The sequence below is a fragment of the Lactuca virosa genome, chromosome 3 (assembly GCF_052849685.1).
Source record: "Lactuca virosa cultivar CGN04683 chromosome 3, Lactuca_virosa_CGN04683_v6, whole genome shotgun sequence".
NCBI classification, from domain to species: domain Eukaryota; kingdom Viridiplantae; phylum Streptophyta; class Magnoliopsida; order Asterales; family Asteraceae; genus Lactuca; species Lactuca virosa.
The window spans coordinates 81382127-81526305 of record NC_136428.1 but is presented as its reverse complement, the minus strand read 5'-3'; the positions used below and the strand labels follow the sequence as shown (position 1 = coordinate 81526305).

The following is a 144179-nucleotide window of genomic DNA, read 5'->3' as shown; positions in this document are numbered from 1 at the left end:
TAAAACTTAACGGAACACACTTGTATGAAATTATATTATTAATGCAATGGATGATGTTGTTGCTTGTTTACTACTTGCATTGTTGTGATACTGTACATGACGTCCTCCACCCCAGAACGTTTCCGCCGTTCATTTGGTTTTGAGGGTGTGACACTGACTGACCTCACCCCAACAGATTGGGGTCCTGCACTTCCTCCCGTAGAGCATCTCGAAGGGAGGTCGGTCTATACTGGAGTGGTAGCTGTTGTTATACGAAAACTCCGCTAACGGAAGATACGTATCCCAACTGCCACCGAAATCTAGTACACATGCCCGAAGCATGTCCTCGAGGCTCTGAATCGTCCTCTCGCTCTGTCCATCCGTCTGAGGGTGGAAAGCAATGCTGAACTGGAGACGAGTACCCATCTTGTCATGAAACCGCTTCCAAAATCTGGAAGTAAACCGGACATCTCGGTCTGACACCATCGAGACAGGCACTCCATGCCGAGCCACTACCTCGCACACATAAATATCAGCTAGCTTCTCGGCCGATATACTCTCCTGAATCGGTATGAAATGCACGCTCTTGGTCAGCCGATCCACTATGACCCAAATCGAATCAACTCCACGTGCGGTCTTGGGAAGCTTAGTGATGAAATCCATGGTGATATCCTCCCATTTCCACACGGGAATGTCTAACGGCTGCATCTTGCCGTGGGGTCTCTGATGCTCTGCCTTGACCTTCCTGCAGGTCAGGCATCTCTCCACGTACCAAGCTACGTCCCGCTTCATGCAGGGCCACCAATAGTCGGGTCGAAGATCTTTGTACATTTTCGTCGCCCCTGGGTGGATGGAAAACCGAGACTTGTGGGCCTCATCCATCAGTACCTGCCGTACTCCTCCCCAGTACGGTACCCAAACTCTCCCATGAAGGGTCAACAATCCTCGACTGTCATAGTCAAAGGAAGCTACTCGGCCCACAATCCTCTCACACTTCTGTCTCTCCTCCTTTAGGCCCTCAACCTGTGCCTCTCTGATCTGCTCCAACAATGGAGTAATCACCGTTATCCTCAGACAACTATCCCTGATTGGGGCGGCTACCGCCTTGCGGCTCAGGTCATCGGCCACTACGTTGGCCTTGCCCGGATGAGAAAGGATCTCACAATCGTAGTCCTTTACCACATCTAACCATCGGCGCTGCCTCATGTTCAGACTCGGCTGATCCATGAGGTACCTCAAACTCTTGTGATCCGTGTAAATGATACAGCGGACCCCATAGAGGTAATGTCTCCAAATCTTGAGGGCAAACACTACTGCCCCCAACTCTAAGTCATGTGTCGGATAGTTTGCCTCATGAGGCTTCAACTGTCTAGAGGCGTAAGCTATCACATGCCCTCGCTGCATCAACACTGCTCCCATACCTGTGATCGAAGCATCACAGTAGACTACAAAATCCTCTACTCCTTCTGGCAGGGTGAGAATCGGCGCCTCGCACAATCTCTGCCTGAGGGTCTCAAATGCTGCCTGCTGCTTAGGCCCCCAGTGAAACACCACCGACTTCTTGGTCAGTCGGGTGAGCGGAACTGCTATCTTGGAGAAACCCTGAATGAATCTCCTGTAGTACCCTGCTAATCCTAGGAAGCTCCGAATCTCAGTTGGAGATCTCGGGACCTCCCACTCCATCACGGCCTCTATCTTGGCCGGATCCACTAGTATACCCTTCTGGTTGACGAGGTGTCCAAGGAACTGCACCTCGCGCAACCAGAACTCACACTTGGAGAACTTCGCGTAAAGTCTCTCCCTCCCCAGCGTCTCTAGCACCTCTCTCAGGTGCTCCTCGTGCTGCTCCTGAGTCTTGGTATAAACCAAGATGTCATCAATGAACACTATCACAGACCGATCCAACATCGGTCTGCATACACGGTTCATGAGATCCATGAACGCGGCTGGAGCGTTGGTGAGCCCGAACGGCATCACCATAAACTCATAATGACCATAGCGGGTCCTAAAAGCGGTCTTCTGCATATCCTCATCCCTGACCCACATCTGGTGATATCCTGACCGTAGATCAATCTTGGAGAACCAAGATGCTCCCTGAAGCTGGTCAAACAAGTCATCTATCCTCGGAAGTGGGTAACGGTTCTTCACCGTTACCTTGTTTAACTCCCGGTAATCTATGCACATACGGTGCGGCCCATCCTTCTTCCTCACGAAAAGGATCGGGGCTCCCCATGGTGAACTACTCGACCTGATGAAACCCTTGTCTAGCAGCTCCTGCAGCTGCGTAGACAACTCCTGCATCTCTGGAGGAGCCAACCGATACGGTGCTTTGGCTATCGGAGCCGCACCCGGAACCAGGTCAATCCGAAACTCGACCTGTCTCTCGAGAGGTATTCCATGCAAATCCTCTGGGAGTACGTTCGGGTACTCTCGTACTAGTGGCACATCGTCAACTGCGCCTTACCCTTCTCCCGGACATCTATGACATAGGCGACGTACCATGCGCAACCCTGCTAAACGTAGCGCCTCGCTCTCGCTGCTGAACACATTATCGGTCCGCACTGTGGCCTCTCGCCCTGAATCACTAACTCTCCCCCACTGGGAGTGCGAACCCTCACTAACTGCAACTCACAATCAATCACTGCCCAATTGGGGCTCAGCCAATCCATACCCACTATAACCTTATTCCCTCGCAGGGGAATGGGAACCAAGTCCACTGAAAACTGCTCATCGAATAACTGCAGCGAACACACCCTATGAACTCTCGCGACCCTGACGGTCCTGTCATCAGCTATCTCAACCTCTAGTGGGCAATCCAGCTCCCCCGGAGCTCTGCTAAACCTCTTGCTAAGCGCAAGAGACACAAATGATCGGGTAGCCCCCGAGTCAAACAATACTGTAGCTGAAATGTCGTTCACTAAGAACGACCCTATATGAAAACATATAACCATGAGAAACGATCAATATCAATAAGGAGATAAAAGGAAAATATATACCTGTCACCACATCAGGAGTCGCTCGCGCCTCCTCTGCTGTCATCTGGAAAGCTCTACTCTTCGCCATTGGCGTCTCACCTCGGCCCTGACGGCCGTCTGTAATCCTCAAAGTAGCAGGGGCAGGTGCTGCCACCTTCCCTGCTGCTGCTAAACTCGGGCACTGAGACTTTTTATGTCCCCTCTGATTGCAATGAAAGCAAATCAGATCTGATGCTGTGGCGGTGGTAGTAGCTGTACAGTCTCTGCTCATATGCCCAGTCCGGCCGCACTTAAAGCAACCGGGACTCCCTGCCTTGCACACCCCATCGTGCACTCTCCCACACTTGCCACACCGACTGTGGCTTTGCTGTCCTCTAGGTCTGTGATATGATACCTTGGGCTTTTTGCCCGAACTCCCTGTACCAGAAGCCACCTCTGGGTTCCTCTTCCTCTCCATCTCCAGATCTATCTCCCTCTCCCGAGCCCTCGCAATCATATCATCCAACGTCTTACAGCTGGATCGACTCACAAACTGGCGGATATCACTCCGCAGCATCTCATGATAACGGGCCTTCTTCATTTCCTCATCAGCTGCGTACTGAGGAACAGGAAGAGCCCTCTCCCTGAACTTGGCGGTAATCTCCGCCACTGTCTATGAAGTCTGAGTGAGATCCTGAAACTCCCTGGCTAACTGATGCACCTCAATAACCGGTGCAAACTCGGCTCTGAACGTGGTAGAAAAATCAGCCCAAGTCATGGCATCAAGCGCTGTGTCATCTCCGATGACATGTCCGACCTCCTCCCACCAATCTCGTGCCCTGTCCTTCAGAAGACAGGATGCTAGTCTGACCTTGTCCCCCTCGGGACATCTGCTGGTGCGGAACGCATTGGCGACATCCGCCAACCACCTGGTACTCGCAATGGGATCCCGTACCCCATGGTAGTCTGGAGCTCCACAAGCCCGAAACTCCCTGAAGGTGAGTGTGCGCGACCCCATCATAGCCGCCACCTCAGCACGGAAGGTGCTCAACCTCTCGTCCATCAGCTCTAAAATACCCTCCTTGATCGAACCGAAGATCACAGGAGTCTGCTCAAGTATAGTGCGAGTAATCTCTGAAGAGAGAAACTCCCTAGTCTGCTCGTCCAACTGCCCGGCCTCCGGGCCTGATCCTGATCCCTCCCCGGCACCTGAACTGCCGACTGCTGGTCGAGGGCGTAAAACCACCATTCTGAAAACAGATCATGACAAATGTCAGAAACACTGATATATCTCGAGGGATCGCTACTACTACCAGTTTCCTGGTCTCATCTCAGCTTCCTTGGTTCAAGTACGGATCCTCTGCTTTCAGTAGTACGGGCCCATACTACCTTCCACATCTATCCGTACTTTCCTCAAGTACTGTCTCGACTCCACCAAGTCACTTCTACTGCTACTGATCTCTGCTACTCTCATCCTAGGCTTGCCCTAGGGAAATCTCTGACTCCACCCAATCCAGTCCTCAGCTGCTGAAGGCCTCCTTGTAATGCCAATTAGCCATCACCTGAATACCATCACATGTGGCGAGGCTCAGATAATCCTTCGAGTAAAAGACTCGTTCCTACAACGATTAGACTCAAACAAGAGCTGCGCAATAGGGCCAAATCTAGCACTCTGAGATTATTCAACCCTGTTCACATGTGACGTGACGTATTCACCTAATGGCTAATTCCCATCACTCAGAGTCCCACAAAGCACGAAGCAAGCAGCATTCAGACACATGAGACTACTCAAGCAATTCTATCCTCATAACAAGAAACTGTACTAGCATACAATGCTAAGCTCATACTATCAGGCATAACCTAAACAGGCTATCCTACTGCTGTCTACTCAATACTGGCATGCAATTCTCATAAAGCTGAAACACATATAGCAGGCACATAAGGCATCCTCCTAGATCCTTAGTCCTATTCTAGCATGCTGTTCTACTGAAACTGGAACTGATATACATAACATAAACTTGTATGGGTAATTTGGGAGTACTTACTTGAGCTCGGCTGATCGCATGCACCACACCCTTTTCCTTTTCTCAAAACTCTTTTTCTTTTTAATTTTCTTTTTCAAAAATTTCTTTTGAAAACATTTTTCTTTTGAAAAATCTTTTACCGTTTCCTTAGTTTGAGTCCAGTCATACCCAAAAGTGTGCCTGAATCCCTTAAACCAAGGCTCTGATACCAACTTGAAACATCCCAAAATACGACCCAAAATTTTTTGTTTTAATATTACTAAAATCACATCATCCAATGTCATACATACTAAGAACCATAGAGTGAGTAACTCAAAAGTCAAGTAATTGTGTCAAAACAAATACTGTATCAATCATATAGAAATATCTGAATAAAACTCCCAGGATAAAACTGAAGCTGTGGTGTGTGCCTTGCCATCATCCCGAGCTCTTCCCCTTACTTGCGGAAGTACCTGAAACCAAAAACTGAAACTGTAAGCACAAAGCTTAGTGAGTTCCCCAAACTACCACATACCATACAATGACATGTAAGCAAATACTGGGCCCCGCCCACTGCATCGGTCCCCGCCCGGCATCGGACTGAAATCCGGAACTAGCTTTGGGCCCCGCCCACTTCATCAGGCCCCACCCGGCATCGGACCGAAGTCCGGAACTAACCTGGGCCCCGCCCACTACATCGGGCCCCGCCCGACATCGGACCGAAGTCCGGAACTAGCTTGGGCCCCGCCCACTACATCGGGCCCCGCCCGGCATCGGACCGAAGTCCGGAACTAGCTTGGGCCCCACCCACTACATCGGGCCCCGCCCGGCATCGGACCGAAGTCCGGAACTAGCTTGGGCCCCGCCCACTACATCGGGCCCTGCCCGGCATCGGACCGAAGTCCGGAACTAGCTTGGGCCCCACCCACTACATCAGGCCCCGCCCGGCATCGGACCGAAGTCCGGAACTAACTGAGCATAGCATAGCATAATCATAACTACTGGCATAAACACATATACTGCATACTGCATCGGACCGAAGTCCGGAACTCATATCAGAAAAACATGCTTGAATCACAAAGACATCAAGCACACTGAACTACTGCATCAGACCGAGGTCTGGAACTACTGCTAACTAAACGGGCCGGCATTGTGGCCGTAGACCCGTTCCTACTAGAAGGAAACTCACCTCGTAAGCTGGATGCTGAAAAAAGCTACTCGGGAACTGTCTGCTACTGCTCCGGTATCTCCCCGACTACAATTCCCATAAATATACTCAATCAAATACTGATAACTAAACTGGGGGTGAAATGACTATTTTACCCCCGGTCAAAGTCAACTTCCTGGTCAAAGTCAACCTCCAATTGACCGGACTCGCCGAGTTGGGCTGCCAACTCGCCGAGTCCCTTTCATCCGTTCTAGTCCTCTACTCGCTTCTACTCGTCGAGTTTGGCGAAGACTCGACGAGTTCTTCTTCGATACATACATCGAGTCTAACTTCATCCGACTCGCCGAGTTGTATGAACACTCGTCAAGCCTGAAGAACAACTCGCCGAGTCCCAAGCATGCTATTACTATACAGTCGATTCTAATCGATTTCAGTGCTTCCAAATCATAGATCTAGGCTCTTAGGGTTGGTTTTACACGTAAAGTTTCCAACTTTACGTGCATGCATGAAGAGATGAGGCTAGAACATCAAAATAAGCTAACAATGGGGTCTTAGGGTTTGGAACTCGACCTTGGGTGCATAAAGGCAGCTACTTTGAGCTCCTACAGCTCAAATATACTCAGATCTATGATCCATTTCCTTATAGGAGTCCCAATCTCGAGTTTGGATCCAAAAAGTCCCAAAAAGAGGCACGTCTAAGCATACAAGACTATCAAATGGAAATAACAAGCAAGGTACAAGCTTTAGTACCAGAATGTGAGGCTGATGATCAAGAGACTCTGGATCTACTTCTTCTCCTTTGGATCCTTCTTTCTTTCTTTCTCTTCCAAAACCTCCAAACTAGCACAAACACACTCAAGCTCAACAATGGGGGCTAGGGTTTACAGGGGAAATGCTCTAAAGGTGCTGGAGGCTGGGGTGGGAGGCTATAATGACGTTTATATAGGGTACAAACCCTTGAAATTAGGGCTTCATCCAGACAGGCAGACTCGCCGAGTCCTTTCATATGGACTCGCCGAGTAGCCAACTTAAAATGCGTGAACATCCCGTCTCTAGTCGACGAGTTGGGCTACAGACTCGTCGAGTATCCCTTAAGAAAATGAAAATTACTTTATTTAAATCACATACCAGAAATGGGGCGTTACAGTTTGGTTGTGGGCTTAGGGCATAATCACCCATTCGACTGCCTGTTCGATCTCGATTTTATCTAACTCGTATGTACAAAGTGATCATAGGAGGGTATTAACATCACATCTGCTTACAGTGCAAACATGTCTTTAGCTAGTTTTACTTATAAATAAAACTACGTATCTTAAATTAAGTATGGCAATTATACTTGTACTTTTTGGTCTTGGAACGTTTAAGACTACAATTCAGTTTTATGGAAAATGTAGGATTTTCCAGGATAAACATCATTCTTTTACAATCAAACAGTTACAATTCAACTTCCTGGAAACAAATACGATCACTTACTCTTCGGTTAGGACCATTATTGTTGACACTATGATTTCTTAGTTTAAACATCAGGGTTATATATAAATAGTATCCGATAGGCAGTGGAACGTGTGATTTCCGCCTTACTTCCTATTCCTTGTTTGGTTGTGGGCCTAGGGCAGAATCACACAATCAACTGTCCGCTCGATATTTGTTTATATATATATATATATATATATATATATATATATATATATATATATATATATATATATATATATATATATATATAACTAGTACACACTGAGGAACCATATTAGGGACCAATATGGGTCACACTACTTATATAAAATCAAAGCGTCACATTTTATTCTTTAAGCATAAGAAACATATATATTTTGGTCTTAAGGCCTAAGACAAAATTCCATTTTACTAAGAAAATATAGGATTTTCTGAAGGAACACACAAACATTTTCAAGGAACAAGAACTTATTTTCTAAAAAAAAATGCTTATGAACTCACCAACTTAAATGTTGATACACTTTCAAAGTCACTTGTATTCTCAGGAAACTAGTAGACAGGTACACGCACAAGTTTCGAGAAGACGGAGCATAGTAGCTTCAAGTCTTTGTTTTGCTTTTTACTTTTGGAGTCAATCATATGTGAATCGAATACATGTAAACTCTATATTATTAATACAATGGTTGTTGTTACTTTGATTACTATTATACAATTGTTGTGATACTGTACCTGCCGTCCTCCACCCCCGAACGTTTCCGCCGTTCCGGTTTGGGGGTGTGACAAATTGGTATCAGAGCATTGTTTATAGTGAACTAAGTATATAAACCCATAAAAGATATACAACTATAAACACAATGAGATAAAAACACTCTGACCAAGAATTATACTTTTAAAATATATTAATATTTTTATAAAAGTATACATACATGCATACATACTAGACAGTTATGTAATCATATCTGGGTCTCTCATTTTTGAACATTTTTGCCCCTGATGCAAAGCTTTTGTGGGACATTAAGTTTAAAACAACCCTCACGTTTAAAATTTAATATAATCCTCACTGATTGAGCAATCAATCTTGGTGTCTTTGTTTGCAATTCGACAAATACCATTTTTTAGACCTTTGAAAGTATACTTTCCTAATAAGACAAAAATTGAAAGCACAATGTTGTTATGGGGTTAAAAACTTTAGATTTAAATGCCTTAATAAGGAAAAAGTTTTAAAATTGAAATGTTATAGTAATAAAACAAAAGAAATTGCGTAGCTATTATACAAGAACATATGAAGTATATATATATATATATATATATATATATATATATATATATATATATACACACACACACTAGGTTATAACCCGTGTACTACACGGGTGAATATGTAAAACAACTTTAATTAGTTATTGGACGTTACAATTAATACTACATTTGCAAAATAACAATATACTTTTATTAACTTGCAAACGTAAACATCCTACTTTCATGTTTTGTTATTAAATCACTATAATAAATTTCAATAACACATGAAAAATAGATACTTGCATCAATACTTCCGTTCATCTGTCTCTTAAAGCATGGTAATATACTTAATTTTTTCAAAAAATAAAAATTTCTATCAATACTTTCTTGCATTTAAAAATAGAACCTTGCATCAATATTTTCTTGCATTTTATTATTTCTTAGGCATAAAAATATCATTTTAAAGTAGAATCCATAAAATGAACTCTTACCCAATAAAAATTGCATGTTCATGACATTTTTCATATATAATGCATAAAGCTCAATTATAATCCCATTTAGGGAGAGAGTTAAATTATATTTTATATATAAAAAAACATTAACATTAAAACGTAAATTATGACTATTAAAAATTGTCGTTCCAAAATTTTAAATATACAGCCACTCATGTGAAAGCTCCAATGTTTAGGAATGGGAAACACTTTTATGAAATAAATTCCATATATATATATATATATATATATATATATATATATATTTATATATATATATATATATATATATATATATATATATATATATACAATTAATGTTGCCACTCGAAAAAAGAAAACAACACTGATGAAAAAACTTTAGATACATACCAACACAATTAAAAAAAAACACTTTCACCACTAAAATATTTATTTTATCCATCATACCCTCACACCTTCCTTCATTTTAACTTCATCACATAATCTTCATCTTATAAATCACACCATATTCATAAATCATAACTATTAAAAAATCCAATTCCTAATCTAAAAAAAACAAAAATCAATCAGTAAAACAAATATGTTGATGAAACAAACAAAATAGCTTTTAAAAAAGAATATAAAAGGTAAAGAAGAAAACATGGAGTCACATGCTATGATTTCTACCAAATACCTTCAGCGAATCGTGCTTCCTTTGCATTGGATGTCAAACTACCATTTGTAAGGGCATGGTTTCCAGAATTCATATTTATTAGCTACACCAACTGCATCTTCAACCCTATTGAATTACGATTGAATAAGGACAATGACAATGTTATTTATCATATAAAAAAAGTTAGTTTTTGGAAGTCGTCTAATTTCCGTCTAGGAAAGTCTTTACACACAACATGGTCGGTTGAAATTCTCTCATATATCCTTTTTGTTTGGTAAGTTGCTAAAGACGAAATGTCTCCTTGCTATTCTTTCACTTGTTTGACTCCACCAGTCGCACCCATTATAGCCACTATTGTTGTCTTTGCATTCATCCTCTAGTTACCTACAACCACTCTTGACAACGCCATACAACCATCATTGTCACATCCCACCCTCGACTTTACAACCCTACCCATTGTCCCTCATAACAGAATAAACTCATCTGATATCTTCATATCCAACAATAACCGACACTCTGAAACCTGTTTTTATAAACAATCAATTTAGAATTAAATTAGTTTATACTTTATTTTAGAAAATTAAATAAGGGAAAATTTTCAATTTACTATATATAAAGATAATTTGAAAAAAAATACAAACCAAACCAAGATACCAGATTGCAAATCTTGAATACCCTTGCTACTAACAAAAGATGAAACCACCAGGTCTACAAAGAAAAAAAATAAAGGTGATAAAATATCAAACACATGGAGGGCATATCTAAAGACTTGCCTTATATTCTTAACACAAAAAAACTGATGAGTTCAGATTGCTCGAAACATAAAGGATTGCTTGATGGTAAGAAACAATATATCTGATGTGAAAAACAATACATATCAATGGAAGTCTTACTTTTTAACAGGGGCTTTCCATTGAAGATATTACCGTTGATGGAAAGGAGAGGACCGATGTATGGTTGAAGATAATACAATTGTGTTTTACTCCATAAACAGAGTTGTCTTAGAAATACATACAAACTATCAACTGTGTGAACTTTTGCTGGTATAGAAAGATCAATCTGGTAGCAAATAAATACATATGAGCCACCAAAGGAATAACCATAACACAAGGTTTTGCATCTTTGTTCAACTAAATATCTGCATAACGATAATAAAAGATGAAGATTTGGGTTATGGGTTACCGGTTCATTCTCAAAACACAATGGCTACTATCAAATGATGTTTTCTCATATGAACATCAAAAACTCTTTTTTTCTTGACCATCGACATCTGTCATGACAAAAACACGATTCTCTATAAACCTAATATAACTAAAAAATTGAAAAAAGAAAAAACAAAATTAGAACATTAACATGAATCAACCGGGTGAGAGAAAAATGAAAGAATTTGAGTCATTAAAAACTAAAATCTTCATGGGGTTTTGAAAAAAATGGTCCAAAGTTGAGGTTAACCGTAAATTTTAGGGTCAAGAGCGAGAAAATGAAGGTTATTACCTGAAATCCAAGGAAGGGGATCGCTTGCTAATATTAGGTTCATTCTTTTTCACTGCAACACCAAATAAACGATCAACGAAGGAAGATGAGTGCAAGCGGCTATATAAGGTGCGTTGAAGTAAAAATCATAGTTGATCATATGCACGGTAGAGATGACCGGTAAATCATTGAACCACAAGGTAGAATTGAAGTTTTCTATTTGATAAAGGATTTAAGTATTTTAAATTTGAAGCGATTTCCAAAACAAAGAAGTCGATATTGAAGGAAACAGACGCGTGATCTAGGGAATAAACCGATGAGTAGATATGGTTTGGGGGTGAAACGTATTGTTAACAGATTGTATTAATGGTTTTATTTTTGTTAGTTTTTTATTAATTATTCAGTGATACTATCCAATCCTTAATTTGATTCCTAATTTTTAGGAACGAAATAAAGTAAATATAAAGGATATAGGCGGGAAAAACAGTCAAAGGATTTTTGTTGTAATGACACGTGGCATAGTTAGAGTTTAATAGAATGTCATGTGGCGTTTAAAAGAGGTATTTATTAAGTACATATATATATATATATATATATATATATATATATATATATATATATACATATATACTAGTTTATAACCCCTGAGAACCATGATTATAAAATTAATTATTTTTTCATATCAAAAAATCAAAATTATTAATTAATTATTTTAAATAAATTATTACTTAAGATATATTTTTTAGTTATATAAAATTTTAATCGTTGATTTAAATAAATACGTGAAATTATATCATCTTATAATATGTATTAATTTTACTTTATTTTTCAATCTAATGTTAATAATTTAATATAATTAGAGTGAAAAAAATTAAAAAATAAAATTTAAAATTAAGAATCAATTATTAATTTAATGTAATTAGAGTGAGAAAATTTAAAATTTGAAATTTGAAATAGATAATCAATTATTAATTTAATGTAATTAGAGTGGAAATTTGAAATTTGAAATTTGAAATGGATAATTAATAGGTTGACAAGTGGCATGATAAGTGATATATAACATTAATGAGGAGTTATAATTGTATGACACTTGTCAATAGGAGATTAAACTTATTCTTTTATTAGAATATATATATATATATATATATATATATATATATATATATATATATATATATATATACCAAGAATTCTCTTTTTTTATCATCAATCAAATCACTGTTTTAACCCAGGATTCTATTTTATAATCAATCCATTCCCCGTTCATGTTTTTTCTTTTTCATATCAATGAATAAATTTCTTTACTTGTATGACTTAGATGTCTCGTATTTCTCGAAAAAGTGATTCGATTGATGGGATTTGGTATGATACTTATGAGATCGATGATATCGATGAGATTTATATTCAAATATTTCTTCTTAGAACGTATTGATTTGACCCTATAAGCGTGACCACTACCCAATAGCATGTATATATATATATATATATATATATATATATATATATATATATATATATATATATATATATATATATATATATATATATATATATTAAAACACAAAGGTCTTAGGATAAGTATATTTTCTATTACTCTAAATTTTCCCAAGTTTCAATATTTTGTCACTTTTGGTCCCTCCTCAACTTTTTCAAAGTTTTGCCACAAAAGTTTCAATACATTGCCACTTTTGGCCCCTTCTCAACTTTTTACCACATTAGTTTCTAGAGTTGATACTTTTGGTCCCCCGACTTCGATATTCTCTACTGATAGCCATAAAGAGTTCAAGAGTTTTCCACTTTTAGTCCCTGGCATTTACCAAAAGTGACACCTCATGTTTTTGCCACATTAGTTTGTGGAGTTGTCGCTTTTGGTCCCCCCGACCTTTGATATTCTACTATACAATCTTATTTTCCTCAAATAACAACACATATATTTAATTACCAATGATAGCAATAGATATGAAATAAAGTATTTGTAGCACTTTGTAAGAACGTTGCTACTATAGGTAAAAATAAACCTTTCAAAGTATGATGCCTTAATTGGAAAAAATGTTTAAAAAAAATACCGACTTGGGGCGCAGCCCGAGTTTTTTTACTAGTTTATCTAAAAGTATTAGATTTTCATTAAATGTCATTTCACAAAATAGAGACTGGGGTGTGTGTATGTGTTTATAATTCACAATTGTTTTGAATTTATGTCGTAATTCTTTTAAATCTACGACCGATTCAAAGGTTGATGAAAACAAGTTATAACGTATTTCTTATGATTTAGAAAACTTTAAAAATAAATTATTTTATGATGAACTTTATATCATTCTATTTTGATCTTATATGATGCAGCTGATAACTAAGTAGCAATATATCTTCTCAAACCCACAAGTATATTAATTTACTTTGTTTGAATAGCGTTCTAACTGTTTTTAAGCTCATAGTAATGTGGGTTAACTGTGATTGTATCTATATTAAAGTACATTGCTATTTACTTTCAATGAGTTATAGCAATGTAGTTTTAAAGTACAATGGTTTCGTTTGAAATATTTTAAAAATAGAAGTAATCTTTTTATAATACATGTGAGAAATATGTTATTTTAGTAAAGAAAATATGAACGTATATTGCTTTTTAACGCATTTAGCCCATATTTGGGCTGATTACAAGAATTATCAATAGAAGTGCATTGCTATTTGATGTAGTTAATCTTCTAATGCGATTGTACTTGAATTTACAGTTAGGCTAACTGCCAAAAATAACTGCAATGAATGTAGGCCGGTATAATGAATAAAAATAAGTTTGTATCTGTTTGTATAATTGGAACAAATGAACGATATAAGTACAAAAAAATAATGAATTTCATAATACAATGCTAGAACAAATGAAAGTCCGATATTATACAAGAAAGTAAAATCTATCTTTTGTTTTTCCGTCAATATACCCGACCAACGGACGGGTAAAACACTAGTTAATTTTAGTTCGCAACAGAGAGTTTCTTCTTCCCCTTGACAGTTTTCTTAACCAGACACAAAACAACTAAGAAATATAATCGAAATACATTTCTTTTTCTAGCAAGTGAACACATGGTAGATTGTAATTCCATATCTTCTAAAATCATTTTGCTAACCAGGAAGACCCTTAGTTTCATATGAGCATATACTTGCGTTTTTTCTTTTCTTTTTTCTTTGTTTACATAGCCACAGGAGTTGTGGGTACCCACGGATATCTAGATCATGTGTATGTTTGACTTGTTGCCTGATGATATCTGTATATAAGTATTAAGTTTATCTAACTATATTACAATAAATTTAAATTTTGTTGCTGATAAATTTAGTTGGGTATCCTTTATGGTTCATTGGTTACTATCATGAATTCTTGTTCAATTTGCTTAAGCAAGACCAATATGTGAAATGCAGACCACATCAAAAACTGATGTATTTGCATTTGTATTTGTTTTAATCGTTCATTTCGATGAATACTTAGGTATTTCTTTCATTTTTTGAAGAAAGGGTTTCATTTTTTTAGTTTTTGTAATTTCTTGAGGTTAAAATGATAATTTAATGTTGAAATTGAGATAGTAGCAATGGTAATTTTGCATAACAGGTCAGTTTTTTCGTTTCTGATCACCAAAACATAGCAATGTACTTTCGATGAGGGACTCACAGTAACTACAAACTTTAACAAACCAACAATCAGAGCGTATATTAAGAGCAAAACCATCAATATTGTATCCAACTTTTTATATGGGGGATTCCAATAAGCAAACAAAATTCCTAGCACCTAGAACATTTAAGTAACAAGAGCACCATTAGCATTATACTTTTGATGTGAGCCTTACAATAACAAAGAACTTTGCAATAGATTTGGATTTTAAATTGGGACAAAACCATATGGGACTGGAAGTAACAACCTTGAATCTTTTATATCATAGCATATAATTCCAAATATCTGCACGTATGATCATATACTCACAGCAAACTAGACTTTATGCAAGTTGGTGGATGAAATATAAAGAAGAATCATAGCTCACCAAAAGCAATCTCATTCCCAATTAATTAACTGAATACCAAAAAAACCGAATGTTGAAAAGTAACTCTGCAACTTGCAATGAAGAGGGGGAGAAGAAGCGCAAGTTTGTACCTTGGGATGAAAAGACGCGACATCGTGGAGAAGAAGATGAGAAAAACAACGCCACGAGAAGAGGGTATAAAAAAATAAAGTTTTTTAATATTTAATTAGGTGTAATCCTAATATTTAGTTTGGAAGGGTACTTTAGTAATATGATATAGAATTTTGAATTTTAAATATGTTTTTAATTTTAAATTCATTTAATCCTAATAAAATTATAAGTTTGGATATAAATATGAATTTTAGGTACCGTTTGGCAGATGAATTGGACTAAACACGACAGGACTTGACTGGACTGGACTGGACAAATAATTTGTATTGCATTTGATAAGACTGGAACATAACAAACCAAGTTATCTTAAATCATTAAACCCAAAACTTTAGAGGTAAACTTAAAAAAAAATCATACGTTTAGATGGAGACACGTTTAGAAGAGGGATAGTTCGTCCAACATAGAAAAGAAATCAACGTGTACCGTTCAAATCCACCAATTTTGGTGGTACTGTTTTTTAAATGAATTATCGCATTGACTTGGTCAAAGCTCTCTTCTGTTCTTGTTCTAGGTTACGCCAAACACCTCCCAAAAATTTTAGTAATGTTCTGCCTATCTAATTCAATCCACCAAACGGGCCTTATAGTTTGAAATAGATATATATGTAATGTTAATTATTGTAAAAGATATAAAAGTAATATTAAATGTTTTTAAGAATATGATTGAAATTTTCTATTTTTTAATAGTTGTCATCATAATCATACTAAGCAAGAGTTTAGAAAAAAACTGTTTATAATTATTATAAAAGGTAAATACTTTAATTAATATTAACCAAGATAGAGTTATTTTTAGTGTTTGAAGGTCATTTCTCAATATAATTAGAAATTAGACGACCATATATTAAAGTATCAATCGGAGACTAAGAAGTTAAGGTTTCACATGCTTCGGTGAAATTAGTTTCTCATTTGCACAAACATTGGTAATTATATAATATTTAAGTTGTTTAATATTGTAAGTTTGAAACACAAAAAAGAAAGATAGTGGGTTTAATTGAAATTTTGAGTAACAAAATGAGAATCACAATTAGCGGTGCAAACAAGCCAAACTAATCGTGAGCTACTCGAGATCGACTCGTTAAAAGCTCGACTCTTAATATTAGGCCCTTTTATTAAACGAACTTGATCTTGAACCTGCGTCACTAAGCTCGATTAGGCTCACAAGACAAAATGATCATATATATACTATTATTTATTATTATTTTTATATGTTAAAATAAAAACACAAATCAAAAATCAAGGATTTAAGATATTAGTAAACGAGCTTCTTAACGAGATCAAACCTAGATTAATATTATTTAGGCTCGTCAAACAAATAACGAGCCAACATCGAGCCCAAGCCGAGCTTGTATCATTCTTCACGAGCTCGAGCCGAACTCCTTACTATAAAACTCGAGTCCCTTATAACTTAAACAAGCCCAATCTAAGCTTAGCCAGGCTCGGGTCATCTCGTTTGCACCCCTGATCTCAATCATACACAGGTTGCATTTGATTGTTACGAATTCCCCTAATCACGCTTACCCATTGAAGAGAATGGTGAAAAGAGACCCATAATTGATCACTATCTCGATAGCTTCTATTAGAATGATCTATTGACAAAAAAAACTCTAACAATATACTTTTGGAACTTTGTATTGCTAAAATGATATGTGAGACTTATCCCACATTGATAGAAGATGAAGCCTTATAAAGCCTTAAATACCTTTGTGTATTCAAATTGATCAAGTAAGAGAAAATGATAATTAAGCTTGGAGAATGGCATTTTTTTAGCAGTTAAAATCATGGAATTCTAAGTAAAACCCTTATTTCATTCAGATTTAGTAAGTGTCTAAATACAAGACATTTTATAAATGGGTTTGGTATATTTGTTAGATAGTCGTTAATATCATGGAATTCTAAAAAACAATTGTATCAAGTAATGTTAGTAATCACAACTCCTAAAAGATTTTGACATTTCATATCACTCTTCTACATCTAACCAGACATTCATGAGCGTACAAACCAGCTATAAAATTGATTACCACTTCATTCGAGAAAAGGTTTCTAATAACTAGATCTATTTTTTTTAGTTGTTGCCATGTTTACAAAGCCATAACCTTCTTCCAAGATTTTACCTTATATGTTAGGGGCGTCTCTAAAAAACATTTATCTCTCCAACGTTTCTATTTCTGTCGATCGTAAAGATATTTTACAAATCTGTAATTTAAATAAATGAACATATTCCATGTAGTTAAATGAAATTTTTTTAGTATTTGTTAAACTTTACAAATAAAAACTATTTGTTATTTTTTCTAAAAAAGTTTTGTAGTAATCTAATCATTAGAGTATCTATTTCAAAAATCAATCCAACCAAACATAATATTTTGTTAAAAGAACAATTTTCTCTCAAATCCTCGGAGTCAAACCAATTTTATGTTTATAAATTTATTAGCAACATAATTCAACCTAATTTTGTATTACAAATATTTAATATTGGTAATCATTAATATTAGTTTTAAATTTATAAAAAAACATTAATAATTTTAGTTCACACAAAAAAAAAAATTAATTATTTATAATCAATATTGGACTATTATTTTATATTTGTATAGAAAAAAATTACAAAAATATGATATACTTTATTCACTTTTGTTAAAAAATGAATTATTATTTTAAGATGACACATAACACATGAGTAACACATATGTTAAATGTGACTCGAGTATTTGGAGCATCCTCATGGAGCATTTAGAGAACTTAGATTTCAGTTTAGCACTTGAGGTTCATGGAGCAAGTGACAAAGGAACGAATCATCTGAAATGGCTTTGGACCATCTGTCAAAGGAACTGATCTAGTGATAAAGGAACAGATCTTCCAAAAGGGGGTTTTGAGCAACTTGGAGTGATTTGGTGAAACTTGGAGTGCCTTGGAGCAACATGGAGCAACTTAGAGCACTTGGAGAAACATGGAACACTTGGAGCACATGAAGCAACATGGAGCTCTTGGAGTGCTTGGAGCAACCTGGAGCACTTGGAGCAACATGAGGCAACATGGAACATCATGTTGCGCCATGTAGAAAGAAGTTGTCCCACTTGTGAGGATGTTGCGCAAATGATAGCATGATGCGCCATCATGTCTGAAGTTACACCAATGTGATGTTGACCCAAGTAGATGTTGAGCCATTAAGATGGTGTTGCTCCATCAAGAAGGGAAGGTTCTCCATAGAGGAGATGTTGCACCATTGTCATCTTGGTACATGATGCACCATGTTGATTCCTTTAATGTTCCATATTGATCCACGTAGGTTTAAAATATGATGATGCTCAACAAATACACCATGAATGTTGTGCCACCATGATGGATGTTGGACCATTAGTGTTTATGATGCATCACCTGTGCATCATGATGCTCCACTATGGTCAAGGTGGTCCATCATGTGCGTTGCGGATACACATATGTTGTAATACATGGAAGAATGTTCCCGAACATGTTGCATGGCGGATTATGATTGGTTGACACCATTCATGGGCCTATGGGCCAATGGGCTTAGCCTATTAGGGTTTTAGGTCCGATCCCTCAACTATAAACAGGGATGTCTTCTTAGTTATTTGATGTGTCTGGTATTTTGTATCCTTAGTGATTAGGACGAATCTCTGGTGAATTGTACTTCTAAACTTTGTTTGAGAGATTCAAAATAAAGAATACTCCCTCCTGCCCCTGCACGTAGATCACCTCGACCCAACCACGTAAATATTGTGTCTTGTGTGTTTTTGGTTTTGTTTATTATCCACATTACTTCCTAACAAGGGTCATCAGAACTTGGCAAGTGGCATCACATTTGTTCTGAGTCTTGACAAGTATCGTCTGATTTCCTAACAACATAATTTTAGCAAACTTGATGAGTTGGAAGGAATAAATTGTAAGAGTTCATTGACTATATTTATTAAATTTTTTATTTGAAATTTTATTGGATTGGATTAGGTTAGGTAATTGGATAGTTTTTAAGACCTCTTTAATAGTCAACTTCCAAATGTCATATTAGTTATTCAAAATCATATTTCTATTAATTTTTATTTTATAAAATCTATTAAAAATTTCCACTCCTTTGTATATCCCATCTATCTTCGACGTCTACAGCAACATATCTTCTAATTTTTTTAGTTTTTAATGCAAGGAAAATTTTATATATATCCTTGCAAACTCTAAAAATTACTTCAATATCCTGCAAACTTTAAATTTACACGTATATCCATCCAAAAGTATAAAGATTACATAAATATCCAAAATTATATTTTAATTAGAATTATATCAATTTTTTATTAAATATTTTATATAATATTCAGAATTATGTACTAGTTTACCAAATTGCCCTTTTCTCCTTCTTCAATCGATTATGCCCTCTTCTTTATTACTTCAATACATCTCTCTCGATCAATTCAACATACCATCTCCCTCACCTTCTTATTCTTCCTTGCTCTATGTGACATCCCCAATTTCACGGCCAGAAAAGACCGATTTGATTTATGCTTTTAAAATAATTTCAGAGTAATCATTTGATTAAAAGTGTTGCGGAATTTGTTCCCAGATAAACATGATAACTATGTTATCAAATCATTTCCGAAGAAATGTATTTTATTCACTTAAACCATTGGGATGTCATTGTCAATACAAAAACATAAGCATAAACAAAACTTACATTCATTTACACTAGTGATCTACTTCTCTTTTAATCTCTCAGTGTAAAGCAACTTCGTATCGATAGTTGTGATACAAATAAACTGAGTGGGTCAGGCTTGGGAACCTGGTGAGCATATAGGGTTTTCAACCCACAATAAATAATAAACTTATTAAGTTTTCAGTCAATAATAAATTTATTAATTTCATCAACCAAAAATAACCCTAATTACCCATTCCCATTATCCTCACTTTACGTCCCTAAAACAACTATCACAAGGGACCTAGCCTAAGGATTATCACTAGGGGTGACAACATTGCTTTGGGGGTTCCTCAGCAAGTTATTGATGGGATTTCAGCATTCTAACACTCCTATGGTGTACATGCAACCCTAGAAACCTTGGATCTAAGTTTGACTAAGATACATGCAAATAATTATTTTTCCAAGGTTCTTATCCTAACTAGCATGGCATGGGGTACTTGAATCAAATAAAACTAGTAGAATTACTTACCTTGTAGTAGTAGTTGATTGCTTGGAGTTTGAGAGCCTAGCACCAATAATGTGGATGCCTCAAATGGAACTCACAAATCACCACAAACTTGGAAACTTGAGAGAATAGTCACAAACTTCTTGAAATCGGCCCTCTTAGTTTACACACACCAACTAGTGCAATTTCAAGAACCAAAACCTCCTTTATATAATGTGGTGGATTAGGGTTACATCCATGTAAATCCTAATACCCATGTCTTTTCATTTCCATGAGATCCATGGGTTAAAGCTCCATGGAGTATCCATGGACTTTCCATGCAAGCCTAGCCCATTCCAAATAAGCATTAGCCCACACTATATAAATACAAGAGCCCATATTTAATTAGTTATACTTTTGATCTCTAAATTAATTATAAATTAATTATAGATCAACACTAATTAAATAATATGATTTTATATTAATATATTAGAACTTATAATATATTAATAAATCATAACTTATACTATTCTCAAAAGATTATCCGTAAATTGTTCGGGTGAAGTGCAACCCAAATGGACCATGCCGGGTCGGGTCAAGTACATACCAAATATAGTTATGGACTTAGACACTATATCCAACAGTCTCCCACTTGGATAAGTCTAATAACTATAGTTGCAAGTATGACTTCAGGAACCGATCAGCAATCGTAGCTCTTAAAACTCTGTTGAACTATGAAGCGCCATTTTAGATAAGTGATCATATAATCCTCTGTTCTAGATATCAGCCGGAAAAATACATGGAACATGGTCTTGCTTATTGTCCAGCATTTGTTTCCCGATTTCTGATTTGTTTGACATAGAACTTAACTGAACACATCAATTTAGTTCTGACCGGGCCCGACACATAGGTCAAAACAAAATCATCGAGGGGCCCAGATATCGCTTCTAATCCTAGAAGGAACAGATAAACTTCGACTCATATGTTTGCTCTACTACTTGTTGAACTACACACAAAGGCACGGTTTATAACATCGAGTTACCAATGCGTTTTCGTGCAATCAATGCATAACCAACTCATAGGAAACAAATCATATCTCTAGGTTTGAAGACTTATATGATATTACCATCTCACGATCACTCGAGATAAATTCCATGAAGTGATACCAGTGAGCGTGGGTTGAATCCAATACTCAGAACTTATGAGCACTCATAAGTGTTGTAGCCTTGCTTTGTCTAACATCTTAGACCTCTACAAGCCAACCCATGACAGTCTTGATTCATATCTACTTTCAACATATGATCGACTGTGGAGAGTTTGAATAATATGATATATACCATAACATAATTATTCTGGAAGTCAAAACATGCAAAAAGAAATAATAGTAAACGATCGACAAGAGATAGCAACACTTTACTCATAAATAACAGCTTTTATTTATCATCAAATGTCAATTACACTTTACAAATTTCAAGATTATCTAACTACTAAAACTAATATCATCCTTCAGCCCTATGCTCCGAGCATGCTGGAGATGCTTAGCCCGAGTCAGTCCCTTCGTGAGGGGATCTGCTGGGTTCTCATCCGATGATACCCTCTTTGCCACGAGGATTCCTTTTTCTATTCGATGTCTGATGAAGTGATATTTTCTGTCAATGTGTCTGGATCTCCCATGATCTCTTGGTTCCTTGGCTAAGGCAACCGCACTATTGCTGTCACAGAAAATCTCCATTGGCTCCTTTATAGCTGGTACAACTCCAAGGTCTCTGATGAAGTTCTTTAGCCATATAGCCTCCTTTGCTGCCTCGCTTGCTGCTATATACTCTGATTCACAAGTGGAATCAGCTACTGTCTCCAGCTTGGAACTTTTCCAAGTAATTGCCCCTCCATTTAGAGTAAAGACCCAGCCCGACTGAGAGCGGAAATTATCCCTGTCAATCTGAAAGGTAGCATCACTGTACCCTACAACTCTCAAATCCTCACTGCCACCGAGGGTAAGGACCCAGTCCTTAGTCCTCCGTAGGTACTTGAGGATATTCTTTACCGCAGTCCAGTGTGCCTTGCCAGGGTTCCCCTGATACCTGCTAACCATGCTCAAAGCAAAGGCTACATCAGGTCGAGTACACGTCATAACATACATGATCGATCCTACAGCTGAAGCATAAGGTATTCGACTCATTTATGCTATCTCAGCCTCAGTACTAGGGCTTTGTGTCTTAGTCAATCTGGCGTTACTCTGGATGGGTAACTCTCATTTCTTGGAGTTATGCATGTTGAACCTTTTCAACACTTTGTCCACATAGGTGCTTTGACTAAGTCCAATTAGTGTTTTACTCCTGTTTCTCAAAATCCTTATCCCTAGGATATAGGCAGCTTCTCCAAGGTCCTTCATAGCGAAACACCTCCCAAGCCAGGACTTTCCTTCCTGCAGGGTTGGGATGTTATTTCCTATGAGTAGTATGTCATCCACATACAGTGCCAAATTCTTTGACTTTCTCATCAAAGCAAAGATTCCAACTGCGAGGTGCCTGTTTTAATCCATAAATGGATTTCTCGAGCTTACACACTCTACTGGGGTACTCTGTACTGACAAAACCCTCTGGCTGAACCATGTAAACATCTTCAGCCAACTTTCCATTAAGGAAAGCGGTTTTGACATCCATTTGCCATATTTCATAATCATGAAATGCAGCAATGGCTAACAGAACCCTAATAGACTTAATCTTGGCCACTGGTGAAAAGGTCTCATCATAATCAACTCCCGGAGTTTGAGAATAACCCTTTGCAACCAGTCGTGCCTTATAAGTGTGTACATTACCATCTATGTCGGTCTTCTTCTTGAAGATCCATTTGTACCTAACTATCTTACGATCAGGTACATTGTCAACCAAGTTCCAAACTTGATTGTCATACATGGACTGTATCTCGCTATCCATAGCCTCTTTCCATTTAGCAGCCTCAGGGCCGACCATGGCTTCCGTGTAGCTGTTAGGCTCATCCAAATTTACCAGTGTGTTATCACTGATAAGTGTCTCACCTTCTGCAGTAATATAAAAACCATAATAATGCTCAGGTGCATTCCTAACTCTGGTGGAACGCCTCAGAGGTATAGATTCTTCAGTCGGCTCAACAGGAGTTTCCTCCTCAGGTTGAGGGCTAGGGTTTGAGGTTCCTTCACCACTTGACTCTTGAATTTCCTCAAGGTCAATTTGCCTCCCACTATCTCCTTGGCTCATGAATTCTCTCTCTCGAAAGAATCCTCTTCTTGCTACAAAGACCACATTATCACTGGGTCTGTAGAAGATGTAACCAAAGGATTTATGTGGGTAGCCGATGAAAATACACCTTTCGCTTCGGGGTTCGAGCTTATCGTGAGTCTCGCGTCTCACGAAAGCCTCACAACCCCAAATCTTGATGTGGTCTAGATTGGGAACTTTTCCAGTCCACACCTCGTGAGGTGTTTTGGCAACCTTCTTTGTAGGGACTAGATTACGGATATGGACGACAGTCTCTAAGGCATACCCCCAAAATGAGATTGGTAGCGAAGCTCGACTCATCATGGAACGAACCATATCCAACAAGGTCCGATTGCGCCTCTCAGCTACACCATTCAACTGTGGTGTCCTAGGAGGTGTCAATTGTGAGACAATCCCACATTCCTTAAGATAGTCAAGGAACTCAGTACTAAGATACTCACCACCACGATCGGATCGAAGCATCTTAATGTTCCTGCCCAACTGATTCTCCACTTATTGCTTAAACTCTTTGAATTTCTCAAAGGTTTCTGACTTATGCTTGATTAGGTAGACATATCCATATCTACTAAAATCATCAGTAAAAGTCACATAGAACCGATTAGCATATCTTGTGGCGATTCTGAAGGGTCCACACACATCCGTGTGTATGAGGTCCAACAAACCTTCACCCCTAGCACAAGTGCCAGTAAAAGGTAACTTTGTTATTTTACCAAGCAAACAAGATTCACAACTATCATCTGACTTTAGGTTAAATGACTCCAAGACTCCATCCTTTTGGAGTTGGCCTATGCGTTTCTTGCTTACATGTCCAAGACGGCAATGCCATAAGGATGCTTTATCTAAGCTAGTGGAAGAGTTAATACACAATACATTATTTCCTAGACTATCTACAACAGATACAGTTTCATACACGCCATCACAAGGTAATGCTTTAAAATAAAGAACATTATTAAAGAAAGCATCAATACTACCATTATTATTATCAAAATAAAAGGTAAAACCTTGTTTATACAATGCATGAAAGGAAATAACATTTCTTGCCATTTCTGGCGAATAATAACATGTATTCAAATATAATGTAAACCCACTATTTAGCACTAAGGAATAAACTCCTATCTTGGTGACAGGTGAAGCTTTCCTGTTTCCCATGATCAAGTTTATCTTTCCCTGCTCCACATTCTCACTTCTTTTTAGTCCCTGCAAATCACAACATATGTGAATACCACAACCTGTATCAAGGACCCAAGACTTAGAATGAGGTGAGTTATTAGACAATATAGTGTATATACCTGCATGGTTGGGTTTTATTTTCCCATCCTTCAAATCTTGCTGGTACTTTGGGCAGTTTCGCTTCCAGTGCGACTTTTCATGGCAATAGAAGCACTCAGCCTCATTAGGGTTAGCAGAAGGAGTGACAAAACCTTTCTTGGTTTTGCTTGAAGAGGAGCCTTCAAGGGTCTTACCATTGGTACCCTTAGAAGGGTTCTTTCTCTTCTTCCCTTTGCCATGCCCAATTGCCAAGACATTGGCCGCAATTGGAGTAGGAGTAGGAGTAGTAACAACCGACTTACCCTTTAGACCACTTTCAGTGGTCTTCAAGAGTCCTTGAAGTTTGCTGAGGGTGACTTCTTCCTTGTTCATGTGATATGTCATGCAGAATTGATCATAACACGATGGCAAGGAGTGCAAAATGATGTCTATTGCTAACTCCTCAGGGAAGTTCACATTCAGCTTCAGTAAACGGTCCACATACCTTTGCATTTTCTGCATGTGGCCTGTGATGGGTTCACCATCCTTCATTCGGGTTGTTATCATGGAGGAGATTATTTCATATCGCTCTTGATGAGCACTTTGATGGTAGCGGTCCATCAAGTCCTGGTGCATCTCAAAAGGATAATAGTCCTCATAGGACTTTTGGAGCTCGGCTGTCATGGTGGCCATCATGATGCATGCCACTTTTGTAGCATCTCTTTCATGTACCTCATATTCAGCAAGCTCTTCAGGAGTAGCAGTTGGCTCGGGTACCTTCAGCTCCTTGTCGAGAACATATTCGTTGTTCTCATACCGAGTGACCATCCTGATGTTTCTGATCCAATCTGTAAAGTTGGACCCATCAAAGATGACTCTCCTACAAAGATTCATGAGAGAGAAGGAGCTAGTAGGGTTTGAGCCAGAAGCATTGTTATTGGAAGACATCTGAAAAGAAGAGGGAATAGATTAGATTAGATATAGAGATAGTCCTTAACAAAACACCCAAATGTAATATTAAGGCTAGGACCCAACACAATATTTTATAACTTAGAAGAGGGATGCCGTAATCTAAGCTATAAGATATTTGAAGGTAAGTGAATGACGATTCACCAATTTCCACCAGGAAAAACGAAATATTTAATTAGGTTTTAATTGGTTTTGAAACTCCTAGATTCTTTGAGATTCATTGAACTTTCTTCAAGGGCATGTTTCAATCTCGAGTGTGCCCTTCAAGTTTTGTGACTGGGATGCCGAGGATCACAAAACAAGGTGTGAAGTAACCATGCAAATTACTTGGTACCCTTAATGTATTACCCCTCAATCGATGTGCCGGTTAACCACACACGCTCCATCGATACTATGATAAACATTAAGTCACCCTTTACCTACCTTGTTAAGTTCAAGTTAGTGTGCCAGTTAACCACACACGCTCCACTAACGACTTAAACAAAGTGTAAAGTGTAATTTCATGGATTACCACCTTATTCACATTTTCCTAAAATAACTAAGATTGGGAATTCAATAAAGTTTAGTTACTTTAGTATTATCATTATACTTTTAATGAGAATTTATAAGTCCTTGTCCTACCCGTTCGGCTAACGACCCTCCACCGATCAAGGAAGCGGTGGGTGAGAGTGGACACCCATTAAGTTGCCATTTTATAGGCAACGACCTTATACCCCCCTTATAGACTGGCTTCGTGAATGAGGCGTACTAGCGGTAAGACGACTTGATCTTATACATATATCAATATTATTAAACTTATAATATTATAAAGTATAAGGGTTGAATTTTAACTTTTAAAATTTAGGGGTTGGAACTAAAGTTTTTAATATGACTTTACATGTTCCAAAACTTGAGGGCAAGTTTTGTAAACTTTCAAACTTTTCATTTCTCATAACTTATGAGTTAATGGTTATTAAAAATGAAGACTCTTCATTTTTTGTAACCTATGTGTTCTTTTAATGGTTATTTATAAATGTGACTTTTGGTTATCCATAACTTAAGAACTAGTTATGGACTCCATTAAAACACATAAAGATCAAGAATTAATCTAATCAATTGTTAGCACATAATTTCTATGATCTTCTAAACTCATATGTTTATGAATGTTCATATCAAAAATTTCAAGTATCAAATAAACAAACCAGGCTCTGATACCACTGATGGGATTTCAGCATTCTAACACTCCTATGGTGTACATGCAACCCTAGAAACCTTGGATCTAAGTTTGACTAAGATACATGCAAATAATTATTTTTCCAAGGTTCTTATCCTAACTAGCATGGCATGGGGTACTTGAATCAAATAAAACTAGTAGAATTACTTACCTTGTAGTAGTAGTTGATTGCTTGGAGTTTGAGAGCCTAGCACCAATAATGTGGATGCCTCAAATGGAAGTCACAAATCACCACAAACTTGGAAACTTGAGAGAATAGTCACAAACTTCTTGAAATCGGCCCTCTTAGTTTACACACACTAACTAGTGCAATTTCAAGGACCACAGCCTCCTTTATATAGTGTGGTGGATTAGGGTTACATCCATGTAAACCCTAATACCCATGTCTTTTCATTTCCATGAGATCCATGGGTTAAAGCTCCATGGAGTATCCATGGACTTTCCATGCAAGCCTAGCCCATTCCAAATAAGCATTAGCCCACACTATATAAATACAAGAGCCCATATTTAATTAGTCATACTTTTGATCTCTAAATTAATTATAAATTAATTATAGATCAACACTAATTAAATAATATGATTTTATATTAATATATTAGAACTTATAATATATTAATAAATCATAACTTATACTATTCTCAAAAGATTATCCGTAAATTGTTCGGGTGAAGTGCAACCCAAATGGACCATGCCGGGTCGGGTCAAGTACATACCAAATATAGTTATGGACTTAGACACTATATCCAACAGTTATGTCAAATAAAACAAACATCAGGGTGACAACATTGCTTTCCCTCAGCAAGGTATGTCAAACAAGACATCCTAACATAAAACAACCTATAAAGTGACAACATTGCTTCCCTCTGCAATTTATGTCAAATAAGACATGAAGTCACATCGTTACCATGTGGTAAGCCCATAGCTCTTATTTATCGACAGTATTTCCCACGGGAGTCCCCCCCCCCCCCCCCCCGCAATACATGTCAGTGGGTTTTCCATATGCTAAGTCCATAACTCTTATTCATCGACGGTATTTCCCACGGGTGTTCCCCCCCGCAATACATGTCAATGGGTTTTCCATACAGCTGATGAACATACTAAGGGGTTTCCCCAGCCACACATGCACTAAAGGCAATCATGAGGGGAATAGAGTACAGCGAATGAACACTCAAGTTCATTAACACCTACAGGTTGCGGGCCTGCTAATGTTTCCCACTGGACTGTCTAGAACAGTCCATGGTTGTCATCCCTACTCTGCTGAATGACAGGGGTCAACGTTTGGGTAAGGGCTTTTCTCATATTGCACCACTCACGCCAACGTTTGGGTAAAAGCTTTTCCCATATTTCACCACTCACTCTCAACTGATGATCTATATCACTGATCATCTCATCTATCCAACTCACCTTTCATCACACACCCACTATTTAACTCATGATCTATATCACTAACTCATGAAGCTAGTCTGATCCCTTCATAAAAGAACAAAGACTCCAAAGCTCTTCCAAATAAAAGTATAGGGAAAATACTGATAAAGTACTCTCGTATGCTCCCGTACCCCGACACGTAATAGTGTCAAAAGGAAGAACTAATGGATGAACACATAGTTCAAAAACACCTAATGAACATATAGTTCAAGAACACTTTATGAACATATAGTTCAAACATACGTACCGATTACAAGTCTACTAACATTCCACTGGACTTTCTAAAATAGTTTGTGGCCGTTGTCTATACTCTGCTAGATGACTAGATCATCTTAAACATCGATACCTCTCATCACTTTTATTTCATCACACATCATCTAATTCATCTACCCATGTTTTACCCAACATATTTGTAGATAAAAATATATATACAATTTAAAACTTGTATAAAACATCTATTCAACAGTCACCTTAATTAAATAATCAATATAATTACACATAGCACGTATTTTAAAGAAAATACTTCATATATATGTGTAAGGTGAAAGTAACTACACACTCACCTGATTTAATGAAAATCGGGCAGTAATTCGTTTCCTAAAACGATTGTTTCTAATAAAACCGAGAGTTTTATTGAGAAATTGGGCTCTGCGAGGGTCGGGCTTCGAAACCGAAAAGATAAATTTTCCGGGCCTTCGGGCACTCCGGGACGTGTTCCGGGCGTTGGAAATGATCTCGGGGCATCGGGGGAAGTCAAAATAGCTAAAATATTGAACAATGGGTGACAAATGACAAATTTGGAATTTCCCCCGGAAGATCTCGCATGGCCTCTATTTATAGGGGTGAGCTTGCGAGGGTTCGACCGAGAAGGAGGAGTCAGCGAAGGCAGGTGGCATCCGCGGAGCGAGGCGAGGTGGCGGGTGCGAGCTTCGGACACGCGAAGGGCACGCGGCGCCTTCGGATTGGGCCAGCGAAGCTTGGATGATGAGTCAGAAGCGAGGTGCGTCGGAAGATCATTGGATCGCACCCTCGGTCAAATCAGCAAGCGACACGCGTGTTGCGCATGGGCTATGCATGCGAGGATCACGTGGCCAGCACCATTCCTTGCGGATTTTCTCGAAAATTGTGCCCATTCTTGTAAAATCCATAACTTTCTCATACAGGCTCCGTTTTTTACGTTCTTTATATGCACGCGTAGGTAAAATTACGCTCTACAAATTCATAACTTTTTCATCCGACGTCCGTTTTCGTCAGACTTTTTACCGTTGTGCTATAAATAACGAGACCTTCGATTCTCGTTTAGGTCGTGTCGTCTAAAAATCGCTCGATCTAAAATTCGAGTTTTTAGCTGTCTACTACTAAGCTGAAACTTCGAAAAATCATAACTTCCTCATACAAAGTCAGATTTGGGCGTTCTTTTTATACCTACTCTCGGTTTAATGAACACTACGAGTTTCGTTTAGATCACTAAGGCTAAAAAGTAGTTTATCAAAAACTCACTTTTTACGACATTCGGCACCGTGCCGGTTTATCGTGAAACTTCGACAGGTCATAACTTCTTCGTTATAACTCAGATTTCGGTATTCTTTATATATCCGTAATCCTTGTCACGCCCACTACAAGTTTCTTAATAGATATCGGCTTTATCTAAAATTTAATTTTTGACACTCATTTTTATTCTTAATTAATTAAACCCTAATAATTAAGCATAAAACACATAATTCACATAAAATTCACATAATTCCTTTTCATTTCTTCTAAATGAGTTTCAAAGGTTAACCTAGACCATTATGTCAATATTAATGCCTAGCCTAGAAACACGGGCGTTACAACTCTCTCCCTCTTAGAATGATTCCGTCCCCGGAATCACACATCAGCAAACAAATACGGGTAGCGACTCATCATGTCACTCTCCGTTTTCCCAGGTGAGATTTGGCCCATTCGTATGTTTCTAACACATAAGCACTAATTCGACCATTTTACGTCACAACTTCCTAGTCTTACGGTCAACGATTGCCTTAGGTTCTTTAATAAACCTCTTGTTTTCATCCAACCTTAATTTAGAAATGGGAATTATGTCGGGCACATCTCCCGTAAATTTTCTCAAATAACACACATAAAAGGTATTATGAATACTCTCCAAGTTTTCCGGTAATTCTAGCTCGTAAGCTTGATTCCCGATCCTCTGAAGAACTTTAAATGGTCCAATAAACCTTGGACTCAACTTTCCCCTTCTACCAAATCCTATAAGTCCCTTCCACGGCGAGACTTTAAGTAAAACCGAATCTCCAACTTTGAATGATATCGGTTATCTTTTCTTGTCAGCATAGCTCTCTTGAGCAGCTAACATCCTTTCCCTATTCACTTTCAACTTTTTAGTAGTCTGATGGACTATTTCAAGTCCCATAAACCGCTTTTCCCCAGCTTCCAGCCAACATGACAGCATTCGACACTTTTCCCCATACAAAGCGTGATAAGGTGCCATCTTGATGCTTGAGTGGAAACTATTACTATAGGAAAATTCTACTAGAGGTAAGTGTTTACCCCATTTACCTTGGAATTCCAGGGTACATGCTCTCAGCATATCCTCCAATGTTTGAATTGTTCGTTCGCTCTTACCATCGGTTTGTGGATGGTAAGCTGTATTCAAACACAACTTGGTACCCAATTCCGCTTATAGACTCCTCCAAAACCTTGAGGTAAAACGGCTGTCACGATCGGATACAATCGTTAACGAAACACCGTGAAGCCTTACAATTTCCTTCACGTAAGAATTCACAAGTTTATCCATAGACCATTTCTCGTTGGCTGCTATGAAATGCGGACTCTTAGTGAAGCGATCAACGACCACCCAAATCATGTCGTGACCGTTCCTTATTCTGGGCAGTTTAGTCACAAAATCCATGTGATATCTTCCCATTTACCCATGGGTACAGGCAAAGGTTCTAAACTCCCATACGGTTTCTGATGTTGTGCCTTAACCCTAGCACATGTTACACACTTGGCCACATACTTTAGCAACATCGAGCTTCATCGTCGGCTACCAGTAATAAGGTTTTAGATCCCTATACATTTTCGTACTGTCGGGATGAATCGAGTACAGGGTCTTGTGAGCTTCTTCCATCACAAGACCTCTTACTCCTCCCATCCTAGGTATCCAAATCCTACCTTTGAATACCTTTAGTCCTTGACCTTTTGTATCAAACACCAACGTTTTTCCCAAACGTTCCTCCTTTCGGTCATTTTTTTTCTCTAAAGCTTCCTCTTGAGCTTTCTTTATACTTTCCACAATTATAGAGACAACTTCAATTCTCAACGCTCTTGGCCTCTTCCTTTCAAGATTCACCTTCCGACTGAGAGCATTAGCAACAATATTTGCTTTACCAGGGTGGTAAAGTATCTCACAGTCGTAGTCCTTGAGTAACTCTAGCCTGCGCCGTTGCCTCATGTTCAATTTCTTCTGATTAAAGAGATATTGAAGACTCTTATAATCAACGAAAAGTTTGCATTTAGTACCATAAAGATAGTGCCTCCCTATCTTTAAGGTGAATACTACCACTGCCAACTCCAGATCATGAGTGGGGTAGTTCTTTTCATGCTCCTTCAATTGCCTCAATGCATACGCTATCACGTTATCCCTTTGGGTCAGAACACAACCTAACCCAACTTCTTTAACAACGAACGCGATACTTCTATTGATCGCTTTGATCAGCCTTTACTTCAATTCGGCTTAAATCAACTGCTACATCGAACTTGGTTCTCCGAACCACATAACAAACTCATCGTAGTCGGACTCAATTCGATATGACCACTAGGGTCGGAATAACAATCATCTTCTTAGTCATTACCGAAACGATGGTAACGACAGACTAGAATAAGACGGAATCAATTACGAGTTCCTTGGTAACCTTGTGACTTTCCCTGATCCAAGTGTGAGTCATGTGCTTCCAGTAGTATAGATCTCTACTACTATTCACACCTACTCATACTCGTCCCAAGTACTGTCTCGCAGTCCCCAAATCCTAAAATCACAAAACAATTTAACACATACGAATGTGTCCAATTAATCATAAAATTTTCCTAGACTCTACTAGGACTTATTCCATGCGTATCTTCAATCATCAATTCTACTTCAACTTGGTTGGTGATGGAAATTCCAAATGATGGGACAACTTCAAGAATTACACCAATCGTTCCATCATCCTGCCAATCGAAGGTGTACTTCAGACGTACCATAATCCTCTAAACGTTTCATTATTTTATCAAACATATTCTAAGACAAGATACCACTCTTACGATATCTTCTGATATGTATCATTCACTATCATAAGCTTTTCATTTCCTCCATCTATTCAATTCTCTACGAGTCTTTACCATAACGTTTTGTACACCCAAGTAGACGTTCGGTGTACCAGGCGAGAATTTAAGATATGAAAGCTTTTATTTACGATAAACGTATAAATCTCCTTATCACTTCGAAACGTTTACATGTTAGTTCTAATCTCGTAATCATACGCTTAGAATCATACAAACATAAGGTTTCCAGATCCGGTCGGCAACAGACCATAGATCCGAACAAATAATAGCATCATTATAGCTATAACACAAAACATTTAGCACATAAAAGCATTTTAGGCATCCTTCCTAAAATAAACTAGTGCTCGTGTCAATTTAGGTGTACTACCTAAAATATAATAGACACACTCAACTCACAATCATCGCTTAGCATTCTAAGTTTAAGTCTAGAAATCCTACAATTTCTTAGTTCGCTTAAACTAATGCTCTGATACCAACTGTGACATCCCCAATTTCACGGCCAGAAAAGACCGATTTAATTTATGCTTTTAAAATAATTTCAGAGTAATCATTTGATTAAAAGTGTTGCGGAATTTGTTCCCAGATAAACATGATAACTATGTTATTAAATCATTTCCGAAGAAATGTATTTTATTCACTTAAACCATTGGGATGTCATTGTCAATACAAAAACATAAGCATAAACAAAACTTACATTCATTTACACTAGTGATCTACTTCTCTTTTAATCTCTCGGTGTAAAGCAACTTCGTATCGATACCTGTGATACAAATAAACTGAGTGGGTCAGGCTTGGGAGCCTGGTGAGCATATAGGGTTTTCAACCCACAATAAATAATAAACTTATTAAGTTTTCAGTCAATAATAAATTTATTAATTTCATCAACCAAAAATAACCCTAATTACCCATTCCCATTATCCTCACTTTACGTCCCTAAAACAACTATCACAAGGGACCTAGCCTAAGGATTATCACTAGGGGTGACAACATTGCTTTGGGGGTTCCTCAGCAAGTTATGTCAAATAAAACAAACATCGGGGGTGACAACATTGCTTTCCCTCAGCAAGTTATATCAAACAAGACATCCTAACATAAAACAACCTATAAAGTGACAACATTGCTTCCCTCTGCAATTTATGTCAAATAAGACATGAAGTCACATCTTTATCATGTGCTAAGCCCATAGCTCTTATTTATCGACAGTATTTCCCACGGGAGTCCCCCCTCCCCCCCCCCCCCCCCCCCCCGCAATACATGTTAGTGGGTTTTCCATATGCTAAGTCCATAGCTCTTATTCATCGACGGCATTTCCCACGGGTGTTCCCCCCCGCAATACATGTCAATGGGTTTTCCATACAGCTGATGAACATACTAAGGGGTTTCCCCAGCCACACATGCACTAAAGGCAATCATGAGGGGAATAGAGTACAGCGAATGAACACTCAAGTTCATTAACACCTACAGGTTGCGGGCCTACTAATGTTTCCCACTGGACTGTCTAGAAAAGTCCATGGTTGTCCTCCCTACTCTGCTGAATGACGGGGGTCAACATTTGGGTAAGGGCTTTTCTCATATTGCACCACTCACGCCAACGTTTGGGTAAAAGCTTTTCCCATATTTCACCACTCACTCTCAACTCATGATCTATATCACTGATCATCTCATCTATCTAACTCACCTTTCATCACACACCCACTATTTAACTCATGATCTATATCACTAACTCATGAAGCTAGTCTGATCACTTCATAAAAGAACAAAGACTCCAAAGCTCTTCCAAATAAAAGTATAGGGAAAATACTTATAAAGTACTCCCGTACGCTCCCGTACTCCGACACGTAATAGTGTCAAAAGGAAGAACTAATGGATGAACACATAGTTCAAAAACACCTAATGAACATATAGTTCAAGAACACTTTATGAACATAAAGTTCAAACATACGTACTGATTACAAGTCTACTAACGTTCCACTGGACTATCTAAAATAGTCTGTGGCCGTTGTCTATACTCTGCTAGATGACTAGATCATCTTAAACATCGATACCTCTCATCACTTTTATTTCATCACACATCATCTAATTCATCTACCCATGTTTTACCCAACATATTTGTAGATAAAAATATATATACAATTTAAAACTTGTATAAAACATCTATTCAACAGTCACCTTAATTAAATAATCAATATAATTACACATAACACGTATTTTAAAGAAAATACTTCATATATATATGTGTAAGGTGAAAGTAACTACACACTCACCTGATTTAATGAAAATCGGGCAGCAATTCGTTTCCTAAAACGATATTTCTAATAAAACCGAGAGTTTTATTGAGAAACCGGGCTCTGCGAGGGTCGGGCTTCGAAACCGAAAAGATAAATTTTCCGGGCCTTCGGGCACTCCGGGATGTGTTCCGGGCGTTGGAAATGATCTCGGGGCATCGGGGGAAGTCAAAATAGCTAAAATATTGAAAAATGGGTGAAAAATGACAAATTTGGAATTTCCCCTGGAAGATCTCGTATGACTTCTATTTATAGGGGTGAGCTTGCGAGGATTCGGCCGAGAAGGAGGAGTCAACGAAGGCAGGTGGTATCCGCCGAGCGAGGCGAGGTGGCGGGTGCGAGCTTCGGACACGCGAAGGGCACGCGGCGCCTTCGGATTGGCCAGCGAAGCTCGGATGATGAGTCAAAAGCGAGGCGCGTCGGAAGATCATTGGACCACACCCTCGGTCAAATCAGCAAGCGACACGCGTGTTGCGCACGGGCTATGCATGCGAGGATCACGTGGCCAGCACCATTCCTTGCGGATTTTCTCGAAAATTGTGCCCATTCTTGTAAAATCCATAACTTTCTCATACGGGCTCCGTTTTTGACGTTCTTTATATGCACGCGTAGGTAAAATTACGCTCTACAACTTTCGTTTAGACTTCGTCGGCTAATTTTGACTTTAATTTTTAAATTATTATTTTTAACAGACCGGGACAGGAAATCCGTTAAAAATTCATAACTTCTTCATCCGACGTCCGTTTTCGTCAGACTTTTTACCCTTGTGCTATAAATGACGAGACCTTCGATTCTCGTTTAGGTCGTGTCGGCTAAAAATCGCTCGATCTAAAATTCGAGTTTTTAGCTGTCTACTACTAAGCTGAAACTTCGAAAAATCATAACTTCCTCATACGAAGTCAGATTTGGGCGTTCTTTTTATACCTACTCTCGGTTTAACGAACACTACGAGTTTCGTTTAGATCACTAAGGCTAAAAAGTAGTTTATCAAAAACTCACTTTTTACGATATTCGGCACCGTGCCGGTTTATCGTGAAACTTCGACAGGTCATAACTTCTTCGTTATAACTCGGATTTCGGTATTCTTTATATATCCGTAATCCTTGTCACGCCCACTACAAGTTTCTTAATAGATATCGGCTTTATCTAAAATTTAATTTTTGACGCTCATTTTTATTTTTAATTAATTAAACCCTAATAATTAAGCATAAAACACATAATTCACATAAAATTCACATAATTCCTTTTCATTTCTTCTAAATGAGTTTCAAAGGTTAACCTAGACCATTATGTCAATATTAATGCCTAGCCTAGAAACACGGGCGTTACACTCTACCAACTACCACCACCGGTAAACCTTCGTGCCTCCGTTCCTGTCATGCTACTTCGAATAACCAGTGGGGCGACTACTCCTCATAATTATGATCGGTCGTCAATGGCTGAATATTTTTTTCTCGGTTTATGCTTTGTTATCTATTCAGAATTAGATGCTTAATTAGTGAAGTAATTGATTTTGGATGGTTTAATTTGTGTTGCATTGTACTGATATGTGTATAATTTACGATTGGATTTTTCCGTTGATATAGCTTTTGTGTATTGCCTTCGTTTCTGGTAACTGTACTTTGAGAGTTTGGTACATTTGGCCTCAAGAATCGAATTGACCAAATTGATATTCCCATTGGATCCTTTTGTGTCTGTTAATTTCCAGCCCCAAACAAAATCTTTATTACTTGTAGGAAGTTTATTAGGAGTGGACAAGGCTTAATCTATTTTTATGAGCAATTCTTTGACCTTTGTGGTTTATCGAAAACTTATGGCCTAATCTTTTATATGTTTCGTTCCCACAATTAGTTCTCAATGGAGATGGTTGGTGGTGAGATTGAAAATATGCCGAAGAGCTATTATCTAAATATGTTTAAGTATTTTGTTTCTATGTGCATTTTTTTATGAAGCAGACCAAGGTAAGGGTCTTAATTCTCTTCCTAATAGAATTAGATTCTTAATTCTTCATCTTTTGAGGACGTTGGCATGGCTTCTTCCAATTTGGTATGGATTCTTAATATAATATTGTTGTTTGATAGAAGTAATGCATATATGAGTGTTTTTTAGGAAAGGTTGCTATGTTGGGTTTTATAAAGGGATGCAGAGTGTAGTACTCATAAAATCCCAATCCATAACCCCATTTCAAACTATGGTCCCATTTCACTTTGGATTGAGATGAACTAAGAAGACGATATACCACTATTGACGGTTTGTGATTTAATTTGGAATTTAATTAGAAAACGGTATTTTGGTAAACTAATATATAATTTTGAATATTAGATAAAAAAAAGTTAATAAAAATTGATATAATTCTAATAAAAATATGATATTGGATATGTATGTAATTTTTATAGTTTTGGATGGATATAGGTGTAATTTCAAAGTTTGCAAGGATACTGAAGTAATATTTTGAGTTTGCAAGGATATATAGGAAATTTTCCCTTTAATGTATGTTATACACGGCCAGTCCAAACATATATTGGACCCGGGGCGAGAAGAAAAGAAGGGCCCTCAACGTCAAATATAATAAAGATTTGAAAAAAGACATCAATAAAAAAAACTAATAATATCATCAATAACACAAATATAACCATAATACTTATAAAAAAATAACAAATTTAAAGGATAATAATTTTCTAACTTTTTTATATGCAAAATCATTGATAATACTATCAATTTATCTAACATATCTTTCTTTATACATAATATTGTCAAACCATTCAATATTTCTTATGCAATTTTCTTTAATAACTTCAGTTTTGAAAAAAATTCTCTATTCAAATGCAACAGTAACATGCATGGTTAATAAGATGTTATATGCTATAAAAACATTTGGATAACAATCACTTTGATTCAGAAAAAAAAATATAATTTCATACCACATCGCATACATTGTCATTACAAAAAGTAGCAACAAACTTTATGAAACATTTTATTATTATCCATAGTTGTCAAACTCGTACGAGTCACGAGTCGACTCATTTTATACCCAAAACGAGGTGACTCGGTGTATGACTCAGTTTTAGGTATGACTCGGTCAAAATTTACAAGTCCTTGCCTAATTCGTACCGAGTCGATTCAACTCGTGACTCAGACGAGTATTGCGTCTCGTAGATAATCACATGCAGTGGAGAATCTAGAACGTAAAACCACATGGTTCACTTTTTAAAGAATCCAATAAAAAAATAAAAATACTAAAATAATATATTATTGCGGGTTCAAATCGGATCGAGTCGTAAAAGCAAATAAAGAAAAATTAAGTTCTTACAATTGTACCCAACGAGGTCTTATAGCTTGATATAATTTCACAGTTGTATCATTACTAATACTATCTACAACATTTTTTTCAATATATGACACCAAACTATCACTTAAAAATTGATCACCCATTTTGTTGCGTACATCAGTCTTTAACAACTTCATTGCTGAAAATGCACGTTCCACACTCGCTGTTGTAACGGGTAAGATCAATGCAAGTTTCAAGAGAAGTAAACCTTAGGATATATTATATGCTTTTTTTTCTTCAACCATCTTTTTGGCAAGTTCTCCAATGCTCTTCAATTGATTAAATCGTTCATCTTCTCACACATCCTTAATGTAATTTTTAAGTTCAACTTCAAGAACTTGAAGATCATATTTTGTTCGAAATTCTTCCTTATAAAGTGTAGCCATTTCCATTAGTTTATCCAAATCAAAGGCTTTAAAAGACTCACGCAGGCACAAACAAGCTATGCAAAGAAGTAATTTCGTATTGGCTTCATTATAGCGATGGTTAAGCTCTTAAAGTTGCATATCAATCACCGCCTTAAATACACCAATATGATAATGGTGCAAGTTGTTAACCTAAAAAAATGAATCTTTAATAAGCTAATTACGAAACACAATAAATAAATGAAGTTGGTAATATCAAACGTTACCTACCTGTGAACCTATTCGACGACTGAATCCATCATAATATTCATCTTCCATATCCACGATTCTAACATCATGTTTATTGCAAAACAAAGTAACATTCCCTAAAAGTGGTTCCCATCCTACATCTCTAATTTCTTGAATCGCTTTTTTAGAGCTGCTTACTTGATTCATGGCATTTACGATATCTTGGTCTTTTCTTTGTAATGTTGTATTCAAATGATTTGTGACTCCCAAGATATCAACCATCAAGTGTAGACAAAACACAAAATCAAAGGACTTTAATAACCTTAAGATGCGAATTGCTTCAGCTTTACGATCACGATCACTATTATCTTTACCAAGGTCTTCAAGTACTTCACAAATGGAAGAATATATGTTCTTGATATTCAATAGAGATGAAAAATGAGAACCCCATCGAGTATCAGATGGTCGTTTGATACCCACTTCTTGGTTCAAACCGGTACCACTCTCAAGCTCACCTAAAATTTAACATATAAAGTTTAATTAGCATAACATAACTACAAAATATTTTAATAATAAATCTAGTATAATTATAAAGCAAACCTTCAACCAAGGCTTCCATAACTTTATTTTCTTGTTTTATTCTTAAATTATCTCGTCGCTTGTAGGAAGATCCAATAATGTTTAATAGCCGAGAAACCACATCAAAGAAATCATTAACCTTCGTGTGATTTTTTGCAACAAACACTAGGGCTAACTGTAATTGGTGAGCAAAACAATGAATAAAGTATGCAGATTTTGTTTCATTCATAATCAAAGTCTTCAATCCATTAAATGCACCACTCATGTTACTAGCACCATCATAGCCTTGCCCTCTAATGCTAGCATTACTCAAATTCCACTTTGAGAGCATATCATAAATGGTTTCCTTTATTGTCAAAGCTGAAGTGTCACTGACATGTCTAAGGCCAACAAACCTTTCTACAAATTCTCCCTTTTTATTTACAAACCTCAATACTAATGCCAATTGTTCTTTACAAGAAACATCACGTGACTCGTCTACTAAAATTGCAAAAAAATCTTTTCCAAGATCTTCCATAATAAAATTTATAACTGCATCTGAACATGCCTGCACGATATCTTTCTGTATATCACTGCATTTCAATTGTGTATTTTTTGGAGCATTCTTTAACAGAACACGATCTACCACATCACATCGATCATCTAACCATTGTAAAAGTTCAAGAAAGTTACCTTTATTATCTGAATCATCAGTCTCGTCATGACCACGAAATGCCAATCCTTGACGCAATAAGAATCTAACACAATCAATTGAAGCATTCAAACGAATAGGATATTCTTTTTCTTGCAAAGTGGTTTGTTTCTCAAAAGCAGTAGTTATGGATTGCCTTTGGTTCATCAAATTTTGACACTTTTGGACAACAATATTGTGTGGAGTTCCAGCTTTATGATCATCTAGTCCTGATTTCCTATTCCAAGCTTTGAAACCAGATTTCACAAAGTGATCCGATCTACCTTGGTTTGGTATGTCGGATTTAAATAGACAACAACATAAACAAAATGCAACATTCTCTTTTATATTATATTCTAACTAATATTTATTGTCATCAAACCAAGATATATTAAATCTTCGTTGTTTACCTCCAAAAGCACGTTGTTGAAACTTATAGTTTTGAGGTTGGAAAGGTCCTTTTTGCAAGTATGCTCTTCTAATTTCATCTCTTTGATTCACATGATAATATTCCATAGCCGGACGTTCTGCCGAGTCAACGGGTAGTGAACTTAAATCAACTCTCATATGCTTATGTTGCTCATTATCTTCTTTTATTGCTTTTTTATCACTCTTTCCAAAAAACTTGAATAAAGACATTCTTGATTTTAATTTCTAAAACAAACAACAATTCATAAACAACAATCAAATACTCAAACAAATGAACAACAATCAAATAATCAATTCACATTGAAATTAAAAACAATAAAAAAAGCTATTTAAAATCATGAATAAATCAATCAAAACAATAGAAAAAAATCACAGATTCGATATTAATAAAATAGTTGCCATTTGCCAACAATTAACAATCAAATACTTAAGGTTAATAAAATTAACAAAAATTACTAATTAAGACACCTGGAGTGGGCAAGTTGGCAATTGGGCAATTGGTATTCTTGATTCACATTAATTTTTTTTTTAATTTAAAATCTATTGGGCTATATATGTATATTGGATTATACCCTAAAAATATTGGGCTATTTAAACATAAAACAAGGGCTCAAAAAATTTGATATATATATATATATATATATATATATATATATATATATATATATATATATATATTGTTTGGCTAAAAATATTAAGATAGTTCACTCATTTTTTTTGAGGTGGGTCACATTAAAAAATTATATACAACTTGTTATATATATAAAAAAAGGTGGGTCAAATGACCCACCCTCAATACATATAAACTCGCCACTGATCACATGATCCGGTGGGTAAACAAATTATCTAGCGGTTAATAACGATTTTTTTCTTGACTACTAGTCTGAGAACTGTTAACAACATTGGGGAGAAGACCAAGAATGTAGGAGTGTGGATTAGAGCTGCTAATAGAAAAAAAAATTAACAAAAAATACGATAGTGTAGAGCTTAAGATCTTCATATTTGAACGTAGAGCTTAAGATCTACAGATTTGAACCCATGAACATATAAACTTGTAGAAAGAAAAAGTTAGGTGAGAGTGCGTCAAGAGTAAAGACATGCAGAAAAGATGTTATAACCCTAAATACATTTTTCTTTATATATCAACATCTATACTAAATTTGTACTCCAACTTTCACCACCTGTTAATATTAGCCCCTGCTCTACTTTTTTTCAACACTCTAGGCCACGAAATATAATAGATGTTCATTAATATTCAACGAATATTATGTTTTATATATGTATTATATATTTATATATAATTCTTGTAAATATCATGAATCTTTCGAGTCGAGTCTCGATCCGAGTCACGAGTCAAAAATTTATATTTTCAACTCACGCATCGAGTCACGAGTTAACAACCATGTTATTATTCATAACTATGGACTATTTCAAGAAATTAGTACACCCGATTTCTATCTTAGTGGAAGCTTAATATTAAAGTAAGCTAGTAAATAAAATCAATAATAAAAGTAATACAAAATGATAGATAAAGTAAAAGAAAAAAAAACTGATAACCTAAAATTCTGATTAATATATTATCTTATCAAATCAGAAATCTAATATTTGAAGCTGAAACTTTGAAAGATACAAATCAGAAACAAGCATCATAATATTGTAGAATATTTGGAACAAATCAGAAAACATTTTACCTAGATGGGTGAAAAATCTGAAACTTAGGGCAATGCATTTCATTGTTCCTGTAATAATCAACTTTAGAGATTTCGTGTACAAACAAAAATCAGAAACAAAGATTATAATCTTTCAGAAAAAGAAATATGATATACAAACTTGGATTGATAAGAAAAAATCTAAAAGAAAAAAACGATATACAAATCTATAAGCTTTCAAAAACAAAAATCATACCTTAAAGTTATCTAGATAAGTCCTAACAATTCTGGAATGAACATAAATTCAAAAGAAGATGGTGTGGTCAAGAATCGAGATTGAGAGGTAGAAGACGAATGACGGATTGTGAGAAAGTTTGAGAGAAAGGAGCGTGAGGAGTAAAGTCTGTCACACCCCCAAACCGGAACGGTGGAAACGTTCGGGGGCGGAGGACGTCATATGTAGTATCACAACACATGCATCATATTAATCAAAGTAACAAACAACCATTGCATTAATATTAAAGTGTTTACAAAGTATGTGGTTCATAAAAGGTCAACTTCAAGTAAATAACAAAACAAGACATGAAGCTACTATGCTCCATCTTTTGAATCCCAGAGCGCGTACCTGTCTACTAGTCTCCTAAGAATACAAGTTATTTTGAAAGAGTAGATCAACATTTAAGCTGGTGAGTTCATAAGTATTTTAGTGATGTAAAGTAAGTTGTAAGTTCTTTTAGAAAGGTTTGCCTGTTCCTCCAGAAAATCCTATATTTTCTGATATGATGAATGAAAGTAAAAATGACTCTACAATTCCTTCTATGAGCACTAAATGGATACAAGTTATATATAATTTAGAGTAAACAGACAATCGATTGTGTGAATCTGCCCTAAGCCCACAACCAAACAATGAACAGGGAATGAGGCGGAAGTCACACATCCCATTGTTTGTTAGATCTTCACTGTATATAACCCTGGCGTATTCATTTAGTACTTACAGAGTTAACTGTAATAGTTCCTTTATTTGATGAAAACATTCTTTAAGAAAATCATATATTTCCTTTAGTAAAAATGGTAACCACAATAGTTCCTTCTATAATCACTTAGTTTATTTTAGCTATATATAATCTAATATCGAACGGATAGTTAATTGTGTGAATCTGCTCTAAGCCCACAACCAAACAAGGAACATGAAGTAAGGCGGAAAGCACACATCCAACTACCTATCTGATATTAATTATATATAACCCTGATGTATAAACTAAGGTATTAAAGAATTAACCACTAAAGGTCCTTTAAGTTATACTGGTTTAATAAAATTGATTAAACCCTTTTATTGATAAGTTTCTAGTTTAGCCTACTAAATGTTCTATCTGAAAAAGTATGTTTTTGTACTAGAAAATGGTATATTGAATTTGTATACTATGACCTGAACCATACCTGGTACTCCTTATGATTAGTTGGTGTATATGAAATATATATATATAGCTAAGATCGAATAGATAGTAGGCTGGGTGAATCTGCTTTAAGCCCACAACCAAACAAGGAACATGAAATGAAGCAGAAAGCACACATCCTACTGTCTGCCGGACCCGATTAATATATATCCCTGAGGTATCTACCGAGGAATCATAAAGTTAGCATTATAGGCCCCCTTCTAACTGAATGTACTAAGACTCGACTGTTCTGTTTTTCTTTTGTAATGATGTAAGTTTTCCCAAGTTTAAGACTATCTTTTCTAGAAAATAGTTTGCATTACCTTTTATGTGAGAAGATCACTATATGAATGTAATGGGAAAATGAAAGTATTCAGTAATATTGTATAAAGTATTTACTGAAGCACTAACTACCTTAAAACCAGTTTGTTAATTAAGGTTAAAATGTGATGAGATTATAACCGTACTTGATTGACTAGTAAAACACGACGATCAAAGACGTCGAAATGGTATGACATTCGTCACCCGTAGACCTGTAGGTCCCACTGTAGCTAGCAGCAATGTGTAGGATGGTCAATCCCGTATAGATCTATACACAAATTCACGCTCTCCCTCCAGGAGACTCTGGTTACAAAACGTGACACAACAGTATATTGCCATGCCATGAAGCAGTGGCTCACATTAATGTTATAGTGTTCTTGTATTAGTGTAGTATGTTCCTTCTGTTCTAGTGTATAGTATGTTCCTTCTGTTCTAGTTATTGTATGTTTTGAACCCCTAAACTATACCTATTATAGTTTACTAGTATGCCTGTTTTGTACTGTCCCTGATTTGTAGAAAAGACTCAATTATCTACTGAGTTATGATTGTACTTTAAAAACAGAGTTTTATAAACAACAAAGTAACATAACTTTAAAAGAGTTTTTGAAATGATTTGATCACTTATAAAAGCATAAGAAATCCTTTAAAATGATGGTTATCACAGTGAAAATATTAACACAATACTATTGTGTTCAACTTGTATTACCCCTCTTAAAAGCATTTAAAAACATTTAAAAGATTGATTATAGGGGTATGAACTCACCTTATGTGGGTGATTCAATTGATGATTCGCATAAGGATGAGAAGTTCCACGAATGAATTCCTAAATGACATATAATGGCATATATAGGCATGCAATTAGTGTTTAAAACAACTACCATGCAAGGAAACAACCTTAGGGACTAGGAAACACCTGAAATGAAGTGTTACAATCACATGTGATTGTATGCATGGGAGTTTACGGCCAAATGAGATGTGTTTACGGCCACACTTGAGTTTACGGCCAAAGGAGAGTTTACGGCCGTAAACTCTTGGGGATTATGCACTAATTTCTTGTTTCAAGGCTAGGAATCAAGTGTTTCTTATGGATAACTAGATGATAGAAGAGATACTCACACTTTGGAAGACTTTAGGGTGTTTACGGCCCAAGAACTAGTGTGTGTTCTTGGTGTTCTTGATGATTTGAAGATCTAAACCCAAAAAGAGATGAATTCACGGATGAAATCATAGGGTTTTACTAGATCAAGAAGGATATCAAGAAACAATGGAAGAATCACTTACAAAAATGAAGAGAAATCGAAGTGTTCTTGATGATACTTGAGAGAGAAATGAGTGTTCTTGACTTGAAGATGTGAGAAATGAATAAATAATGAAGTAAATCTATCTATATAGAGAAGTGATTGCGGCCGAGGAGTTCACGGCTGAAGCCTCGTTTACGGCCGTGAACCGAGGGTTCATGGTCCGAAGTGGTTTACGGCTCGCAGGTTTACGGCTCGGTGTTCACGGCTGCGAGGTTTACAGCTGCGAGGAGCTTGCGGCCATGTGAAGGTTATCGGTTCTTTAAATCTTTTCTCTTCCAAAACTTAATACTCTTAGTTAACTAGGCTTCAACACTTATAACCCAATAAACCATCTAATTTAAGACCATGGAAGGATTAAGTTTGATCAATGTTGACTTAACGAGAATAAAAATTTTCGGGTTGTCACAAAGTCTGAGAAAAACTAGAGTGGGAAGCATAGAGAAGTCAATTGTGAGTGTAAGAGAGAAGAGTAAATGACGATTCAAGCAAGATAGAATAACAATTCTAGAAGCGATAGTTGAATGCACTTCTAAGTTCTTATGTCAGGGGGAGAAGGCGACATCATGACGTCGATGATGCCCTTCCCGCCTGATGTATATGACGATTCAGTTACCATTATCGATGATGTCGATTATATTCACAAGGCTTTTTAATTCCCTCTTTGGAGCTTCATTTGTTCTTGACCATTCTAGATGCGCATTCATCTATCATCGAACATCGAACAAACCTAGGTATGACAAAAAAGCCCGAACCCAACGGGGAAACCCGAAACCCGATCATTTCGGGTCGGGTAACAGGTCATTATCGGGTTTTTTATCGGGTTCAGGGCAGGGAGTGGGTTATCCTCGCCCCTGACCCGCCCCGCCCCGATTATATATATATATATATATATATATATATATATATATATATATATATATGTATATATATATATATATGTATATATATATAGCATTCTGCTATGAATGATCATTTTTTATGGTTTGACATATTACACTAAACTTAAATAAAATAATTTTTTAATATAACGTTCAGTTTATTTTATTAAAGTGATGCATCATATTTTTAATTTAAAAGGGAGGCTATAACATGTATGTTTTATAAGACATCGGGGTACCCTAAAACGGAATAAAGATTTCATTATGAATTGTTGTAAACCCGATAAGTTACCCAAAACCCGACGGGAAAACCCGAAACCCGATGGGGCTCCTCGATAAGATACCCGAAAGATATCGGGGTGGGTTTGGGAAACCATACCCCGCCCTGAACCAATTTCTTTATTTTTGGGCTAACTTGAGTTTGGGCTAATTTGAGTTTGGGCTAATTTGGGAATTTGGTAATTGGGCCCCTAAGAAATGTGTACATAATTGTTTATATGTGTACAATATATAGACCATAAATTTTGGCCCACTTAGAGACGTGGACCATGGGCGGTCGCCCGGGTCGGCCCTAATGTTATATTTTGCAAATGAATATTATTTTACATCAACAAATACTTTTGTATAAATATATGGGATTTTGTAACATGTGCCATAAGACATGTGTAAGAAATATTAATTATAAGGAATATTACCATAATTAAATATGAAATACTTTAGTTATCAAGAATATTCTTCATAATTAACACATTTTACATTTTTCAATGAATAATATTCTTTATAATTAATGTATTTCACATGCAATTATGGTAATATTTCTCATGATTAATATTTATTATGTGTGCCCTTAAGGTATATTTGATAAGATATATAAACTAATAAACAACATAATTATATAATATTTTTTATTTTGTAAAATGCTACAATAAATATTCTTATTTGTCTCGATCAATTCATCATAAATACAGTACAAATTACATAAATTGTCCCCATGATTTGTTCTAATCTATGGTATCATCCTTATAAAGAGTTTTTTATTCAGAAGATCCCTGAGATTGGTTTTATTTCAACTTTAGCACCTGATCAAATTAAAATGATGATTTGCCCTTAATGATATTTTTAAATTATTATTAAAACAATTAAGTCCACAACCCACTCCATTCCTCTTCGTTCCCCAACTTATATCTCGGAGAAGATCGACATGAAACCCCCACACCGTACTTATCATTTTATTCCCTACATAAAGGCTAGAAAAAACCTAAAACATATATTTCCATGGACAAAGTCACGTAGCCCAACGATGCATCAACTTTATGTACAATTTTACCACAATCAAATTCTCTTTATAACCAATAACACACAAAGCATGGTAAGCATTAGGTTTCACCTGATGACATACATACATATAGTAATACACACATGATATATATATATATATATATATATATATATATATATATATATATATATAGATCATAAATAATAACCAAATATTACAAAGATCAACTTCACATAAAACATGGAAAACATTATGTTGCATATGCTTTTGGATCTTAATCGCCAACAAAAATAAACCATGTTGTTCACCAATGCACTTTTAGAAGTCATCGGAGCACATGTCAAACTCCAAGAACCCTAGCAATTAATGTGTCTTAAATATCGACAGAACAATGATTAACTTAGGAACTGTTTGAGTGAAAAAATAGCTATGGATGAAAGTCAAATATAATGCTAAACCACGGGGATAATTTGTGTAATTTACTATCTTACATTACTAGCAGTTAATGCATCTTAAATATTAGCATGGTGCACTACATCCTCTCATGAGATAGATTGAGAACCCAACTGTCTATAAAAAACCAACTATTACAATATATGAAATTAAGTTTCTTATAAACTTGTCATATACAATGCGTAGCCTCTTGATTTGTCTCATCCTAGCATTTTCCTTCCCTTCCATCACAAATTCTTGCTTCTTTACTCCACAATGGAAGATGTATATCATTAACGGTACTCCTGATAATATTCTTATGCATGTTAGATCAAAAGATGATGATCTCGGGAAACATAATGTCACTTCAAATGGTTATTATCATTGGTCATTTTGTGATAGACTTGATAGCGCAACAACATTTGATGCTGAGTTTTGGTGGGGTCAATCATATGATTGCTTGGAAGCGTTTGCTAAGTTTGCGCGAAGAACGTGCGATAGGTTTGGAGGGATTGGATTTCGTGTTGTTTATTGTTATTGGCAATTAAAATCTGATGGATTGTATATATCTCCGGTGAATGTATCATTCCCTAATCCATCATGGACGTTTGCTAAACCTTGGGGTTCAGGTGGAACGCTTTGTAGTACGCATATAGTATCAAATAAAGCATGATGAAATTAATATATTTTGATAGTTAATCTTTATGTGTGCATAGTGTGTTTATGCATTTATTTACTACTGTGAATGCTTTGCATCAGTGTCCTTTTAAAAAAAATCTTACTATTAGGGTATTTTTATATAATTGTTTTTTTAAATAATTATAACAAACATTTAAGTCATTAAAATAATAAACATATTCATTAAATTTTGATAAACAGAAATATGAGATGAGAGATGAGTTGACGAAAAAATATGCAAATATTGAAAAATAACAAAGGATATTCACAAAATAACAAAACAACCATCTCTTTTATGATAGATTTCAAATCGGTGTTAAATCTTGTTTATTATTGGTTCGACCTGATGAAATTTATATATTTGCGTTGAATATACACTACAACATTAACACCCTATGGCGACGACGAATTCGGACTCTATACCGACGACAAGTCGTCGGCATAGGGTATGCCGACGACATGTCGTCGGGATAGAGTCGTCGGCATAGTCGTGTCGGCATAGGTCAATAGTGTCGTCGGTATAGATGTCGCCGCGATAACAAACACACATATAACAAACAAACAACACAATCACACATATAACAAACAAACAACACAATCATACATATACCGACCAAGCAAAACAATTCTATAGCAATGTACTTTTCTTAGTTTGTTTAAAGTATAAACCTAAACAAACAACAACACAATCACATATATATACCAAACAAACAACACAATTATATAATCAAAGGATGATCAATTTCAATTTCAACACAATTCTATATATACATATAATTTCAATTTCAATAAAAATTAGAAAAAAAAAAAAACTAACCTGTGTTTTGTTCTTGTGTGATGAACGAATTCTGGCTAGTCAAAGAAGCTGGTAATCCTTTGGTGGTGGCTGGTGGTGGCCACAGGCGGCAATATAAAATCAGAAAAAAAGAACAATATGAACAAGGTTGAAAAACGGACCAGTGAACAACTCCGTTGGTGGCTGGAACGAGGTCGCCGGCGAACAACTCGCCGGTGGGAAGGTTGAGGCAGGAAAACGGGCGGTGGTGCTTCACCACCGGTTAAGTACCCTACACACCAAGAAACCCCAAATTTGTGGTAAAAGTCATTACCAAACAACACAATAAAAAACGAAATAGGGGTAGAAACAACCTTGGATAGGGTTAATCGTTGGTGATTTGAGTTGGGATGCAATTTTCGTCACAGGAGAGTGTAAAAGAAAGAATAGTCGCTGTGTGCAAATGAAGGACGCCTGCGTATCTTTTTTAGGGTAAACCCCTATGCCGACGACATGTCGTCGGTACAGGTCCACATAAACGACGACGTTGTGTTTTTTGCTGAAATAAAAATATATATAAAAATTAAAAAACCTGTGCCGACGACTTGTCGTCGGGATAGCCTTCCCCAAAACTACGTTGTTCTGTTTTTCTAGCACATGGAATAAAAATAAATGGAAAATAGATTTTTTGATACCTATACCGACGACATGTCGTCGGTATAGATATCGCGGTCAAAGGAAATTGGTCAAAGGTTCCAAAAGATATGGCGACGACATGTCGTCGGGACAGGTGACCTGTAGCGACGACTTTTGTCGTCGGGATAGATGTCGTCGGCATAGCTTAGTATTCTTGTAGTGATATCGCTTCCTCATGCTTTATGGACATTTGTTAAACTTGGGGTCTTGGGTTTCCTCTAATTTGCTCCAGATAATGAAGAAATTTTAAGACCCTTGATTAAATTATTTACTATAAGGTTTATATACAACATCATTAACTCTTTAGTTTTAGATACAACCCTTTAATTTAACAAATAACTTCTCACATTTACCTACTTTTGTCCTCATAGATATTTATAGAGTAGGTTTTCCAGTAAAAATGTAAACTATCACATAACGTCCCTGTACCACGCCTGAATCTTCTGCTTAGACGTCTACCCAATCTCCCTTTAACTACCATGGTTGAATACCGTTGAGAATGGAGACTGGATTCAACTGCTGCCCACGTCCTCCTTCTTCAACCAATATACAGAAGGCATTATCCGAGTTTACGGAAGCCACTATCTGATTCTGCACAGCCACGTTCACACTCTATTTCCGCTATATAAGACGGATTATGATCAGTTCATTATGTGACGTTTACTGTAATTGGGATTTAACAATATTTTTGGTATAAATAACCTAGAAGAAGAACAACCCAATGTAATTTTATTTCTTTAATTCATTGCGTGTCATTTATTGGATTTGGGATTCACCGTTCAACTCCATGTTACGTTCACTATTTGGGGTTTTTGGTGTTGCAATTGAAGTTTATTGCATTTTTAGGATCCATACTCTTATAATATGTTGATTTTTGTTTTACTCTTAAGCTTGTATCGAACAGAATCAAGAGCGGGGTAAATGTTTGGCGCTCTGGGACTGCTAAAGAAGACATTGCTTCTCTGCCAAACCTATAAAAAGATAAGTCTCTCTCTCTCTCTCTCTCTCTCTCTCTCTCTCTCTCTCTCTCTCTCTCTCTCTCAACGGAAATTGGTTTCAAGCTACTAATAATTTGAATTGGTCATTTTATTTGCTTTCTTTGATGAAAATAATATGTTGTTTACACGGGAACAAGTGCATAATCCTTTTGCGATGGCATTTAATTTTGACATATCAATAAGGAAATTAAATGACTTCTTGAGTTATACATTTTTTTTTAATTATACCATGTTGAAAAATAATTCAAATTGTTATTAATAACCAATATTCATATCAGATGATGCATAATTTTGGGTATCTGTTGGAGGAGGAAAAGGTGTGATTAATAGCAAGAGATATAGTTGTATTGTAGTGATATGTAGATGCAATAGAAAAGTCTATTATTCCAAGTAAGATTCTATATTCTATTTGCTTTTGACAAACAATATGTTTTCAAAACTGTGCTTGTTGTTTAAGGAGATTCAGTGCACTGTAGCCTCCAATTAATATGTATATTGCTAATCTTTGCATTTACCACTATCATGTATTATTTTATATATTCCACCAGACCTTTATGTTTAGTCTCTATTTTGTTAATACTAACATTTAATCCAATGAAAATGTATATTTTGGGGATATTGTACCAATTTTTTCGATTGGCTAATGGATTTTCATGTTTTGAAGCTGACTGCATTGAATTCATACTTATTTTCAAACGTTTAACATACTTTTTGTTGTTTTTTGGCATATAGGAAGGAACGAATCAAGGCGTAATTATATACTATATTGCTTCATCATTAAAATGAACTTCTATATTTCTTCATATATTCTCCCCCTCTTTTTTGTGGTCTTTTTTACTTTCTATGTGTGGTGGCCCAATTTACTTTTACATGGGGTGAGGCTGACTAGAAGACATTGGAAAACTCAGAAATTGTCATCAAACAAAACAAAGAAGCATTGATCCCTTCATATTTCTTATCATTCTATTACATGAGAGCTATAATTTTCAAACACCTATCTTTATTCATTATTCAGTTTACATCCTTACAAATGTCAAATGGTTAACAATAATTAATAAATTGTAATTCTAAATCCAATGGTGTTTAAATTAAACTTTGATTTATTTTGTTTTAATTATGATTTGAAACACTGTCTTCAAAAATTGTTTTTTGTTTTTATATTTTCTCTAATATTATAATAGAACTAAAAAATGATGTCCTGCTTTTATGTTTTTGTCTAAAACTATAATTTCATTTTTCCATGGATTGAAATTCAGTTGCTACAAAAAAATTTCTCAGGAGTACAATTGGGTCTCTAATTTTCGGACATTTTTGCCCGTGATGCAAAGCTTTTGTGGGATAAGTAAACTCATTTTACATCCGGTCAATGTGTATAACTACAGTCTAGGTATCATAGGGTCATTAAGTTTAAAACAACCCTCAAGTATGTAATTAAATATAATCCTCATTGATTGAGTAATCAATCTCGGTGTCTTTGTTTGCAATTCGACAGATACCATTTTTTAGACCTTTAAAAGTATATTTTCCTAATAAGACAAAAAATGGAAACACAATGTTGTTATGAGGTTAAAAACTTTATATATAAATGCCTTAATAAGGAAAAAGTTTTAAAATTGAAATGTTATAGTAATAAAACAAAAGAAATTGCGTAGCTATTATACAGGAACATATGAAGTGTGTATATATATATATATATATATATATATATATATATATATATATATATATATATATATACAAAGCTCTTAGGATTAGTATATTTTCTATTACTCTAAGTTTTCCCATAAAAGTTTCAATATTTTTTCACTTTTGGTCCCTCCTCAACTTTTTCAAAGTTTTGCCACAAAAGTTTCAGCACATTCCCACTTTTGGTCACTTCTCAACTTTTTACCACATTAGTTTCTAGAGTTGATACTTTTGGTCCCCCGGCTTCGATATCTACTGATAGCCACAAAGAGTTCAAGAGTTTTCCACTTTTAGTCCCTGGCATTTTCCAAATGTGACACCTCATGTTTTTGCCACATTAGTTTGTGGAGTTGTTGCTTTTGGTCCCCCCCCCCCCCACACCTTTGATATTCTACTATACAGTCTTATTTTCCTCAAATAACAACACATATATTTAATTACCAATGATAGGAATAGATATGAAATAAAGTATTTGTAGCACTTTGTAAGAACGTTGCTACTATAGGTAAAAATAAACATTTCAAAGTATGATGCCTTAATTGGAAAAAGGTTTAAAAAAAATAACCACGTGGGGCGCAGGCCGAGTTTTTTTTACTAGTTTATCTAAAAGTATTAGACTTTCGTTAAATGTCATTTCACAAAATAGAGAGTGGGGTGTGTATGTGTTTATAATTCATAATTGTTTTGAATTTTTGTCGTAATTCTTTTAAATCTATGACCGATTCAAAGGTTAATGAAAACAAGTTATAACGTATTTCTTATGATTTAGAAAACTTTAAAAATAAATTATTTTATGATGAACTTTATATCATTCTATTTTGGTCTTACATTTTTATGATGCAACTGATAACTAGGTAGCAATGTATCTTCTGAAACCCACAAGTATAGTAATTTACTTTGTTTGAATAGAATTGTAACTGTTTTTAAGCTCATAGTAATGTGGGTTAACTGTGATTGTATCTATATTAAAGTACATTGCTATTTACTTTCAATGAATTATAGCAATGTAGTTTTAAAATACAATGGTTTAGTTTGAAATATTTTAAAAATAGAAGTAATCTTTTTATAATACATGTTAGAAATATGTTATTTTAGTAAAAAATGAAAGTATATTGCTTTTTAACGCATTTAGCCCATATTTGGGCTGATTACAAGAATTATCAATAGAAGTGCATTGCTATTTGTTGTAGTTAACCTTCTAATGCGATTGTACTTGAATTTACAGTTAGGTTAACTGCCAAAAATAACTGCAATGAATGTAGGCCGGCATAATGAATAAAAATAAGTTTGTATCTGTTTGTATAATTGAAAAAAATGGACGATATAAGTACAAAAAAATAATGAATTTCATAATACAATGCTAGAACAAATGAAAGTCCGATATTATACAAGAAAGTAAAATCTATCTATTGTTTTTCCATCAATATACCCGACCAACGGACGGGTAAAACACTAGTTAATTTTAGTTCGCAACAGAGAGTTTCTTCTTCCCCTTGACAGTTTTCTTAACCAGACACAAAACAACTAAGAAATATAATCGAAATACATTTCTTTTTCTAGCAAGTGAACACATGGCAGATTGTAATTCCATATCTTCTAAAATCATTTTGCTAACCAGGAAGACCCTTAGTTTCATATGAGCATATACTTGCGTTTTTTCTTTTCTTTTTTCTTTGTTTACATAGCCACAGGAGTTGTGGGTACCCACGGATATCTAGATCATGTGTATGTTTGACTTGTTGCCTGATGATATCTGTATACCAACGGATATCTAGATCATGTGTATATTTAAATTTCTTTTTCTAGCAAGTGAACACATGGCAGATTGTAATTCCATATCTTCTAAAATCATTTTGCTAACCAGGAAGACCCTTAGTTTCATATGAGCATATACTTGCGTTTTTTCTTTTCTTTTTTCTTTGTTTACATAGCCACAGGAGTTGTGGGTACCCACTGATGATAACTGATGATATCTAACTATATTACAATAAATTTAAATTTTGTTGCTGATAAATTTAGTTGGGTATCCTTTATGGTTCATTGGTTACTATCATGAATTCTTGTTCAATTTGCTTAAGCAAGACCAATATGTGAAATGCAGACCACATTAAAAACTGATGTATTTGCATTTGTATTTGTTTTAATCGTTCATTTCGATGAATACTTAGGTATTTCTTTCATTTTTTGATGAAAGGGTTTCATTTTTTTAGTTTTGTAATTTCTTGAGGTTAAAATGATAATTTAATGTTGAAATTGAGATAATAGCAATGGTAATTTTGGATAACAGGGACAGTTTTTTTGGTTCTGATCACCAAAACATAGCAATGTGCTTTTGATGAGGGACTCACAGTAACTACAAACTTTAACAAAGCAACAATCAGAGCGTATATTGAGAGCAAAACCATCAATACTGTATCCAACTTTTTATGTGGGGGATTCCAATAAGCAAACAAAATTCCTAGCACCTAGAACATTTAAGTAACAAGAGCACCATTAGCATTTTACTTTTGATGTGAGCCTTACAATAACAAAGAACTTTGCAATATATTTGGATTTTAAATTGGGACAGAACCATCTGGGACTGGAAGTAACAACCTTGAATCTTTTATATCATAGCATATAATTCCAAATATTTGCACATATGATCATATACTCACAGCAAACTGGACTTTATGCAAGTTGGTGGATCAAATATAAAGAAGAATCATAGCTCACCAAAAGCAATCTCATTCCCATACCAAAAAAACCGAATGTTGAAAAGTAACTCTGCAACTTGCAATGAAGAGGGGGAGAAGAAGCGCAAGTCTGTACCTTGGGATGAAAAGACGCGACATCGTGAAGAAGAATATGAGAAAAACAACGCCACGAGAAGAGGGTAAAAAAATTAAAGTTTTTTAATATTTAATTAGGTGTAATCCTAATCTTTAGTTTGGAAGGGTACTTTAGTAATATGATATAGAATTTTGAATTTTAAATATGTTTTTAATATTAAATTCATTTAATCCTAATAAAAATATAAGTTTGGATATAAATATGAATTTTAGGTACCGTTTGGCAGATGAACCGGACAAAACACGACAGGACATGACAACATGACAGTACTAAACACGACAGTACTAAACACGACAAGACATGACAGTACTAAACACGACAGGACATGACAGTACTAAACATAACAAAACAAGTTATCTTAAATTAATAAACCCAAAACTTTAAAGATAAACATAAAAAAAAATCATACCCGGATGATGAAGTCAAATGCACTGATGAGAAATAGTGGCTGTTGAGAATCAAAATGGGTTTGAATGATTATCGGATAATCATTTATCATGTATGTATAGCGGGAAATCTTGAAATGAAGGCTGGAAACACGTTCAGAAGAGGGATAGTTTAGTCCAACATAGAAAAGAAATCAATGTGTCCCGTTCAAATCCACCAATTTTGGTAGGACTATTTTCTAAATGAATTATCACATTAACTTGGTCAAAGTTCTAATCTGTTCTTGTTCTAGGTTACGCCAAACACCTCCCAAAAATTTTAGTAATATTCTGCCCACCTAATTCAATCCACCAAACCGGCCTTATAGTTTGAAATAGATATATATGTAATTTTAATTATTGTAAAAGATATAAAAGTAATATTAAATGTTTTTAAGGATATGATTGAAATTTTCTATTTTTAAATAGTTGTCATCATAATCATACTAAGCAAGAGTTTAGAAAAAACTGTTTATAATCATTATAAAAGGTAAATACTTTAATTAATATTAACCAAGATAGAGTTTTTTTAGTGTTTGAAGGTCATTTCTCAATATAATTAGAAATTAGAAGACCATGTATATATATATATATATATATATATATATATATATATATATATATATATATATATATTGGAACGGCAGAGATTTTATTAAAAAACTAGCAAGAAGCCAGAGGAAAAAAAGACATCACAACAAATTACAAGCTAAGAGGGGATTATGAAGCCAAGAGGTCCAACTAATTTTAGCTTTTCTATACCTACTGGAAATCCAAAAAAAAGATCTATCAATCACATCGTCTAAAATGAGAGACTTCCTGGGTTGAGCCAATCCAAAAATGGTGGAGTTACAAAAATTCCACAGGCACCATAAGGTAGTGATGATAACAATGTCAAAGGTTTATCGTTGCCCTCTTTTAAGGGAAAGAGAATCAGACCACGAGAGGAGAGCATCAATAGAGGAAAGCTGAGGAAGCTGAACATCCTACCAAACAGCTAACCGGGTCCATAAGTCGATCAACTGATTGCACTGGAGAAAACGGTGATCAATAGATTCAACACTATTGGAGCAAACGGGAAAAAAGAATGGAATCCATAGTAATCCCACGGAGCGAAAGATTTTCTCTAGTCGGAAGACTTCTAGACTGCAATCTCCAAATAAAAATATTCACCTTGATAGGCGCCCAATTATTCCAACGAGTTTCAGGACCTCTTGAATGTAACATATGACTATCTAAAAAAGATCGGAGAGAAGAAACAGTAAAAGAATCCGAGACATCGATAGTCCATCCGAAACGATCAGGCGTGGAATGAAGAAGAACCCCCTACATTAAGGAAGTGAAAGTAGTCCATTGAGTCTCCTCAATACCCCCTCTAGGAGAACGCCTGAGACAATCAAAGTTCCAACCGAGAAGCACCCTATCACGGACTGAAGTAGATTTATGAAGATCTAGAGCATAAATACTATGAAAAGAAGCAGCCAATTGGGTATCCCCCTTCCATACATCGTGCCGGAATGAAGTTCTATTACCATCGCCAACTGTAATAGGACTAAGAGGCCTGAGATCAAGATCATGATTATGAAGCTGCACAAGCATCCGAATAACACCATTCCAAGGACCAATTGAACCTCTGCTATGAGAGAAAGAGCTACAACCACCATCCGGACCATAAAGAGCCTTTACAACTTTAACCCATATCAAATCCGGATTATGAAAGAATCTCCATCGCCATTTATAGAGTAGGGCCCGATTAAAGGAATACAAACTACCAACACAAAGACCCCCATTCTTTTTTTGGGCTAAGACCCTGTCCCAACGAACCCAGTGCATGCGTCTCTCACCTATATCAGCACCCCAAAAAAACCTAGGTCGAAGAGACTCCAAGGTGTTAACAACGGAGATCGGAACCATGAAAATAGACATCAAGTAGCTTCCAAGACTTCCAAGAACCGATTTGATGAAAGTTAGGCGACCTCCAGAAGAAAGACAATTCGCTTTCCAACCCGAGAGCTTTGACTGAAAACAATCAACAACTGAAGACCAAGAAGTAATCCAAAATTAGAAGACCATATATTAAAGTATCAATCGGAGACTAAGAAGTTAAGGTTTCACATGCTACGGTGAAATTAGTTTCTCATTTGCACAAACATTGGTAATTATATAATATTTAAGTTGTTTAATATTGTAAGTTTGAAACACCAAAAAGAACGATAGTGGGTTTAATTGAAATTTTGAGTAACAAAATGAGAATCACAATTAGCGGTGCAAACGAGCCAAACTAAACGTGAGCTACTCGAGATCGACTCGTTAATAGCTCGACTCTTAATATTAGGCTCGTTTATTAAACGAACTCGATCTTAAGCCTGCGTCACTAAGCTCGATTAAGCTCACAAGACAAAACGATCGTATATATAATATAATTTATTATTATTTTTATATGTTAAAATAAAAACACATTTCAAAGGGTTTTAGGATATTAGTAAACGAGCTTCTTAACGAGATCAAATCAAGATCAATATTATTTAGGCTCGTCAAACAAATAACGAGCCGACATGGAGCCCAAGCCGAGCTTGTATCATTCTTCACGAGCTCGAGTCGAACTCCGTACTATAAAACTCGAGCCCAAGTCGAGCTTGTTGGGTCATGCAAACCCTAATGATTGAATCTAGTTTTTCTATTTGTACATGCAATAATTGTCCAAGACTTGCAAACCCTAATCTAGCATACAACAAAACGAATTTAATATCTAATAAACAAGTTAGAAAGTTACATTTGATTGTTGCTTGAAGATCTTGAGCTTTTGAGAACCTTAGCACCTCAAATGGTGTGCCTCTAATAGATCACAAACACCAAAGAAAATTGGAGAACTTAGAGAGAGAGGGGAAGGTAATTTCGGCTCTTGGAACTCTTCTTAGGGTTGGTGTAGCCGAAATTATGAAGCCTAAGGATCCTTTATATAGGTGAGGAATTAGGGTTTCAGTCAAACACTTATCCAGTTGCTTAGGCTCTAAGCAGCCCATAAAAATCTTCCAGAATCTCTCCTTGGACGAAATCTTATGGGCTATCCATAAGGATTTCGTCCAACCCCTTTCCAAGGGTTCCTCAGCCCATCTTGCAATTATCCAATAATTACAAGTTCAATCCCTTTAATTCAATCAATCTATTTTGACCACAAAACTAATTCTAAATTAATTCTTGACCAATATTAATTAAACAAATATGATTTCTTTTTTAATATATTATTAATATAATATATTAATAAACCATAATAACCTCTTTCTCCATTATTCATCCAATCAAGTTGCTATGGTGAAGGCAACCCAAAAGGATCATGCTACCACCGGGTCAAGTTCATACCAAATATAGTTATGGCTTAGACACCTAATCCAACAGTCTCCCACTTGGATAAGTCTAATAACTATAAATGCAAGTATGACTTCAAAATCCGATTAGCAATCGTAGCTCTCAAAAGCTGCTGTCGAACTCTGACACATCCTATAAATAAGGGATCGTACAGTCCTCCGTTCTCAAGATATCTTGTGGACAATCACATGGAACATAGTCATACTTATTATCCAGCAGTTTGTTTCTCGATCTCTGATTTTCCGACATAGAACTTAATTGAACACATCAATTCAGTCCTGATCGGGCCCGACACATTAGTCAAAACAAAATCATCGAGGGGCCCAAGATATCGCTTTTAGCCTCGTAGGATAAAATGAATAGATAAACTTCGACTTATATGCTTGTACTATTTACTCATCAAATCATACACAACAATGTGTGTTTATAACATCAAGTTACTGATGCGTTTACGCATTATCAATGCACAACCGACTCGTAAACAACAACTCATATATCTAGGTTTAAAGACTATATGATATTATCGTCTCACAATCACTCGTGATTAATTCCATGAAGTGATTCATGTGAGCGTGGGTTTAATCCAATACTCAAATCATATTTCATAAGCACTCATGAACGTTGCAGCAAACATTTGCTATGTCTAAACGCTTAGACAATCTACAATCCAATTCATGATAGTCTTATTTCATACTTACTTCCAACGTATGATCGAATGTGGATAGTTTAAATAATCTTATTATTTAGGAAGTCAAAACATGCAAAGTGAAACAATAGTAAATAATTAACATACGACAACAACATTACTTATAGATAATACTCTTTTATTTAATCATCAAATGTTAATTACAATTTATCTATTACAAGTTTCTAAAATCTATGTAATCACTAAAACTAATATCGTCCTTCAGCCCAATGCTCCTAGCGTGCTGCAAGTGCTTAACCCTACTCAGTCCCTTCGTAAGGGGATCTGCTGGGTTATCCTCTGACGATACCCTCTTTACTACGAGAAGTCCCTCTTCTACCCGATGTCTAACGAAATGATATTTCTTGTCGATATGCCTGGATCTGCCATGATCCCTCGGTTCCTTGGTTAAGGCAACCGCACCTTTGTTATCGCAGAAAATCTTCATAGGCTCCTTTATGGCCGGCACAACTCCAAGGTCTCCGATGAAGTTCTTTAGCCATATTGCCTCCTTCGACGCTTCGCTCGCTGCTATGTACTCTGATTCGCACGTTGAATCAGCCATGGTCTCATGCTTGGAACTTTTCCATGTCACTGCTTCTCCATTCAGGGTAAAGACCCAGCCTGACTGAGATCGGAAATTATCCCAGTTAGTCTGAAAACTAGCGTCACTATACCCTCGCACTCTCAAGTCATCACTCCCACCGAGGATAAGAAACCATTCATTAATCCTCCGAAGGTACTTAAAAATATTCTTTTCGGCGATCCAATGTGCTCTACCAGGGTTCCCTTGATATCTGCTGACCATGCTCAAAGCGAAGGCCACATCTGGGCGAGAACATGTCATAGCATACATGATTGAGCCAATTGCGGAAGCATAAGGTACTCGGCTCATCTCTGCTATCTCGATATCAGTACTCGGACTCTGAGTCTTACTCAACTTGGTATTGCTTTGGAATGGTAACTCCCCTTTCTTGGAATTTTCCATGCTAAAACCTTTCAACACTTTATCCAAGTAAGTACTTTGACTAAGTCCTATTAGCCTCTTACTCCTATTTCTCAATATCCTTATCCCTAGAATACAATCAGCTTCTCCGAGGTCCTTCATAGCGAAGCACTTCCCAAGCTAGGACTTAACCTCCTGCAAGTTTGGGACGTTGTTTCCTATGAGCAGTATGTCATCCACATATAAAATGAGAAAGCTAACTATACTCCCACTGGCTTTGACATATACACATGACTCATCCTCGCTTCTTGAGAAACCAAACTCTTTGACTTTCTCATCAAAACAAAGATTCCATCTGCGAGATGCTTGTTTCAATCCATAGATGGATTTCTCAAGCTTACACACTCTATTAGGGTGTTTCGCATCGACAAAACTCTTTGGCTGACTCATGTAAACATCTCCAGCCAACTTTCCATTTAGGAAAGTGGTTTTGACAACCATCTGCCATATTTCATAATCATGAAACGCAGCTATGGCTAGCATAACCCTTATAGACTTAATATTCTCTATTGGTGAGAAGGTCTTATCATAGTCAACTCTAGGAGTTTGAGTAAAGCCCTTCGCAACCAACCGCACCTTATATGTGTGTACTTTCCCATCCATGTCGGTCTTCTTCTTGAAGATCCATTTGCACCCGACCGTCTTACGACCTGGCACATTGTCAACCAAGTTCCAAACTTGATTGTCGTACATGAACTGAATCTCGTTGTCCATAGCCTCTTTCCATTTTGCAGATACCGGGCCTGCCATGGATTCATTGTAGTTGTTAGGTTCATCCAAATTTATCAGTGTGCTATCACTGATAAACGTATCACCTTCAGTAGTAATATGGAAACCATAAAACTCAGGTGGAACACTAACTCTACTGGAACGTCTAAGAGGTAGGGATTCGTCAATCGGTTCAACGGGAGTTTCCTCCTCGGGTTGAGTGCCAGTGTTAGAGGTTCCTTCATCGCTCAATTCTTGAAGCTCTTCAAGATCAATTTGCCTCCCACTGTCCTCTTTGCATATGAGTTCTCGCTCTCGGAAAATCCCTCTCCTCACAACAAAGACAACCCGAGGTTCGAACTTGTCGTGAGTCTCTCGTATGTGGATAGCCGATGAAAATACACCGCTCACTATGAGGTTCGAACTTGTCGCGAGTCTCTCGTATTACGAAAGCCTCGCAACCCCAAACCTTGATATGTGCCAATGAGGGAACTTTCCCAGTCCACATCTCATGAGGTGTTTTGGCAACCTTCTTAGTTGGGACTAGATTAAGGATATGGGTGGCAGTATCTAAGGCATACCCGCAAAATGAGATAGGTAACGAAGCTCAACTCATCATGGAACGAACCATGTCCAACAAGGTTCGATTGCGCCTCTCAGCCACACCATTCAATTGCGGTGTCCAAGGTGGCGTCAATTGCGAAACAATTCTACATTCCTTGAGGTAGTCGTGAAATTCAATACTAAGGTACTCACCTCCTCGATCGGATCGTAGCATCTTAATTTTCCTGCCCAGCTGATTCTCCACTTCTTGCTTAAACTCTTTGAACTTTTCAAAGGTTTCTGACTTGTGCTTGATTAAGTAGATATACCCATATCTGCTATAATCATCAATAAAAGTCACATAGAAGCGGTTTGCATCCCTTGTGGTGGATCTAAAGGGTCCACACACATCTGTATGTATGAGATCCAATAAACCCTCACCCCTTTCACAAGTACCAGTGAAAGGTGACTTAGTCATCATTCCATGTAAACAAGATTCGCACGTGTCATCCGATTTGAGGTCGAATGACTCCAACACTTCATCCTTTTGGAGTTGGGCTATGCGCTTCTTGTTGACATGTCCAAGACGACAATGCCACAAGCATACTTTGTCCAAACCATTGGACGGATCAATGTGCAACACATTATTTCCTAAGTTATCAACAACATTCACAGTTTCATATACTCCATTACAAGGCAATGCTTCAAAATAGAAAGTACCATTCAAGAAAGCATTAATAGAACCAATTTCATTATTAAACGGGAATCTAAAACCTCGTCTGTACAAACCATGAAAAGAAATAATGTTTCTCGCCATTTCTGACGAGTAGCAACAATCATTTAAATCTAATCCTAACCCACTACTAAGCACTAAAGAGTAAAATCCAATCTTGGTGACAGGCGATGCTTTCCTATTCCCCATGATCAGGTTCATCTTCCCATGCTCAACATCCCTACTTCTTCTTAGACCCTGCAAATCAGAACAAATGTGAAAACCACATCCTGTATCAAGGACGCAAGAAATAGTATGTGATGAGTTATTAGATTGCATAATATAAATACCTGCGAAAGATGGCTTTATCTTTCCATCCTTAATGTCTTGCAGATACTTTGGGCACCTTCGTTTCCAATGCCCTTTGTCGTGATAGTAGAAGTACTCTACTTCTTTTGGGTTGGAAGAGGGGGTAGCAGAACCAGCTTTGGTCCCACTAGAAGAGGATCCATCATGGGGTTTACCCTTGTGGCTCTTAGAAGGAGCCTTCCTATTCTTTCCTTTCCCTTGCCTAATACCCAAGACAGGGGCAGTACCAGTAGGAGTAGATGCAGTAGATTTTCCTTTCAGACTACTCTCAGCTGTCACAACTGGCATTTTGGGCTAGGAAATTCTGTCTATGTGTAATCTACTTTTGATGTATCTTGTAACCTTATGTATGACGTTATATATTCAACAACAACAATTCAAATCAAAACTCACTCGTGAAGCCCTAAACCTAGTTCAATGCACTATATTCACCCTACTCTGGGTTGTAACCCTAATTTCCCAGTTCAAACCCCTTATTGGACCAGGATCCTTTTATTGGGCCTAATGGGCCAATAAACCCAAAACCTAATTATTTTGGGTTAAGAATACACATTTGGGCCCTAATTGGACCCACATTCATTAAACTATAGCATTTTGGGCCATAATAATTTTTATGGGCCTTATTGGGCCTAAAGTGTCTCACTTAGTTTTCGTGAGCCTTATTGGGCCAAAAACCACATAAATAATTGTAATGGCTGAAAACCCATTGTTTTTACCCTTTTTGGGTCGTGAACTCATAAGAGGGCCCAATAGGCCGAAAATTTATTTTGGGCTACACAAATTCGATTGATTATCCATATGGACCCAACACTTATTCTTTTCTTCTTTCTCCCCTCTCATTCTCGGCCCACATATGTATATAAAAAAATTGTTTGAATTAAAAACCTTGACACCTCATTATTATCTAGAGGATACCCATGCTAATTACAACACATGTTTCTAAATCCTAGCACTCTAATCCCTCATGTAATAACCAACTAGTCTCTCTCTCTCTCTCTCTCTCTCTCTCTCTCTCTCTCTCTTCTCTTCATAACTCTCAGCCATAAGGATCTCTACCACCACCTTCATTTCCACTTTCAAACTTACTAAAAATCCTCTCTAGCACTCCAAGAAAAATCCCATCCTTCCTCTTCAAATTTCGTGTGTGCTTGTGTAAAATCAAGAACTCTTCATCAAAGATCATCATTCTTGGTAAGCTACTTTCTAACCAAGGTGTTCAACTTCATTTTATGTTAATTCCTTCACTCATAAACACTCCATTTCATGATCCATGCTTCTTAGAACCCTATAAATTCGAGATCTACTCAAAGGAGCTTGCTAGGGCCGAAACCACCTTCAATCTTCTCACCAAAAACCGATCCATCAACCAAAGTGAGTTCATCCCCCTTGTTTTCGGTTTTTACTATGTTTTGGGGGAGGATACAAGTTGCTTTGTGTTAGATCTATGCATTTATGCATGTATATGTGTGTTTTTATGTTATATGTAGTGATTATATTATGAAAACATGTTAGATCTCTACTAAACTCGAAAGATCTACCATACTTGGTGATGTTTGTAAACTAAACCATCTTATGTGACTCACTATGAAGTGGAAAGAACTAAACATGCTAAAAATGTATGAAAACTAAACAAAAATCGCATAAAGGGGCCATTTTTGACAAATAAACGAAAAGGTGAAACCTTTAGGACATTCACGGTTTTTCAAGGACCAAAAGAGTCATTTTTATATGAAAATGGGTCTTAAAGATATTTATGGTTTTAAAAGGGCCAAAAGTGTTAATTTTCACAAAATGGGCTTAAAGTTGGGCCTTCACGGTTTCATGGGCTAAATTTGTAAAATTTTGACTTTTGTGGGTTAAAATTTCATTTTAAAGAAATTTGAGCCATAAATGTAAATTTTTGGTTAAAAAGGGCTGAAAATGTCAATTTTAATAAACTTGGGCCGAAAAGGTAAATTTCTATACATTTGGGCCGCAAATGTCAATTTTCATCAAAGATTGGGCTGAAAATGCTATTTTCAACAAAAGTGGGCTAAAAATGTTATTTTATTTAAAATAAGCCCTTAAATGTAAACTTTTGGTCTTAAGGGACCTAAAGTGTCATTTTTACCAAAAATGTGTCTTAATTGTAAATTTTTGGCTTAATGGGCCAAAAATATCTTCATTACAAAAAGTGGGCCTTTTGTGTCATTTTGGTAAACAATTGAGCTAGAACAAACAACGTGATAACAAACAGACTAAATACGCCATTTTCACTTTTATTGGGCCTGGAATATACATTACATGTTTATTGGGCCTTAGTGGTCCATTTACATGCTTATTGGGCCTGGAATATACATTACATGTTTATTGGGCCTTAGTGGTCCATTTACATGCTTATTGGGCCTGGAATATACCTTACATGTTTATTGGGCCTTAGTGGTCCACTTACATGCTTATTGGGCCTGCAACATTACATGTTTATTAGGCCTTAGTGGTCCATTTACATGCTTATTTGGCCTGGAATATACCTTACATGTTCATTGGGCCTTAGTGGTCCTTTTACATGCTTATTGGGCCTGGAATATACATTACATGTTTATTGGGCTTTAGTGGTCCCTTTACATGCTTATTGGGCCTGGAATATACATTACATGTTTATTGGGGCTTCAATTTACATGCTTGTTGGGCCTTGTAAACTTAAAACATACACGAAAACATTATTTTGAAACGGTAAACAATGTGATACACTGTTCGCGTAAATTTAGTTAAGGTTCTTTGGAGACGTTTTTTTTCATCCGTACCTACCTAGTGTGCAACCTTTAGTCCTATAGTTATAACCAGTGTCTCCTGGAGGGAGAGCGGGAGTTTGTGTATACATCTATATGGGGTTGACAGCCCCACACCTGAGCTGTTCGCTACAGCTAGACTAGGCTAGTCTAGGGTGACTGTGACAACCCGAAATTTCTATCTTGTAAAGCTACTCAATTCAATTCAATCAAAGGTCAGACTTGTTTCTGTTATATTTTAGCATTGTTAAGAGTCTGTTTGAGAGTTTTAAGCCTAGTACACTCAAGGTTTGTGTGTTAGGATGTGTTAGCTCGGGTTCTTTGAGTTGTAATTGAGCCGGAAACTCCATCAAATGGGGTTTACGGCCACATCTAGACTCCTGGCCGTGAACAAGTCCCCTATATAAACAAACTTGGCTCATTTTCTACACTTTTTCAAATCCTTCAACCCTAGCCGTGAACACTCCTCATTCTCTCTTAACTTCTTCAACCGTGAACACTACTCAAAGCTACCAAAAAGTAAGTATCTTTTCTATAAGCTTGTTGTCCATTAAATCACTTGATTTCATCCATGAAACAAGCACCAAATTGCAAGATCTTCAAGAGTTCACGGTCGTGAACCCTTCAAAGGATCTTGACATGGCCGTGAACCCTTCTTAGATACAAGGTTTGGCCGTGATCACTTCATCCATGACCGTGAACACCTCATAGAATCAAGGTTGGGCCGTGAACACATCATGTGTTCATTGGTCGTGAACCCTCCTAAGGCCGTGAACATCCATTTGTTTGGCCGTGAACTCCTTTAGTGCAATCATATGTGATTGTAACACTTCATTCCAAGTGTTTCCTAGTCCCTAAGGTTGTTCCCTATCAATAGTAGTTGTTATATACACTAATTATATCCATATATGTGTCATTGTATGCTTAATAGGATCTGTTTGTGCTCGGTACTTCACCTGACACTTAGCTTCCTATATCGATCTTACATTTGAATCACTCACTACAGGTGAGTTCATACCCCTTAACTTATCTTTTAAATGATTTTAAATGCTTTTATGGGGGGGGGGATAAAAGTAGAAAATATTATAGTTATTATATCAATCACATGTGATTAATAACTATCAAACTAGTAGATTTCTTATTCTTCAAAACTGTGTTATCAAACAAACTATTTCAAAACCTTTTATAAACTGACATCAAGTCATCTATAATCATTCAAATGGTTAAAACTCTTTTATATGCTAAATTATTTATCAAACTCTTTTAAACTTATATATTGTCAAAATCATGTCTATATATATATAGTTATATAAATAGGGTTGAAAGGGCTTAGGACTAATAACTCGCTTTATTTCATGTTCCTTGTTTGGTTGTGGACTTAGGGTATCAGTTGTTTGTTCGAGTGTCGTTTGAATCTTAGTTATATATTATGTATATGTGTATAGATATAAAAGTTCTTCATTCAGTTCAATACCTTTGGGTAGCAAAGGTGTACAAACATGATCAGTCATTCAAACAACATTACTAGTAAACTATAATAGGTATAGTTTAGAGGATTACTACTCACTATTTCTAGAACAATGAAACTTATAAGAGTCAGTACATACATGAGTCAGTTCAAACATACTAATACTAAACACTAGAAGAGAGAGAACATACTAAACACTAGAACAGAGAGAACATACTATACACTAGAACAGAGAGAACACACTATACACTAGAACAGAGAGAACATACTATACAAATACAAGAATACTATAACATTAATGTGAGCCACTACTTCATGTGACGACAATATACTGCTGTGTCACGTTTTGTAACCAGAGTCTCCTGGAGGGAGAACGTGAGTTTGTATATAGATCTATACGATATTGACCATCCTACACCTTGTTGCTAGCTACAGTGGGACCTGCAGGTCTACGGGTGACGAATGTCATACCATTTCGACGTCTTTGATCGTCGTGTTTTACTAGTCAATCAAGTATGGTTATAATCTTGTCACATTTTACCTTAATTCAACAAACTGGTTTAAGGTAGTTAGTACATCTGTAGTTACTTATATACAATACTACTATACATCGTCATTTTCCCATTACATTTATATTGTGATCTTCTCACATAAACGGTAATGTAAACTATTTTATGGTAATAATAGTCAATCTTGGGAAAAACATTCACTTTTACAAAAGAACAAACTTACAAAACAGTTGCGTCTTGGTAGAAGAATACTTTAGTAGAAAATATAGGATTTTCTAGGAAGTATACAAACATTTACAATAAACACTTACAAACATTTACATCAAACATTTACAAACACTTTCTTCAAACTTATACAAACAGTGACACTAAAATACTTATGAACTCACCAGCTTTAATGCTGATCTACTCTTTCAAAATAACTTGTATTCTCAGGTCACCAGTAGACAGGTACCGATGACCAGGTTTTCGAGAAGACGGAGCACGTTCAAGACTCGTCTTTTATTTTGATTCATATTTTGGTGTCTTTCAAACTATATAGAACACACTTGTATTAAATTATACTATTAATGCAATGGATGATGTTGTTACTTGTTTTACTATTATGCATTGTTATGATACTATACATGACGTCCTCCGCCCCCGAACGTTTCCGCCGTTCTGGTTTGGGGGCGTGACAGTGACAAATGTCTTACCTTAAACAAGTCAACGCCTGAAAAACGTCACGACAGACAGTTCCATCATATCAAGCATGTTTATAACGACTCACATAGAAATTAACTCCACTGTAAAATTTACGGAATACATATACATTTCTGCAGTTACAATACTATACAAACACCATTTTACGGTCTTTGGGTTTTAAGACCACAACACTTTTACAGACAGAAAATATCGGATTTTCTGGGAAAACTTACATTTTACATTACCTTCTACTCACAACAGAAAACATAAGACTTTCTAGAATACTCTCTTTATACATTTTCAAAACAGAAACACACATGCTTTAATACAAGATTCGATATAAAGCGTTCAAACCATTTATTTCTTTCACAGAAAATATCGTATTTTCAAGTGTTTACAAAATGATACAAACTTTTCATACAAATATGCTTATGAACTCACCAACATTATATATGTTGACCATTTTTCAAAATAACTTGTATTCTCAGGAAATTGTGAAGCAGGTTGGCCTTCAAGAACTCATGGATTTTGATGTATTTTTGCTATCATCGTACACTTATATTTTGGGAATGTAATTTTGTAAACCAAAAAATTGATGTAAACAATGACGGTTGTATTATTGTATGTGTGATGATGATGTTGTCTTGATTCAATTATATACACTGTGATGGTATTACAAGATGAAGTCACCCAAACCCCCGGACGTTTTCGCCGTTTCTTCGGTTCGGGGGTGTGACATCAGCAGTCCTTAGCAGGCCTTGAAGCTTGCTCAGAGTGACCTCCTCCTTGTTCATATGATAAGTCATACGAAACTGGTCATAATAAGGAGGCAACGAGTGAAGAATGATATCTATGGACAGCTCCTCATCGAAGTTGACATTCAGCTTCAACTAGCGATCCACGAATCTCTGCATTTTCTGCAAGTGGGTCGTGATGGACTCTCCATCCTCCATTTTGGTAGTGATCATCGAGGCGATGATCTCATACCTCTCCTGCGTGGCACTTTGATGGTAGCGTTCCATCAAATCTTGGTGCATCTCGTAAGGATAGTAGTCCTCGTAGGACTTTTGGAGTTTAGCAATCATTGTTGCGAGCATGATGCAATGAACCTTCGTAGCATCTCGCTCATGAGTTTTGTAAGCAGCAATTTCTTCAGGAGTAGCAGTGTTGACATTGACCTCTTTCAGCTCCTTGTCGAGAACATACTCTTTGTCCTCGTAGCGGGTGACCATGCGAATGTTGCGGATCCAATCATTGAAATTGGTCCCATCAAATATCACCCTCCCACACAAGTTCATGAGTGAGAATGAGCCAGAAGGGGTCGAGCCAGAAGCGTTGTTGTTGTTTTGAGTAGACATCTGAAATAGAAAAGGAACAAAGTTTAGATTAGATAATAATCCCTAATTAGACACCCAAATGAGAAATTAGGGCTAGGATCCAACATGATTATTTACAATTTAGAAGAGGGATGCCGTAATCTAATTACAAATAATATGAAGGTAGGTAAATGACGATTTACCAATTTCCACCATAAAAAACGAAAAGGACTTTAAGTTTTAAATGAAATGAAATTCCTAGATTCTTTCTAGATTCATTGAACTTTTCAATGGCATGTTTAAATCTCGATTTTGCCCTTCAAGTTTGTGACTGTGATACCGAGGATCAGAAACAAGGTGTGAATAACCATGCAAATGTACTTGGTACTCTCGATGTCATTTACCACTTAATCAATGTGTCAGTTATCCACACACGCTCCATTGATCTATGATAAACATCAAGTTACCCTTTGCCACCTTTGCTAGTCCCAGATTAGTGTGTCGGTTAACCACACACGCTCCACTAACGACTAGGCAATGTGCAAAGTGTAATTTCATGGAATAGCATACATTTTCACATTTTTCCTAAAGTAACTAAGATTGGGAATTTATAAAACATTTAGTTACTTTATATAATCATTATACTTATTAATGAGGAACTGATTGCCCTATCCTACCCATTCGGCTAACGACCCTCCACTAATCAAGGAAGCGGTGGGTGAGAGTGGACACCCATTAAACTGCCATTTTATAGGCATCAACCTTATACCCCCCTTATAGATCGGCTTCGTGAATGAGGCCTACTAACGGTAAGACTGGCTTTATTTTATACATACATACATATATATATATATATATATATATATATATATATATATATATATATATATATATATATTATTAATCTTTTAATAATAGTATAAGGGTTGAATTTTAACTTTTAAAGCTCTAGGGTTTAGAATTTAAATATTTCAAAATTAAAACTATTAATCAAAGCAGAACAGAGCACACATCCTATTACCTGTCGGACCCTATTGGTATATATATATCCTGTGATGTATACATTAAGGAATCATAAGAGTACCATTATGGTCCTTTCTTTTAAACATAGCCTTCTACCAAGACATCTTCTGTTATGTGCTAGACTCGACTGTTCCGTTTGTCGATTGTAAAAATGTATATTTTCCCTAGTTTATAACTATCTTGACTCGAAAAATAGTTTGAGTTTGACTTTCAAGTGGTACTGTCACTTTATGAAAGTAATGGGAAATGTAAGTACACAGTTGTCGTTTATAATGACATGCGGATGTACTAATAACCTAAAAACATATTTGTTTTATTACGGTTATAATGTGAAGGCTAGAACCCCTACTAAACGCTCTCCCTATCAAGAGATTAAGGGAACCAAAGGCGACCTCTGCAAATTCTTGCAAGCCGTGTAATTCACATTAAAGTATATGATAATGTATACCCAATATAACTATCACCTTTTGTTTAAAACAATGAGTTAGTGATTCATTGGTATAATTAGATCTTGCATGTGTTCTCATGCTATAGCAACCTAACTTGTTTGTTTTGTACTGTATATTGTACGTTCTGTTTGTTTCTCGTAATTGTGTGTTCTCTCTGTATGGTATTGTTTGATTCTCTTCACTATATGTTCTGTATGGTATTGTTTGTTTCTCTTCACTGTGTGTTTGACTCATGTATGAACTGACTCTTTGTGTGCTTCATTGTACTAGAAGTAATGAATAGCCTTCTCCTAAACTATACCTATTATAGTTTACTAATGTTCTACTTGGACTGTTATTGCGAAGACTCATTTATCTACTAAGTTATGCTTGTACTTTAAAAACGGAGTTTTGTATAACTATAAAGTAACATAACTTTAAAAGAGTTTTTGAAATGTTTTGACAACTTATAAATGACATAAGTAACATTTTGAAAGATGTTTAATAACAAACATTTACACAATTATCATTGTGTTCAACTTGTATTCCCCCCCTTAAAACAGTTAAAAACAGTTAAAAGATTCATTACGGGGTATGAACTCACGTGATGTGGGTGATTCAAACGGGTATGAGTGTAAGGATGAGAAGTTCCACTAATGAAGTCCCGAGACACAATAAGTCCTAAATGACATATAAGGACACATATTGACATGAATATAGTGTTTATAAACAACTATATGAAAGGAAACACCTTCCGGGACTAGGAAACACTTGGACCAAGTGTTGGAATTACATGTGATTCAACAAAGGAAAGTGAAATGGCACTAACATGAGTTTACGGCCCCCAAGGGAGTTTATGGCCGTAAACTCATGGTCAAACATGGCTAAGTGTTGGTTTGAAAGCTAGGGAAACTTTAGGGACTTTTGTTCTACACTTGTATGAGGAAGACCACCTCAAATGAGGCTTTTGATGAGTTTACGGCCCAAAGGGGTTTACGGCCGTAAACTCATGGTCATTATGGATTTGAGTGAAGTTTAAGGTCCTTCAATCATCAAGGAAGGGTTCTGGGTCACTTGCCCTGCATCTTATAGGGTTTATGGCCCAAATGGCCACCTTAAAGGGGTTTACGGCCTTGGGAGATGGCCTGGCCGTAAACTCCATTTGATCTTGTGTTCTTGATGTTTTCAAGTCTCTAAGCATGGATACTAACTAGATATGAAGTATAGGGAGGAGTACTTACGATCTAGAAGCTTGAAATGGTTGATATTGGCCAAGGAATGAAATAATGACTAGAAATGGCCAAGTCTCACCTATAACCACTTGAGTTTACGGCCACATGAGTTTACGGCCGTAAACTCATGGTCTTGTGGCCGTGAACTCATTTAGATGAGGTTTAGGTTTGCTTTGCTACACTGTGGTTCTAGCATGTACTTTCTGACATTTAATCCTTAAGAGTATTAGGCTCAAAACTCCTTAGAATGACCTTTAACCGGGCTAGAACTCAGTACTAATGAGTTTGACACTCATTTGAGTTGATTGACTGGGCTTTAAAATCAAAAAATTTTCCGGGTTGTCACACGTACCAACAACATATAAAATTGATTACCGCTTCATTCGAGAAAAGGTTTCTAATAACTAGATCTATTTTTTTAGTTGGTTTCCATGTTTACAAAGCCATAAAATTATTCCAAGATTTTACCTTATATATTAGGGGCGTCTCTAAAAAACATTTATCTTGAGGGGGAATATTAGAGTGCAAATGGCAATATCATAACTTAATTCATGTTAGTTAAACTTAGTTGTAGTATGATACCGTTAGTTGGCCTAGAGCCTTGAGGTTATTTAGTAAGCTAGTCGTTTACGAATTTCCATTGCATATAAATGCACTGTAGATTTAATCATTCCATCTTAATGAAAAAAATATTTCTCTCCAACGTTTCTATTTCTGTCGATCGTAAAGATATTTTACAAATCTGGAATTTAAATAAATGAACATATTCCATGTAGTTAAATGAAATTTTTTTTCGTATGTGTTAAACTTTACAAATAAAAATTATTTGTTATTTTTTCTAAAAAAGTTTTGTAGTAATCTAATCATTAGAGTATCTATGTCAAAAATCAATCCAACTCAACATAATATTTTGTTAAAAAGAACAATTTTCTCTTAAATCTTCGAAGTCAAACCAATTTAATGTTTATAATTTATTAGCAACATAATTAAACCTATATTTGTATTATAAAATTTTAATATTGTTAATCAATAATATTATTTTTAAATTTATAAAAACATTAATATTTTTAATTTACACAAAAACAATAAAATTTAATTATTTATAATTAATATTGGACTATTATTTTATATTTGTATAGAAAACAATTACAAAAATATGATATACTTTATTCACTTTTGTTAAAAAATGAATTCTTATTTTAAGCTGACACATAACACATGAGTAACACATATGTTAAATGTGACTCGAGCATTTGGAGCATCCTCATGGAGCATTTAGAGCACTTGAGGTTCATGGAGCAAGTGACAAAGGAACGAATCATCTGAGATGACTTTGGACCATTTGACAAAGGAACTGATCAGGTGATAAAGGAACATATCTTCCAAAAGGGGGTTTTGAGCAACTTGGAGTGATATGGTGAAACTTGGAGTGTCTTGGAGCAACATGGAGCAACTTAGAGCACTTGGAGCAACATGGATCGCTTGGAGCACATGAAGCAACATGGAGCTCTTGGGGCACTTGGAGCAACCTGGAGCACTTGGAGCAACATGAAGCAACATGGAACATCATGTTGCGCCATGTAGAAAGAAGTTGTTCCACTTGTGAGGATGTTGCGCCAAATGATAGCATGATGCGCCATCATGTCTGAAGTTACGCCAAGGTGATGTTGACCCAAGTAGATGTTGAGCCATTAAGATGATGTTGTTGTTGGGTTATGAGTAAAATATCAATCCTATGGTGCATATGCAAGCCCTAAAGCTTTGGATCTAGTTTTTCTGTTTGTACATGCAATAATCATCCAAAGCTTGTAAACCCTAATCTAGCATATAACAAAAATCGAAATCTACATCTAATGAAGATTTATGATATTACCTTTGATTGTAGCTTGATGATCTTTGAGCTTTTGAGAACCTAGCACCTCAAATGTGATGCCTTTAATGAATCACAAACACCAAAGCAATTGGAGAATCTTAGAGAAAGAGGGGAAAGGTAATTTTCGGCTCAATGAATCCTTCTAGGGTTGTGGTAGCCGAAAAAGTGAAGCCAAGGGGTTCCTTATATAGGTGAGCTGCTAGGGTTTCAGTCAAAACCGTAATTAGATTTCTTAGGCCTTAAGCAGTCCACATGATCCTTCTAGAAGGCCCTTATGGACGATTTCTATGTGGGCTTCCCCATAGAATTCGTCCATCCCTTCTTTAGGGTTCCTCAACCCATATTGCAACTATCATATAATTACAATATCAGTCCCCTTAATTTAATTAATCTCTTTTAACCACACAATTAATTCTAAATTAATTCTTGACCAATATTAATTAAATAAAATGATTTATCTTTTAATATATTATTCATATAATATATTAATAAACCATAATAACCTCTTTCTCTATTATTCATCCAGTCAAGTTGCTTTGGTGAAGGCAACCCAAAAGGACCATGCTACCACCGGGTCAAGTACATACCAAATATAGTTATGGCTTAGACACCTAATCCAACAGTCTCCCATTTGGATAAGTCTAATAACTATAAATGCAAGTACGACTTCAAAATCCGATTAGCAATCGTAACTCTCAAAAGCCGCTGTCGAACTCTCACACGTCCTTTAGATAAGGGATCGCATAGTCCTCCGTTCTCAAGATATCGTGTGGACAATTACATGGAAGATAGTCATACTTATTGTCTAACAGTTTGTTTCTCGATCTTTGATTTGTCTGACATAGAACTTAATTGAACACATCAATTTGGTCCTCACCGGGCCCAACACATATGTCAAAACAAAATCATCGAGGGGCCCAAGATATCGCTTTTAGCCTCGTAGGATAAAAGGAACAGATAAATTTCGACTTATATGCTTGTACTATTTACTCATCAAGTCGTACACAACAATACGTTTTATAACATCGAGTTACTAACGCGTTTACGCATTATCAATGCACAACCGACTTGTAAACAACAACTCATATATCTAGGTTTAAAGACTATATGATATTATCGTCTCACAATCACTCGTGATTAAATTCCATGAAGTGATTCATGTGAGCGTGGGTTTAATCCAATACTCAAATTATATTTCATAAGCACTGATGAACGTTGCAGCAAACTTTTGCTATGTCAAAACACTTAGACAATCTACAAGCCAATTCATGACAATATTCTTTCATACTTACTTCCAACGTATGATCGACTGTGGATAGTTTAAATAATCTTATTATTTAGGAAGTCAAAACATGCAAAGTGAAACAATAGTAAATAATTAACACAAGACAGTAACATTACTCATAAATAAAACTCCTTTATTAATCATCAAATGTTAATTACAATTTATCTATTATAAGTTTGTAAAAGCTATCTAATCACTAAAACTAATATTGTCCTTCAGCCCAATGCTCCTAGCGGGCTGCAAGTCCTTAACCCTACTCATTCCCTTCGTAAGGGGATCTGATGGGTTCTCCTCTGACGATACACTCTTTACTACGAGGAGTCCCTCTTCTACCCGATGTCTAATGAAATGATATTTTCTGTCAATATGCCTGGATTGGCCATGATCCCTTGGTTCCTTGGTTAAGGCAAACGCACCTTCGTTATCACAGGAAATCTCAATAGGCTCCTTTATGGCAGGTACAACTCCAAGGTCTCCGATGAAGTTCTTCAGCCATATTGCCTCCTTTGACGATTCGCTCGCTGCTATGTACTCTGATTCGCACGTTGAATCAGTTACGGTCTCCTACTTGGAACTTTTCCAAGTCACTGCTCCTCCATTCAGGGTAAAGACCCAACCCGACTGCGAGCGGAAATTATCCCGATCGGTCTGAAAACTGGCGTCACTATACCCTCGCACTCTCAAGTCATCACTCCCACCGAGGATAAGGAACCATTCCTTAGTCCTTAGTAGATACTTAAGAATATTCTTCACTGCGGTCCAATGTGCTCTACCAGGGTTCCCTTGATATCTGTTGACCATGCTCAAAGCGAAGTCCACATCAGGGCGAGTACATGTCATAGCATACATGATTGAGCCAACTGTGGAAGCATAAGGTACTCTGCTCATCTCTGCTATCTCGGCATCGGTACTCGGACTTTAAGTCTTACTAAACTTGGTATTTCTTTGGATTGGTAACTCCCCATTCTTGGAATTCTCCATGCTAAAATGTTTTAACACTTTATCCAAGTAATTACTTTGACTAAGTCATATTAGTCTTTTACTTCTATTTCTCAATATCATTACCCAAGTAAGTACTTTGACTAAGTCCTATTATTCCTCCTCGGGTTGAGTGTCAGGTTTAGGATTTAATTATTTCAAAATTAAAACTTTTAATTAAATTTTCAATCCCAAAACTTGAGGGCAAGTTTTCAAACTTTTCAAAACATCTTATAGATCAAATTTGAAAAATAATTAATTAATCATATTATTAATCTTTATCACATAATTTGACCTAATCTATTTTCTTGACAATATAATTCAAATCAAAATACAAATCATTAATCTTTATCATATAAAACAAGTAATTATCTTATTTATGACAATTATCTTTGAATTGCACAAGGATAATTAATAACTTATTGAAAAAATCGGATTTTATCAGTCAAAAATGTTTTTAGCAATTATCCTAATTCAATTTTAGTCAAAATCCCGAAAAATTAGCCACCAGACGACCCGACTCGCCGAGTCACTGAATGGACTCGTCGAGTTGCCCTGACTCGTAGAGTTCATCAGGTGACTCGACGAGTTCATCAGGCAGAGGCACATCAGCTTTGAAAAAATTTGCAATGCATCAAATACAAAAGAAAAACGACCTAGGCTCTGATACCACTATTGGGTTATGAGCAAAACATCAATCCTATGTTGCACATGCAAACCCTAAAGCTTTGGATCCAGTTTTTCTATTTGTACATGCAATAATCATCCAAATCTTGTAAACCCTAATCTAGCGTACAACAAAAATCAAAATCTACATCTAATGAAGATTTAATATATTACCTTTGATTGTAGCTTGATGATCTTTGAGCTTTTGAGAACCTAGCACCTCAAATGTGATGCCTCTAATGAATTACAAACACCAAAGCAATTGGAGAATCTTAGAGAGAGAGAGAGGGGAAAGGTAATTTTCGACTCAATGAATCCTTCTAGGGTTGTGGTAGCTGAAAAAGTGAAGCCAAGGGGTTCCTTATATAGGCGAGTTGCTGGGGTTTCAGTCAAAACCCTAATTAGATTGCTTAGGCCTTAAGCAGTCCACAGGATCCTTCCAGAAGGCCCCTATGGACGATTTCTATGTGGGCTTCACCATAGAATTCTTCCATCCCTTGTTTAGGGTTCCTGAGCCCATATTGCAACTATCACATAATTGCAATATCAGTCCCCTTAATTTAATTAATCTCTTTTGACCACAAAATTAATTCTAAATTAATTCTTGACCAATATTATTTAAATAATATGATTTCTCTTTTAATATAATATTCATATAATATATTAATAAACCATAATAACCTCTTTCTCTATTATTCATCCAATCAAGTTGCTTTGGTGAAGGCAACCCAAAAGGACCATGCTACAACCGGGTCAAGTACATACCAAATATAGTTATGGCTTAGACACCTAATCCAACAGTTGCTCCATCAAGAAGGGAAGTTTCTCCATAGAGGAAATGTTGCAACATAGTCATCTTGGTACATGATGCACCATCTTGATTTCTTTAATGTGCCATATGCATCCACGTAGGCTTAAAAGATGATAATGCTCAACAAATACACCATGAATGTTGTGCCACCATGATGGATGTTGGACCATTAGTGTTTATGATGCATCACCTGTGCATCATGATGCTCCACTATGGTCAAGGTGGTCCATCATGTGCGTTGCTGATACACATATGTTGTAAGACATGGAAGAATGTTCCCGAACATGCTGCATGGCGGATTATGATTGGTTGACACCATTCATGGGCCTATGGGCCAATGGGCTTGGCCTATTAGGGTTTTAGGTCTGATCCCTCAACTACAAATAGGGATGTATGCTTAGTCATTTGATGTGTCTGGTATTTTGTATACTTAGTGATAGGACGAATCTCTGGTGAATTGTACTTGTAAACTCTGTCTGAGAGATTTGAAATAAAGAATACTCCCTCCTGCCCGTGCACGTAGATCACCTCGACCCAACCACATAAATATCGTGTCTTGTGTGTTTTTGGTTTTGTTTGTTATCCACATTACTTCCTAACAAGGGTCATCAGAACTTGGCAAGTGGCATCAGATTTGTTCTGAGTCTTGACAAGTATCGTCTGATTTCCTAACAACATAATTTTAGCAAACTTGATGAGTTGGAAGGAATAAATTGTAAGAGTTCATTGACTTTATTTATTAAATTTTTTATTTGAAGTTTTATTGGATTTGATTGGGTTAGGTAATTGGATAGTTTTTAAGACCTCTTTAATAGTCAACTTCCAAATGTCATATTAGTTATTCAAAATCATATTTCTATTAATTTTTATTTTATAAAAATCTATTAAAAATTTCCACTCATTTGTATATCCGATTTATCTTCGACGTGTATAGCAACATATGTTCTAATTTTTTTAGTTTTTAATGCAGGGAAAATTTTATATATATCCTTGCAAACTCTAAAAATTACTTCAATATCCTTGCAAACTTTAAATTTACACCTATATCCATCTAAAACTATACATATTACATAAATATCCAAAATTATATTTTAATTAGAATTATATCAATTTTTTATTAAATATTTTATATAATATTCAGAATTATGTACTAGTTTACCAAATTTCCCTTTTCTCTTTCTTCAATCGATTATGCCCTCTTCTTTATTACTTCAATACATCTCTCTCGATCAATTCAACATACCGTCTCCCTCACCTTCTTCTTCCTTGCTCTACCAACTACCACCACCAGTAAACCTCCGTTCCGTCGTTCCTGTCATGGTACTTCGAGGTGACTACTCCTCATAATTATGATCGGTCATCAATGGCTGAATATTGGTTTCTCAGTTTATGCTTTGTTAAAATCAATTCAGAATTAGATGCTTAATTAGTGAAGTAATTGATTTTGGATGGTTTAATTTGTGTTGCATTGTACTGATATGTGTATAATTTACGGTTGGATTTTGCTAGTGATATAGTTTTTGTGTATTTCCTTCGTTTCTGGTAACTGTACTTTGAGAGTTTGGTACATTTGGCCTCAAGAAGCAAATTGACCAAATTGATATTCCCATTGGATCCTTTTGTGTCTGTTAATTTCCAGCCCCAAGAAAAATCTTTATTACTTATATGAAGTTTATTAGGAGTGGACAAGGCTTAATCTATTTTTATGAGCAATTCTTTGAACTTTGTGGTTTATCGAAAACTTTTGGCTTAATCTTTTATATGTTTCATTCCCACAATTACTTCTCAATGGAGATGGTTGGCGGTGAGATTGAAAATGTGCCGAAGAGCTATTATCATAATATGTTAAAGGATTTTGTTCCTATGTGCATTTTTTTATGAAGGAGACCAAGGTAAGGGTCTTAATTCTTTTCCTAATAGAATTAGATTCTTAATTCTTCATCTTATGAGGACATTGGTATGGCTTCTTCCAATTTGGTCTGGATTCTTAATATAATATTGTTGTTTGATAGAAGTAATGCATCTATGAGTGTGTTTAAGGAAAGGTTGCTATGTTGGGTTTTATAAGGGGATGCAGAGTGTAGTACTCATAAAATCCCAATCCAGAACCCCATTTCAATCTATGGTCCCATTTCACTTTGGATTGAAATAAAATAAGAAGACGATATACCACTATTGAAGGCTTGTGATTTTATTTGGAATTTAATTAGAAAACGTATTTTGGTAAACTAATATATAATTTTTAATATTAGATAAAAAAAATTAATAAAAATTGATATAATTCTAATTAAAATATGATTTTGGATATGTATGTAATTTTTATAGTTTTGGATGGATATAGGTGTAATTTCAAAGTTTTCAAGGATACTGAAGTAATATTTTGAGTTTACAATGATATATATGAAATTTTCCCTTTAATGTATATTATACACGGCCAGTCCAAACATATATTGCACCCGGGGCGAGAAGAAAAAGAAGGGCCCTCAAAGTCAAATATAATAAAGATTTGAAAAAAGACATCAATAAAAAAACTAATAATATCATCAATAACACAAATATAACCATAATATTTACAAAAAAATAACATATTTAAAGGATAATACTTTTCTAACTTTTTTTATATGCAAAATCATTAATAATACTATCAATTTATCTAACATATATTTCTTTATACATAATATTGTCAAACCATTCAATATTTCTTATGTAATTTTCTTTAATAACTTCAGTTTTGAAAAAAATTCTTTATTCAAATGCAACAATAACATGCATGGTTAATAAGATGTCATATGCTATAAAAACATTTGGATAACAATCACTTTGATTAAAAAAAAAAGAAGATAATTTCATACCACATCGCATACATTGTCATTACAAAAAGTAGCGACAAACTTTATGAAACATTTTATTATTATCCACAGTTGCCAAACTCGTACGAGTCACGAGTCGATTCATTTTATACCCAAAACGAGGTGACTTAGTGTATGACCCAGTTTTAGGTATGACTCGGTCAAAATTTACAAGTCCTTGCCTAATTCGTACCGAGTCGAGTTAACTCGTGACTCGGACGAGTATTGCGTCTCATGGATAATCACATGATCCGGTGGGTAAACAAATTATCTAGCGGTTAATATTTTTTTTTCTTGACTACTATTCTGAGAACTATTAAGAACATTAGGGAGATGTAACAACCCGATATTTCAAATCAATGTAAGAGCCTAGATCAACAATTGTAACTAGTTTTAAAGTAATAAAGAGAATTTATTTGAATATTATGTGCATTTACTTATTTATAAAGATATATAAATTAAGATAGAAATGGTCGTCAAAAATAAAATGTTAGATAAACTCTATATCTATGAAGAAACTTTTAGTGGTCGTGACAAGGTTTCCGGAAATATAAAGAACGCTGAAATCCAAGTTATAACGAAGAAGTTATGACCTATCAAAGTTTCGCGACGGAATCGGCACGATGCTGTGTGACGTAAAAACTGAACTTACAATAAAATGATTTTTAGCCTTAGGTATCAAAATAAAAGTTGAATTATACGATAAACCAAGAGTGTACATAAAAAGAACGTCCAAATCTGACCTACGCGTGGATATAAAGAACGTCAAAAACGGAGCTAGTATGCGAAAGTTGTGAATTTTTGAAGTTTCAAAAATTGAAGTCTAAAGCCGTACGCCCAACATACTTTGAAACTTGTGATGGGTTTTGAGCATTACATCAATCCTATGGTGCACATGCAAACCCTAAAGCTTTGGATCTAGGTTTCTCAAATTGTACATGCAAACCATCCAAAGCTCGTAACCCTAATACTAGCATACAAAAATCGAAATTAATAACTAAAAAAAGTTTAGATGATTACCTTTCAATTTTAGCAAGAATCTTCAACCCTTGAGAGCTTTAGTATCACAAGTGTAATACCTCTAATCGATCACAACCACCAAGGCAATTGGAAGAATGTAAGAAAGAGAGAGAGAGAGAGAGAGAGAGAGAGAGAGAGAGGAGGGAGGTGATTTTCAGCTATAGCAATCCTTCTAGGGTTAGGGTAGCTGAAAATATGATGCCTAGGGTCCCTTTATATAGGTGTGCTGCTAGGGTTTTAGTCAAAACCCTAACTAGATTGCTTAGGCATTAAGCAGTTCAAAGGAACCTTCCAGAATAAGGCCTTGGACGAATTCAAGGCGGGCTTCCCTCCTTGATTTCGTCCACCCTTATCTAATGGATCCCTAGCCCAAAATTCAATTATCTTATAATTGCAATTCTAGTCCCCTAGGTTCAATTAATATCTTTTGACCACAAAATTAATTTCTTAATTAATTATTGACCAATATTAATTAACCAATATGATTTTTCTTTTAATATATTATCCATATAATATATTAATAAACCATAATAACCTCTTTCTCAATAATTCATCCAGTCAAGTTGCTCTGGTGAAGGCAACCAAAAGGACCATGCTACAACTGGGTCAAGTACATACCAAATATAGTTATCGGCTTAGACACCTAATCCAACAACTTGGTCCGGAGTCGGCCACGTCGCCCTATTCCTTCGCATGGTGGACGCGTATTAGTAGCCTCGACACATCCAAAGCTTAGAAATCAAACCAGTGCCACGTCTCACGGAACGCCCAGCGTACCTGAGCGTACGAGGGTACGCCCAACATACTAGAATTTACGCCCAGCGTAATTCAAGGCTTCAGCCACCTATAAATAGGATGCGAGACCTCGAGAAAATAATCTTTTTCAGTCGAAACTCTGTCCGCACAGAACTCGATTTTCACCAGAAACTCGTGATTTCAAGTAGCGAAGCGCTGCCCAAATCACCACTTATCAAGTGAGTTCATACCCCTATACTTTTTGTAACTTTTTCCGTGTTTTAACAGGGGGGAAATACAAGTAAAACACAAGGAAACTTGTGTTAAAATACAAACCATTGTTTATGTTTTCTTAAAGTTTATATAACTATTACGTGAAAACATATGCATACAGAACATCTTATGACACAACAGTTATCAGTTCAAATGAAATATATATTTTAAACTATAATAGATATAGTTTGGGTTACATTCTCATTATTTTACCCCTTTCAGGGCAAAGAAGCGATTATATAAAAATACGATTATTTTTATATTATAAACATGATGAATTGGGTAACAGTTTCATACATGAATATTTTCAATAACAAAACACGTATCTCGTTGGAAATTTGTGAGTCATTCCTATTCATTGTACCTACCCAAGGTATACATGGAAGTCCTGTTTTATAACCAGAGTCTCCTCCCGGAGAGCGTGATACTTGTGTATAGATCTATACGGGAATGATGACCCCGCACCCTGCCTGTTAGCTACAGCACGACCGGCAGGTTATGGGTGACAAATATCAAACATAACGACGCTTGCAGAGTGTCGCGACAGGCAAATCATTTGTTAGCACGGTTATGAAAACTCACATGATAAACGGCAATACGTTATTTTTACATGAAATTAATATTGTATTTATTTTACGTGATTACTCAGCGCATCAAATGGTTTTATTTTTGAATAAAACTACATGTTACAATATTAAGTATGGCATTTATACTTATACTTTTCAGTCTTGGAATATATAAGACTACAATTTAGTTTTATGGAAAATATAGGATTTTCCGGGATAGATACGATTACTTACAAACAAACAGCTTACAACTCAGTTTTATAGAAAATATCGGATTTTCTGGAAACAAATGTGATTTCATCTCATTGAATGGCATATATTTTCATACAAATGCTTATGAACTCACCAACTTAAATGTTGACACTTTTTCTCAAATAACTTGTATTCTCAGGAAACTGGTAAAACAGGTACATCCACGAGTTTTTGAGAAGACGGAGCATTATAGACTCATGTCTTTTAACTTTTGTTATACATTTTGGCGTCAATATACAATGATTTGAACACATATGTAAAAAATTATACTTTATCAATGCATGGTTGTTGTACTTTGATTCCTATTATGCAATTGTTGTGATACTGTACATGACGTCCTCCGCCCCCGAATGTTTCCGCCGTCCAGGTTTGGGGGTGTGAGAGATTGGTATCAGAGCATTGTTTATAGTAAACTAAGTATATCAAAGCATAAAAGATATACAGCTATAAATACAATGGGACAAAAGCACTTTGACTAAGAGTTATACTTTTAAAATATAACAATATTTTTATAAAAGTATACATACATGTTTACATACCAGGACAAGTATCACAAGAAGAACAAAACATAAGTATTTAGATGTTGAACACTACAGTCAAACCTAGACAGTTATGTAATCATATCTGGGATAAATATAGCTTGATCAACTATATTTATTTTAGATATGACCAACATGTGTTTGGGAGTGATCGTGGTGTTGCAACAAGTCTAAAACTTACCAATAAACCATACATAAAACCTTTATCATTTAAAATACTATAGGAGTATTTTGTAATACTATAAAACAACACGTTTACATTCTTTTTATTCTCGTATAGACATTATGGCAGGATATCCCCCGCACGGAGATGTTGGATTAGATGTCTAAGTCCATAACTATTATTGGTATGTACTCGACCTGAGAGTAGCATGGTCCATTTGGGTTGCATAACAGCAAGACAATTTGTTAGGATGGACTCTTGAGAGAAAGGTTATATATGATTTATTTATATATTATAAGTTCTAATATATTAATATAAGATCATATGTTTTAATTAGTATTGATCAAGAATTAATTCAGTGATCAAAAGATACTAATTAAATCTATGGGGACTAATTATGGTAATTAGTTATATTTATATGTGTTGGGCTTATGATCCATGTTGGACCAAGTTTATGTATGAATACATAAAGAGTTGGGCCACATGAACCATGGATCATAAAAACCCATGGGTATGGATTTGGGTTATACCCATGACCCTTGAAATACCACACATATAAGTGATGGGTTTTGAGCATTATAACACTTCCTAAGTGTACATGCAACCCTAATAAACCTTGGATCTATGTTTGTCTAATAATCATGCAAAGTTGAATTCCAAGGTTATATTCCTATCTAGCATACATGGGGAGCATTTTTAACTTCAATGAAAGATAGAATAACTTACCTTGTTGTTGATTATGATCCTTGAAACCTTGTGAGCCTAGCACCCCAAGTGTGATGCCTCAAATGCTTCACACAACACCAAATGCAAAGGAGTAAACTTTGAGAGACTCTTACACTTGCAAAATCGGCTCTAGCCCTCTTGTTTCTTAGTGTCGCCGATTTTGGTGGAGAACATGTTGCTTATATAGTGTGTCACATCTAGGGTTACACCATGTAAACCCTAATGTGGCATGACTCTTCATTTCCATGACCCATGGGTTTGTAACTCCCATGGAGCCTCCATGATCGATTTTGGTGGAGAACATGTTGCTTATATAGTGTGTCATATATTAGAACTTATAATATATTAATAAACCAAAAGTGTTATTTCTCTCATTTATTCTATCCAAATGCATGATGCCATGCAACCCAAATGGACCATGCTGGGTCGGGTCAAGTACATACCATAAATAGTTATGGACTTAGACACCTTATCCAACAGTCTCCCACTTGGATAAGTCTAATAACTATAACTGCAAGTATGACTTCAGGAACCGATCAGCAATCGTAGCTCTTTTCAAGGTTTCTCGGAACTGAGAAGATGATGATACGTCATTTCAGATAAGTGATCATATAATCCTCTGTTCTAGATATCAGCCGGACAAATACATGGAACAATGTCTTACTTATTGTCCAGCAGTTTGTTTCCCGATTTCCGATTTGTTTGACAAAGAACTTAATTGAACACATCAACTTAGTTCTGACCGGGCCCGGTACATAGGTCAAAACAAAATCATCGAGGGGCCCAAATATCAGCTTCTAATCCAAGAAGGAACAGATAAACTTCGACTCATATGTTTGTTCTACCACTCATTGAATTATACACAAAAGCACGTTTTATAACATCGAGTTACCAATGCATTAACGTACAATCAATGCATAACCAACTCATAAGTAACAAATCATATCTCTAGGTTTGAAGACTTATATGATATTACCGTCTCACGATCACTCGAGATAAATTCCATGAAGTGATTCCAGTGAGCGTGGGTTGAGTCCAATGCTCAGAACTTATGAGCACTCATGAGTGTTGTAGCCATGTCCAACAACTTAGACCTCTGCAACGAATCATGACAGTCTTGATTCGTACCTACTTCCGACATATGACCGACTGTGGAGGTTCGAATAATATGATATACCAAACATAATTATTCTGGAAGTCAAAACATGCAAAAGAAATATAGTAAACGATCGACAAGAGATAGCAACACTTTACTCATAAATAAAACCCCTTTTATTCATCATCTAATGTCAATTACACTTTATAAATTTCAAGGTTATCTAACTACTAAATCTAATATCATCCTTCAGCCCTATGCTCCGAGCATGCTGGAGATGCTTAACCCGAGTCAGTCCCTTCGTGAGGGGATCTGCTGGATTCTCATCCGATGATACCCTCTTTGCCACGAGGGGTCCTTCTTCTATTCGATGTCTGATGAAATGGTATTTTCTGTCGATGTGTCTGGATCTCCCGTGATCCATTGGTTCCTTGGCTAAGGCAACTGCACTTTCACTATCACAGAAAATTTCCATTGGCTCTTTAATAGCTGGTACAACTCCAAGGTCTCCAATGAAGTTCTTCAGCCATATCGCCTCCTTTGCTGCCTCGCTAGCTGCTATATACTTTGATTCGCAAGTTGAATCAGCCACTGTCTCTTGCTTGGAACTCTTCCAAGAAATTGCTCCTCCATTTAAGGTAAAGACCCAGCCTGACTGAGAGCGGAAATTATCCCTATCAGTCTGAAAGCTAGCATCACTATACCCTACAACTCTCAAGTCTTCACTCCCACCGAGGGTAAGGACCCAGTCCTTAGTCCTCCGTAGGTACGTGAGGATATTCTTTACCGCAGTCCAGTGTGCCTTGCCAGGGTTCCCCTGATACCTGCTAACCATGCTCAAAGAAACGGCTACATCAGGTCGAGTACACGTCATAGCATACATGATCGATCCTACAGCCGAAGCATAAGGTATTCGACTCATTTCTGCTATCTCAGCCTCAGTATTAGGGCTTTGTGTCTTACTCAATCTGGCGTTACTCTGGATGGGTAACTCTCCTTTCTTGGAGTCCTGCATGCCGAATCTCTTCAACACCTTATCCAAGTAAGTACTCTGACTAAGTCCAATTAGTCTTTTACTCCGGTCTCTCAAGATCCTTATCCCTAGAATATAGGCAGCTTCTCCTAGGTCCTTCATAGAGAATCACTTCCCAAGCCAGGACTTAACTTCCTGCAGAGTTGGGATGTCATTTCCTATGAGTAGTATGTCATCCACATACAATACCAAAAAGCTAACTATACTCCCACTAGCCTTGACATATACACAAGATTCATCTTCACTCCTAGAAAAGCCAAATTCCTTGACTTTCTCATCAAAGCAAAGATTCCATCTGCGAGGTGCTTGCTTTAACCCATAAATGGATTTCTCAAGCTTACACACTCTATTAGGGTACTCTGTGTTGACAAAACCCTCTGGCTGACTCATGTAACCATCCTCAGCCAACTCTCCATTAAGGAAAGCCGTTTTGACATCCATTTGCCATATTTCATAGTCATGAAATGCGGCTATGGCTAACAGAACCCTAATAGACTTAATCTTGGCCACTGGAGAAAAGTTCTCATCATAATCAACTCCCGGAGTTTGTGAGAAACCCTTTGCAACCAGTCGTGCCTTATAAGTGTGTACATTGCCATCCATGTCGGTCTTCTTCTTGAAGATCCATTTGCACCCTACAGTCTTACGACCTGGTACATTCTCAACCAAGTTCCAAACTTGATTGTCATACATGGACTGTATCTCGTTGTCCATTGCCTCTTTCCATTTGGCTGACTCAGGGCCTTCCATGGCTTCCGCGTAACTGTTAGGTTCATCCAGACTTATCAGTGTCTCATCACTGATAAGTGTATCACCTTCCGCAGTAATATGGAATCCATAGTAATGCTCAGGTGCATTCCTAACCCTTGTGGAACGCCTCAAAGGTACAGACTTGTCAATTGGCTCAACAGAAGTTTCCTCCTCAAGTTGAGTGCTAGGGTTTGAAGTTCCTTCACCACTTGACTCTTGAATTTCTTCAAGGTCAACTTGCCTCCCACTGTCTCCTTGGCTTATGAACTCTCTCTCTCTCTCGAAAGAAAGCCCTCCTAGCTACAAAGACCACATTCTCACTAGGTCTGTAGAAGAGGTAACCAAAGGATTTATGTGGGTAGCCGATGAAAATACACCTCTCACTTCGAGGTTCAAGCTTATCATGAGTCTCGCGTCTCACGAAAGCCTCGCAACCCCAAATCTTAATGTGGTCTAGTTTGGGTACTTTACCAGTCCACATCTCATGAGGAGTTTTGGCAACTTTCTTTGTGCGAACTAGATTAAGGATATGGGCGGCAGTCTCTAAGGCATACCCCCAAAATGAGATTGGTAGCGAAGCTCGACTCATCATGGAACGAACCATATCCCACAAGGTTCGATTACGCCTCTCAGCTACACCATTCAACTGCGGTGTCCTGGGAGGTGTCAATTGTGAGACAATCCCACATTCCCTAAGAGAGTCGAGGAACTCTGAACTAAGATACTCACCACCTCGATCGGATCGAAGCATCTTAATGTTCCTGCCCAATTGATTCTCGACTTCCTGTTTAAACTCTTTAAACCTCTCAAAAGTCTCTGACTTATGCTTGATTAAGTAGACATATCCATATCTACTTTGTTAATTAGTTGTTTAAAGACTAATTGGATACATATATGTGTTATTATATGTTAACTAGGATCATTGTGTGTGTACAAGTCTTCACTTGACACCTAGCAATCCTATATCATCAGTTCTTCCAAACCACTCACTACAGGTGAGTTCATACCCCTTAATTAACCTTTTAAATGGTTTTAAATGCTTTTATGGGGGGGGGGGGATACAAGTTGAACAATTATAGTTATTATATCAATCACATGTGATTAATAACTACCAAACAAGTGGATTTCTTACTTTCAAACTGTGTTACCAAACTGTTTTACTTCAAACTGTTTTATAAACTCTTTTTCATATCAAATAATTTTATTAAACTCTTTTAACTTATATTCTGTGTATCTATGTAGATATAGTTATATAAGTAGGATTGAAAGGACTTAGGACTGATAGCTCACCTTACTTCCCATTCCTTGTTTGGTTGTGGACTTAGGGTATTCAGGTTATTTGTCCGAAGGTCGTTTGAATCCTAGTTATATATCATGTATATGTGTATAGATATCAAAGGTTACTTCATTCAGTTCAATACCTTTGGGTAGCAAAGGTACACAAACATGTTCATACATTCAAACAACATTACTAGTAAACTATAATAGGTATAGTTTAGGGAGATACTAATATTATTACTAGAATAGGGAAACATACAATGAGTCAGTTCATACATGCGTCAATAACAAACAAAAAATAGATATGATAATGAGAAACAAACAATAGATACTATGATGAGAAACAAACAATACATGCTAGACAGGGAGAGAACACACAATACAACTAGCACATACATATACTAGAACATTATTACATTTATGTGAGCCACGTAACGGGGCATCACACTACCTGTCATGACCGTTTTGTATCTAGAATCTCCTTAAGTGGGGAGCGTATGAGTTTGTGTATAGATTTATACTGGATTGACTATCCTACACCTTGCTGCTCGCTACAGTGGGACTTGCAAGTCTACGGGTGCCAAACGTCATTTCTTACGACGTCTTACATCGTCGTTTTTCTATGAGTCGGTAGCAGGATACAGGCCGATCACATGGTACTTTAAGTAACAATTGGATTAAGGTAGTTAGTACAACAGTAATTACTTAATACAACACTACAGTACTATTTCATTTTCCCATTACATTTACTTTGTGATCTTCACACAATAAACATAATGTAAAAACTATATTTTTGGTTAATGATAGTCGGATTTGGGAAAATACACACTCTTACAAGAGACACACACAGATACTAGATGCCTTGGTAGAAGGCTACTTTTAGTAGGAAACATAGGGTTTTCTAGGGGAGTTCAAACAATTACAAACTTTTACAAACTTAGGCAATTACATACTTACAAACACTTTCATGTAAATACAGACATTAATATACTTATGATCTCACCAGCTTTAAAGCTGAAAAACTCTTTCAAAATAACTTGTATTCTCAGGTCACCAGTAGACAGGTACCGGTGCCAGGTTTTGAGAAGATGGAGCTCATTCAAGACTCATCTTTTATTTTGATGTATATTTTTGGTGTCTATATAACTTGACAGAACACACTTGTATGAAACTATATTATTAATGCAATGGATGATGTTGTTGCTTGTTTACTACTTTGCATTGTTGTGATACTGAACATGACGTCCTCCACCCCCGAACGATTCCGCCGTTCCGGTTTTGGGGTGTGACAGATAGAAACTTGGAATCATGCAACTTGTATTGTATGATGAATGAGGATTTTCATCTTTGGGAAATTAAGACTAATTCATTGATCACATGTATATGTGAGTCAAGTAAAGGACTAAGGGACCGAGTACACATTCTTGTGTACTGGTCAAGGTCCACCACAAAGAAAGATAAGACTATTCGTCATGATTTACTGAAGTTTAGTAAATATGGTTGTGCTTAAAAGTTTAAGTGTAATTCTGAAACATTGGAAAAGCTTCAATGTAAGGCAGAACGAATAAGAAGAATCAAATTAGGCAGAAAGATAAAAGTTTCTCCAATCTGAAAAGATGGGAGAGTACTTGAGTATCTTGTTTTATGATTATCTTAGTGGTTATGAAACCATATCACAATTGATTCTCTAAGGACATCTTAGTGCATTTGTTTGACTAAGAAGAGGAATCGTGAATTGTTGAATTGGTTAAATCAAAAAGATAAGTCATAGTTCGTTCCAAAATTGAGTCTTAGAGTCATACTCCAAGATTGTAACTTGAGTGACATAATCCTTAGAAGGTTTATAACACTTGTCAAATGTAGAGTAAAATGTTTTCTTACTCTTGTACATTTGAAATTGGTAAGTTGTGATGTTTTGGATAAAACAAAGACCATCTAAGGCCAATTAAGTAAAGTGTTTATCTTGATAAGAATCCGCACTAACTCTTGAATATTTGTTTTGTCAAGGAATGGTTCTTGACAAGAGAATCTTATTCGTCAAGAGGTCAGTGGGAGTCTTAAAGATCTTGAAAAAGTCTCAAGAACTAATCAAGGGTGTTGTTTATCACTAGCACACGACTTGAGGTTTATAACCTATCGTGTTGACATATTCTTATTTATGTGCCCATTCTAGTTAAAAGTTGACTATGCATGTGAGTTCTTTGAGTTCTCAGTTGTTTGCATAACTACTTGGAAGCAATGGCAGACCCTTGTGTTGCCAGGTGGCAAGAAGTTAAGATTGAAACAAGTTTAATCCATATGAGTTTGGATTTGTCACTAACCTCCTCTTGCGGTTATGACAAATTCACATGGATAGGAACACATACACCATAGAAATCTAAGTGTCATAAGGTTTCTCTTCGATTCATGAAAATGATGGTGAGGAAACACTTTCACTAAGTAGATTTTAAGTAGATAGCAATTGTGATATTTGCATTCTCAAAGTCGTTAGTGGAGCGTGTGTGGTTAACCGACACACTAACATGGACTTGTGAGAAATGGCAAAGGTTTAAACAATTGAGACTATGATTATGGCATCCCTTTTCATAGTTCTAAAATTGTTTAAGACACACATGTGAGCTATCTAAGGAAAGGTGTATGATTTTTATAAAGTCTTATCAAAGCATCTCGTATCAGAAATCTGAACTTTGGTAAGAAAGTCAATAAAGTATTGATTTCTAGAAGTCCAGCTGATTTCTGAGTACATGTCAAAGCTAGTGGGAGCATAATGGTTATTCTAGTAATTATTATGCTAGTAGGAGCATAATCAATTATGATAAGTGTTGCAAGTTATCAATGTTAATTATAGAAAACAAAAGTTTCAATTGGGTAAAAATTGTTTTGCTATAATTAAGGGAGAGGAAATTATACTTCATGTCAATTCTAAACGCTTAGATTGAGATTTTAATCATCTTTAGTCAAGGATATACATATATATATATATATATATATATATATATATATATATATATATATATATATATATATGAATTTTATGTTGGAATGGTTCAACATAAGGAAATTCAATATATATTGCGTTCCCAAAATTCGTTTATGATTACGGCATCCCTCTTAATGGTCGAATTATGAAAACATGGAAAATACAAAATATTGTAGCAAAAGACTAGTTTAGGATCATGTCTTTATGTGAGACATCATGAATCGTGTCCCATATGCTTCGGATATAGGATCGATTACATGTGTTGTAATATTTATTCTTTCTAAATTTTCCAAATGACTAGGGTATTAAGAGGGGAAAAGGTATAGAATTGGATATGACTTAAATGATTAAGCAATTATCGAGGACAATATGAGGTTTACCAAAGATTGGTTGCTCATGGACAGTTGGAAGTGTGGTGTAAATTTTTGGAAAGGACCATATTGACATATTCTGAAAGGAGGCAACTCTTATTCAGAAGTGATAGTCAGAATGGGAATCTGGAAATGTTTCCATAGGTGGAAGTTATTCTTTAAATCTGTGTAAGATTAGAAAACTTAATGCAAGAAGGATGTTCAAAGGAATGTACTTTGAATTTGAGACTTTGCTTCCATGGAGTTGCTCTGCATTGGAATACTTTGTAAATGTCTGTTGCCAAGTCTTTGTGACTTTTGTGCATAGTCATTACAAGAAGATCAATGCATATAAGTTTAGAATCTAACTCATTTTAGTAAATGGGAGGAATTTGGAATTCTTACATTTGCGATAAGGATTTGGGATTGTGAAATGAGGATCATTGGAATTATGTTCAATTGATCTATTCCACAAAGTAAGGATCATAGTCAAACATAGTGTGCATACTTGGAGTATGGCATAAGTATTGTTTGGACAAACATAGTGTGCATGCCTGGAGCATGGCATAACTATTGTTTTAATTGAAGAATTAAGTTGATAAATCGAAACATTATACAATGAATAATGTGTAATAAATATGGTGATAAATAAAAGGTGTTTTATTTATATTCATAAGTTCTGAGACCATACTGGATTCGATTATTCTTGTGTTCCACTTTGCATGTTTTGACTTCCAGATTAACTAGGTTATTCTTTCCGAATGACTAAGTTATTCAAACCATCCACAGTCGATCACACTTTGGAAGTAGGTATTGAGGCAAGACTGTCATGAATGGGTCTGTAGTTTGTCTGGGACAAAGTGGTTGCAGTGTTCATGAGTACTCCTGTAATGAGATTCGAGTATTGGATTAAACCCACGCTCATTTGACTCACTTCATGGATTTTATCACGAGTGATCATGAGACGATAATATCTTATATTCTTCAAACTAAGAGATATGAGTTGCACTCTACAAGTCGGTTACACATTTATTAGGTGAAAACGCACCAGTAACTTGGTGCTATAAAACGCATTTTTGTGTGTGATTTGGTGCGTATATAGAGCAATCATATGAGTCAAATTTTATCCATTCCTTTTACCCTTAGAGGGATAAAAGCGATATATGTGGGCTCCTCGATGATTTAGTGATGACAAACGTAAGTGCTCGGGCGGGCCTGGACTGATCTGATTTGTTCAATTAGTCGGTCGTCATAAATCGGAAATCGGGAAACTACAAATGAATAAAGAGAATGATTATAATCCATGTCTCAGTCCATATGATATCTAGAATGGAGGAATATATGATCCCTTATCTAATGGACACGTCATTGACTAGGTCAGAGTTCGACAACGGCTTTTAAGAGCTAAGATTGCTAGTCGGGATCTTGGAGTCATACGCAATGATAGTTTTAGACTTATCCAAGTGGGATACTGTTGGATTAGATGTCTAAGTCCATAATTATTATTGGTATGTACTCGACTCGAGAGTAGCATGGTCCATTTGGGTTGCTTAACACCAGGACAGTTTGTTAGGATGGACTCTTGAGAGAAAGGTTATATATGATTTATTTATATATTATAAGTTCTAATATATTAATATAAGGTCATATGTTTTAATTAGTATTGATCAAGAATTAATTTGGAATTAATTCAGTGATCAAAAGATACTAATTAAATCTACGGGGACTAATTATGGTAATTAGTTATATTTATATGTGTTGGGCTTATGATCCATGTTGGACCAAGTTTACGTATGAATACATAAAGAGTTGGGCCACATGAACCATGGATCATAAAAACTCATGGGTATGGATTTGGGTTATACCCATGACCCTTGAAATACCACACATATAAATACATATATGATGATCTAAAACCGCGACTGTGTGTGTGTGCATGTTCTTGGAGTTCATGAATGTTTTTGGTGCATGGAGTTCCTCTCTCAAGAGTCACCTTTGTTCTAGGTGAGTTGTGATTCATTTGAGGTGCAACACTTGGGGCACTATGTTCTTAAAGGCCAAATGCATCAAGACTTCCAGCCACATAAAAGGTATGTTACACTAACTAGCATCTTGTGTATTTTACATCTTTGCATGCTAGTTATAGGCTTAATACCTTGGAAACTCCTTTTCATGTATAATAAGTGAAAACATAGATCCAAGGTATTTAGGGTTGTATGTGCACCATAGAATGTTGTAGTATACTAAAACCCATCAGGAGATCCCTACTTCCCTGATCAAGGGAATAATGATTGGTTTGAAGATGATCCTAAAGAGGATCCCGAGGAGGATGAGGATGAAGAGGATATGGATGAGGATTCCGACGAGGAACCCGAGGTCTACAACCCACCTCCTATCCCCATTCCTATATAACACTTTCGGGGCCCAACGCCCCAATAGGCTAAAGAATTGAGGCAATTGAGTCGAGAACAGGGCCAACACCCTCCTTTTGGTATGGACGGAAATTTCTACAACCTCGAAGGAGGAAGTTCAGCCGACAGAGCCCTCCCTGTCATAATACGCCGTGTCTCTCGCCAGACTGATCAATCACGAATATCGATTAACTGAATTCTGGAAGCTAACGCTACCTCCCAAGTTAACTTCGTTAATCTTCGTCGTCTGGACAGATATCACGATCAAACCAGACACCACACTGAGATGCTTCAAGAAGAGATGGTTGCTGCTCAAACCAAAATTAGAGCACTTAGGGAGCATCAAACTATATTAGAGAGGCGTTTGATGGGAAAGGAGCACCAGGTGGCAGAGTCTATTGCTCAGAACCATACCCGCCGCAAGTAGTGCTCACAATACTCCCAGTTTTGATATACACTAGGACCTCGGATATGTATACTAATTTTATCTATATGTAGAACTCCACCTTACGACTAAGTAAATACACTACTCGTAGGTCGTAATGCTGCCAAATTTTCCTTTGTATTAATGTAATATAGACCTATATCCAGGTCAAATTTTCCCAACTTTAGGTACAAAACTATATATCAATGAAAATGACAAGCATTCTACTTCATTGGGAGTTACCACAATTTTCATAAAATTTTGTTTCATAACATTTTGGTTGTAGACTTAAGGCAGACCCATTATGTTTAACAATCTATTTTTACATACAACTTATATAGACCAACTGAAATTAAAAGGACATGGTATAGAATACACTATACAAATTCATTACGAGTGTTGCTATAAACGAAATCGGCGATTGTTTACTTATATTAGTAGACTTTTATTGTAAATCGTTTAATAGAACACTATAACAGTCAGGATATGATGCATTTAGAACTAAGATATATCTCGTTCAATATCACCTGACTCATAATTACCATAAAGAACTTATCATCATTTCCTTATTAAATCTTGTAGAAAAAGATGCCACCAAGAAGAAATCCCAGACGTTTCAACAATACTCCACCAACTCCACCACCGCCACCACCTCCACAATATGATTCCGCTATGTTCCAAGTTGCGGCAATTGCTGCCATAGCAGCCGCCATAACGTAAATAAATGCAAGCGGCACCAGTGGCGGGGGAACTAGTACTAATCACTCGAACCATGGAGAAATTAATGGACACCCTAAAGAGTGTTCATACAAAGACTTTACCAACGAGAAACCTAAAACCTTCAATGGAAGTGGAGTAGTAATCGCACTAATGCAATGGTTCGAAAAGACTGAATCAGTCTTCGAAATATGTGCATTTCCAGAAACAAGTAAAGTTAAATATGCAGCATGCACCTTCTCAGAGAGAGCTCTTACTTGGTGGAAGAGCCATGTCAAAGCTATAACCCTCCTAGTGGCAAATTCCATGAGTTGGGAAGACCTGAAGATCTTGATGTTAGAAGAATATTGCCCAAGGGGCGAAGTGGAAAATTGGAGCATGAGTTGTGAACCCTCAAAATGAATGGATCTAACCTCGCTGCCTACACGGCCAGATTCTGTGATCTCTCCGTACTGTGTCCCGGGATAATTACCCCGAAAACAAAAAAGGTGGAAAGATACCTATGGGGATTGTCACACCAGATCCAAGGGTATGATAGCTTACATGCCTACTACTTTCAACAACACAAAACGTTTGGCGCAACAACTCATTGACCATGGAGTCCGTCAGGGGATGATAACAGCCGCTCCTGAACAACCGAAGGAAAGTGACAATCGAAGAAGGCCTTGGAACAAATAAAGAACAAAACAACAGAAGAAAAATCCAAAAGACAACAAGTGGTGGCAGCTCACACCATCACTGTCCCAGCAGCCCCAACACCCACTAAGCAATATGCTGGGAATCTTCCGAAATGCAATAAGTGTAACTACCACCATTCGGTGTGTGTCAGGAAATGTATTGCACGAAGTGCAACAAGAAAGGACACACAGTCTGTTTCTGCAAAGAACCAGCTCAACAAACTGCCCCAACCGCGAATACAGGAGCGAGCCGCACATGCTACGGATGCGGAGAAACATGGCATATTAAGAGGGATTGCCCGAAAACAAGGAATGCAGGGGTAGTAGGAAGGGTACTGACGATGGGACATGAGGAGGCAGTGGCATACCTAACCGTGGTTACGAGTACGTTTCTCCTCAATGACTCGTATGCATGCATACTGTTTGATAGTAGAGCGGAGAGGAGTTTTGTGAACCACCAGTTTAAGAATTTACTCAATCAAACACCAAAATCATTAAAGTATACATTCACCGCCGAGATGGCAAATGGAAAGACGGAAAACACTAACGACATATGCGTAGACTGTACCCTCTCACTAAACAATCGTTCTTTTCAAATCAACCTCATGCCAGTCTCAATAAAAAGTTTCGATGTCATCATCGGCATGGATTGGCTATGTCCCCATCGTGCTGATATTCTATGCTACGAAAAGGCCGTTCGCCTTAATCTTCCAAATGGCAAAACCCTCATCATCTATGGCGATAAACCCAGTATGAATCTTCGCATCATTTCTTGCATTAAAGCTCAGAAATACATAAGCAAGGAATACCAAGTATTCTTGGCACATGTCGTGAATGAAAAGCAAGAAGTGAAAGACCTCAAGAGCATTCCTGAAGTTTGTAATTTTCCTGACATATTTCCTGAAGATCCTCCAGGAGTACCTCCTACGCGACATGTCGAATTTAGAATCGATCTTATTCCTGGAGCTACCCTAGTAGCCAAATCCATGTATCGCCTAGCACCAGCTGAGATGCAAGAATTATGCAACCAACTAAACGAACTAATCAGTAAGGGATTCATTTGACTGAGCGTTTCACCTTGGGGAGCACCGGTCATGTTCGTAAAGAAGAAGGATGGATCGTTCTGAATGTGCATCGACTATCGCAAACTAAACAAGCTCACCATTAAGAATTGATACCCGCTACCACGAATAGACGATTTTTTCGATCAACTCCAAGGAACAAACTACTTTTCAAAGATCGATCTGAGATTCGGATATCACCAATTAAGAGTCCAAGAAAGCGATGTTCCCAAAACGGCATTTCGAACACGTTATGGTCACTATGAATTTGTAGTGATCCCCTTATGAATAACCAATGCACCCACAGTGTTCATGGACTTAATGAAAAAGGTATGCCGTCCTTTCCTAGACAAATTCGTGATTGTGTTCATAGACAATATACTTATCTACTCGCGAGGCAAAGAGGAGCATAGTCAACACCTTCGACAGGTCTTGGAAACATTACGAGCGGAAAAGCTTTATGCGAAGTTCTCAAAATGCGAATTTTGGATTCTGAAAGTAGATTTCCTGGGTCACGTGGTCAGCGAAGAAGGAATACACGTGGACCCCTCCAAAATTAAAGCAATCAAGAACTGGTCAGCACCAAAACCACCAACAGAAATCCGTCAATTCTTAGGCCTTGCTGGCTATTACCGCAGATTCATACAAAACTTCTCAAGGATCGCTAAACCACTTAATATCCTGACTGAGAAGGGTGTAACTTTCAACTAGGGAGAGAAACAAGAAGCTGCATTCAAGTCTCTGAAACAAGCTCTGTGCAGTGCGCCTATTCTATCTCTACCTGAAGTGACAGAAGACTTCGTTGTATACTGCGATGCATCCAATCAAGGACTGGGATGTGTACTTATGCAGCGAGGAAAAGTTATCGCCTATGCCTCACGACAACTAAAAACTGTTGGATAAAAGTCTAAGTCCATAACTATATTTGGTATGTACATGACCCGACCCGGCATAGTCCATTTGGGTTGCACTTCACCGACACAATTTATATGGATAGTCTTTTGAGAATAGTATATTTATGATTTATATTAATATATTATAAGTTCTAATATATTAATATATAATCATATTATTTAATTAGTATTGATCAAGGATTAATTTATAATTAATTAAGTGATCAAAAGGAACTAATTAAATACGGACTCTTAGATATATGTGTGTAGTGGGCCAAGTTCATTTAGGTTGGGCTAAGTCTTCATGGATAGTCCATGGAGCTTTAACCCATGTATGCTAGGAAATGAAAGGTCATGGGTATTAGGGTTTAACCCTAATCCTCCACACTATATAAAGGGTCTTATGGTTCATGAAATTAGGCTAGTGGCTAGTGTGGATACACTAAAGAGGGCAATAACCGATTTCATAATTGTGAGCCAAGTATCCATATTCTCTAAAGTCTTCCAAGGTGTTTTGGTGATTTGTGATTCCACTTGAGGCTTCCACACTATTGGGGCTAAGCTCTTAAAGTTTGAAGACATCAAGCTACATCAAAAGGTATGTCATCTATCTAGAACTTTGTAGTATAGGTGCTTCATAATATGCTAGTTAGGATTAAAGCCTTGGAAAGTTCTTATTTGCATGTATGATAGAGAAAACATAGATCCAAGGTTTATAGGGTTGCATGTACACCATAGGAGTGTTAGAATGCTCAAAAACCCAACAGTGGTATCAGAGCCATGGGTTGTTTTCTTTTATATTCATGCAAATGTTTGATTTTCAAAGTTGAAAAAAAAAAAAAAAAACATGAAGTTTGTCAAATTTTAAGATAATTACTTGTTTTGTGAAAAACTAATTATTTGTAAAATTTGAATCATTTGCTATATGAGTTGAATTAGGTCAAATTTAGTAAAAGATAAAATGATATGATTATTTTATTAGTTTTAAAAGTTTGATCTAAATGTTTTAAGGAGTTACAAATTTTGTCATAAAATTTTGGAGCTCAAAAGTTTTTTTTTTAAGTTGTGATCTTAAGTGTTTTGAAACCTCCATAAGTTATGGATATGAAAAGGTTTAAAAAAAAATTGATTCAAAGTTTTTATGGAGTTACAAAATTTGGTGTTAATGTTTTAAAGAATTCCTTAACTTATTCTTAAGTTATGGAACATGAAAAGTTTCATCATAAAACAAGCATTTAACTCCATAAGTTATGGATTACCAAAAGTTTTATGTTTCCTTGATTTATGAGTTAGTTTAGATTAATGGAAAAAAAATTGTGTTTTAGTTTTTTTCAATCCTAATTAATCTACATGTAGTTCATAAAATGTGTTTTTGTAACTTGTCCTCAAGTTACATAAAAGGTCACATTTATGAATCTTAAAACTCATAAAAGTGCCATAGGTTACATAAAAAAATGAAGAGTCTTTTTCATTAAATAGTATTATGACTCCATAACTTGTCCTCAAGTTATGGATGTTTAAGAGTCACTTCTTTAAAAGTGTTATTAAAGAATAAGAGGTTACATAAAAAATGAAGAGTCTTCATTTTAATGAACCATTAAACTCATAAGTTATGAAATGAAAAGTTTTGAATAGTTTCAAAAACTTGCCCTCAAGTTTTGGAATTTGTAAAGTTTTCACTTATGAATACTTTAATTCCAAGTTAAGCCCTTAGAATTTTAAAAGTTAAAATTCAACCCTTATACTTTATAATATTATAAGTTAATAATATTTATATATATGTATAAGAGTAAAGTCGTCTTACCATTAGTAGGCCTCATTCACGAAGCCGGTCTATAAGGGGGGTATAAGGTTACTGCCTATAAAATGGCAGTTTAATGGGTGTCCACTCTCACCCACCGCTTCCTTGACCGGTGGAGGTGTGACAACCGTCAAAATTCGAGTCGGTTCTAGATTTGACTAAACTTAGTTGCACGTACAGGCACGACACATACTAGACTTAGTAACTAGAAGCTAAGTTATAACCTACTAGGAACTTGGAAACAATTAGAAACAATGGATAATGTACTTAGATTTCATATTGATATGTGAATTCTACAACTACTTAACTGTAGAGGCTATCCATATTCGGGTCACTCTTTGACTCGAACACCTTTTCATGAATCATATACACACATTATGCACTTGACCTAGTGGTAAAAATTAGGTCGGAGTCTCGTGGAACTTAAGTCAAAGTTGAAACTATGACTAGTATACTTGGTTCTTCAAGTTCACTTGAATCTCGGAACCACTACATATAAATGCCAATAAACCGAGAAAAAGGAATTAAAAACATTATTTATAACTATAAAAGAGTTATAAGACTCAAAAATAATTTGATGCCTCCAAAATTCAATCTACCTTGATATCTAAAGTTCAGCAAAATCCGAAAAACCCTAAAAACCCTAAAAGCCCTAAAAACTCATATTTATAAACTTTAACCTTAAAAATCCTATCAAAACAATTATGAACCTTATAATATTATCTTATCATAATAATTATTATGAAATACAATCATTGAAAAATAAAGATTTAGTTATTAACATTTACCCTTGATTTATAAGTCAAAAATCAAGAGTTTTATGCATAAAAACTAGGTTAAGGTGCACATTTTATAAAAAGTTGGATATTTTTATAAAAGATTTGAATTTTTATAAAAGAAACAAGAGAGAGGGAGCCTCTCTTCCCCTAAATTTCGTTCTCTCCCTCCCCATATCTCTCTCTCACACTCTCATTCTCCAACATACACACATCTCTCTTTTTCTCTCTCTAGAAAACTCTCTCTACCTTCTCTCTAAAAATTTTTTCTCCAAACACCACAACCACAGCCTCTTAACCACGAAATTATGGAGATTCATAAGGGGTTTTCAAGCCACAAATAAATTTAAGGTAAAGAACATACATCTCTTGAAGATCCACAACAATGATTTAAGCCATGCATGTGCATTTTACTTCAAAAACCGACTTCTACTTCTTCATCTTCTTCAAACTTGTTTTCTTTTTGTTAAAATGGTTTTTAGAACATCATGGATGTGTTCTAACACCATGCATGTATGATAAACAAGGTTGCATGTTCATGATCTTAGTGCAAAAATTGATTTTTAAGGACTTATTCAACACTAAAAATCATTCAAAAATTATTTTGAACTCTTAATATCACGTATTAATAGGTACAAAAAGATCTTGATTCAAAATTCTTTGTAACATGTTGCAAAAATTCTCAAAGTAACATCAATAATCTTTACATAAATCACAAGAACCAAGTTTTCTCTATAATTTATTGAGCCTTTAGGCATGGTTTTCAACATCAAAAATAAGAAAACAATTTTTCGTTGTTATTAAATTGTATGAAGATGCATTCTGGAAATTTTCAGCGCAATATATATTTTCTTTATTTTTATATGAAAATAATAAGAAAATAGAGTGTTAAATCATATAAAATACTTACACTAGTAAATAAATTTTGTAACAATTCTTGGATGATCCTTTAAGTTAATAAACATCTCCCATTAAGTTTCAATGACTTTTGTTACTGTTTAATATGGTTTTTAATTTTCTTTTTGTTTAGCTCTAATAAATCATAATACCACATTAGGGAATATAAAAAGAGTATCTAAAAATTTTCGCAGCTTCTAACCTATGTGGAAGACTCAGGAAAATATTTTGGGAATTTTTCAAAATGTATATCTATTTGTTATGGATTTTTTGTGTTTATAATGGACTAAAAACAGGAAAAATAGTTTTACTCATCCAAAATTCATGAAAATTTACCAGAACACCTTATAATATATTAGAATGCTACATAAAAATTTTGATAATTTTTCTCTTCTGTATGCTATTTTTTATCTATTTTCCCAAGATTAAATACACTTAAATCCATATTTATTAGAATAAATGCACAAAAATCATAAAATTGGGTTAAACAGTTTAGAAATTTATTTTTATATTTTTCCCAGCTTAAGTATGTCTAATGGCAGTATTATAAAAAGTTTGGGAATTTTTATCATCTGGATCCTATTTTTCACGAATTTATATTGTTATGAAGGCTTAAAAATTGGGAAAAATAGTTAATCACATCAAAAATTCAAGGGAAAATTTCTGGAAGACCTCTACTGTGTTTAGAATGAAAATGCAAAGTTTGAGAATTTTTGGAAATTGTTTGATAATATTTTGGCTTTTTAAGAGCTTAAAACACATTTAAATGTGTTGAAATACCCTCAATTAATATTACAAAAATCTGGAAATTAATATCCAAAATTGTCTTAATCACATGAGCTATAAAATTTCACCATTTCAGAAAAATGTTTGTAACTTATCAATATTAAATTTTGACACAATATTGGCATAATTCTATTGTACTAGTAAGTATACTAGTGTTAGATTTCGATTAGAGACTCACTAGCGAATACCATTATTGTAGGAATCGGTAGTGGTACACGTGGAACGTAGTTCAAGGCATCATTTTCATCATCTCAATGCATTGTGAGTATTCACGACTCCCCCTATTTTCGGTTTTTATGTTTTGTGGTGGAAAAGCATGTCTTAAACTATTTATGTTCGTTGTATTTAATTTGACTTGTATCAAACTTGGTTGCTAAATGTTGCTATGTATGTGTATGCTATTGTTAATTCATGAGGCCTTATCGCGTTTAAGTCCCTGGAATCAATTCACACAACTCATTAACTCATTTGAGCCTACGGTTATTATGGATAGCGCTATTAGGAGGTAGACAACTCCTCACTCGCACGATTCGCTTGAGTGCATTTTACCATATTTCCCTATGTTAGCGATAGACATAGAAGAGGGCACCCTCGGTCATTAGGCTTGGGTTGTGAACTCATGGTATAATCATTATGCACATACGAACCTTGTATCTCGTTTTAGCAACAAACTTTATTTCCCATGAGAATATGAACGTTGCATCTTATTTGGGCAACATACTTTATCTCTCATGATGACAACGGACTTTGTTTATGTAAACTTATTTACTCATTTGCAATATATTTCTATTTATGGAAACTTTATTTCCCATGAATATATGAACGTTGCATCTTATTTGGGCAACATACTTTATCTCTCATGATGACAACAAACTTTGTTTATGTAAACTTATTTACTCATTTGCAATATATTTCTATTTATGGAAACTTTATTTCCCATGAGAATATGAACGTTGCATCTCATTTGGGCAACATACTTTATCTCTCATGATGACAATGAACTTTGTTTATACAAACTTATTTACTCATTTTAACAATATACCTTATTTATGGAAACTTCTATTAAAACTTTGATTACGATTCATGAAACCAATATTATTTTTAACCTGTGAGTACTCACCAACTATTTTTATAGTTGACGCTCGTTTTACATGCTTTTTCAGGAATCATCGAGTAAGTGGCACTTAGGGATACATCACTTTTAGGAGCATTCGCATGTGTTGTATTTCAGTTTACATTGTAATTTCTTTTAAAAATTTGTTCAAACCCATTGTAAATTTGTAATGATTTTTAAACTATGGTTGGTGTTGTCTTTTAACTTTTGCTATGAAACCCTTTATACTGCCACGCCTCGTGTTTCCACTTTAGCGGGGTGTGACAGGAGGGTCGTTAGTCGAACGGGTAGGACAAGGACTATAATTCTCCCTTCATTAAAAGTATTAATGATAAATACTAAGTAACTAAACTCTTAATAATACCCAATCTTAGTTACTTAGGAAAATGTGAATTTGGTGCTAACCCATGAAATTACACTTTGCACTTTGCTTAAGTCAGTTAGTGGAGCATGTGTGGTTAACCGGCACACTAGCTTGATTTAACAAGGTAGGCAAAGGGTAACTTAATGTTTATCATAGTATCGGTGGAGCGTGTGTGGTTAACCGGCACATCGATTGAGGGGTAAATATTAAGGGTACCAAGTATATTTGCATGGTTATTCACACCTTGTTTTGTGATCCTCGGCATCCCAGTCACAAAACCTGAAGGGCACACTCGAGATTGAAACATGCCTTTGAAAAGTTCAATGAATCTCAAAAGAATCTAGGAGTTTCAAAACCAATTAAAACCTAATAACACATTTCGTTTATCTTGGTGGAAATTGGTGAATCGTCATTCACCTACCTTCAAATATTTTATAGCTTGGATTACGGCATCCCTCTTCCAAGTTATAAAATAGTTTGCTGGGTCCTAGCCTTAATATTTCATATTGGGTGTTATATTAAGGACTTTAGATCAACTATCTTGAATATCTCCCAAAAAGATGTCTGGTTCAGACATCTATGATCCTCCCAAATCTCTTGGAACTTCACTTCCTCCACCTCCTCCAACTATTCTCCCTAACCCACAAGTTCAAGGTCACTCAAGCCCTATTGGCAAGCAAGGTCTATGTGTGATCGCATCTTGGAGATGAAGTCACATATTGAAAAGCCGGGAGAGTTGGGTGTCAAACTCTTGAGAAAGTTGGTGGTTCAATCACTTTCTAAGTCACATAGTGAATTCCTTTGGGACTACTATGAAACAGACTATGACATGACCCTTAATGATCTTATCTATTTGCTTGGTGCTGCTGAATCAGCAATAATTTGGAGCACTGGGAGAGCAAATTTGAATAGTAGATCAACTTTCCAAACTACCATGGACATTGACAATGGTAACGGATATCTAGAAAAGCCTTCTCTTCCCAAGTAAAGGGATTGACCATAGTCAACTAGGTTGACCAAATGGTAAAGAGAAAGGCTAAGTCTGCGATAGTCCCATGTACCATTCCCAAAGAGTCCCTATGTTTCTCTTGCCAAAGGAAGGGGCATTGATTGCGAAGCGGCCTATTTACCTGAAAGATCATAAGGTTGATCAAGTCAAGAAGATTGACTCTACTTCAGGTAAAGTCCACTATCTAACTCTGTTAAGTTTCTATTCTGAGATTCTTGTTACATGATGTGACTGGGTCACATGTTGATGTTTTAAGAATCAAAGAAAAGTGAAGAAACTTAAAGGAAGTATATGTTGATTCTGATCGCGAAGATGGATCTCGATCGCATGGTTCTGTGATCAGAATTTTGAGTTGTTGCTTAGGAGTTATGATATATTGCTTAGGAATAGATAACAACAAAGTTTTTCATGTGCTTTTGCACTGTAAGGATAATTTTTCCGCAAAGTTTTTAAAATAAAAGGAAAAAAAATTTTATTTTATTTATTTTAAAATTTCCTTACAATGGCATTTGTGAAAAGGAAAAAAAATTGTTGCTTATATGATTCCATTAATAGCAAGAGTGGAAATATGAATTTGATTCTTTCATTTGTAGTAGTGTCCAAATTTTCCAAATAATGAAAGATTCTCATCACCCAAGTTTCAGTTGGATAGAAACTTGGAATCATGCAAGTTGTATAGTATGATGAATGAGAACTTTCAAGCATTGGAAAATTAAGACTAATTACTTGTTCACATGGATGTGTGAGTCAAGTAAAGGACTAAGGGATCGAGTACACATTCTTGTGCACTGATCAAGCCCACCACAAATGTAACTTGAGTGAAATATCTTAAAGAAGGTTTATTAACACTAGTGAAATGTAAGAGTAAAAGGTTTTATACTCTTGTACATTTGAATTTGGTAAGTTGTGATGTTTTGGATAAAACAAAGACCAACTTAGGCCAATTGTGTTAAGTGTTTGTCTTGATTAGAATCCACACTATCTCTTGAATATTTGGCAAGAAAGTCTTATAGGTCAAGGAGACAGTGGGAGTCTAAAAGATCCTGAAAGGGTTTCAAGAAGTAATCAAGAATAAAACCTGTATTTCATCACTAGCACACAACTAGAGGTTTATAACCTATCGTGTTGACATTTCTGTGCCCATTCCAGTTAAGTTGGCTATACATTTGAGTTCTACATGTTCTCAATTGTTTGCATAGCTACTTGGAAGCAATGGCAGGCCCTTGAGCTGCCAGGTGGCAAGAAGTTAAGATTGCACAAGTTCAATCCATATGAGTTAGGATTTGTCACTAACCTAGTCTTGTGATTATGGTTTGACAAATTCACATGGATAAGAACACATACACCATAAAATCTAAGTGTCATAAGGTTTCTCTCCGATTCATGAAAATGATGGTGAGGAAATTCTTTCACTAAGTAGATTTTAAGTAGATAGCAATTGTGATATTTGCAGTTCTCAAAGTCGTTAGTGGAGCGTGCGTGGTTAACCGGCACACTAACATTGACTTATGAGAAATGGCAAAAGGTCTAAACAATTGAGACTATGATTACGTCATCCCTTTTCATAGTTCTGAAATTGTTTAGACGCACCTGTGATCTATCTAAGATAAGGTGTATGATTTTGATAAAGTCTTATCAAAGCAATCTAGTATCAGAAATCTGAACTTTGGTAAGAATGTCAATAAAGTATTGACTTCTAGAGGTCCAGCTGTTTTCTGGATACATGTCAAAGCTAGTGGGATCATAAGTGTTATGCTAATAATCATCATGTTAGTGGGCGCATGATAATTATGATAAGTATTGCAAGTTAGCAATGTTAATTATAGAAAACAAAAGTTTCAATTCGTGAGGTTGCAGGGGTTGAAAAAGTTGTTTTGCTATAATTAAGGGAGAGGAAATTATACTTCATTTCAATTCTAAAAAGCTTAGATTGAGTTTATAATCATTCTAAAGAGCTTATATTGAGATTTTAATCACCTTTAGTCAAGAATATATATATATATATATATATATATATATATATATATATATATATATATATATGAATTTCATGTTGGATTGGTTCAACTTAAGAAAATTATATATATTGCGTTCTCAAAATTCGATTATGATTACGACATCCCTTTTCATAGTCAAATTTTGAGAATATGGCAAACAAAAAATTATTATGGCAAAAGACTGGTCTAGAACCATGTCTTTATGTGAAACATCATGAATCGTGTCCCATTTACTTTGGGTACAAGATCGATTTCATGTGCTATAATATTTATTCTTTCTGAATTTTCCAAATGCCTTAGGGCATTAAGGAGGAAAATGTCTAGAATTGGATATGACTAAAGTGATTAAGCAATTGTCGAGGACAATCTAAGGTTTACCAAAGATTTGTTGCTCAAGGACAGTTGGAAGTATACTGTTAATATTGGAAGGACCATATTGACATAGTCTGAAAAGAGGCAACTCTTGTTCAGAAGTGGTAGTCAAAATGGGAATATAGAGTTGTCTTCATAGGTGGAAGCAATCTGTGTAAGGTTAAAGAAACTTAATGCAAGAAGCATGTTCAAAGCAATGTGCTTTGAATTTGAAACATCGTTTCCATGGAATTGCTCTCCATTGGAATACTCTGTAATGATTGTTGCCAAGTCTTTGTGGCTTTGTGCATAATCATTACAAGAGGAACAGTGCATATATATATATATATATATATATATATATATATATATATATATATATATATATATATATATATATATATATATATATATATATATATATATATATATATATATATATATATATATATGAATTTCATGTTGGATTGGTTCAACTTAAGAAAATTATATATATTGCGTTCTCAAAATTCGATTATGATTACGACATCCCTTTTCATAGTCAAATTTTGAGAATATGGCAAACAAAAAATTATTATGGCAAAAGACTGGTCTAGAACCATGTCTTTATGTGAAACATCATGAATCGTGTCCCATTTACTTTGGGTACAAGATCGATTTCATGTGCTATAATATTTATTCTTTCTGAATTTTCCAAATGCCTTAGGGCATTAAGGAGGAAAATGTCTAGAATTGGATATGACTAAAGTGATTAAGCAATTGTCGAGGACAATCTAAGGTTTACCAAAGATTTGTTGCTCAAGGACAGTTGGAAGTATACTGTTAATATTGGAAGGACCATATTGACATAGTCTGAAAAGAGGCAACTCTTGTTCAGAAGTGGTAGTCAAAATGGGAATATAGAGTTGTCTTCATAGGTGGAAGCAATCTGTGTAAGGTTAAAGAAACTTAATGCAAGAAGCATGTTCAAAGCAATGTGCTTTGAATTTGAAACATCGTTTCCATGGAATTGCTCTCCATTGGAATACTCTGTAATGATTGTTGCCAAGTCTTTGTGGCTTTGTGCATAATCATTACAAGAGGAACAGTGCATATAAGTTTAAAATCTAAACAGATTTCGATAAATGATAGGAATTTGGAATTCTTACATTTAAGACAAGGATTTGGGAGTGTGAAAAGAGAATCATTGAAATTATGTTCAATTGATCTAGTTCACAAAGAAAAGGATCATAGACAAACATAAAGTGCATACTTGGTGTATGGCAAAGCTATTGTTTAGAAAAACATAGTGTACATGCTTGGAGCATGGGACAACTAGTGTTTTTAATTCAGGTATAAAGTTGATAAAACCGAAACAGTGAATAATGAGTAATCAGTATGGTGATAAATAAAAGTGGTCTATTTATATTCATAGGGTTTGATACCATATTTGATTCATTTATTCTTGTGTTTCACTTTGCATGTTTTGACTTCCATAATAACTAGGTTATTCTTACGGAATGACTAAGTTATTCAAACCATCCACAGTCGGTCATATGTTGGAAGTAGATATGAATCAAGACTGTCATGGGTTGGCTTGTAGAGGTCCAAGTTGGTGGACAAAGTTGTGCTACAACACTCATGAGTGCTCATAAGTTCTGAGTATTGGATTCAACCCGCGCTCATTTGAATCACTTCATGGATTTTATCACGAGTGATCATGAGATGATAATATCTTATATTCTTCAAACCTAGAGATATGAGTTGTTACTATGAGTTGGTTGTACATTGATTGTACGAAACCGCATTGGTAAATCGATGTTATAAAACGTGCCTTTGTGTATGATTCAACAAGTAGTAGAACAAGCCATATAAGTCGAAGTTTATCCATTCCTTTTACCTTCGAGATAAAAGCGATATATGTGGGCCCCTCGATGATTTAATGATGACACATGTGAGTGATTGGCCAAGCCAGGACTGATTTGATTTGTTCAATCAGTCAGTTATCATAAATCGGAAATCGGGAAACAACAAATGGACAGAGAGAATGATTATAATCCACGTCTCAGTCCATATGATATCTAGAATGGAGGAATATATGATCCCTTATCTAATGGACAAGTCATTGACAAAGGTCAGAGTTCGTTGACAAGATCAGAGTTTGACAGCGGCTTTAAGAGCTACGATTGCCAGTTGGTTTTTGAAGTCATACTCAATAATAGTTTTAGACTTATCCAAGTGGGAGACTGTTGGATTAATGTCTAAGTCCATAACTATATTTGGTATGTACTTGACCCGACCCGGCATAGTCCATTTGGGTTGCACTTCACCGACACAATTTATATGGATAGTCTTTTGAGAATAGTATATTTATGATTTATATTAATATATTATAAGTTCTAATATATTAATATATAATCATATTATTTAATTAGTATTGATCAAGAATTAATTTATAATTAATTAAGTGATCAAAAGGAACTAATTAAATATGGACTCTTAGATATATGTGTGTAGTGGGCCAAGTTCATTTAGGTTGGGCTAAGTCTTCATGGATAGTCCATGGAGCTTTAACCCATGGATCCTAGGAAATGAAAGGTCATGGGTATTAGGGTTTAACCCTAATCCTCCACACTATATAAAGGGTCTTATGGTTCATGAAATTAGGCTAGTGGCTAGTGTGGATACACTAAAGAGGGCAATAACCGATTTCATAAGTGTGAGCCAAGTATCCATATTCTCTAAAGTCTTCCAAGGTGTTTTGGTGATTTGTGATTCCACTGGAGGCTTCCACACTATTGGGGCTAAGCTCTTAAAGTTTGAAGACATCAAGCTACATCAAAAGGTATGTCATCTATCTAGAACTTTGTAGTATAGGTGCTTCATAATATGCTAGTTAGGATTAAAGCCTTGGAAAGTTCTTATTTGCATGTATGATAGAGAAAACATAGATCCAAGGTTTATAGGGTTGCATGTACACCATATGAGTGTTAGAATGCTCAAAAACCCAACAAAAACTCACGCGGTCAACTACACTACTCATGACGTTGAGTTGGGAGCAATAGAATTTGCTCTAAAGATCTGGAGACACTACCTCTACGACACAAAGTGCACCATCTTTACAGACCACAAAATTCTTCAGCACATATTCGATAAGAAGGAGCTAAATATGAGACAACGACGATGGGTTGAACTACTCAATGATTACGAATGCAAAATTCGTTATCATCCCGACAAAGCCAACGTAGTAGCGGATTCTCTTAGTCGTAAAAAGTACTCAAGTCGCAGAGTAAAAGCACTAACCATGATTATCCATTCCCATCTATCAACACAAATCAAAAAAGCTCAACTGGAGGCCCTCAAACCAGAAAACATGACCGGTGAAACTCTAAGAGGAATGGATAAAAACTTAGAAATCAACGGTGACGGAGTTCGTTATTTCATGAATCGAATCTGGACACCGAAGTTTAGTGGATTCAGCGAAGTTTTCATGAACGAAGCAGACAAGACTCGATACTCTGTTAATCCAGGTTCAGACAATATGTATTTGGACCTTAAGAAATTGTATTGGTGGCCGAACATGAAAGCAGAAATTGCTACCAACGTGGGCAAGTGTATGACTTGCGCCAAAGTAAAGGTAGAATACCAAAAGCCCTCAGGTTTATTACAACAACCAGAAATACGTGAGTGGAAGTGGGAACAGATTAAAATGGATTTCATAACCAAATTACCCAAGACAATGGGTGGTCTTGATACAATCTAGGTAATCATCGACCGGTTAACCAAGTTCACACACTTCCTGCCAATCAAAGAAACAGACAAGATGGAAAAACTGACCAGAACATACATCAGGGAAATAGTACGATTACATGGAATACCAATATCTATTATCTCTGACAGAGATAGTCGATTTACCTCTCGCTTCTGCCAGTCACTTCAAAAATCCCTGGGAACTTGGTTGGATATGAGTACAGCCTATCACCCACAAACAGACGGGCAGAGTGAGAGAACTATCCAGACACTAGAAGACATGCTGAGAGCTTGTGTGATCGACTTTGCTAAAGCATGGGATACCCATTTACCACTTGTCGAGTTCTCATATAACAACAGTTATCGCACCAGCATCAAGGCTGCTCCCTTTGAAGCCCTCTATGCCCGCAAGTGCAGATCACCTCTGTGATGGGCGGAAGTGGGTGATACACAGTTAGCTAAAGGACAAGTTCCTGACAACACTCTCACTGGTCCGAAGATCATCAGGGAAACGACCGAGAAGATTGTTCAAATTCGTGAACGTCTGAAAGACTCTCGAGATTGACAAAAGAGCTACGCAGACAAAACATGAAAACCCTGTGAATTTCAGGTTGGCCACTGTGTTCTGTTAAAGGTCTCACCCTGGAAGGGCATGATACGCTTCGGAAAGCATGGAAAACTAAATCCAAGGTATATCGGACTATTTGAATTCCTCACAAGGATTGGTCATGTAGCTTATAAACTCCAACTACCCCGAGAACTTAATAACATACACCCTATCTTCCACGTAGCTAATCTAAAGAAGTGCCTATCTGATGAGACTCTTGTGATTCCACTTGATGAAATCGAGTTGAACGAGAGCCTACATTTCGTGGAGGAACCAGTAGAAATCATGGATAGGCAAGTCAAACGAACAAAACAAAGCCGTATACCAATAGTGAAGGTTCGCTGGAATGCCAAATGGGGACCTGAATTCACTTGGGAACGGGAAGATCAGATGAAACAAAAGTATCCACATCTTTTCCCTAGTTCATGAGTATCACTTTAGAAAAAATTTCCGGACGAAATTCCCTCTAACGGGGAGATAATGTAACAACCCGATATTTCAAGTCAATGGAAAATTCTAGGTTAACCATTGTAACTTGTTTTAAAGTAATAAAGAGAAATTATTTAAATATTATGTGCATTTATTTATTTATAAAGATATATAAATTAAGATAAAAATGATCGTCAAAAATAAAATGTTAGATAAACTCGATATCTATGAAGAAACTTGTAGTGGTCGTGACAAGGTTTCCGGAAATATAAAGAACGCTGAAATCCGAGTTATAACGAAGAAGTTATAACCTATCAAAGTTTCGCGAAGGCACCATACACGATGTTGTGTGACGTAAAAAGTGAACTTACAATAAAATGCTTTTTAGCCTTAGGTATCTAAATAAAATTTGAAGTATACGATAAACCGAGAGTGTGCATAAAAAGAAAGTCCAAATCTGACTTCGTATGAGGAAGTTATGATTTTTCTAAGAATTGGCACAGAAGTATACAACCAGAAATTTGAATTAAAGATCGAGCATTTTTTAGCCGACAACCTAAACGAGCATTGAAGATCTCGTCAGTAGTAGTTCAACGGTAAAAAGACAGACGAAAACGGACTTCATATGAAGAAGTTCTGAATTTTTAACGGACTTTTCCTGTCCCGGCCTGTTAAAAGTATAATATTAAAAATAAAGTCCAAATCAGCCGACAGAGTCTAAATGAAAGTTGTAGAGTACGGTCTCACCTATGCGTGGATATAAAGAACGTCAAAAACGGAGCTCGTATGCAAAAGCTGTGAATTTTTGAAGTTTGAAAAATTGAAGTCTGAAGCTGTACGCCCAGCGTACTCGGAAACTTGGTCCGGAGTCGGCCACGTCGCCCTATTCCTTCGCATGGTGGATGCGTATTAGTAGCCTCGACACATCCAAAGCTCGAAAATCAAACCAGTTCCACGTCTCACAGAACACCCAACGTACGTGGGTACCCCCAGAGTACTAGAATTTACGCCCAGCGTAATTCAAGGCTTCAGCCACCTATAAATAGGAGGCGAGACCTTCGGGTTTATGTTACAAAATCTCTCATACTTTCACCCTAAATACCCTTTTAAGCCATTCTAACCCCCCCCCCCCTCCCCCGCGAAGCTTAGGGAACCTCCCTAACACCCGAAGAAAGCCCAGAGCAATCGAAGTCCTCAAGAAAATAATCTTTTTCAGTCGAAACTCTGTCCGCACAGAACTCGATTTTCACCAGAAACTCGTGATTTCAAGTAGCGAAGCGCTGCCCAAATCACCACTTATCAAGTGAGTTCATACCCCTATACTTTTTATAACTTTTTCCGTGTTTTAACAGGGGGAAATACAAGTAAAACACAAGGAAACTTGTGTTAAAATACAAACCATTGTTTATGTTTTCTTACAGTTTATATAACTATTACGTGAAAACATATGCATGCAGAAAATCTTATGACACAACAGTTATCAGTTCAAATGAAACATATACTGTAAACTATAATAGATATAGTTTGGGTTACATTCTCATTATTTTACCCCTTTCAGGGCAAAGAAGCCATTATATAAAAATACAAATATTTTTATATTATAAACATGATGAATTGGGTAACAGTTTCATGCATGAATATTTTCAATAACAAAACTCGTATCTCGTTGGAAATTTGTGACTCATTCATCTTCATTGTACCTACCCAAGGTATACATGGAAGTCTTGTTTTATAACCAGAGACTCCTCCCGGAGAGCGTGATATTTGTGTATAGATCTATACAGGATTGATGACCCCGCACCCGGCATGTTAGCTACAGCACGACCGGCAGGTTATGGGTGACAAATATCAAACATGACGACGCTTGAAGAACGTCGTGACACGCAAATCATTTGTTACCACGGTTATGAAAACTCACATGATAAACGGCAATACGCTATTTTTACGTGAAATTAATATTATATTTATTTTACGTGATTACTCAGCGCATCAAATGGTTGTATTTTCGAATAAAACTACATGTTACAAAATTAAGTATGGCATTTACACTTATACTTTTCAGTCTTGGAATATATAAGACTACAATTTAGTTTTATGGAAAACATAGGATTTTCCAGGATAGATACGATTACTTACAAACAAACACCTTACAACTCAGTTTTATAGAAAATATCGGGTTTTCTGGAAACAAACGTGATTTCATCTCATTGAATGGCATATATTTTCATACAAATGCTTATGAACTCACCAACTTAAATGTTGACACTTTTTTCAAATAACTTGTATTCTCAGGAAACCGGTAAAACAGGTACATCCACGAGCTTTTGAGAAGACGGAGCATTATAGACTTATGTCTTTTAACTTTTGTTATACATTTTGGTGTCAATATACAATTATTTGAACACTTATGTAAAAACTTATACTTTATCAATGCATGGTTGTTGTACTTTGATTACTATTATGCAATTATTGTGATACTGTAGATGACGTCCTCCGCCCCCGAATGTTTCCGCTGTTCAGGTTTGGGGGTGTGACAGGAGAAGACCAAGAATGTAGGAGTGTGGGTTAGAGCTGCTAATAGAAAAAAGAATAAAAAAAATACGAGAGTGTAGAGCTTAAGATCTTCAGATTTGAACGTAGAGCTTAAGATCTTCAGATTTGAACCCATGAACAGATGAACTTGTTGAAAGAAAAAGTTAGGCGAGAGTGCGTCAAGAGTGAAGACCTGCAGAAAAGATGATATAACCCTAAATAAATTTTTCTTTATACATCAACATATATACTAAATTTGTACTCCAGATTTCACCACATGTTAATATAAGCCCCTGCTCTACTTTTTTTTAACACTCTAGGCCACGAAATATAATAGATGTTCATTAACATTCAATGAATATTATGTTTTATATATGTATTATATTTATATATAATTTTTGTAAATATCATGACTCTTACGAGTCGAGTCTCGATCCGAGTCACGAGTTAAAAATTTATATTTTCAAGTCACGCATCGAGTCACGAGTTAACAACTATGTTATTATTCATAACTATAGACTATTTCAAGAAATTAGTACACCCGATTTCTATCTTAGTGGAAGCCTTATATTAAAGTAAGCTAGTAAATAAAATCAATAACAAAAGTCATACAAAATGATAGATAAAATAAAAGCAAAAAAAAAACTGATAACCAAAAATTCTGATTATTATATTATCTTATCAAATCAAAAATCTAATATTTGAAGCTGAAACTTTGAAAGATACAAATCAGAAACAAGCATCATAATATTGTAGAATATTTGGAACAAATCTGAAACCATTTTACCTTGATAGGTGAAAAATCTGAAACTTAGGGCAATGCATTTCACTGTTCCTGTAATAATCAACTTTAGAGATTTCATGTACAAACAAAAATCAGAAACAAAGATTATAATCTTTCAGAAAAAGAAATATGATATATAAACTTAGATTGATAAGAAAAAATCAAATTCAAAAATCTAAAAGAAAAAACTGATATACAAATCTATAAGCTTTCAGAAACAAAAATCATACAAATCTATAAGCTTTCAGAAAAAACTGATATACAAATCTATAAGCTTTCAAGCAAGAGAGAATAACGATTCTAGAAGCGATAGTTGAATGCACTTCTAAGTTCTTATGTGAGGGGGAGAAGGCGACATCATGACGTCGACGATGCACGAGTTTCCCCCTTATGTATATGACGATTCAGTTACCATTATCGATGATGTCGATTATATTCACAAGGCTTTTTAGTTCCCGCTTTGGAGCTTCATTTGTTCTTGACCATTCTAGATGCGCATTCATCTATCATCGAACATCGAACAAACCTAGGGATTGCAAAAAAGCCCGAACCCGATCATTTCGGGTCGGGTAACAGGTTGTTATCGGGTTTTTTATCGGGTTCGGGGCAGGGAGTGGGTTATCCTCGCCCCAACCCGCCCCGCCCCGATTATATATATATATATATATATATATATATATATATATATATATATATATATATATATATATATATATATATATATATATATAACATTCTGCTGTGAATGATCATTTTTTATGTTTTGACATATTACACTAAACTTAAATCAAATAATTTTTTAATATAACGTTCAGTTTATTTTATTAAAGTGAGGCATCATATTTTTAATTTAAAAGGGAGGCTATAACATGTATGTTTTATAAGACATCGGGGTACCCTAAAACAGAATAAAGATTTCATTATGAATTGTTGTAAACCCGATAAGTTACCCAAAACCCGATGGGAAAACCCAAAACCCGATGGGGCTCCCCGATAAGATACCCGAAAGATATCGGGGCGGGTTTGGGAAACCATACCCCGCCCCGAACCAATTTCTTTATTTTTGGGCTAACTTGACTTTGGGCTAATTTGAGTTTGGGCTAAATTGGGAATCTGGTAATTGGGCCCCTAAGAAATGTGTACATAATTGTTTATATGTATACAATATATACACCATAAATTTTGGCCCACTTAGAGACGTGGACCAAGGGCGGTCGCCCGGGTTGCCCATCGTCAGGGTCGGCCCTAATGTTATATTTTGCAAATGAATATTATTTTACATCAACAAATACTTTTGTATAAATATATGGGATTTTCTAACATGTGCCATAAGACATGTGTAAGAAATATTAATTATAAGGAATATTACCATAATTAAATATGAAATACTTTAAGTATAAAGAATATTCTTCATAATTAACACATTTTACATTTTTCAATGAATAATATTCTTTATAATTAATGTATTTCACATTTAATTATGGTAATATTTCTCATAATTAATATTTATTATGTGTGCCCTTAAGGTATATTTGATAAGATATATAAACTAATAAACAACATAATTATATAATATTTTTTATTTTGTAAAATGCTACAATAAATATTCTTATTTGTCTCGATCAATTCATCTTAAATACAGTACAAATTACATAAATTGTCCCCATGATTTGTTCTAATCTATGATATCATCCTTATAAAGAGTTTTTTATTCACAAGATCTCTGAGATTGGTTTTATTTCAACTGTAGCACCTGATCACATTGAAATGATGATATGCCCTTAATGATATTTTTAAATTATTATTAAAACAATTAAGTCCACAACCCACTCCATTCCTCTTCGTTCCCCAACTTATATCTCGGAGAAGATCGACATGAAACCCCCATATCGTCCTTATCAGTTTATTCCCTACACAAAGGCTAGAAAAAACCTAAAACATATATTTCCATGGACAAAGTCACGTAGCCCAACGATGCATCAACTTTATGTACAATTTTACCACAATCAAATTCTCTTTATAACCAATAACACACAAAGCATGGTAAGCATTAGGTTTCACCTGATGACATACATACATATAGTAATACACACATCATATATATATATATATATATATATATATATATATATATATATATATATATAGATCATAAATAATAACCAAATATTACAAAGATCAACTTCACACAAAACATGGAAAACATTATGTTGCATATGCTTTTGGATCTTAATCGCCAACAAAAATAAACCATGTTCACCAATGCACTTTTTGAAGTCGTCGGAGCACATGTCAAACTCCAAGAACCCTAGCAATTAATGTGTCTTAAATATCAACAGAACAAAGATTAACTTAGGAACTGTTTGAGTGAAAAAATAGCTATGGATGAAAGTCAAATATAATGCTAAACCACGGGGATAATTTGTGTAATTTACTATCTTACATTACTAGCCGTTAATGCATCTTAAATATTAGCATGGTGCACTACATCCTCTCATGAGATAGATTGAGAACCCAACTGTCAATAAAAAACCAACTATTACAATTTATGAAATTAAGTTTCTTATAAACTTGTCATATACAATGCGTAGCCTCTTGATTTGTCTCATCCTAGCATTTTCCTTCCCTTCCATCACAAATTCTTGCTTCTTTACTCCACAATGGAAGATGTATATTATTAACGGTACTCCTGATAATATTCTTATGCATGTTAGATCAAAAGATGATGATCTCGGGAAACATAATGTCATTTCAAATGGTTATTATCATTGGTCATTTTGTGATAGACTTGATAGCACAACAACATTTGATGCTGAGTTTTGGTGGGGTGAATCATATGATTGCTTGGAAGCGTTTGCTAAACTTGCGCGAAGAACATGCGATAGGTTTGGAGGGATTGGATTTCGTGTTATTTATTGTTATTGGCAATTAAGATCTGATGGATTTTATATATCTCCAGTGAATGTATCATTCCCTAATTCATCATGGGCGTTTGCTAAACCTTGGGGTTCAGGTGGAACGCTTTGTAGTACGCATATAGTCTCGAATAAAGCATGATGAAATTAACATATTTTGATAGTTAATCTTTATGTGTGCATAGTGTGTTTATGCATTTATTTACTACTGTGAATGTTTTGCATCAGTGTCCTTTTAAAAAAAATCTTACTATTAGGGTATTTTGATATAATTGTTTTTTTAAATAATTATAACAAACATTGAATTCATTAAAATAATAAACATATTCATTAAATTTTGATAACAGAAATATGAGATGAAAGACGAGTTGACGAAAAAATATGCAAATATTGAAAAATAACAAAGGATATTCACAAAATAACAAAATAACCATCCCTTTTATGATAGATTTCAAATCGGTGTTAAATCTTGTTTATTGTTGGAGGAGGAAAAGGTGTGATTAATAGCAAGAGATATAGTTGTATTGTAGTGATATGTAGATGCAATAGAAAAGTCTATTATTCCAAGTAAGATTCTATATTCTGTTTGCTTTTGACAAACAATATGTTTTCAAAACTGTGCTTGTTGTTTAAGGAGATTCAGTGCACTGTAGCCTCCAATTAATATGTATATTGCTAATCTTTGCATTTACCACTATCATGTATTATTTTATATATTCCACCAGACCTTTATGTTTAGTCTCTATTTTGTTAATACTAACATTTAATCCAATGAAAATGTATATTTTGGAGATATTGTACCAATTTTTTCGATTGGCTAATGGATTTTCATGTTTTGAAGCTGACTGCATTGAATTCATACTTATTTTCAAACGTTTAACATACTTTTTGTTGTTTTTTGGCATATAGGAAGGAACGAATCAAGGCGTAATTATATACTATATTGCTTCATCATTAAAATGAACGTCTATATTTCTTCATATATTCTCCCCCTCTTTTTTGTGGTCTTTTTTACTTTCTATGTGTGGTGACCCAATTTACTTTTACATGGGGTGAGGCTGACTAGAAGACATTGGAAAACTCAAAAATAGTCATCAAACAAAACAAAGAAGCATTGATCCCTTCATATTTCTTATCATTCTTTTACATGAGAGATATAATTTTCAAACACCTATCTTTATTCATTATTCAGTTTACATCCTTACAAATGTCAAATGATTAACCATAATTAATAAATTTTAATTCTAAATCCAATGGTGTTTAAAACTGAACTTTGATTTATTTTGTTTTAATTATGATTTGAAACACTGTCTTCAAAAATTGTTTTTTTGTTTTTATATTTTCTCTAATATTTTAATAGAACTCAAAAATGATGTCATGCTTTTATGTTTTTGTCTAAAACTATAATTTCATTTTTCCATGGATTGAATGTAACACCCATAAAATTCAAGCCAATTTAAAACTTTTCAAAACATTTAAAACCAATAGTTATTACAAATTTGTTTTCAAAATAGTCTAATATCAGAGTTCATCCCAGGAACATAACTAAAACATGAGGAGTTGTACGATCACGCCTTCGCCTTGCCGCGATCCCCTAATGTACCTGAAATGATAAACTGAAACTGTAAGCCGAGGCTTACTGAGTTAACCCCAAAATACCGACCTCATAACCATAATCATATCATATAAACAAACATAGAACAGCTTGCATGATGAGCCTTCAGCCTGACTGGACCGCCTCGTCGGCCTTCAGTCTATCTGGACCGCTCTCCGCGCCTTCGGCACGTATGGACCGCCTCGTAGGGCCTTCAGCCTATCCGGACCGCTCGTCGGGCCTTCGGTCTGACTATCATACCCTCCTGGGTTTGTAGTCTATCCGGACCGCCTTGGGTATGTTGGCCTTCAGCACAAAGCAGGACCGCCTCAACCCAAACCCCCAATCAAACAAACATGTGCACATACATATCATACGCTAGCATATATAACGGTCAACCGATCTAACAGATCAAATAGCATAGCAAAATCCTATAATTAGGATACCGACCTAACCAGGTCACTAACATATGTACAGATAATCATACGGATCTAACAGATCACATAGCATAGCAACATCCTAAAACCAGGATACCGACCTAACCAGGTCACTAACATATATACAGATAATCATACGGATCTAACAGATCACATAGCATAGCAACATCCTAAAACCAGGATATCGACCTAACCAGGTCACTAACATATATACAGATAATCATACGGATCTAACTAATCACATAACATAGCAACATCCTAAAACCAGGATGCAATCATAAAGGGTTGGCCTTGGTGTCGTAGACCCTGTTGATATAGTGAGGAGAACTCACCTCGTACTGTCGACTCGAAGATAAACTCAAGCTCTTGGATTGCCGGTACTACTCCACCACCTAAATGCACCATAGAACTGTTGGATATAGTGTCTAAGTCTATAACTTTATTTGGTATGTACTTGACCCGACCCGGCATGGTCCATTTGGGTTGCATGGCATTGCAATACTTGGATAGACTAAATGAGAGAATAAGGCACTTATGATTATTAATATATTATAAGTTCTAATATATTAATAATAGTATTATTTAATTAGTATTGATCAAGTATTAATCTAGGATTAATTTGGTGATCAAAGTGAGACTAATTAAATATATAGGGTTGATTTTGACAATCATCAATTCTTTTATGGTGGATTAATGATCCATGGTTTATGGGTTATGGATGTAACCAAATGGAGCTCCATGGATAGTCCATGGGAGTTACAAATCCATGGGTCATGGGAAATCAAGAGTCATGACAATTAAGGGCATTCATGTGTAAACCCTAATTGTGACAACACTATAAAAGGAACCCTATGGCTAGCAAAATTGTGACCTAGTAGAGCTAGTGGACCTAGTGTTACTAGAGAGGGCATAACCAATTGTGAGTGCTAGAAGTATTCTCTCAAGTTATTCCAAGTCTTGTGGTGTTGTGTGAAGCATTTGAGGCACAACATTTGGGGTGCTAGGCTCACAAAGTCTTGAAGGAATCCAAGCAACAACAAGGTATGTATTTCTACTAGTTTTATGTTTTATGTAATCCCCATGCCATGCTAGTTAGGAAATAACCTTGAAAAAGAAATTTGCATGTATATAGAGAAAACATAGATTCAAGGTTATTAGGGTTGCATGTACACTTAGGAAGTGTTAGAATGCTCAAAACCCATCAGTGGTATCAGAGCCTAGGATTGTTTTCTGTATACTTGATGCAAAACTGCTTAAAAATCGAAAATTCTGCATTTTGACGGGACTCGCCGAGTCCATGGGGAGGACTCGCCGAGTCCATGAACAAATTCATCCTACTCGGCGAGTAGAATAATGCACTCGGCGAGTAGGAGCGTGCTGAGCAGTTTTTTCGAGTTTTGTTGCTGGAAATGGATTAAGATCATTATCCCAATCTGTTTTGGACTTGTGAAATCTGTTTTTCAAAATGATAATGATTATGTTAACCCATTTTACATGACTTTTATCAATTTTCAAGTATTGTATATGTTTATATGATTTCTTGAAATTGCTTGACATGAATTTGTGTTCTTATGAGTTTTTAGAAGATCATAGGAATTATGTGTAACCACCATGTGTGTTTAATTCATGATCTTAATGGCTATGATGGTGTCCATAACTTGTCCTCAAGTTATGGATAACCAAAAGTCACTTCTTTTAATTGTGATTAAATAACTAAAGAGGTTTCATAAAATGAAGAGTTTTCATTTTATGAACCATTAAAACTCATAAGTTACAAATTGAAGAAACTTGGAATAGTTTCAAATCTTGCCCTCAAGTTTTGGAATTTGAAAAGTCTTATACTTTAATACTTTAATTCCAAATTAAACCTTAGATTTTTAAAAAGTTTAAAAATCAACACTTATACTATTATTATAATTTTATTATATAGATATGTATAAGAATATGTCATTCTTACCGTTAGTAGGCCTCATTCACGAAGCCGGTCTATAAGGGGGTATAAGGTTGTTGCCTATAAAATGGTGACTTAATGGGTGTCCACTCTCACCCACCGCTTCTTTGATCGGTGGAGGGTCGTTAGCCGAACGGGTAGGATACGACTTTAAATACTTATTAAAAGTATAATGAATTATAAAGTAACTATACATTATAAATTCCCAATCTTAGTTACTTTAGGAAAATGTGAAATTGGTGCTAGCCCATAAAATTACACTTTGTACCTTACCAAGTCGTTAGTGGAGCGTGTGTGGTTAACCGGCACACTAACATGGACTAGTAAGAGTGGCAAAGGGTAACTTGACTTTATTATAGATCGGTGGAGCGTGTGTGGTTAACCGGCACATCGATTAGGTAATATTGTTGAGGGTACCAAGTCAATTTGTATGGTTATTCACACCTTGTTTGTGATCCTCGGCATCCCAGTCATAAACTTGAGAGGGCACAATCGAGATTCAAACATTCCACTGAAAAGTTCAATGTATCTCAAAAGATCTAGGAGTTTCAAAACCAATAAAACCTAATAATAAAATATTTCGTTCTTATGGTGGAAATTGGTAAATCGTCATTTACCTACCTTCAAATATTTTATAGTATGGATTACGGTATCCCTCTTCCAACTATAAATAGTTTGTTGGATCCTAGCCTTAATATTTCATTTGGGTGAATTATTAAGGATTCCTAATCTAATGAAACTTGTCTTTCTTTCCTTTCAGATGTCTTCCAACAATGCTTCTGGCTCAAACCCAACAGGCTCCTTTTCCCTTATAAACTTGTGTGGTAAGGTCATATTTGATGGATCCAATTTCAATGAGTGGATCAGAAACATCAGAATGATTACCCGCTATGAGGACAAAGAATATGTCCTCGATAGGGAGCTTAAGGTTGTGAATGAAGCCACTGCTACTCCTAAAGAGTTTGCGGAGTTTGTTGCACATGAAAAGGATGCTACTAAAGTAGCATGCATCATGATGGCCACCATGACTTCTGAACTTCAAAAATCCTATGAAGATTTCTACCCCTATGAGATGCACCTGGATCTGATGGAAAGGTACCATCAGAGCGCGCGTCAGGAGAGGTATGAAATCATCTCCTCCATGATAACCGCAAGGATGAAGGATGGTGAACCCATCACCGGTCACTTGCAGAAGATGTAAAGGTTCGTTGACCGGTTGCTGAAGCTAAATGTTGACTTTCCTGAGGAAATGGCGATTGACATCATTCTCCATTCCTTACCTCCAAGTTATGATCAGTTTCGTATGACTTATCATATGAACAAGGAGGAAGTCACGCTTAGCAAACTTCAAGGACTCTTAAGGACAGCTAAAAATGGCCTTAAGGGTAAAGCGGTTGTTACTTCTACTCCTCCAACAGCCCCTGTTCTGGATATTGGGCAGGGAAAGGGTAAGAAGAGGAAAAACCATTCGAAGGGTACCAAGGGTAAGACTCTTGATGGTTCCTCTTCAAGTGGGACAAAGAAAGGTCTCATTACTCCTTCTTCAAACCCAAAGGAAGCACAGTGCTTCTATTGCCAGGATAAGGGACACTTCAAGCGAAGCTGCCCCAAATATCTGCAAGATCTAAAGGATGGGAAGGTTAAACCCACCCATGCAGGTATTTACACAATATTGTCTAACAACTCATCTAATGCTAATTCTTGGGTGCTTGATACAGGGTGTGGTATTCACATTTGTACTGATTTGCAGGCACTAATAAGAAGTGAGCAAGTGGAGCACGGGAAGATAAACTTAGTCATGGGCAACAAGAAAGCATCACCTGTTACCAAGATAGGAGTTTATTCTTTATTGCTTAATAATGGGTTAATGTTAGATTTGAATAAGTGTTGTTACTCGCCCGAAATGGCGAGAAATATTATTTCTTTTCATGGCTTGTACAAACAAGGTTTTTCATTTTCATTTGATAATAAAAATGGTGCTATTAATGTTTATTACAATGATGTATTTTACTTTAAAGCATTACCTTGTGATGGTGTATATGAAGCCGTGAATGTTGTAGACAATCTAGGAAATAATGTGTTGTATATTGATTCTTCAGATAGCTTGGATAAAGCATCCTTGTGGCACTGTCGTCTTGGACATGTTAACAAGAAGCGCATAGGCCAACTCCAAAAGGCTGGAGTCTTGGAATCATTTGACCTCAAGTCAGATGATAGTTGCGAGTCTTGTTTACTTGGAAAAATGACAAAGTCACCCTTCACAGGTACTTGTGATAGGGGTGAAGGTTTGTTGGACCTTGTACACACGGATGTGTGTGGGCCCTTCAGAGTTGCTACAAGGGATGCTAATCGCTATTATGTGACTTTTACTGATGATTACAGTAGATATGGATATATTTACTTAATCAAGCATAAGTCAGAAACCTTTGAAAAGTTCAAAGAGTTTAAGCAGGAAGTTGAAAATCAATTGGGCAGGAACATCAAGATGCTCCGATCCGATCGAGGAGGAGAGTATCTTAGCATTGAGTTCCTTGACTATCATAAGGAATGTGGGATTGTCTCACAATTGACACCTCCCAGAACACCACAGTTGAATGGTGTAGCTGAGAGGCGCAATCGAACCTTGTTGGATATGGTTCGTTCCATGATGAGTCGAGCTTCGTTACCAATCTCTTTCTGGGGGTATGCCTTAAAGACTGCCGCTCATATCCTTAATCTAGTCCCTACTAAAAAGGTTGCCAAAACACCTCACGAGATGTGGACTGGGAAAGTTCCCAATCTGGACCACATCAAAATTTGGGGTTGTGAAGCTTTCGTGAGGCGTGAGACTCATGATAAGCTTGAACCTCGAAGTGAGAGGTGTATTTTCATCGGCTACCCACAGAGATCCTTTGGTTACCTCTTCTACAGACCCAGTGATAATGTGGTTTTTGTGGCAAGAAGAGGAGTCTTTCGTGAGAGAGAATTCATAAGCCAAGGGGACAGTGGGAGGAAAATTGACCTTGAAGAGCTTCAAGAGTCAAGTGGTGAAGGAACCTCAAATGCTATCGACCAACCTAAGGAGGAAACTGCTGTTGATCTGATAGATGAGTCTGTACCTCCAAGACGTTCCACTAGGGTGAGGAACACACCTGATTTTTATTATGGTTATCACATCACCACTGAAGGTGATACATTTATTAGTGATAGTACACTAATAGATTTGGATGAACCTAATAATTACAGGGAAGTCATGGCAGGCCCTGAGTCTGCTAAATGGAAGGAGGCTATGGACAGCGAGATTCAGTCCATGTATGACAATCAAGTTTGTAACTTGGTTGACAATGTACCGGGTCGTAAGACAGTTGGGTGCAAATGGATCTTCAAGAAGAAGACCGACATGGATGGGAAGGTACATACTTACAAAGCGCAACTGGTTGCGAAGGGCTTTACTCAAACTCCGGGAGTTGACTATGATGAGACCTTATCACCAGTAGCTAAGATTAAGTCTATTAGAGTATTGTTAGCCATAGCTGCATTTCATGATTATGAAATATGGCAAATGGATGTCAAAACCGCTTTCCTTAATCGAAAGTTGGCTGAGGATGTTTACATGGCTCAACCAGAGGGTCTTGTCGATACAAGATACCCTAATAGAGTGTGTAAGCTTGATAAATCCATTTATGGATTGAAACAAGCATCTCGCAGATGGAATCTTTGTTTTGATGAGAAAGTCAAAGAGTTTGGCTTTTCTAGGAGTGAGGATGAGTCTTGTGTGTATGTCAGGGCTAGTGGGAGCATAGTTAGCTTCTTGGTGTTGTATGTGGATGACATACTTCTCATAGGAAACGACGTCCCAACCTTGCAGGAGGTTAAGTCCTGGCTTGGGAAGTGTTTCACTATGAAGGACCTTGGGGAAGCTGCCTATATCCTAGGGATAAGGATATTGAGAGATAAGAGTAAGAGACTAATTGGACTTAGTCAAAGTACTTACTTGGATAAGGTACTGAAGAGGTTCAGTATGCAAGAATCCAAGAAAGGAGAATTACAAATCCAGAGTAATGCCAAGCTGAGTAAGACTCAGAGTCCGAGTACACAGGCTGAGATAGCTGAAATGAGTCAAATACCATATGCTTCCGCTGTGGGCTCGATCATGTATGCTATGACTTGTACTCGCCCTGATGTGGCTTTTGCTTTGAGCATGGTCAGTAGATATCAAGGGAACCCTGGCAAGGCACACTGGACAGCGGTAAAGAACATTCTCAAGTATCTGCGGAGGACTAAGGATTGGGTCCTTACCCTCGGAGGCAGTGATGACTTGAGAGTGGAAGGATATAGCGATGCTAGCTTCCAGACTGATAGGGATAATTTCCGCTCTCAGTCGGGCTGGGTCTTTATCCTAAATGGAGGGGCAATTACTTGGAAAAGTTCCAAGCAGGAGACAGTAGCTGATTCTACTTGTGAATCAGAGTACATAGCAGCAAGTGAAGCGGCTAAGGAGGCGATATGGCTAAAGAACTTCATCGGAGACCTTGGAGTTGTACCAGCTATAAAAGAGCCAATGGAAATTTTCTGTGTCATCGAAAGTGCGGTTGCTTTGGCTAAGGAACCGAGAGATCACGGGAGATCTAGGCACATTGACAGAAAATACCATTTCATCAGACATCGAATAGAAGAAGGACTCCTCGTGGCTAAGAGGGTATCATTAGATGAGAACCCGGCAGATCCCCTCACGAAGGGACTGAGCAGGGTTAAGCATTTACAGCATGCGAGGCGCATTGGGCTGAGGGATGATATTAGTTTCAATAATTAGATTCCTGAAACTTGTAAAATGTAATTGACATTTGATGATAAATAAAAGTTGTTATTTATTTATGAGTAAGGTGTTACTATCTTGTGTTGATTGTTTACTATGTTTCAATTTTGCATGTTTTTACTTCCAGAATAATTATGTTATTATTCAAACCATCCACAGTCAGTCAAACTTTGGAAGTAAGTATTGATTTAAGACTGTCATGAATTTGGCTGGTATGATTTGTCTAAAAGTGCTTTGGACAATGCAATGGTTGCTACAACATTCATGAGTACTCATAAGGGCTGAGTATTGGATCCAACCCACGCTCACTTGCATCACATCATGGAATTTATCTCGAGTGATCGTGAGACGGTAATATCATATAAATCTTCAAACCTAGAGATATGAGTTGTTGACTATGAGTTGGTTGTTCATTGATTGTACGAAAACGCATTGGTAACTCGATGTTATAAAACGTGCCTTTGTGAATAATTCAACAAGTAGTTAGTACAAGCATATCAGTCGAAGTTTATCTGTTCCTTCTAGAAATAGAAGCGATATCTGGGCCCCTCGATGATTTGGTTTTGACCTATGTACCGGGCCCGGTCAGAACCTAATTGATGTGTTCAATTTAGTGCTATGTCGAAACAAATCAGAGATCGTGAAACAAATGCTGGACAATAAGTAAGACCATGTTCCATGTGTTTGTCCGGCTGATATCATGAGAACAGAGGATTATATGATCACTTATCTTAAAATGGCGTATCATCATCATCTCAGTTCCGAGAGACTTTGAAAGAGCTACGATTGCTAGTCGGATTTTGAAGTCATATTTGCAAATATAGTTATTAGACTTATCCAAGTGGGAGACTGTTGGATATAGTGTCTAAGTCCATAACTTTATTTGGTATGTACTTGACCCGACCCGGCATGGTCCATTTGGGTTGCATGGCATTGCAATACTTGGATAGACTAAATGAGAGAATAAGGCACTTATGATTATTAATATATTATAAGTTCTAATATATTAATAATAGTATTATTTAATTAGTATTGATCAAGTATTAATCTAGGATTAATTTGGTGATCAAAGTGAGACTAATTAAATATATAGGGTTGATTATGACAATCATCAATTCTTTTATGGTGGATTAATGATCCATGGTTTACGGGTTATGGATGTAACCAAATGGAGCTCCATGGATAGTCCATGGGAGTTACAAATCCATGGGTCATGGGAAATCAAGAGTCATGACAATTAAGGGCATTCATGTGTAAACCCTAATTGTGACAACACTATAAAAGGAACCCTATGGCTAGCAAAATTGTGACCTAGTAGAGCTAGTGGACCTAGTGTTACTAGAGAGGGCATAACCAATTGTGAGTGCTAGAAGTATTCTCTCAAGTTATTCCAAGTCTTGTGGTGTTGTGTGAAGCATTTGAGGCACAACATTTGGGGTGCTAGGCTCACAAAGTCTTGAAGGAATCCAAGCAACAACAAGGTATGTATTTCTACTAGTTTTATGTTTTATGTAATCCCCATGCCATGCTAGTTAGGAAATAACCTTGAAAAAGAAATTTGCATGTATATAGAGAAAACATAGATTCAAGGTTATTAGGGTTGCATGTACACTTAGGAAGTGTTAGAATGCTCAAAACCCATCAAGAACCATCCTGGTAAATTCCCAATTTCCCAATATGTCCCAGAAGTCCAAAAGTCAACCCTTGGTCAAGGTCCAAGTTAACTGTCAAAGTCAACAGTCCATGTTGACCTCAACTCGTCGAGTACAACCAGTCACTCACCGAGTTCCTTTCATGCTCACCAACTCGCCGAATCACTTGAATGACTCGTCGAGTTCCTAGTGTTAGTGGTCGTAACTCCTCGGCCAACTTGGCGAGTTTTCCCCTTACAACTCGCCGCGTTCATACGTGTCCAAAGGTTGGGAAACCCCTAGCCGACTTGCCGAGTCTCTCATATGACTCGTCGAGGCCACGACAATCTTCATCGGACTCGCCGAGTTGTTCATCCAACTCGTCGAGTTCGATGACCATCTTCATATGACTCACCGAGTCGACCTTGCGACTCGCCGAGTCCCATCAGTCCTTCATTCATACAGATGCTTTTTAAGCCATGCAAAGCCTCCAAACTACAGATCTAAGCTCCTAGGGCATGTTTATCACGTAAAGTTGCAAACTTTATGTGCATGCAAGATGAAAATGGCCCAAAACAAGCTAAAGGAGTGGCTTAGGGCAAGGGAAAGGCCATAGCTCAACAAACACTGGAACTTTATGATAAAGAGGGGCTGAAGGAGTTCAGATCTGAGGTTGCAACCTCAGATCTCGACCCAAATCGGAGAACCACTACAAAAACCCTAAAATCCCAACCCATAAATGAAGATATCTAACTAAGAGAGAGCCAAGGTAACAACTTGTTACTTCCAAAATGATACCAATACAAAGAAGAATCCGGTTCTACAACAGCCCCTTGCTCCAAACTTCTTGAACTCCAAGCTTTTACTCCAAGGATCCCTCTTCCAAGCTAAAGAGCACACAATTTGTAGAGAGCAACCACTAATTAGGGTTTCTGAACTCAAAGGAGACAGTAAGAGAGGCTAAGGGAAATAAGTGGTCCTGACATAGGGTGCAAATCCCCGAAATTTAGGGTTTCATCTGCCAGCTCCTACTCGTCGAATCCCTTCTTGGACTCGGCGAGTAGGTCACTAAAACACGCAGATCACCCTGTTGCTACTCGACGAGTAGGGCAACCAACTCGTCGAGTCGACCTTAAAACAAGAAAATTCTTATAAAATCGGTACCTAAGAATAGGGGCGTTACATTGAAATTCAATTGCTACAAAAAAAATTCTCAAGAGTACAATTGGGTCTCTCATTTTCGGATATTTTTGCCCCTGATGCAAAGCTTTTGTGGGATAAGTAAACTCATTTTTCATCCGGTCAATGTGTATAACTACAGTCTAGATATTATAGGGTCATTAAGTTTAAAACATCCCTCAAGTATGCAATTAAATATAATCCTCACTGATTGAGCAATCAATCTCGGTGTCTTTGTTTGCAATTCGACAAATACCATTTTTTAGATCTCTGAAAGTATATTTTCCTAATAAGACAAAACATGAAAACACAATGTTGTTATGGGGTTAAATACTTTAGATTTAAATGCCTTAATAATGAAAAAGTTTTAAAATTGAAATGTTATAGTAATAAAACAAATAAAATTGCGTAGCTAATATACAGGAACATATGAAGTGTATATATATATATATATATATATATATATATATATATATATATATATATATATATATATATATAGCTCTTAGGATTAGTATATTTTCTATTACTCTAAGTTTTCCCATAAAAGTTTCAATATTTTTTCACTTTTGGTCCCTCCTCAACTTTTTCAAAGTTTTGCCACAAAAGTTTCAGCACATTGCCACTTTTCGTCCCTTCTCAACTTTTTACCACTTTTAGTCTCTGGCATTTTCCCCCGGCTTCGATATTCTCTACTGATAGCCACAAAGAGTTCAAAAGTTTTCCACTTTTAGTCTCTTGCATTTTCCAAATGTGACACCTCATGTTTTTGCCACATTAGTTTGTGGAGTTGTCGCTTTTGGTCCCCCCCCCCCACCTTTGATATTCTACTATACAGTCTTATTTTCCTCAAATAGCAACATATATATTTAATTACCAATGATAGCAATAGATATGAAATAAAGTATTTGTAGCACTTTGTAAGAACGTTGTTGCTATAGGTAAAAATAAACATTTCAAAGTATGATGCCTTAATTGGAAAAAGGTTTAAAAAAAATAACCACGTGGGGCGCAGGCCGAGTTTTTTTACTAGTTTATCTAAAAGTATTAGACTTTCGTTAAATGTCATTTCACAAAACAGAGAGTGGGGTGTGTGTATGTGTTTATAATTCATAATTGTTTTGAATTTATGTCGTAATTCTTTTAAATCGATGACCGATTCAAAGGTTAATGAAAACAAGTTATAACATATTTCTTATGATTTAGAAAACTTTAAAAAGAAATTATTTTATGATGAACTTTATATCATTCTATTTTGGTCTTATATTTATATGATGCAGCTGATAACTAAGTAGCAATATATCTTCTGAAACCCACGAGTATAGTAATTTACTTTGTTTGAATAGCGTTCTAACTATTTTTAAGCAGATAGTAATGTGGGTTAACTGTGATTGTATCTATATTAAAGTACATTGCTATTTAATTTCAATGAAATATAGCAATGTAGTTTTAAAGTACAATGGTTTAGTTTGAAATATTTTAAAAATAGAAGTAATCTTTTTATAATACATGTTAGAAATATGTTATTTTAGTAAAAAATGAAAGTATATTGCTTTTTAACGCAGTTAGCCCATTTTTGGGCTGATTACAAGAATTATCAATATAAGTGCATTGCTATTTGTTGTAGTTAACCTTCTAATGCGATTGTACTTGAATTTACAGTTAGGTAAATTGCCAAAAATAACTGCAATGAATGTAGGCCGGTATAATGAATAAAAATAAGTTTGTATCTGTTCGCATAATTGGAACAAATGAACGATATAAGTACAAAAAAATAATGAATTTCATAATACAATGCTATAATTGGAACAAATGAAAGTCCGTCAATATACTCGACCAACGGACGGGTAAAACACTAGTTAATTTTAGTTCGCAACAGAGAGTTTCTTCTTCCCCTTGACAGTTTTCTTAACCAGACACAAAACAACTAAGAAATATAATGGAAATACATTTCTTTTTCTAGCAAGTGAACACATGGTAGATTGTAATTCCATATCTTCTAAAATCATTTTGCTAACCAGGAAGACCCTTAGTTTCATATGAGCATATACTTGCGTTTTTTCTTTTCTTTTTTCTTTGTTTACATAGCCACAGGAGTTGTGGGTACCCACATATATCTAGATCATGTGTATGTTTGACTTGTTGTCGGATGACATCTGTATATAAGTATTAAGTTTATCTAACTGTATTACAATAAATTTAAATTTTGTTGCTGATAAATTTAGTTGGGTATCCTTTATGGTTCATTAGTTACTATCATGAATTCTTGTTCAATTTGCTTAAGCAAGACCAATATGTGAAATGCAAACCACATCAAAAACTGATGTATTTGCATTTGTATTTGTTTTAATCGTTCATTTTGATGAATACTTAGGTATTTCTTTCATTTTTTGAAGAAAGGGTTTCATTTTTTTAGTTTTGTAATTTCTTGAGGTTAAAATGATAATTTAATGTTGAAATTGAGATAATAGCAATGGTAATTTTGCATAACAGGGACAATTTTTTCGGTTCTGATCACCAAAACATAGCAATGTGCTTTTGATGAGGGACTCACAATAACTACAAACTTTAACAAAGCAACAATCAGAGCGTATATTAAGAGCAAAACCATCAATACTGTATCCAACTTTTTATGTGGGGGATTCCAATAAGCAAACAAAATTCCTAGCACCTAAAACATTTAAGTAACAAAAGCACCATTAGCATTATACTTTTGATGTGAGCCTTACAATAACAAAGAACTTTGCAATAGATTTGGATTTTAAATTGGGACAGAACCATCTGGGACTGGAAGTAACAACCTAGAATCTTTTATATCATAGCATATAATTCCAAATATTTGCACATATGATCATATACTCACAGCAAACTGGACTTTATGGAAGTTGGTGAATCAAATATAAAGAAGAATCATAGCTCACCAAAAGCAATCTCATTCCCAATTAACTGAATACCAAAAAAACCGAATGTTAAAAAGTAACTCTGCAACTTGCAATGGAAGAGGGGGAGAAGAAGCGCAAGTCTGTACCTTGGGATGAAAAGATGCAAAATCGTGGAGAAGAAGATGAGAAAAACAACGCCACGAGGAGAGGGTAAAAAAAATAAAGTTTTTTAATATTTAATTACGTGTAATCCTAATCTTTAGTTTTGAAGGGTACTTTAGTAATATGATATAGAATTTTGAATTTTAAATATGTTTTTAATATTAAATTCATTTATGTAACATCCCATTTAAAATGTTATAATTAAATAATAAACCTGGAACCCGAGAAGCAATTTGTATTATTATTATATGTTATTATAGCCCAAAATCAAATAACAATTAGCTGGGAGTTGATTTCAGGAAGCCAAATGACAAGATTTGAATCTCCAGGGATTTAAGTGTAATTCTGGAATTTATTTTGTAAAGATTTATAGAAGCCGGGTGTTAAAAAGTAAATTATGGATCTAAGATGAAAGGATTTTGAAAAGGAGGGACCATTTGGTAATTTTCGGACTTAGGTTGAAAGAAAAGAAGGAAAGAGGGATCAATTGTGTCTTTATGGGAAACTTTTAAGTGAAGCGGGTATTTAAGGGTCCCGTAACCCTAACCCTAAGGACCATATATGCGCAGCAGTCATCTCACCACTCTCACTCCTTCCGCCGCTACCCTATCGCCACCATCCGTTCGTTGTTTTCCGATCAACCAGCACCACCGGACAACCTCATTACCGTCAACATCGGAGACCAGCAAGGAGTGGACGACAGCCTCCGGACGCTGCTGCTTCGTCATGTTATATTGTTGCCGCCGCCGATGTAGCGTTGTGGAGTCGCAGTCGCCGTTTTCTTTGAAGGCCAGGTGTCGTCACTGTTGTTGCGACGGAGGATGAAGACCGGTGGAGGATTATCGGGGCTGAGGAGGCTGAAGGGTCGATGCGATGGGCGGCCGGCCGGCGATCGATGACGTCCCAGAAACCGCCATTTACCGTTGTGTTGTCACTGCCGGTTCGTCATACGCCACCAGGTGGGTGGCTGAGTTCTTTTGCAACCAGAGCGTGTGTCGTGTGTATGATTACCTTGGCCGGAGTCGCAATAGGGCCACCACCACCACGGTGGGGTGGTGGCTGCCACTCTCTACCACCGTCTGCCGCCACAGGGTGGTGGTGGGTGTAATTATGGGAAGTTTAATTTGGGTCACTATGTGTATTCTTGTAATTTGTAACCGAAATTATAATAGAAAAACTCAAAACCACCACCTTACGGTGGTGGCTGCCGCCTCATGCCGCCACCAGCCGCCGTGTTGGGTGGCGGTGTGCCTTGTTGTGTTTTGGCTAGTTTGGAGATGCTTGTTCAAGTGGGCCCAAAGAAACCCTAATGGGCCCAATAAACCCTAGTGGGCTTAATGATATTCTAGTGGGCATTATAGGCCCAATAAAGCCCTAATTGACCTAAAATCCCAACCATTTGATCAATGGGCTAGTATTGGGTTGGGAAACCCTAATTAGGGTTTAAAAAACCTTAATTGCATAAAACCCTAAATTTTGGGAATTTATCGGCACACGCACACGAGAATTATTTAATAACTTGAAATATTAAATAATAGTCATTGGCAAACTAACTTAAGGCAATAATGGACTTAATGGATTAAGTCCATAATGGGTTAAGTGAGAAACACTTAACCCTAATCATCATTTCATGTGAAAGCCCTAATCTTACTCGGGCCTTGAATTGGGCTTTCCTAGTGGGCTTTGGGTAGTTGGTCTATTAATGGGCTTCCAAGGATAAGCAAATGGACTAAATAGTTATATGGGTTTTAGGATAAGACCCATGTGAGAGTCTTGGGCCCAATTTGGAAAATTGGGCCATTGATGGGCCATATTTGGGCCTTATGATTATGTGATATTGGGCCATGGAAATTAGATTGGAATAATTGGGTGGGCCTTAAGGAAAGACCATGTAGAGGTCTGGGCCCAATTTGGAAAATTGGGCCATACATTGGGCTTTGGCCAATTACTTGACTTTTGTGCTTTTGGAGTGTGAGTTGGACTTTGAGCTTGGAACCCAAATATTAATTGGGTATTGTTTGATGTTGAAAGTTCGGGAACCTGTCAACCAGCAACTGGAGTGTATCTGCGGGACTTCAGCAGTGTCAGGTGAGTTCTCCTCACTATATCAACAGGGTCTAAGGCACCAAGGCCGGCCCTTTATGGATTGTATTTGGATTATTGCATGTTATGCTTACTGATTTATATCCTGGTAGTTAGGATGGTGATATGCTATGCTTTAGTGACCCGGTTGGGTCGGTATCCTGGTATATAGGATGATGCTATGTTAGCGACCTGTTAGGTCGATACCCTGGTTATAGGATTGCTGCTATGTTTTGTGATCTGTTAGATCGGTTTGACTGTTATATATATACATGCTAGTGTTATATGATGTCTATGTGGACATGATTGTCCTGGTTATAGGATGATGCTATGTTAGTGACCGGTTAGGTCTGTATCCCGGTTATTGGGATGTTGCTATGATTGGTGATTTGTTAGATCGGTTTGACTATTATATGAAATGAGCTAGCATATGATATTTATGTGCACATGTTTGTTTGATTGGGGTTTGGGTTGAGGCGGTCCTCCTTTGTGCAGTAGGCCAACATACCCAGCGAGCGGTCCGGATAGGCTGCAGGCCCTGCGTGGCGGTCCAGACGTGCCGAAGGCTCGAAGAGCAGTCCAGATAGACTGAAGGCCTGTGAGGCGGTCCAGTCAGGCTGATGACTCATTATGCATGCTGTTCTGTATTGTTTATATGATATGGTTATGTTTGTATGGCGTTGGTATTTTGGGGAAACTCACTAAGCTTCGGGCTTACAGTTGTTGATTTTGTTTCAGGCACTTCTGATGATTGTGGGATGGTGTGACAACCCGGAACTTCAATCTTGTACAATTAATCAATTCAATCAATATTCAACTTGTTTTGTCGATTTCTAGTACTATTCAAGGGTTCGTTTAAGTGATTCTAAGCTTGAGCATGACCAAGGTTGAGTCTAGGAATGAGTCAGCAAGTCATTTACTGTCAAAACAAGGCCATACACACCTTTGGAGGGAGTGTACGGCCGTACACATGGGTGTGCGGCCGCACACACACCTCCTGACAGCACACTCACTTTTGACAGCGCTCACACTCCTATATAAAGGGTAGACCCCTTCCCTTTCATTCCTTTAACACCTTGGCAGCACACAACACCATTTCTCTCAAGCTTCTTCAACCACAAACCCTCCCAAGGCTTCAAAAACGTGAGTAATCCATCCCTTAACTTGTTGTGCATGAAGAACCTCTTGATCTAGGCCTTGAATCATGAAAGTCCCGTCATGTTCTTCATCTCTTTGAAGGAGTGCGACCACACACTCATGTGTGCGGCAGCACACTCCTGTGTGCGGCAGCACACTCCTGTGTGAGGCAGCACACTTCTGTATACGGCCACACACTCATGTGTGCGGCAGCACACTCCTGTGTGTGGTAGCATACTCCTGTGTACAGCCACACACTCCAGTGTGCGGCAGCACACTCCTGTGTGATGTAGCACACTCCCTTGTGCAGCAGCACACACATTTGTGCGACCATACACACACACCATAGGACCACAAACCCATTTCTATGACCCTAAACTTGTACTACAACCAAGTATGGGCCTAGGACACATCATGGATGCAGGTATGGACCTTGAAAACACCTCAAAGGCACCTTCCATCATGAGTGTACGGCCGCACACCCATGGCCGTACACACCTTTAAGGTCCTAACACTTAGTGCAAATAGTCCCAAGTTCTTAGATTGGTTCTTCATCACATCTAGTGGTGAAATACCATCATTTGACTCTTTTTGTGTCATTACTTGTTAATTAGGATCAAATCGTGTTCAAAGCTTCACTTGAACACCCAGCTTTCCGTATCGATCCTTCAATCAAACCACTCGCTCAAGGTGAGTTCATACCCCTACATTTTCCGTATTTTTAATGTTTTCAGGGGGGGATACAAGCTAAACATAAATGTTTTCAAAACTCATGAAATTCTCATACTTTAACCCTTTTGTACTGTGTTGAGCATAAGGGACGTTTTCACTAAACTTGCATGATTTTCCGGACTCACTATTCACTACGTTTTACATGCAAACTATAATCGGTATAGTTTGGGATTTTATAAACATAACAAGTATAGAAACTTTCACTACTCAACGTATGCACTAAGACATAAATAGTTTACAGTTTGCATCACTGCTTTATCGCGTTTTCATAACTGTAATTATCACTACAAACGGTATACATTCGGATTTTCACTACGGTAGAACGCTACTACACTACATGTAAACTAGATTGTACGATACTGTGAGGCGCTACTTCACTACTGTACCCTTAGGTGTACAGGGATAAATCATATCATAGTATAACCAGAGTCTCCTGGAGGGAGAGCGTGAGATTTATGAATAGATCTATTCGGGACTGACAATCCCACACCCGAACTGCTAGCTACAGTTAGGCAGGCATGCCTAGGGTGACAAATGTCATTTAACTCGACGCCTGAAGAACGTTGGAAAGGTCTCTAGTCATATCAAGCATGGTTATACGACTCACATTATGTATAATTCACCCTTTAGTTTACAACCTGTCACCCTTCAACGGTTTTATTTATACTAAATAGAACTAACACACTACGTATAAAGGCTGAAGCTAGGGTTTTCAACCAAAATCGTTTATGCAAGGATTTCATATACAATATACTTTTACTTCATGATTAGCCTTAGCTAGTCACATGAAGTAGTATTTTCACATATCACTACAGTTTTCAGTAATGAACATTCATGGTTTATTTGGAACGGATAACGCTACATTTTTCACTTAAAGAAAATATCGGATTTGTTTGACGCTATACAAAATACTTTTTACGAGCTCATCAACAAGTTTTCATTAAAAACTACCGCTTATGAACTCACCAGCTTTATGCTGATATTTTTCAAACTGCTTGTATTCTCAGGAAATCAGTAGACAGGTACCTGCTGGATTTTTGAGAAGCTGGAGCAATAAGAGTCTTATGTTTATATTTTATATATACTCTCTGATGTAGTTCCAGACGATTTTCAAATTGATGTAAACATCTTCATATATGTATACACTGTGATGGTTGCGTTGCTATGGTTGCTATTTTACATTGGTTGTGATGCTATACATGACGTCCTCCGCCTCGGAACGATTCCGCCATCACGGTTTCGGGGTGTGACAGAGGGCGAAGGCGTGATCGTGCACTACCTCCTCATATTCGTGTCATTAGAGGAACAACACAAAAATTATTTGGATGTTGGGACATTGCGGTCAAGTCTGGGCAGTTATGTAATCATGTTTCGGGTGAATATAGCCTGATCAACTATATTCAGTCAAAACATGACCAACATGTGCTTGGGAGTGACGGTGGTGTTACAGCAGACCTAAAACTTACCAAAAACATTCACTTGAAAATACTATAAGAGTATTTCGCTAGAGCCAAATTCAGTGAGGAGATTCATTCTTAGTGTTACTACCTATCTATTTCGTAGCGATAACTTAGTTACATTAGTAACCTTTCTTGCTTATCGCTTGGTAGAACACTTGTTTATCAGGATGAGATATATTTTGTTTCATATATCTTGAGGACTTACCATCCTCTTCTTCCTGATTGTTTCTAGAAGAAGATGCCTCCTCGACCAAGACCCATCCGAAGAAACTACAACACTCCGCCACCACCACCACCCCCTCAGTTTGACCCCGTCATGTTTCAGGAAACAGTTATAGCCGCCGTGACTGCAGCAATGGCACAAGTGAATGCTGGTGGGGCTGGAGGTGGAACCGACCCACAGAGACAAGATGGAAGTCAGGGACATCAAAAGGAGTGTTCCTACAAGGACTTCATGACTGCAAAACCCAAGTCTTTCGACGGAAATGGAGGTGTCATCGCTCTAACTCGGTGGTTCAAGAAGATCGAATCCATCTTCGAAATTTGCGCCTGTTCCGAAGCAAACAAGGTGAAGTTTGCTGCCTGCACCTTCACTAACAAAGCTTTGACCTGGTGGAATGGTCGAGTGAAAACCCTAACCCTCTCAGTGGCTAATGTCATGGGTTGGTAAAGACTGAAGGAACTCATGCTGGCTGAATACTGCCCGAGGGGCGAGGTGCAAAAGTTGGAGCACGAACTTTGGAACTTGAAGATGAAGGGTTCTGACATTGCTGCTTACACTGCTAGATTCTGTGACCTGGCACTTCTCTGTCCGGGAATGGTCACCCCGAAAAGCAAGAAAATTGAGAGGTACATTTGGGGGCTGACACAACCCACCAAGGGAAATGTCTTGGCTGCTAGACCGACTACATTTGAGAGCGCCAAGGATCTGGCACAAATGCTGATCGATAATGGGGTTGATCAAGACGAAGTGGCAACTGTTTCTGAGCCACAGAAGGAAAGTGGTGGGAAGAAGAAGAAATCATGGAACAAACGCAAGGGTCAGTCTTCGCAGGAGCCCTCCAAGAAACAACAAATAGTGGCAGTTCATGCTGTTACTGCTCCTACTGCTGCTCCAGCTACTGTTCCAACCACCCAAACTCCTACCGGTGTTTATGCTGGGAAACTACCTTTGTGCAACAAGTGTAACTTCCATCATCACGGGCCCTGCCGTGAGTTGAGTTGCAACAGCTGTGGGAAGAAGGGTCACACAGCTCGATACTGCAAGGTGGCAGCCCAACCAACCAACCAGACTACGGGAGCAGGTGCTGGTCAAGCTTGTTATGGATGTGGAGAGGTTGGGCATTTCAGGAGAAACTGCCCCAAGGCAACGACTGGTGGCAATACAGGGAGAGTTTTGGCGATGGGCCAGAATGAAGCGGTCGCTGATCCTACCGTTGTTACGGGTACGTTCCTCCTCGACAACTCTTATGCATGCATTCTTTTCGATTCTGGTGCGGAGAGGAGTTTTGTTAGTCATGCATTCAAAGATCTAATCAAATGTCAATCCCAACCTTTAATCGAAACGTTCACCGTCGAGATGGCAAATGGACAGAAAGAGAGCACGAACGACATATTCATAGGTTGTACTCTTACCCTAGACAATCACTCCTTTCCCATCGATCTTATGTCGGTATCCATCAAGAGCTTTGATGTCATCATCGGCATGGACTGGTTGAGCTCCAATCGTGCTGATATTCTTTGTTTCGAGAAAGCTATCCATCTCAATCTTCCCTCTGGTGAAACCCTCATGATTTACGGAGATAAGCTTAGCTCGAAGCTTCGTATCATCTCGTGCATCAAAGCTTAGAAGTACCTGCGGAAGGAATGTCATGCGTTTAGAGCTCACATCGTTAATGAGACGCAAAATGTTAAAGACCTCGAGAGCATCCCCGAAGTCTGCAACTTTCCTGATGTCTTACCTGAAGATCTCCCAGGAATTCCTCCCGAACGTCAAGTCGAGTTTCGTATCGACTTAATCCCCGGAGCTACTCCTGTAGCTAAGTCTCCCTACCGTTTAGCGCCAGCGGAGATGCAAGAATTATCCAGCCAGCTCAATGAGCTGATCAGCAAGGTGTTTATAAGGCCGAGTTCCTCACCTTGGGGAGCTCCGATCTTATTCGTGAAAAAGAAAGATGGATCCTTTCGGATGTGCATTGACTACCGAGAACTGAACAAGCTGACCATCAAGAACCGATATCCCTTACCTAGAATCGACGATCTCTTCGACCAACTTTAGGGAGCCAGTTATTTCTCAAAGATCGATCTAAGATCAGGGTACCATCAGTTGCGAGTCCACGAGAATGATGTGCCCAAGACAGCATTCCGAACTCGCTATGGACACTACGAATTTGCAGTAATGCCCTTTGGTCTGACCAACGCACCGGCAGTATTCATGGACCTGATGAATAGAGTGTGCCGCCCTTTCCTGGACAAGTTCGTGATCGTGTTCATCAACGATATACTTGTTTATTCACGGAGTGAGAACGATCATAAACAGCACTTGAGGCAGGTGTTGGAAACATTAAGGGCGGAGAAGCTATATGCAAAATTATCAAAGTGTGAGTTCTGGATCAGGAAGGTGAATTTCCTTGGTCATGTGGTTAGCAAAGAAGGCATACACGTGGACCCTTCCAAGATCAAAGCGATAGAGAATTGGTCTGCACCAAAGTCACCCACAGAAATCCGACAATTCTTGTGTCTCGCGGGCTATTATTGCAGGTTCATCCAAAACTTCTCCAGAATCGCTAAGCTTCTAACTACCCTAACACAGAAAGATGTAACCTTTAGCTGGGGAGTCCAGCAAGACACTGCATTTCAAACATTGAAGCAGGCCCTGTGCAGCGCACCTATCTTGTCTCTACCCGAAGGGACGGAAGACTTTGTGGTCTATTGTGATGCGTCCAATCAGGGCCTAGGCTGTGTGCTCATGCAGCGAGGAAAGGTCATCGCCTACGCCTCGAGACAGTTGAAAACGCACGAGGTCAATTACACAACTCACGATTTAGAGTTGGGAGCAGTGGTCTTTGCGTTAAAGATCTGGAGACATTATCTCTGTGGAACCAAGTGCACTATCTTCACTGACCATAAAAGTTTGCAACATATCTTCGACCAGAAGGAGGTAAACATGAGGCAACGGCAATGGGTTGAGCTACTCAGTGATTACGAGTGCGAAATCCGCTACCATCCCGGCAAGGCCAATGTGGTGGCCGATGCCCTCAGCCGAAAAGAGTACTCAGGTCGTAGAGTGAAGGCACTGACCATGACTATCCATTCCTATTTATCCGTGCAAATCAAGGAGGCTCAGCTGGAAACCTTGAAACCAGAGAAGGTGGTGGATGAAGCATTGCGGGGAATGGACAAGAACTTAGAGGTTAAGGGAGACGGAGTGTACTATTTCATGAACCGGATCTAGACCCCAAAGTTCGGCGGGTACAGAGAGGTTGTCATGAATGAGGCTCACAAGACGAAATACTCCGTTCACCCCAGTTCAGATAAGATGTATCTGGATCTCAAACAGCTCTATTGGTGGCCAAACATGAAAGCAGAAATTGCAACCTTCGTGGGCAAGTGCTTGACTTGCGCCAAAGTGAAGGTGGAGTATCAGAAGCCCTCAGGTTTACTTCAGCAGCCAGGAATACCTGAGTGGAAGTGGGAAATGATAACAATGGATTTTATCACTAAGTTACCTAGATCCCCGAGTGGGCATGACACCATCTGGGTGATTGTCGATCGGTTGACTAAATCCGCCCACTTCCTGCCAATCAAAGAAAACTTCAAGATGGAGAGACTTACACGGATCTACATTCAAGAGATAGTTCGCCTTCATGGGGTACCTGTATCCATTATCTCTGACCGAGATAGTAGGTTTACCTCGAGATTCTGGCAATCACTACAGAAGGCTCTTGGAAATAAATTGGATATGAGCACAACTTATCACCCTCAAACAGATCGACAAAGTGAGAGAACAATTCAGACATTGGAAGATATGTTGAGAGCCTGCGTCATCGACTTCGGCGCGTCATGGGACACTCATCTTCTCTTGGTTGAATTTTCCTACAACAACAGCTACCATACCAACATCAAGTTTGCGCCATTTGTAGCCCTCTATGGCCGCAAGTGCAGATCCCCTCTATGCTGGGCTGAAGTGGGTGACACGCAGCTAGTCAAGGGTCAAGTCCCTGACAGCACTCTCACTGGTCCTGAAATTATCCGAGAGACGACTGAAAAGATCGTGCAAATCCGAGAACGACTGAAAGCCTCACGAGATAGACAAAGAGCTACGCCGATAAACGACGAAAACCCTTGGAATTCCAGGTCGGTGACTGCGTCCTTCTGAAGGTCTCGCCCTGGAAAGGCATGATACGTTTCGAAAAACGTGGAAAGCTAAACCCAAGGTACGTTGGA

At 36.6% G+C, this 144179-nt stretch overlaps 1 protein-coding gene across 1 annotated transcript; it reads right to left on the bottom strand.

The window, feature by feature from the left end:
- Positions 1-39217: 39217 nt before the first annotated feature.
- On the bottom strand, positions 39218-135050 carry LOC145163726 (uncharacterized). The gene is made up of 6 exons (XM_079082517.1): positions 134904-135050; positions 133833-133949; positions 40976-41219; positions 39917-40921; positions 39359-39831; positions 39218-39280 (listed from the first exon to the last, which is right to left on the bottom strand). Exons 1-6 carry the CDS (start codon positions 135048-135050, stop codon positions 39218-39220), a joined length of 2049 nt encoding a protein of 682 aa, XP_078938643.1.
- Between the last annotated feature and the right edge of the window lie 9129 nt (positions 135051-144179).

Bases quoted from the DNA above. Each gene is read 5' to 3' on its own strand.
- LOC145163726 (XM_079082517.1), bottom strand. From the start codon at position 135,050: ATGACGAAGCAGCAGCGTCCGGAGGCTGTCGTCCACTCCTTGCTGGTC. The intron at 41,220-133,832 runs GTGAGTCCCTCA...TGTTTGTTTTAG, and splicing joins TGTTAAAGTTTGTAGTTATT to AAATTAAAATCAAGAATGTC. The intron at 39,832-39,916 runs GTTTGCTTTATA...GTTAAATTTTAG, and splicing joins TATGGAAGCCTTGGTTGAAG to GTGAGCTTGAGAGTGGTACC.